Source organism: Mustela erminea, chromosome 13 (assembly GCF_009829155.1).
Source record: "Mustela erminea isolate mMusErm1 chromosome 13, mMusErm1.Pri, whole genome shotgun sequence".
Lineage (NCBI taxonomy): Eukaryota > Metazoa > Chordata > Mammalia > Carnivora > Mustelidae > Mustela > Mustela erminea.
In genome coordinates this window covers 92,213,730-92,351,934 of record NC_045626.1, presented here as the reverse complement: position 1 = coordinate 92,351,934, position 138,205 = coordinate 92,213,730, and the positions used below count along the sequence as shown (strand labels likewise).

Genomic DNA, 138,205 nt, shown 5'->3' with positions numbered 1-138,205 from the left:
TGAGGCCTCGGTGTCAGAATGCTCCCCAGAGGCTCTGACCTCTGGAAGACACCAGAAAGAACTGATGGACTCCGGGTGGTGCTATAGGATGATGGAATGTTCTGGAACTAGAAAGAGGACATGGTCACACAACATTAAGGACGTACTAGATCGGGGTGCCTGGGGGGCTCAGTCGGTTGAGGGCCCGACTCTTAGTTTTGGCTCCGGTCATGGTCTTAGGGTCGTGAGATGGAGCCCAGCTCAGCGGGCGGTCTGCTGGGGAGTTTCTCTTCCTCTGCTCCTTCCCCCACGTGGGCTCCCGTGGCCGCTCGCTCTAAAATAAATATTTTAGGGGCACCTGGGTGGCTCAGTGGGTTAAGTCTCTGCCTTTGTCTCAGGTCATGATCTCAGGGTCCTGGGCATGATCTCAGGGGCCTGTCTCTCTGCCTACTTCTTCTTCTTTTTTTTTTTTAAATATTTTATTTATTTATTTGACAGATCACAAGTAGGCAGAGAGGCAGGCAGAGAGAGAGGAAGAGAAGCAGGCCCCCTGCCGAGCAGAGAGCCCGATGTGGGACTCCATCCCAGGACCCTGGGATCATGACCTGAGCTGAAGGCAGAGGCTTAACCCACTGAGCCACCCAGGTGCCTGTCTCTGCCTACTTCTGATCTCTGTCAAATAAATAAAATTTTTAAGATAAATCTTTTTTAAAAGTGTGCTAAAGACCACTGAATTGCTTACTTTATTATTTAATTTTTTTAAAAAGAATGTATTTATTTGAGAGAGAGCAAGAGAACACAAGCAGGGCAGCAGCAGGCAGAGCCAGAGGGAGAAGCAGACTCCCTGCTGAGCTGGAACCCGACACGGGACTCAATCCCAGAACACTGAGATTATGACCTGAGCCGAAGGCAGATGCCCAACAAATTGAGCCACCGAGGCACCCCAAGAGCAAAGGGGCAAAATTGGAGGCCAAGCTGTCAGCTTTATGAATAGCGAGCCAAATAACCCCGTTAGGGTGGTGGCAGCTCAGGCTAGATCTGAGGCTGACCTGGACCTCCTGGCCATCCCTCCTGGATCCAGGCCGGGAGAGTCACCTGTGCCCTGCAGCTGCTGCAGGCGCTCCACCCCAGCGTGGGGACAGGGACAGCTGGGGCCCGGGTGTCCTGCCCAGCCCAGGGAGACAGGAGCTGGACTGGCAGGGGCTGAGCAGTGAGGGACCCACGGGAGCTCTCTAGCAGCAGAGAGGCTCCTGTTTAACTCAGGCACCAGTGTTCCCCAGAGAAAGGGGTGTTGAGAATTCATTTTCCACTCAGTGCTAAACAGAGATTTGCCATCAAGCTGTAGAAGATACTTGGAGGAACCTTAAATGAGTTTTAGGGAGTGAAGGAAGCGGGTCTGGAAGGGCTGCTTTGTAGGGTTCCGACTCAGCACACTGGGGGAAAGGCACAGGACAGGCCCTAAGAAGATCCCCTCAAAGATCTGTGTCTGCCAGGGTTTCCTGGGCAAGGAGGAACTTGTGGAGCCCAGGGGTTTTAGGGCAGTGGAAACACTGTTGTGCTAATCTGGTGGCATATGTCCAACCCCAGAATTTCCAGCACAAGCAGCTTCCCCTGTGGTTGTAACAATGTATCACCGTCAGCTGACCCTCCCTGGCAACCCCGCCCACACCGGTTAATAAGAGGACACAGGCGGGGGAAGCGGGGCTGCAGAAGAACTCTCTGTACTTGATGCACGATTTTTCTGGAAGCCTAAAGCTGCTCTAGAAAATAATAATTAGTTATTAATTAAAAAAATTCTACTTTGCAAAGGCAAGATTGGGACGGAGGGCAGGAAGCAGGTGCCCACGCAGGTGCTGTGGGGGCAGGGATGGCCGTCTGGGGCGTCCACAAACCACAAGCCCAATGGCGTGCACCGGGCGTCTGCTGCTGCTCTTACTGCTACCCATGAGCATGGCCTGGAAGTCCAAGAGCTTGTTCCTGTTCAATAAGGTCAGCGGACACCCCGTGGCACTGCGCCCGCGGACGTGGCCTCATGCGGGCTCTCTGGGAATCCGGGCTCCTTTCTTGCAGTGTCTGCCCCCACGAGCCTGGTCTGGGGGCTGGAAAGGAGGGTGCCTGGGAGCATATCCTCCTCCCCAGCCCTGGGGCCCCCAGGATGGCTGATTCTGGTGCCCAGGACCCCAACACCAAATCCAGGCCAGATGGCAGCACGGTGGGGGTGGGTTGGGGGCCGAGAAAGCGTCTCTGCTGGGAGGGATGTGGGCAACGTGAGAGTGCCTGCGCTGCCTCTTCACCCCCCTAGGGCACCAGTCCCTCCACGTCCACAGCACCCACTGCATGGCAGGCAGCCCGCGGGAGGCCGGGGCTTCGGGGCCCCACATGAGGCAGGGGAGCTTGAGGCAGGGGAGCTTGGGTCCTGGAGCCTGGCGCTGGGTCATGGCCCAGGAGCGACCTCAGTGCCCCAGGCCAGGAGTGAGCTTCCCCATCTGGCCGCTTCTCACCTGAAAAGCCACCTCGCTGGGCTCCAGGCCCTGGTCCCCAGGTGCCTTCCGAGCTTCCGTTTTATTAAGATCTTCAAAACCAAACCAAATAGAAGTTTGCAGTGTGTGAACGCCAGCGAGTGAGTCTCTAGTGTGGAGGCATCAGCCACCCTGTGCTCCGTTCCTCTGGCCCTGCTGGGGGGCGCCCCGCACTCCGCCGGCTCTGACTAGCCCTGGGTGGGGCTCTGCCCTGCCCCTCCCTCCCCGGGGGCGGGGGGCGCGGCTGGGGTCTCCCGGGAGACGGGGGTGGGGGGGGAATCTCACCCCCAACAGCCCCCGGCCTCGGGAAGGCAGGCGGGAGTCAGCGTGTTTCCTTTAGTTTGGAAAATATACCTATTTTTCATAAAAAGTTGCTCTTTATGTTAACACGGGACAGGGAGCCTATTTTTAAATAGGTTTCCGCATAAACATGTAAAACTTCTAAAGTCGTTAGCAAGAACCCACACTGACACCAGCTTTGAGCGCCTTAGTAAGTTTTTGAGTTTGCAGAGGAACTTTGAGACCTGAAGTTTGAAAACTTGGATCAAAGGCCTGGGGAGCAGGTGGCCTTCAGGGGGTGGATGGGACCCGGGCCACAGCTCCAGGCGGACTCTGTGACCCCCGAGGAGGCACCTGTGCCTGTGCCTCGGTTTACCCTGCTGTCCACGTGGCTCACGACAGGCACGGACGACGTCAGCTCCCTTCCTCTCCCTGTCCTCTGGCTCCCTCTCACCCCATCGGCCACCGAACCCGCCAGGTCGGGAATATTCCAGGAAACCTGAAGGGGCGCAGAAAGAAGGGGTGGGTGTTCGGAGACGGGGAAGCCCTGGCGGGCGGCCGCGAGACGGTGCCCGGCTTTGCAGAGGACGGGAGAAGCGTGCAACGACCACTCCGAGTGCCAGAGCCGCTGCTGCGTCCCCAACAGCCCGAACCCGCAGGCCTTCTGCGCCGCCAAGACCCTCTTCCTCCAGTGCGTGCCCTGGCGGAAGGTGCGAGCGGGCAGGGGGGCGGCGCGAGGGGCGGGGCGAGCAGGGCCGCGGGCGGCGGGGGAGGGGCCGGTGGGGAGCGCCGGCGCTCGGTGTCCCCGCAGCCCAACAGGGACCAGTGCTCTGACCACGCCGAGTGCCGCAGCAGCTGCTGCGTCACCAACAGCGCCAGCTCGCAGACGTTCTGCAGGCCCCGGGGCATCTTCCTGCAGTGCACGCCTTGGCGCAGGGTGAGGGGCGCGGCGGGGCGCGGCGGGGGGCGCGGCCGGGGGGGGGGGGCGCGGCGGGTGGCGGCGGGTGGCGCGGCGGGGCGCGCGGCGGGGGGCGCGGCGGGGGGCGGGGCGGGGGCGCGGCGGGTGGCGCGGCGGGTGGCGGGGCGGGGGCGCGGCGGGGGCGCGGCGGGGGCGCGGCGGGGGCCGGAGCCGAGCCCGCTCTGCGCCCGCAGCCCGACGGCGCCCGCTGCGGCCACCACCGGGAGTGCCGGAGCCAGTGCTGCATCGCGCTCAGCGAGGTCAGCTGTCCCCGCTGTGTCCGCCGGAGCGGCCTCCTGGCGCAGTGCCTGCCCTTGGTGAGCGCCCGGCCCCGGGAGGGGCTTCCCGCGGCGCCCGAGGTCGGCGGCCCGCGAGGGGGCCCGGGTCTCCACACCCGCGGGGCGCCCCCTTCCGGGAGGGGCTGACGCCGGCGGCCTCCGGGTCCGTTTTCCTTAACCGGAAAGGAAAGAGGCCCTGGGGGGACCGGGCCCCGCGGTCAGGGTCCCAGTGGGAAGCAGGTGCCGCGCGCCTGGTGAAGGGCCATTAGCTGCGGGGCTGCGGGGCTGCGCGGTGGGCCCCGAGCGGGGGCAGCATCAGGATTCACAGCCGTGGGACTGAGGAAGGGCGGCCGCGGGAGGAGGACAACGGCCCCGCGCTCTCCTTCCCTCCGCTCCTTTTGGACCCTTGGGAGAGCGGAACAGTAACCCTCAAGCCGCAAGGACAGGGGTCAGCCTCCTAGGGCACAAGACCTGCGCCCCTGCCCTGCAGACGGGTCGTGGGGCGGGCGCACATGGGACCTGGACAGACGGAGACCAGGGTGGGGGTGGCGGACAGAGTGGTGGGCGGGAGACGGAGATGGGGGGACGGATATGGGGACGGATATGGGGACGGAGGTGGGGAGTCAGAGACAGTGAAGGCCTGAGGGGTGGGTGCCGGAGACAAGGGAGCGGGAGCTCGGAGAAGGGTGGGGGCCACAGCAACTGGAGTCGGGCTGGGGGCTGCGGGAGCACACGGGGGTGCAGTGTTGTGTGGGTGTTCAGGCACCTGGCTTGAGGCTGGGATCGGTAACTTTTTTCTGATCGTAAAGGGGTCTCTGTCTCCGAGGTAAGGACCAAATTCTTGAACACATAACCCCATCTCGCCAGGTGCGGTGCCATCGGCTCCTCGAGGAGCCCCGGGCACAGCGGGTGCTCACGGAAACGTGTTCCCTGCTGGGCTCCCACGGCTGCCCTGGCCGCAGGCGAGCTGATGGCCGGGGGGCGGGGGCGGAGAGCTGTGAGGCACCTGTCTCCCCCGTGCATGTGGCACTTTCTCTCACTTGGTCCTTCAGTGACAGGGGAGCTTGGCTCTCGGGTCCACGCTGCTCTCTCCCGGCTGTGAGGACCTGCAGGCGGCAGACGCGGCTGTCCCTTCTCCCAGCGGGGAGCTCCTGAGGCTGACGGTGCGCGTGTCCGGGGACAAACTGCGGCTCCCAGAACCTTCCCACCAATAAACACCTGCTGACTCACCCGGCGTGTTTTGTCGCATCCATTTTTGTTTTCAGACAACAAAGGGAAAACCAATGTGGAGCCGTGGCGTAGTGGCACCCGTTGGGTCACGTACGAGGCTGCCTTCCGGAGGATGCGAGACTAGTCAGAGATCGAGTCTCACTGGGGAAGGGAAAGAGCCAGAGCTGGAGCCGCAGCGTTTACGACACGGGGCGGAGCCCCTCCCCATGCACAAACGCCTCTTGTCCTTGCAAGTAGAGACAGTCGGTCAGTCCGTCCAAACTGAAAAGGGGCCGCCAGGAGCAGCTGGGAGCTGAGGTCGCCCTGGAGGGGCTCCCACTTCCTTGGGTCACTCGTCCTTCCGTCCTTCCTGCTCTGGCCCCTGGTCGGGACAGGTGCCCTGGCTGATTAGAGCCTATCCGCCCAGTGGCCGCTCGCCGTTGCCAGGGCTCAGCACCGCAGCCGCCCGGATGACGATCTTCTGGGGTCTCCACCACCACACCTGCTGACACTAGGCTTCTTTTCTGGGCTTCATGAAAAATAATTTCCTCCTCCTGTCCGTCCTCCCTCGCTCTTCCTCTCCCTCCTCCTTATCTTGAGCTAAGATGATCCCCGCAGAGAAAGGAAAAGCCTTGCTTCTCTCCCAGTAAGAACAGCTCAGGTAAGCCACAAATCATAGTTAAAAAACAAAAAACAAAACAAACAAACAAAAAACGGAAGGAACAGATCTGAATGTAAAATATAAGATCTAAAGCATTTAGAAGAAAAATAGGGTAGAGTGTGTGGGTGGCACAGTCCGTTGAGTGTCTCTTAGTTTCTGCTCAGGTCATGATCTCGTGATTGTGCGAGGAGCCCCCAAGATTCCTGCTGCTTTGCACTCACTAGGGAATCTGCTAGAGATTCTCTCCCTCTGCCCCTCCTCTCTCTCTCTCTCAAACAAAAAAAATAAATCTTAAAAAAAAAAATAGGCTATTTTCTTGACTTTGGATTCAGCAGAGTTCTTTGATGTGGCCACATGTCCCTCATAAGAGAAAAAGTAGATAAACCACTAACATAAGAATTTCTGTTCTATCACAGGCACTTTTTAAAAAAAAAAAAAGATTTTATTTATTTATTTTTAAAATATTTTTCTAAAAGATTTTATTTATTTATTTATTTATCTGTTTGACAGAGACACAAGTAGGCAGAGAGGCAGGCAGAGAGAGGAGGAAGCAGGCTCCCCGCTGAGCAGAGAGCCTGACGCGGGGCTCGATCCCAGCACCCCGGGACCATGACCCGAGCTGAAGGCAGAGGCCTCAACCCACGGAGCCACCCAGGCGCCCCATAAAAAAATGTTTTATTTTTTAATTGTTATGTAATCTCTGCACCCAAGGTGGGGTTCGAACTCACAACCCCAAGGTCAAGCATCACATGCTCTACCCACCAAGCCAGCCAGGCACCCCTAGGGTTGACACTGTTAAGAGAATGAACACATCTAACAAAGAACTTGTATCCAGAATACATAAAAACTCTTGGAACTTAACAGTTACTAAACAACCCGGTCAGAAAGTAGACGAAAGTCTTGCACGCATAGTTCACCAACGAGACCAAGAGGTGGTAGAGAAGTGTGTGACGTGTTGGCTGTCACTCACCAGCTGTCAGAGCAGACGGTGGAATGCCTGGGACACTCCTGCCCCCACTGCTTATGCCAGATTCATGGGGACACCCACATCCGGGACCCAAGTCACTTTTCCACACCTGTATTTCTAGCAGCTAAACATAGTTCCTAAATCGTTTCACCCAAAGGACAAGTTCCCTTTTAGGATTTGGAAGAGATTTCTGTCTTTATTTTTATTTTTTTTAAATTAAAGGAAATACCATTTAAAAAAAAAAAAGATTTCATTTGAGAAAGCATGAGCAGAGAGGGGGGAAGCAGACTCCCCACTGAGCAGGGATCCCCACGTGGGGCTCAATCTCAGGACCCAGGATCATGACCTGAGCCAAAGGCAGACGCTTCACCGACTGAGTCACCCAGGTGCCCCAGGATTTCTGCTGCAGCTCAGAACGAGCCAGGAGCTTAGGACCAAGGGGAAGGCCTGGACCTGAAACAGGGGCCCTTAGGTAGAGCCCAGGCCTCTGAGCAGGCTTCTGGGGGAGCAGGTCTGCTGCCAACACCCCTGACCCTGGGGAACACAGGCAGGGTGGCCATGCAGCCATCTTGGCGCGGGTGCAGTTGGAGACCCACAGACCGTGGGCCTAGTGCGCGTGCACAGGGTGCCGCAGGCAGGGCCGGCCGGGACCTAGAGGGGCAGCCGGTGCTCAGAGACGCTTGGCGTCGACAGATCCAAGCCGCATGCGGCCCCTGAAGCTGGGGCTGGACAATCCGCACTGCTGGGCAGCGAGGTCCAGGGGGAGGGCCGGGCTCCTTTGCTGGAGAGGCCCGGGACCCCGGCGGCAGGCCGTCCACGGGGCTGGGGGTGTTCAATGTACCGCCTCAAGGACCCTCCCAGGCTGGGGGTCCTTCCACTCCGAGGCCGGTCAGATGCTCTGGGGCGGACCCGGAGATTCACCGGGCCACCAGGTGGGCTGGAGAGGGGCAGAGCGCGCAGTGCAGGCCGCGCAGGAGACAGCCTGGGCTCCCAGGACAGTGACAGGGTGAGTGCCAGGCCCGCGTGAGCCCCCCAGGTCAGGGGAGCCCGGGGTCTGGAACACAGGCTGACGGGCAAGGTCGGGACAAGGAGCAGACCCGTGTGCCCCCGTGTCTGCCCAAGTCCGAGCCCAAACCGCACAGATGCACGTGTGTCCCCTGAGGCCTGTGGGGTTTCGGGGCCGCGAATGCTCACAGATGGTCTGTGTCCTCCTGGCTTTCATGTTAATGATACACTGAGCAGGTATCTCCCACGAACAACGGTTTTGAGTTTATCATTCAATAACACACCCAGTCTCGTGCTGGATTCCTGTCCGGGTGTGGGGAGCAGGAAGGAGAAAGCTCAGATACCGCAGAGGGGTTTACTGGAATCAGAGCGCGACCTCCGCTAGCCGAGGTCTGACCTCCAGTGGCCAGAGTGAGATTTCGGTGACGTGGAGCTGGTGTCCTGCGGAAGCTGGTGTCCCGGGGAGGCTGGTGTCCCGGGGAGGCCGGTTGTCCTTCCCCGTGGGGTCTTTGCGGGGCTTTCTCCCCTGCCTGTGAGGGGCCCCACCAGCGGGGGAATCCGGGTCAGCAAGCTGTGGCCTTGCCCTCACCGACACGGTCGCACAGCTCTCCAGCTCGGGGCAGTCCTGGTCCCCGGAGTCGCCTTGTCCTATTCCTTCTTCCTATGTCTGCACTGATGAGCCCCCAGCGGGACCTGCAGCCGCTGAGCTGTGGAGCTCCTGGGGGCGGGGGGGGGGGGGACAGAGGAGAGGAAGCCGTCCTGCGCCGCGGGCTGCGTTCTCGTGGCAAAACAACAGCCTTTTCCTCGCAGCGAGGGGGTGCGTGCGGGATCCTGGCCCGGCAGCACACAGCCATCCGGCCCACGAATGCACACTGGGACCTAGGGCCCCGCACAAATTCAAGTTCTCAGAAGTGTCGGTCTGCCCTGCAGGTCTGCGTCACCCGGAGTCTTGACCACCAACAATCCTACTTTGTGTGCGGTTTCCTGTGAGGCACGTTCTCCGAACCGCACTTCCATGACAGCGCAGGGGACTAGGTCCCGGCTGTGATCAGCACGAGCACAGCACGACACCCTAACGTGCTACCATATCCGGTCGCTGAACGGGCCACAGGTCGGCCTCTTAAATGCCCCGTGGCTTCCTTGACGCCGTGTTTCCGAGGGAAGGTCATGGACAGGAGGCTCCGGGGGCCCTAGCCTGCACAGCACCATCGGGCCTGCCTTCCCCTGCCGTGACGCCAGCTTCCGGGCTCTCGTGATATTAGAGAAGGCGCGTGTTTGTTCCCCGGTCAGCGCCTGCAAGGTCTCCACCACCGGGGCTTCCCACTGTCTTTATGTGTCTAGTGCACGACTGACGTTTATGTGGTGAATTTCTGCAAGCCCAGTGTGACATAGTCTGGCTGTTTTAACAGTTCCTTCGTCCTCGCTGACCTCAAGAAATAGCATTTCCTTCTCATGTCACACATGTCATGTCACACCCAGCCCATGACATTGGGTCCTTTTTTCTGTTTGGATTCCAGTGGGTCAGCCTTGGCTCGGCACGTAGTACAGTTTCTGTGTGTGCGGAGGTGGCCGAGGTGACATGGAGGCCGTGTTCACGGGTCCTTCTCCTGCAGCACAGCTGGAGGGGTTCTGGTCCATTCCAGCGGCTTCTCCTTCGGAACGTGTTTCCCTTATGCCAAAGGAGGCTCTCTGTGGTACATCAGGGGACATCAGGGAACTGCACAAGTGAGGCGACCAGTGACCTCTTTCCTCCTGGAAGCGCCCATTGTCTAATTTCAGTTTCCCAAGGAATCACGACACGAGGGTGTGTGGCGTCTCCTTCACTTCCGGCCGGGCTGTCTGGGCTCCCAGAACCAGGACCTCCCCGAGATCATAGCTGCTCTAGGAGCGTTCCCTGAACCGGCCCGTCTTCCCGCAGCAGGTGTCAGTCTACAGTCAGAGGAAGAGCGTCCGTGTTGTTTTTGTCCAGTCTGTTGTTATTTCTGGTCATTTCTCCCAATGGCTTCGTGTTGAATTTCCATTGCCCTGTTTGCTTCTGTTGGAAATTCATTTCTGTTCTATGCCACGGCACTAGTTTTGTCCATTGTGGCCAACGATGACCAAGCCTCCGGGGCGTGTGTGTGAGATCGAGACTGCTTGGTCTTTCCATATTGAAAACTCCACGTGATTTGATGGGTTTGGAATTGGCTGCAATGGAACCTTCTACCGGTCCCACAAGGACCTGTAAGGGTCTCCTGCCTGTCAGAGAACCGGCTTCTGGCATAGGGCGTGAGGTGGGCATAAATGAGAGGACTCAGCCCGTTTGGGGGATGGACATCTGTCTAGAAAGTCCTGCCTATTAAGTTTCGATCAGAGGCTGTGATCGCCGCTCCTAGTACCATCGAGGGAGGATGTATCAGGAGCGAATCCCTTATTGCTGGGGTGGGAATCTGTGCTGGGAGACTGAAGGTCGACATGGGCCACCAAGGAGGACGTGTGTTACGTGCCAAGATCCCACGTGTGCTGTGTTCGCAGTATAAGGGCCTCTTGCTTTATCTTTCTGAGATTTTTTTCTCACTTGGGTTTATCGCACAGCTGCTGTAAGTTACAACAAGTAGAAGAATATCGAGATGTGATGAAGTGATAACGCCCCCTCCCCCCCCACCGACCGCTCCCACCGCTTTGGGGAAAAATAGCGTAATTGCGAGGCTTGTGTGTACGAGGTTGTCCCTGTGCAGCTCGGGTTTCTTTTTTGTTCACATGTGACCTTCCCTGAAGTCAACAAAACTGTAACCACTGCATCAACTTCACAGTGTGGCTAAGCCATGTCTCGAAAGAGGTTCTCGGTTCTCTGGCTTTAGCCACTACAAGTAGTGGCTTGGGGAGAGATTCCCCAAAATGGAATATGAGTTAAAGAATTTTTTTTTTCATTTTAATAGGATCTACTGTCCAGTTACTATGCAAAAGGCAGAAACAATGTTTGCTCCTAGTAGCAAATCTCTGAACATCTGTTCCCCCCCAGCCTCACTAGGACTGGATGTTAACTGTTCATTTAGTTTTTTCCATCGCGGTGTAAGTGCAGTCATCAACCTCCATCGCCTGTTTCCCTGCCCCCACCCCTTCCCCTGTGGTAGCATCAGTTACCGGTCACCGTCAGTGCTCCCTACAGTTCAGAGTCTGTCTCTTGTTTTGTCTCTTTTTTCTCTTTGCTCATAGGTCTTGTTTAGTAAATTCCACATACAAGTGAAATCATGTGGTGTTTGTGTTTCTCTGACTGACTGACGTCACCTGGCATAATGCCCTCTTCTGTCTCTGAGCGCAACTGGCAAGATTGTCTTCCTTTTTATGGCCAAGTAATATTCCGTCACCGTCCTCCATCTGTCAGCCGATGGACACCTGGGCTCTTTCCACGATCGGGCCACTGGACACTGCTGTTCTGAGCACAGGGCGCACGTGTCCCTGTGAATTAGTGGTTTTGTGTTTGTGGGGTAAACACCCGGGAGTGCGGTTGCTGGGTTGTGGGGGAGCTCCATTCCTAGCTGCTGGTCCTCCATGCTGTTGTCCCGACTGGCCGCACCAGTTTGCCTTCCCGCGCACAGTGCGTGAGATTCCCCGTTTGTCCACATCCTCACAACCTTCGCTGTTTCCTGACTCGTCGATTTGAGCCCTCCTGACCGGTGTGCGCTGGTATCTCGTGCTGGTTTCCACTGAACTTCCCGGATAATGAGTGATTTTGAGCATCTTTTCGTGCGTCCGCGGGCCGTCTGTAGGTTTTCTGTGGAGAGGTGTCTGTTCATGTCTTCTGCCCATTTTTAATAGGATTATTCCTCCTTTGGGGTGTTGAGTTTTATAAATTCTTCATCTGTTTTGATTAGTAGCTCTTGGGTTCATTGGATACATCGTGTGCAGATGGCCTTTCCCATTCTGTAGGTTGCCTTCTAGTTGTGTGTGTGTGTGTGTGTGTGTGTGTGTGTGTGTTTGGCTTTGATCACGTCTTTATTCAAAATTGGTATCCAAAATTATTTGACTTCTATGAGCAAACGTTCAGTTCTTAGCTGGCTTCTCTGCAGAGGGTTTCTCTTCTGCAGGCTTCTTGTCAGCGGCTGATTTCTTGGTAGCTACAGCCTTTCTCCCCACCACAGGCTTCTCGCCTGGAACCACCTTCTCATCTGGTTTGGCTTCTAAGGCTGCCGCCGCCTTGCCCGTCCGGAGTTTGTGATTCTCGGCCCAGCGTACGGTCCCCGCGCAGGGTTTAGCTTCAACCCGATCCTCTGGTTCTCCCCTGGGCTCTTCCTCAGGACCTGGCGAGGACTCTTCTGGCCTGGTGCTCGGAGGGCTCTTTGGATCTCTGGACTTTTCAAGATTCTGCTAAGGCCTGTATTAAGCATCTCATGCACGGGAAGGTTGTAGTGACTCTTGAGGGAGGCAGCCTTCCGCCAAGCGCCGTACAGACCGTCTAACCTGCGGAACGCGCTTTCGGTCCAAAGGCAGAAATGTCCCACGTGCCCACCGGGAGCAAGTTCCAGAATGTTCAGTTTGCTTACAGTGAGTAAAGTAATTCCAGGATGTTTCTGAAGACCTCGATGACCCCGCTGTCCTCACAGTAGATGATGCAGGTCCCCGGCGCGATACGACGGCGCTTTCTCATTTTGCCCTTGCCGGCTCTCACTCGCCGGGAGGCGTAGACCTTCTTGATTTCGTTCCAGGCTTTAAGCCTCCTTGGTCTTCTTGTAGCCTTCGACTTTATCTTCGGCCACCAAAGGAAGTTCAGGAACTTCCTCAATACGAAGACCTTTAGACATGACCGGCCCTGGTAAGGCTGAGGCAGCCAGGGCAGAGCAGATGGCATATCGCCTCTGTGTCGTGCGCACTCTGCGATGCCAACAGCGCCAGGTTTTGGTGGGTGCAAACATGCGGCCCCCACGACCCCTGTTTCCAAAAGCACCCTGGCCAGAACGGTGAGTCCCACCGCCTCGAACTCTGGGCATTCGGGCCAGAGCTCTGCCAGTGCCCCAAGACTCAGCACTGGCTCGAGGACCTGCTGACTCACTGGCAGCACAAGGCTGTCTGCTGTTTTTGTGCAAGCTGATGTGAACGGAGTTCACAATATCCGGTCGAATGGGAGCCTTGGACACAGCAGGCAGAGTAACACTTTTGCCAGATGATTCCCGCTTTTCGGGGCACACAGATATCAATGGGCGAGCTCATGCCATCGCGGGGAGAGGAGAGAGCTGCGCTCTGGTTTTGGTGATGATTTCTTTTCCTGTCTAGAAGCTTTTTATTTTCATGGAATCCCACTAGTTCATTTTTGGCTTTGTGCCCTCCCCTCAGGAGATATGCCTAGAAAGAAGTCGCTGCGGCCAGTAAGAGGAGGCGACTGCCTGTGTTCTCCCCCGGGGTTGTCACGGTTTCCTTCTCACATTTCGGTTTTTCATCGACCGTGAATTTAATTCTGTACGTGCTGGAAGGAGGTGGGTCCGTTTCATTCTTTTGCATGTGGCTGTCCAGGTCCCCCCGAACCATTTGTCGAGGAGACTTCTCCCAGTGGAGAGTCACCCCTGCCTCGTCGGGGATCGGCAGTAGAGCGGGGGCCCATCTCCGGGCTCTGTGCTCTGTGCCACCGGGCTCGGTGTTCCTGGGCCAGGACCATGCTGTCGTGATGGTGACAGCTTTGTAACCGAGCTTGAAGTCTGGAGTTCTGACGCCACCAGCTGTGTTGTTGTTGTTTTTTTTCCCCCCAAGATTGCTTTACCTATTCAAGGTCTTTTGTAGTTCCCTGCAAATACTAGGGTTGATGGTTCTGGCTCTGTGGGACACGCTGGTGTTTGGATAGGAATTGCAGGAGGGTGTAGACAGCCTTGGGTGGTACTTCAACCGTTCCTCATATTCCGGCTCAGGAGCACGGAGGTCTCTCTCCGTGACTGTGTGGCCTTCTTGCCTTTCGTCGGTGTTTTATGGTTTTCACGGTATGGGTCTTGCATCTGTTTGGGTTAACTTATTCTTGGATGTTTTATATAGATTTTTGTGTGATTGAAAGTGGTTGTTGTTGTTTTAAGATTTTTAAAATTTATTATTTGACAGACAGAGATCACAAGTAGGCAGAGAGGCAGGCAGAGAGAGAGGGGGGGGGCAGGCTCCCCGCTGAGCAGAGAGCCCGATGCGGGACTCGATCCCAGGACCCTGAGATCATGACCTGAGCCGAAGGCAGCGGCTTAACCCACTGAGCCACCCAGGCGCCCCAAGTGGTATTGTTTCTTAATTTCATTTTCTGCTCCTTCATTATTGGTCTGTAGGAAAGCAACAGGTTTCTCCATATTGATTTTGTATCCTGAAGCTTCTCTGAACTCCTGTGTCAGTTCTAGTCACATTTTAGTGGAGTCTAAGGTGTCCCCTTTCTGTCAAAGTCTGGACATAGCGTCTGTGATCAATGGTTAATGATCTAATCAGGGGTTGATGGTCTGCAAGCTCCTTGGGAGCCTCCCAGAGGTGAAGTGAACCTCCCAGAGGTGATGTGAACCGGCCACTGCTCTGAGGACAGGGAGAGACCAAGGTAAGGGACAGGCCACAGCACATCGGTGGGCGGCGGTTTGAGAAGCAGCGGAACTCCCGTCCATGGCGTGTCCTGGGCAGCAGCGAGAGGAGGAGAGCCCCCACCCGCCTGCCCCCTCTTAGAGGCTTGTACTGAGGTCGCACCTGGGCTCACTCACGAGACTGTCCAGACGGTCTCAACGCCACGTCACAGTCTCATGGCCACATCCTGGGAGCAGCCTCTGGGAGTGGGGACAGCAGGGGAAACCCACATTCCAAGGAGGGGCAGGGGTGTGGAGCCTCTGAGTCCAGGTCACGGCAAGTGGTGGTCACGGCCTCTTCCTGACCGTTCCCGGCACCCACCCCTCGTGCCGGCTCTTACTGCCTCCCGTGAACCTCCGTTCTGCCGTGTCCCGAGGGGTCAGGAAGGGGTCTCCCGAGCCCGGAGGTGGCCCTGTGGCAGCTGTCCCGCTGTGCTGGAGACAGAGGCCACAGCAACGACACAGGTGCAGACAAGACAAAGCCCAGAACAAGACAACCGTTCCCCAGATGAGCAGCAGCGTTCCCCACCAAGACGGCCATGATCCCAACCACTGATTCCTGAAGTCCCCGAGGCCGGGGTCGGACCGCTCAGGGCGCTCCCCGCGTCCACGTGAGACCCGAGAAACGTGACACAGCAGCAGGCGTGTCAGGGAAGAACATACCACGTTCTGCCTGGATCATGACACAGGTGCCTCCTTGCGAGGCGGCAGGTGTCCGAGGCCACCGTGGTCTGGGGGACAGGGGACAGCTGTTCTCAGTGAAGACACACGGGTGTTCAGTAGGACAGACTGTTGGGCCATCGCTCAAGGCTCACGGGGTGAGTCCAGTCAGGGCCGCGAGGTCTGCAAACCGATGGAGGGAACGGAGTCTGCAGCCAGACGACCGCGCCGTCACAGTCGAGCATGTCCACCCGGCCTTCAGGAGAGGGAGCTTGTCGGCTGCCGTTCCCACGGGGCCGGTTCTCTCCCGGGGCCCAGGGGAGCCCCAGGGCACAGCGGCCCAACCACCCAGCTGGGAGCCACAACCAAAGGTTTGTGCCCCAAAACCTGGATTCCCACGGGGGCCGCCCACTAAAGACCGGGGTGGTGAGACCAGTCCCCCTGCCAACCAGTGACTGTCCCTGCATGTGACAGGACGGCCGCAGTCCCCGTGGTGTCATCCCAGGTTGCTGGTATAACTGGGCTGGTTTTGTTCAGAGTGACCTTTCTGTTCCCAGCAGAGGGGTGACTGGGTGTGCAAATGCCCTTAGCCCAGAGTAAGCCTCATAAACCCTTCCGATTCTGGGCATAGCCACCAGGACTCTGATGGAGTTCCTTCTAGAACCTTCCAGTGAGCGATTTGAGGGGCTGCCTTTATGGCGTGTTTGGCAGAAAAACAATACCCATGGCCGGTGTTAGGGACAGGCTGTTGGTCATATCAGATGAGCAGGGAGCTGTCCTCACTGAATGCCTTCCCCTACCCCTGGGGGGCGAGACCCTCCATCGCCAGCCTGAGCGGCTAGAGGGCAGCTGCCCACATACCCAGCAGTAGGACTGGTTTCCTCGCCGGGCACGGGATGGGGCCCCCGTGGGAAGGTACGACCTCCGGGTGCCCGTGCTGTGACTGGACACCACGGGACCGGCAGAGGCTCAGGTGAGGCGGACAGACAGGAGGAGGAGCTCTCATGGGGAGGTCGTCCCCTCCTACGGGAATGACCCTCGAGACCCGAACTCTAGACAGAGTGTGGCCGCATCTTTAGGAATCTGACCGCGCTGTGCACACCAACCATGTGGGCCCGGGAGGCAGCCCCGTCCGGCGTGAGGGGGGACTGTGGTGGGAGATGCCGGGTCGGGACCCCCACCTGCTCCCTCTTTCCCCGGTGCGTGTTCCGTGCGGGTGTGGCGTGTTTCACGGGTCCGAGGGCCGCGGGACGGTGGGATCCCAGGGCAGAATGCGTAGTTTCCCGTCACCTGGGGCTGGGAAGTGACTCGTGTACCCCGACGGGACTCCCCAGTGCCATTTCCGGTCCCTCGCTCCTGTCCCGGGTGTGCTGGGGCTCGCTGTCCTCAGCAGCGGAGCACGGTGACCCTCGGTGGGAGTCAGGGTGTCGACTGTGTCCTGCAACTTCCACGGGTTACAGACCCGGCAGCCTCAAAGGGCGTCCCGTCTGGCTTACTGCCCTGGGCCCCACAGCTGAGCGTTCAGACGCATCCAAGCCCGGCCAGGACTGCGGTCACGCGGCCAAGGTGGCTGGACCTGCGCGTGAGGGGTCTGCGGCCTCGTGTCCACTGTGCCCGAGGGTTTTGCCGACGTCAACCTTTGTTCTTCTTCGAGCTCTTTGAGGCGCGAGTCACGTTGAGGACTTTCTTGTCTCGGGGGAGGCCGGCGTGACGACAGACTCCCTCCGAGAACGCCTGCTCCTTCCCGAAGACAGCACGGTGTTTGTGCTCCCGGCGCTCTCCTGGGCTTCACGTCCAGGTTCCTGGACGGCACGTGCGTTGCTTGGTGGCGCGTCCTTAAGCCTCCGCGGGTCAGTGATTTTCCCTTGTTTCCTGGTCAGGGATTTCCGGTTTCATGAGGTCTGGAGAGACGGTCGATGAGACTCCGTTCTTCGATGTGCTGAGACTGTCTCGCGGCCCGGCCCGGGATCCACCGCTGCCAACACCCTGCGGCCTTGGCACGAACGTGTGTCCTGCGGTCGGGGACACGCGACTCTGCGTGTCTGTACGTCCCTCTGCACTCACGTGTCGTCAAGGCCATGTGTCGGTGTTCTGTCTGTACGATGTGCGCAGAGGTTGGTGGCGCGTCACAGCCTCTCCTGTCCCCGTGTCACCCGGGCCGCTCGCTCTCCGTCCGCTGGTGGCGCTAGAAACTGGCACTTGGTGCTTCTGCGCCGGGGCCGCAGGGGACCCAAACCGTCCTGCTCTCCGGTTGGACTAGCTAATGCCCTCCTGGGTCTCTGCTTACAGACCGCACGTCTGTGCTTCCGACAGAGGACGGCCACGAGGACTTCTTGCTTCCTTTGCAGAGATGTCTGTCTGTCCCTCACGGCTGGCCTGCGCGTCTGTAGGGCTGAAGCGAGTCTTCCGTGGGCTGCGGGTGGTGGGTCTCGCACTTTCGTCCCCCATCGCCTCGGGTCTGGGGCTTGAGGCCGCTCACACAGAAGGCCCGAGCGCTCTGCCCGCGCCTGCTGCCGCCGTAACTGCCCCCCAAGGCCTCCACAGCCGCCGGCCGGGAAGTGCCAGACTCGGGGCAGACCTGCGCCTGCGCGGCCCCGCGGGCCTGGGCCGGCCGGCCGGTTCCCGCAAAAGCCCTCGCCGCGGGTGGCCGAGCCCCAGCGTGTCCCCACGGCCTCGTGCTGACCCCCTCCGCGCCACGAGTCATGAGGTCGGTCAGGACGCCGACGCGGTGAGTCCCTCGCCTGTGACCGGTTTCACTGCCGTCCCCCGCAGCCTCACGCTGACCTCAGAAGGACGGACTTACTGCCGTTGGGGACGCTTGCGTTTCCGACGAGTGTCCTTCTGCCATTTGCTCACAGTCACAGCCTCTCCTGGGCGGCGGCAGGTCCGGCTCAGGCCGATGGGCTCCGCCACCTGCTGCGGGTCCAGGATGCGCCATTGGAGCGACGCGGAGCCCTGGGCCGCGGGCCGCCCCCCCCCCGGCACTCTGTTCGGATTTTGTCGCTGCCTCTGACCTGCACGGCCTCTGCTGAGAAAATTGGTGGCCTCTGGGGCTTCCCCTGAGGGCAACTAGTTGACTTTCTCCTGCTTTTTCATTTTTAAAGATTTTTATTGACTCATTTGGGAGGGAGAGCAGGGAGGGAGGCGGCGGCGGCTCCGCTCCGCCCGGGAACCCCCTGCGGCGCCGCTCGGACGCGGGCACCACGACTGGGCCCCAGGCAGCCGCGTAGCCGAGTCAGCGGGCGCCCCTCCTGCTGCCCGCGCGAGTCCCCAAACCTCCCCGCCCGGCTTCTCCGGGTTCTCTGTGCAGCCTGATCCCGGATCTCGGTCTCCTGCTCCGGGTCAGGGACGTTTGGGGACCGTATTCCTGAAGAAACTGTCCCGCACGTGTTAACTCCTCTCCTGGATCCCTGCGGCGAGAATGTGGGTGGACGTGATGTGGTCCCCGATCTCGTCGGACCCACACTCCGCTCATGTCCTCGCGTGTCCCGGCCGCCCCGACCCTGTCGTCCGGATGGCGGGTTCGTGCTCCCGCGTCCCCTGACCCGCCGACGCCCTCCACACAGCCGCCGTGTTCTCCGAAGCTCTGTCCCGTTCATCCCTCGGAGCATGTCGCGTCTCCGTTTTTTTTTTTTTTTTTTCTAGATTTTATTTATTTATTTAACAGACAGAGATCACAAGTAGACAGAGACACAGGCAGAGAGGAGGCAGAGAGGAGAAAGCAGGCCCTCTGCCAAGCAGAGAGCCCGATGCGGGGCTCGATCCCAGGACCCTGAGATCATGACCTGAGCCGAAGGCAGAGGCTTTAACCCACTGAGCCACCCAGGGGTCCATGGGGCTCTTGCTTCTTTGGGGATGTGACCTTCTTGGGTCCCTGTTAAGGCTGCTGAGACCCTGTAAGCGAGCGTCAGGCTGACACTTCCAAGGGGCGTTACTGGCTCCGTCAAGTCCAGCTCAGGTCCGGGAAGAGGCTGGTCCCTTCCGAGTCCGGGCAGCCTCGGGATGGCGTCCGTGCGGCCCACTGTGTCCGTCAGCAGCAGAACGGATTCCCCGTGGACTTCTGCAGTTACGTGGCCGGGGAGAGCAGCTGAATGCTGGAGGCGTCGGCGGGGTCAGGAGACGGAAGTTTCCCCTCTGCCGACGAAGCGCCGTTCCCGAGCTGCCGGAGTCACAGGCAACGAGGAAGACGGGCTCACGTGGCGCGGAGCAGAGTCGTGACGTCCGTGCAGTCCAGGTGAGGCTCGGCGGCCGCTCCTGACCTCCGCTACGGTTCCCGGCCGCCATCGGGTCCTCCGCAGCGCGGGCGCACGCGGTCAGCGGCTCCCGTTCGCGGGGACGCGTCCCGCAGCCTGGGTCTGTCCGCCCCGGGGTCCCCGGGAGGAGGGAGCCCGTGCGAGGGCTTCGGGACGGCACTCCCCACCTGTCGACGAGAAAAGGAGGCAGATGACATGGACGGTTACGGTTCCTCACAAACGCCAGACCAGGAGCCCTAGAAAACCTCTGCCTTTTAACAGAAAAAGCGAATTTTAATCTAGCATGAGCTTACTTTTGATGTTCAAACTTGATTTTAAATTAATCTAAGCCAGGGGCGCCTGAGTGGCTCAGTGGGTTAAAGCCTCTGCCTTCAGCTCAGGTCATGATCTCGGGGTCCTGGGATCGAGCCCTGCATCGGGCTCTCTGCTTAGCGGGGAGCCTGCTTCCCCCTCTCTCTCTGTCTGCCTCTCCATCTGCTTGTGATCTCCGTCAAATAAATAATAAAATATTTAAAAAATTAATCTAAGCCACTTTGACCACACATTTTTACAGATTCTATCATCTTTGTTTTTCCCAGATTTTTTTAGTTTTTTTTTCTACTCATTTATTTGTCAGAGAAAGCACGAGACAGCCCAAGCAGGGGAGCGGCAGGCAGAGGGCGACGCAGGCTCGCTGCTGAGGGAGCCCGGTGCGGGGCTCGATCCCAGCACAAATCAGATTTTGTCCCAAGTTTTTCCTCTTAAAATCACCAGTGTCACATTAGGACAAATTTACCTTACTTTTCCTCAACACAAAAAATAGGTTTTCACCAAAAGCGCACCTCCTTCTCCTGCGCACGGAGACGCTTCCCGGAGTCTCGGCGGCTGAGACACTCAGCACACGAAGTAGCGTGTGGGGCCCCTCGGACCCACACGTCCCGGGGACACTCGGCGGCCCAGGGACCGCAAGGCCAGCGACGCCCGTCGGCACCGTGAGGACCGGCTTCCTGATCCCCACAGCCCCGTGTTTCTCCAGAGCACGGGCTTCCCCGAGGGGAGACACGGGTCACCACGCACCCCAACGTCGCTTTAGTTTCTCTGCCAGCAGCAGCCCACGGCAGGCGCCAGGCTGTGACCAAGGCCGAGTCATCTCACCTTAATCGGAGAGATCTGGGCGTTCCGCGCGGCCCCGGGCTCCCCCAGCTCTAGAAACGTCCCCGAGGCCCCGTGGTAGTTCCAGGCGCGGCTTCCAGGGGCTGACGCCCGTGCTCCAGGGGCCGGGGACCTCGCCCAGTGTCCACGGGCTGCCTCTTGCCGCAGGCCAGGGGAGGGGTGACGCCCGAGCACGGGAGGCAGGGAGAGAGAGGAGCCCGGGGGCACCGAGCTTCTGTCTACACCGCGTGCCCCGTTGGCAGGTTCGACCCCTGGGCGTGCCTGGCGAGGAGACCTGGCAGGAGGCTGGTTCGGTCCCGTCTTCGCCAGCCTCCCGAGCCCTCCGTCCCCTGCAGGAGGGACCGTCCCAGGGCACCGCGTTCTGGCTTCCTGGGGGCCCTGCTGCTCGAGGGGTGCTGTGGCCCCGGGAGCTGGGGTTGGGGGTTTGGGCTGGGGCCCAAGTTGTGTCCCTGCCCCGTCTTGCGACGGATTTCACTCCTCGCTTAGCATGGTGTCAGTTTCAGGTGACCGAAAAATCCAGGGAAATCATTTTTGAAAGTTCCTTACAAACATCTTGTTTCTACCTCTTCGGGGCACACATTCTCTGCACTCCCGGGACAGGGAACGCTCAGCGCTCACGAAGCCAGGCGCTCGGTCGCAGAAGAGCGTGAAGCAAACGCCGCCCCCGGCTCCCACGCGGGGACCAGCCCAGCGACAGCGCGCCCGTCCGGGCCGGAACCTGCAGCGCGTCCTCTTTAGGACGAACACACGGAGGACCAGATGGCGGCCGCCTCTGGAAGGACGGGGTGAGTCAGCCCCGAGACGCCCCGGTCGCTCAGCCCACGGAACCGGTTCTGCGGGATCTCCTCCTGCGGATCTGCGTCTGGAAAGTGACAGGAAAGGGACTCTTACTCCAGCGGACCCCAGGCCGACTGGGAAGGAGGCTCGCCCGGCTGCCTCCTGAGTCGGGTCACTTGAAAGTAACCAATACCCAGGGTGGCAGGTTTCCGGGGGCCCTGCCCCCCACAGGCACTGGTGTAGCTGAGCCTGGGATCATCCGGATGCCTCGGAGCCACGATGGCCCTTTCCGGCCCCAGCCTCTCTGGACCCCGGCCCATGTCGGGTCTCTGGCTAAACCAATCGGCAAGGCCCGTGCCGCCCCCCTCGGCAGCCTGGACAGCCCAGCCTGCGGAGTCCAGGCCAGTCCCCGCCAACGGTGCAGCCTGCATGGTGCAGGAAATGCCCGGAAAACCCTCCCGACACGGCAGCCTTAAGCGACGTCTGTCATTCCCCACGGGGACGGACAGCCTGAGGGGTCCCTCATTCCCCGGCCTCTCCAGCAGCCACGGTTCCCGGGGGTCTCTGCGGACGGTGGCCTCCAGGACCGTGTCCTCCAGCTCTACCTCCATGGGGAACACGGACGTTTGTGGGGTTCGGGCTGGAAATAGGCAGAGGCCTCGTGAGGCCAACAGCCGGCCCCCGTGACCAGGCTCCCAGTGTCGCAGGTCCCCAGCCACCCCGAGGGTCCAAGCAAGCGTCGGCCAACCCTGGGCAACTGGGACACACCTGCCGCAGAGGGAGGAGGCACGGCCCCCAGAGCTTTCCGAGGCGCGAGCTCTGAGCCGGGAAACGTCAGCCACCCTTTCAGGAGGCTGTTTGATGGGTCCTGGGCGCCACACTCATCAGACGTCCGGGTGTCCCTTCAGGAGGGGACCCCAGCGGCCAGACAGGCCCTTTCCTGCCCCGGCAGCCCAGGCTCCTCCCCTCGACCCTCAGAGGGAGACGTGCACCTGTCGGGGATAGAGCTTGGAGACGCAGACGTCTCGACCGCAGCCGCACGGACGCATGACTCAGCCTCTCCCCGCACGTGCCCCATTCCAGGGCAGGAGATGCTGGTAAAACCTGAGAAAAAATTCAACACCAATTCATGATAAAAACCCAGCAATCTGGGAAAAGGAGGAAACCCCGTCGACTTCATCAGGAGCAGCTGACCTTACACTGAAGGGTGAGAAACGCCACGTCTTCTCGCTCTGATCAGGAACCAGGCAAAGACGTGCCCTCTCGCCCCTGCTTTCCGGCATCGAAAGGAGAGACCACGGCGTTTCTGAAGAGGGAAAGTGGGCAGGGGCGATGACTGACTCCGAGGAGGGGCCCCCCAGCTGCTACAACGAGACCAGAAAATCCCAAACTGTCAGCGGGTCGCTTTGTGGAGGTCAGCGGGTTCTCCAGCGTGCGTGGCGAGCAGGGGCTCCGGGACGGCCAGCTCCGCTGTGAAGACCAAGAACGAGGCAAGGGGACTCGCCCTGCGACCCACCCAGCGTCCAGACCCGCCGGGGAGCGGCGGTTGGAGGCCGCGAGCTCCCGCCGCACGAACGGGTCCACGCGGTCCGCTGTCGCCCCCAGAGAGGTGACGGCAGAGCGAAGCCGGGCTCCCGCGTCGATGGCGCTGGGACAACAGGACGTCCACAGGCCAAAACCTAGACAGAGGCCTCACCCCGTTGACGAATTCGCTCTAACGGGGACACAGACCGACCGATACACCCAGCGCAGGCGTGTGCGTTAGTCTGCTCCGCAGATGCCGCGTCTCCACACGGTGGAGGTTTCCGACAACCCGGTGACACCAAGGCCTGTCGCTGTTCCCGTTCCGGTGATGCGCACGTCGTGCCACGTGTTTGCACGGTGGGTCTGTTGCCGTCTTCTGTGTCGCTCCGTACTCGCTGGGGCACCGGGACCCACGACGGCGAGCTCGGCCGGTCCAGGCTGCGGGTGTCGGGACGTCCTCCGGCGTCCCGTGTCCCCACCTCTCCTCAGGCCTCCCTCACCCCCGAGACAGAACGACACTGAAACCGGGCCTCTGGCATCACCCGACCCCGGCCTCTGACTCAAACACGAAAGGGTCCCACGCCTGTTGCCGGAAATCCAAAGCCCGAGATGGGGAAGGTCAGCGAGGAAGGCGCGTTGAAACGAGACAGGCGAGCAGAGCCGCGGTGAGCGCTCGGTGACACTCCGGAGGGATCCGAGAGCGGCTCCGGGGAGGACACGGGGACCCATGAAGCAGCCTCGCCCGCGTCGGAGACCGTAGGAGCCGCCTGCAGGGACCCGGACCAGCCCATACGTTCCCTTCAGCCAGAGCCTCCCCAGAGCAAGGCCCTGACTCTGCGGGACGCGTGAGGCTGCGGAAGGGGACGCTGGGGAGACGGGTCTGGGCCCGCAGGGGGGCTCGGGAGGGCAAGGGAAGGACACTGTCCCCGAGCTCCGAGGGCCAGGTAACGCCGCACATGCCGGAGACCCAGCTGGGCTGGCCGGGCTGGGCTCCGCGGACCCGCCGGCTTCCCGTGTGGACGCAGCAGCCCCGTTGGGAGAGGCCGTGGAGGGGAAGGCAGCGCCTGGCCTCAGAGGTCCCGGGGTCGGGCGACTCTCTCAGGGGCCAGGGCAGCTGCGGGTTCCCGGCTGCGGCTCTGGCTCTGGACCGTCCGAGAACCCTCGGGCCCTAGAGAACGACCCGTCTACCCTGCTGGGCTCCCGCGGCGGGACAGCGGAGCCCGGGTGACGGCACGGCTCCTTCCAGCCCGGCTGGCTGCGTATCTGACCCCCCGGACCTACTGCTCAGAAGCGAAGATTGCTCTCAAAATGCTGTTTCTCCCTGACAGGGGGCTGGTCCCAGAGCTCTGATGGGAAGGAGCGACGCGACCCGTCTCCGTGGCGCTGACACGTGCGGAGCGAGGAGTCTTCTAGCCTCTCGCGGCTTCTCTTCTAAGAAATCGTCCTGTGGGGCTGTAGCTGCAGAGATCGGTTCCTCTGAGGGACCCGGTGCGGGTCAGCAGGAAAGGATTCAGCCTCCCACACCCACCGGGACGTCCGTGATTCTCGGGGAGGGCTCAGGACATCACCGCGGGCAGAACTGGAGCACGTGGATTCCAAGCCTCCTGCGCACCGGGAGGCGGTGGAGACCCGTGCAGGGAGCCCCGCGGACCCGTGCAAGGAGCCCCGCGGACCCGTGCAGGGAGCCCCGCGGACCCGTGCAGGGAGCCCCGCGGACCCGTGCAGGGAGCCCCGCGGACCCGTGCAGGGAGCCCCCGCAGACCCGTGCAGGGAGCCCCGCGGACCCGTGCAGGGAGCCCCGCGGACCCGTGCAGGGAGCCCCCGCAGACCGCGCGGACGCAGTGAGAAACCCAGAAGGAGAGCCGGGGCCTGAGAGTGGGACCGGCTGGCTGCGTCCCAGGATCGCACTTAGGGGACAGGAGTCGCTCCCGTGGACGGGCAGGGCGTGAGGGGTCTGGAGACGGGACCCCGTCCCGGGGAAGGCGCCGAGAACACTCCTGAGTCTGCGACAAAGGACGCAAACCATCGCACAGACGCGGCGGCGGGTCTGGGAGGACGGACCCCAGCACGGAAGAAGGTCTGCGGTGAGTAAAAGGCCTTCGGACCGCCCCGCTGGCAGCAGAGAAATCCCGAGGGAAGGGGACGGTCTGTGGACGCGACGCACGTCACTCTTGCCTGAGTTGGAGGACCCGGCCCAGCCCCCAGCCTGCCACCAGCAACCCCCGGGGGCCAGCAGCCGTCGGCATCGGGGGAGACGGGTCACGGCTCAGTGAGAAGGTGGGAGACGGCTGGCGTTTCGTACAGGGTCTTTGTAAGTGCAGGTGTGGACCCTGTTTCCTGGACGCCCGCACGCGCGCCAGACAACGACAGCAGAAACGGATCTTTTCACTGGTCTCCGTCGGCGCGCGGCTGCGGGGTCTGTGCCGGCGCAGGGGCCTGGAGCCGGAGCCGCCCTCGCTCCGAGCTGCGCCCGCGGGAGCCACGACCAGGAGCGGAACAGCCGGTCCCTGAAGGGGGAGCGGGCGCCGGAACAGCAGGGACACCGGGACCAGACTCCGACAAACGGACTTGGACTCACAAACCCAGGGGCACAGCCCTTCGTGCATCGGGGGAGGGGCTAGATCCCACCCCCGCCCCCTTCCCCGTCCTCCCTGTCACCACCCCCAGCCCACTGAGCTTCTGGAAGGGCCGTTGGCTGTCCGTGCAGCCCCACAGAACGTGGTCAGGACGGTGCCGGCCGCCCCCGCAGCCTTTCTCCGTGAATGTGGAACCCAAATTGCACATTCAGACCCGATGCAATGAGGGTGTTTCCAGGGGAACAAATACTCCCTGGATTAGGGGTCTGTCCCCTCCCCCAACTCGTCCTCATCCCAAATTAACCGTGGGCCTCGGTCACTCGTCTGCTGCTGCTCCCAGCCCCGCTCTCTGGTACCCCGTGAGCTGCACAGGGCGTGGTAACGGACCGTTTAGGAAGAAATAAAGTGTAAAAGGAAGAAACCACAGAAACCCCGTGGCCATCAGACGGACGGACTAGAGGAAGAGCACATCTGGTCCTCTAGGAGCCGACACGGCGCGGCTCGAGTCCGTGGCCGCTTCAGCGTGGCCAGACCCTCCCAGCACGTGGAGAACATCCTTCTGCCTGACCAGCATCTGTCTGTCTGTCTGTCTGCCGCCCGGCCGCAGCCTGGACACCCAGAAGGCCCAGGGCTCACCAGGGCCCCGAGAAGCAGCTCCACGGACACCAGCAGGGGGCGCTCGAACAGCGGGCGCCGCCCTGTCCCCTGTCCTGGGGACAGACACCCTCGCGGGGCCTCGCAGAAGCCACCGACAGTCAGACGGTCCCCGCAGAGCCGCACCCCCACGCACAGTCGGACATTCCGCCTGATCCGCAGGCGACGGGACCTGCTGGAAGTGGGCCAGATCCCAGCGGACCCGGACCCCCCACTGGCCGCGGCCCTCCTGCCACCCGAGCCGTCCAGACCCGGACGTGGGCACAAAGGTTAACCACGGAACCCAGAGGGGCACCGCGGAAACCACTCAGCCCGGCAGAGCAACGGAGCCGCCGCCTTCCAGACTCCGGGACCTACACAGACCCCACCGAACCCTGCGCCGCGAACGCCGCTCTCTGTACAGAATGATCGAGCCCCACGTCGGGGCTTGGCGGGAAGCCTGCTTCTCTCCCTCTCCCCCTGCTTGTGTTCCCTCTTCCGCTGTGTCCCCGGCAAATAAATAAAATCTCTAAAAAAAAAGATCCCGCAAACAGACTCACCGCCGGTCCCCGCACAGGAAGAAAGCCCACGAGGCCCCCACAGGGACCCCCAGGCTCCATCTCCGGCCCAAGTCGGAGACCGTCACACGGGGTCAGGCAGGTTATATCAGTAAAAACCCTTTTGGAAAACAAAAATACTGCGCAACCCTGTGTTTTCAGGTACACGGTCCCAGGTAATGGCGACACACGTGTGTGATTTAGAAAACTAAGTAACTTAGAATTGATTAGTGATTAATTCTTAGTAACTTAGAAAATGAAAAACATTTAGTAACAACCGCGTCTGGGCTGTTTGGAGGCCAGGCTGGTCCGTAGACGAACAGGAGGTAACAGACGTGCCCACAGAGCTCACCTAGACTTACAGGAACCTAAACAGACGCTCCTGAAAGTCGAGCTGCTCTTCCTGGAGGCGGCACCATCGTGATACCCATCCAGCTCCGACCCTTGGCACGCGCCGGCCAGACGACCTGGCGGTTCCCTGCTCGCCCCACGGACGCAGACAGCAGCCACGACCGCATTCGCACAGGAAGGCAGAGGGGATCCGCTCACAGGGAACCACAGAGACTCCTTAGCGGCCCGGAGTGAGCGCACAACCTTCTAGCCCGGGACGTCCGGGCCCGGCACGGACACACGCAGCAGCATTCCGTACGCTGGCGACACCGTATCTCTGCCGACCACTTGGAGAACAGACTCACGACCACAGAGAGCTCCTGGTGTTCCTGCTGTTCCGGGGACGGACCCCGACCCACGTAACGGCCACGCACCGCACAGATGGTCACGTTTCGAGGCCTGACGTGCTCTTCTGAAGGCAGGGAACACCATCGGCCTCCAGGACCCCAGAGCGTGCACAGTGACCCCGACCACAGAGGAAGAATGTCGGAAACCCGGGGGACTGACGCGACACCGCACACACCCCACGCGGGATCCCAGGAACACTTGTCTGTGGGATGACGAGGAAGAGTGGGGACCCCACGAGGACGGAGCGTCAAGGTGCACTGCTGACCTGTTGGGAAAACGGCATCAGAACCTGCGGTCCGTGGGCACCGGTGACCGCGGGCTCCAAACTCGCACGAGAGCGTCCTCACTCACAGGGGTTTGCGACAGGGTCACCGGGGACTAAAAACACCGCGGGGCCCACGTTTCGCCTGAGTGGGCTTTGGACCGAGACGTTCCCGTGTCTGAGAACAGATCCCAGCTGCCCGGAAGGCTCGGCTGGGCGCTCTGAGGCCGGACAGACAGCGGGGCCACGGGCGGAAAATCAGCCCCGGATCGTGCACTCCAGGGCCCCGTCTGGAGCGAGCAGAGCAGACCCGACAGACGGAGGGGAACGACCTCCCCCCAGAAGTCCTCGTTGGGAAATGGCACGTGTCCGAGCAGGACACAGAGACGGGGGTCGGCCCTCTGCATCCGCCGGGGGAGTCCCCGCTGTGCCGAGAGTGGGGTGCAGGAAGTCGCCCGCAGGGGCCAGTCCACACTCGAGCATCTATCCAGGGACCACCTGCTGTGGTGCCGCCCATCGCTGGAGAAACGGGCCATGTAGGGGTGCATCAGGGACACCTCCCTGTGACCCCCCACCAGGACCAGAAAAGCCCCGGAATGGTGCTCTCGTCCACCTGGACCTGTGGGAGAAGACTGGCCTGAGCCACGAACGGGCACGCGGGATTCGGACCCGCACACACGCCGAGACAAGCAGGTACCGACCCCGTGCCTCTCCCCGAGCTTATCCGGCCAAGCTCAGTGCGGCTGTGGGCACAGGGCAGAGCCTGCGAGCAGCCTGGCTTCATCCCTGACCGCGCGGCGCCCTAGCATCTCGTCGTGGACAGCAGCTGCTGATTCCGCTAACGGACGCTCAGACCTTTCCACAGAAATGGGGAAATCATCACGTGTTACACCCCAGCTTGCCGTATTTAAACCACAGTCACCAATTACAACCCTCGTAATAGAGCCAGGGACTCGAAGTCCGACTTAAAAGAACAGGGACGGGGCACCTGGGTGGCTCAGTGGTTAAAGCCTCTGCCTTCGGCTCGGGTCATGACCTCAGGGTCCTGGGATCGAGCCCCGCATCGGGCTCTCTGCTTGGCGGGGAGCCTGTTTCCCCCACTTCTCTGCCTGCCTCTCTGCCTGTGATCTCTCTCTGTCAAATAAATAAAATCTTTAAAAAAAAAAAAAAAAAAGGACAGGGACGCCTTGTCAGATGGACACATGGAAAGGTAGCCCACAGCACCCATCTCCACCCTGTCGGGGTGCCTTGGGCTTCAGTCTCACGCCCCAGATTTCTACCCCAAGAACAAGGGATCCTGTGTTAATAAAGCCCCACAGACACACTGGAACCTACAACACAGGCCGTGCCTCAGAATTTAACACACGGGATTTCAGCCCTGATCTAGGTCCCCGGGGGGTGGTCAGTGTGACCATCTTTCTCTGAGCCGGACTTAAGACCTGCATCAAAAATGGGTCTGCAGGGGCGCCTGCGTCATTCAGGCAGTGAAGCGTCTGCCCAGGGTCCTGGATTCCAGCCCCGCATCGGGCTCCCTGCTCAACGGGGAACGCGCTTCTCCCCCTGCCTCTGCCTGCCACTTCCCTGTGTCCGCTCTCTCTCCCTCTGTCAAATAAACAAATAAAATCTTTAAAAAAAGTCCTGGGGAGCCTGGGTGGCTCAGTGGGTTAAGCCTCTGCCTTTGGGTCAGGTCATGGTCTCAGGACCCTGGGATCGAGCCCCACATCGGGCTCTCTGCTCAGCGGGGAGCCTGCTTCCCCCTCTCTCTGCCTACTTGTGATCTCTGTCAAATAAACAAATAAAATCTTTTTTTAAAAATCCCTATGAAAATACCAATAGTATTTTTCACAGAACTAGAACAAGTAATAAGCCTAAAACATGTGTGGAACCACGGAGACCCCCCCCAGAGCCAAAGCGACCCTGAGAAGGAGGAAAGAAGCTGGAGGCTTCGCTGTCTCAGATCTCAACACACACCACAAAGCTGTCGGGATCGTCGCAGCACGGGGCTGGCACGGAAACAGACCCGGACCAGCGGAGCAGGACAGACAACCCCAGAAAAGCACCCGTGCCCTTATGTCACTTTATCTACGACAGGGGAGGCAAGCATACGCAGTGGGGCGAAGGCAGTGTCTTCGATACCTGGTGCTGGGAGACGGGCACAGCCACGTGCGAAAGACTGAAAGTGCAACGCTGTCTCACGCCGCCCGCCGAAGTGGGTCTTCAGTCCACTGGAGTCCGAGTGTGAGCCCGACACCGCCCAGCTCTCAGAGAAAACACGGCAGCAATTCTTGGACACCCACCCCGGCACTATTTCTCAGAGACGGATCTTCAAACAAGGGAAACACGGAAAACTAAGCTCTCGGGACCGCACCAGGTAACAAGCTTCTGCCGAGGAAGGAAACCGTCGACAAAATGAAAGGACAACCTGTTTGCAAATGACAGAGCCAGTAGAGGGCCAGGATCCAAAATACATACGGAGCTTCTAAAACTCAACACCCCAAAACCAAGAAGTCCACTTTAAAAATGGGCAGACGCCAGGAACAGACCGTTCCCCAGAGAAGACGCCCAGACGGCCAGCAACACCGGAGAAGACGGTCAGCATCGCTCAGCATCAGGAAATGCACATCAGAACCGCAGTGGGGTCCCCGCGCACCCGCCAGAGCGGCCGGTATCAAAAAGACAAGAAACAACCAACGCTGGAGCGGATGTGGAGAGAGCGGAGCCTCGTGCGCTGTTGCTGGGGATGCAAACCGGGGCCGCCACCGTGGAGACACTGAAACGGCAAGGTCCTGAAATCTCGCAAACTAACTATGAAGTGCTCGATGGAAACTTCAGAAAACCCACTTCATAGCTCACACGCGGACCATCTCCGAGCCCGTTGCCATGTGGGCCGCTCGCAGGATCCCCGGAGACGTTCCAGCTGCAAACCGAGAAAACTCTCCAGCTGCCGCCGCCTGCCTTCCCTCCCCTGCAGACGCTCCGACCCCGACGGCTAGAAATCCTGCCCACGGCCGCCCTCAGAGCTCAGAAGCCGGTGTATTTGTTTGTGTCACTGTTTTTCTTTGTTTCCATAGAAATACCTCATATTTAACGCCTGGTCACGTGATGAACTGTGCTGCAAATTCCTCACAGATTTATGCTTGTCTAAAACGTACAAATGCTGGGGCGCCTGGGTGGCTCAGTGGGTTAAGCCGCTGCCTTCAGATCATGATCCTAGGGTCCTGGGATCGAGCCCCACATTGGGCTCCTTGCTCAGCAGGGACCCTGCTTCTCTCCCTGCCTGCCACTCTGCCTGCTTGTGTGTGCTCTCTCTCTCTGGCAAATAAATAAAATCTTAAAACAAAGTTTTTAAATGTACCAAAGCTGCCTGCCTTCGTCATTCTTTGTGTCTCAGTTTCATCGCTGGATCTCCGTGCACATGCCATAAAACTCGTTTTTTTCTCGTGTGAATCCTGTCAAGTTAACTTTTCAACCAGCCAGAAGAACCTGGAAAGACAGAGAAAACGTTTTCCTCCCCTGAACCCGTAGCCAAGGCTCCTAGGCGTCGCCCGACGAAGAGAACCCCCGCACGACCGCAGATCCCGCCGGCTGTGGCTCCGGGAGGAACACGCACGCAGTGTCGCTGAGGGCTCACATTTCATGGATGCCATCAACCCCCGAAAGCCCACCGTGACACCTGGACTCTAGACACACGCCCTGTCGGAGGTGCCCGGCTTCCCAGCCCGCACACACACAGCGCACAGCCTTTCAGCGGCTCCGGAGCACCTGGGACACCCAGGCCTGGAGAACGCGGGCCAGTCCCCAGCCGCACTGATCCCCCCGGGAAGCACGGAGCCCACTCACAGTGTCTCACTGAGACAACAGCTTTAAAGCAGTGACATTAGGGGCACAGCGTGGCTCAGTCAGGGAAGCATCTGCGGTTGCCTCAGGTCCTGATCCTGGGGTCCTGGGATCGAGCCCCACATTGGGCTCCCTGATCAGGGGGTAGTCTGCTTGTCCCCTCTCCCTCCGCCCCTGCCTCCACTCATGCTCTCTCTCACTCTCTCAAGTAAATTATTTAAGATTTTATTTATTTATTTGAGTCACAGAATGAGAGAGAGAGCGAGCATGTGAGTGAGGAGGGTCAGAGGGAGAAGCAGACTCCCCAGTGCAGACAAGGCTGGGGGACAGCAGATCGGACACACAGAGAGGCCACCTCGGTGGCTGGATGGGGTGGCCTAGAGCCACAGCGGCAGGTGGCCTGGGGACAAGCACAGTGACCGGGATGGGGCAGTATCGCCACATCGTGTGTTCTCAACAAGCCCCAAGCCGGGGCCAGCGGAATCCGGGCCCCTCCGTGAGGTTCCCACCCAGGGCGGGATCCGCACACGGATGCTCCCGGCCCCTCCCTCGGGGTCAGGGCTCTAAGTGTGCCTTGGTTTGCGTGGACCCTGCGGCTGGCCTGACACAGCGTTCCCTGTCACCGTGCAAGCCAGGCAGCCACCGCTGGGGCAGCTGAGGACCACGGATGGGGACCCCCCTTCTCACACTGTCTCGGGGTGCGCACCCCAAAGACCATCCTGGGCGAGGGTGGGCGGGGACGTTGGTGCGACCAGCATCCGATCGCCTAGACCCACGGCAGCAGGGCCGGGAGACAGGCACAGCGGACACGAGGCAGCAGACCCCGTCACGCGCAGGTCCAACCACCTTGGCCGGGTGACCGCAGTCCTGTCCGGGCTTGGATGCGTCTGAACGCTCAGCTGAGGGGCCCAGGGCAGTAAGCCAGATGGGACCCCCTTTGAGGCTGCCGGGTCTGTAACCCGTGGAAGTTGCAGGACACAGTCGACACCCTGACTCCCACCGAGGGTCACCGTGCTCCGCTGCTGAGGACAGCGAGCCCCAGCACACCCGGGACAGGAGCGAGGGACCGGAATTGGCACTGGGGAGTCCCGCCGGGGTACACGAGTCACTTCCCAGCCCCAGGTGACGGGAAACTACGCATTCTGCCCTGGGATCCCACCGTCCCGCGGCCCTCGGACCCGTGAAACACGCCACACCCGCACGGAACACGCACCGGGGAAAGAGGGAGCGGGTGGGGGTCCCGACCCGGCATCTCCCACCACAGTCCCCCCTCACGCCGGACGGGGCTGCCTCCCGGGCCCACATGGTTGGTGTGCACAGCGCGGTCAGATTCCTAAAGATGCGGCCACACTTCCGTCTAGAGTTCGGGTCTCGAGGGTCATTCCCGTAGGAGGGGACGACCTCCCCATGAGAGCTCCTCCTCCTGTCTGTCTGCCTGACCTGAGCCTCTGGCGGTCCCGTGGTGTCCAGTCACAGCACGGGCACCCGGAGGTCGTACCTTCCCACGGGGGCCCCATCCCGTGCCCGGCGAGGAAACCAGTCCTACTGCTGGGTATGTGGGCAGCTGCCCTCTAGCCGCTCAGGCTGGCGATGGAGGGTCTCGCCCCCCAGGGGTAGGGGAAGGCATTCAGTGAGGACAGCTCCCTGCTCATCTGATATGACCAACAGCCTGTCCCTAACACCGGCCATGGGTATTGTTTTTCTGCCAAACACGCCATAAAGGCAGCCCCTCAAATCGCTCACTGGAAGGTTCTAGAAGGAACTCCATCAGAGTCCTGGTGGCTATGCCCAGAATCGGAAGGGTTTATGAGGCTTACTCTGGGCTAAGGGCATTTGCACACCCAGTCACCCCTATGCTGGGAACAGAAAGGTCACTCTGAACAAAACCAGCCCAGTTATACCAGCAACCTGGGACGAGCACCACGGGGACTGCGGCCGTCCTGTCACATGCAGGGACAGTCACTGGTTGGCAGGGGGACTGGTCTCACCACCCCGGTCTTTAGTGGGTGGCCCCCGTGGGAATCCAGGTTTTGGGGCACAAACCTTTGGTTGTGGCTCCCAGCTGGGTGGTTGGGCCGCTGTGCCCTGGGGCTCCCCTGGGCCCCAGGAGAGAACCGGCCCCGTGGGAACGGCAGCCGACAAGGTCCCTCTCCTGAAGGCCGGGTGGACACACTCGGCTGTGACGGCGCGGTCGTCTGGCTGCGGACTCCGTTCCCTCCATCGGTTTGCAGACCTCACGGCCCTGACTGGACTCACCCCGTGAGCCTTGAGCGATGGCCCAACAGTCTGTCCTACTGAACACCCGTGTGTCTTCGTGGGAACAGCTGTCCCCTGTCCCCCAGACCACGGTGGCCTCGGACACCTGCCGCCTCGCAAGGAGGCACCTGTGTCATGATCCAGGCAGAACGTGGTGTGTTCGTCCCTGACACGCCTGCTGTGGGGTCACGTTTCTTGGGTCTCATGTGGACGCGGGGAGCGCCCTGAGCGGTCCGACCCCGGCCTCGGGGACTTCAGGAATCAGTGGCTGGGATCATGGCCGTCTTGGTGGGGAACGCTGCTGCTCATCTGGGGAACAATTGTTCTGGGCTTTGTCTTGTCTGCACCTGTGTCGTTGCTGTGGCCTCTGCCTCCAGCACAGCGGGACAGCTGCCACAGGGCCACCTCCGGGCTCGGGAGACCCCTTCCTGACCCCTCGGGACACGGCAGAACGGAGGTTCACGGGAGGCAGTAAGAGCCGGCACGAGGGGTGGGTGCCGGGAACGGTCAGGGAGAGGCCGTGACCACCACTTGCCGTGACCCGGACTCAGAGGCTCCACACCCCTGCCCCTCCTTGGAATGTGGGTTTCCCCTGCTGTCCCCACTCCCAGAGGCTGCTCCCAGGATGTGGCCATGAGACTGTGACGTGGCGTTGAGACCGTGTGGATGGTTTAGGTGACTGAGCCCAGGTGCGACCTCAGTACAAGCCTCTAAGAGGGGGCAGGCGGGTGGGGGGCTCTTCTCTCGCTGCTGCCCAGGACACGCCATGGACGGGAGTTCCGCTGCTTCTCAAACCGCCGCCCACCGATGTGCTGTGGCCTGTCCCTTACCTTGGTCTCTCCCTGTCCTCAGAGCAGTGGCCGGTTCACTTCACCTCTGGGAGGTTCACATCACCTCTGGGAGGTTCACGTCACATCTGGGAGGCTCCCAAGGAGCTTGCAGACCATCAACCCCTGATTAGATCATTAACCATCGATCACAGACGCTATGTCCAGACTTTGACAGAAAGGGGACACCTTAGACTCACCAAAAAGTGACTAGAACTGACACAGGAGTTCAGAGAAGCTTCAGGATACAAAATCAATATGGAGAAACCTGTTGCTTTCCTATAGACCAATAATGAAGGAGCAGAAAATAAATTAAGAAACAACACCATTTATAATCACACAAAAAACAACAAAACATCCAAGAGTAAGTTAAACCAAAGAGTTGAAAGACCTGTACTGTGAAAATCATAAAACACTGACGAAAGAAATTCAAGAGAACACAACCAAGTGGAAAGACCTTCCATGCTCTTGAGTTGGAAAAACAAATATGGCTCAAACGTCTCTAGTACCCAAGACTGTCTATACATTTAATGCAAACCCTATCAAAACACCAGCAACATTTTCCACAGAGCTAGAATGCGCAATCCTAATATTTGTATGGAGCCACAAAAGACCCTGAATAGGCAAAGGAATGTTGCAAAAGAAAACCAAATCTGGCAGCATCACAATTCCAGATGTCTAGCTCCATTACAAAGCTGTCATCATCAAGAGAGCATGGTCCTGGCACAACAACAGACACACAGATCCACGGAACAGAACAGAGAGCCCAGATACGGAGCCTCAGCTCTGTGGTCAACTAATCTCTGACAAAGCAGGAAAGAATGTCCAATGGAAAAGGGACCGTCTCTTCAATAAATGGTGCTGGGGAAATGGTGTTGGGACAGCCACGTGCAGAAGAATGAAACTGGACCATGTCCTTGCACCACACACAAGAATAGACTCAAGATGCATGAAAAGACCACAATGTGAGGCAGGAAGCCATCCAAATCCCAGAGGAGAACACAGGCAGTATTTTCTTTCACACTGGCTGCAGCAGCTTCTTTCTAGATAAGTCTCCCGAGGCCAGGGAAACAAAAGCAAAATGAACTACTGGGATTCCATGAAAATAAAAACTTCTCGACAGTAAAAGAAACAGTCAGCAAAGGTAAAAGGCAACCTGCGGAATGAGACACGGTATTTGCAAGTGACAGATCTGACAAAGGCTCAGTGTCTAAAACATATAAAGAGCTGACACACCCCAAAACAAATAATCTAGTATAAAAATGGGTGGAAGACATGAACAGACACTTTCGTAGAGAGGACATCCAGCTGGCCACGAGACTCACGAGAGGATCTCAACATTACTCACCATCAGGAAATACAAATCAGAGCCACAGTGAGATCCCACCGCACGCAGGTCCCACCGCACGCTGGTCAGCATGGCTACAACCAGCAACACAGGGAACAACGGACGCTGGCAAGACGTGGAGACAGGGGAGCCTCCTACACTGCTGGTGGGAATGCACACTGCTGCGGCCGCTCTGGAAACCAGCACAGAGGTTCCTCAGAAAGTTGAAAATAGAGCTGCCCTACAACCCGGCAACTGCACTGCTGGGTATTGACCCAAAGATACGAATCGGTAACTCGAAGGGACACACGCAGCCCTGCTACAGCCGCGTTATCGGCAGCAGCCAGGACAGGGACGCGGCCCGTGTGCCCGCAGACGGACGAGCGGACGGAGGCGCGGTGTGCACGAGCGACGGGACGTCGCCAGCCCCAGAGAGGAGGGTGTCTTGGCATCGGCAACCATGTGGATGGACCTAGAGGGTGTTGCGCGGAGCGAAGTCAGAGAAAGACGAACACCACAGGCCCTCCCGCGTCTGCGGAGCTGCAGGACAAACACGCGAAGGAAGAAGAGAGACAACCAAGAACCGACTCGGCCAGAGCGAAGGGGCGCTCAGCAGGGGTGGCGTGGGGAGGGAACCAGGGGATCAGGCGAGCACCTCCCCCCAGGAGCACGGGGCCGTGTGTGGAAGGGCTGAGTCCCAGCACTGCACGCCTGAAACGCACCATACTGCGGGGCGGCCACGCTGGAATCCGATCCTAAAAACATGGATCTGGCACAGGGTGGCAGCCACAAAAGCCAGAAGGGCACAGACCATGGTCGGAGCGTTCCCAGACCCGAAACCCCACAGGCCTCGGGGGGACACGCATGCGTCTGTGCGGGTTTGGGCTTGGACTTGGGCAGATGCGGAGGCACAGGGGTCTGCTCCTTGTCCTGACCTCGCCCGTCGGCCCCTGTTCCAGGCCCTGGGCTCCCCTGGACACCAGCTTCCCCAGACACCAGCTCCACGTCACCGAAATCTCACTCTGGCCACTGGAGGTCAGACCTCGGCTAGCGGAGGTCGCGCTCTGATTCCAGTAAACCCCTCTGCGGTATCTGAGCTTTCTCCTTCCTGCTCCCCACACCCGGACAGGAATCCAGCACGAGACTGGGTGTGTTATTGAATGATAAACTAAAAACCGTTGTTCGTGGGAGATACCTGCTCAGTGTATCATTAACATGAAAGCCAGGAGGACACAGACCATCTGTGAGCATTCGCGGCCCCGAAACCCCACAGGCCTCAGGGGGACACGCGGGCGTCTGTGTGGGTTTGGGCTCGGACTTGGGCAGAGGCAGGGGCACACGGGTCTGCTACCACCCCTGTTCCAGGCCCCGGGCTGCCCTGGCCCGTCTCCAGCCCCTCTGCCTTGTGTCCACCGTGGAGGGAGCCCAGCCCTGAAATTCCCCTGGAGGCGGCCCGGCCACGGGCCAGTCCGGCCCAGGTGCACTCACTGTGCGCAAGGCCCAGGCTTCGGCCGCAAACAAGGCTCCAGGGGCCTCTCCTGCCGCCCCGAGGTCGCCGCCGGAGTCCGTCCTCGCGAGGCCTCCAGACCCGTCCACTCTGCCTGCAGGGGGACACACGCGTTTGTGTGCGGGAACAGGCCGATGCCACCGACACCCCCAGGCCACTCCCGCGAGGCGGCCCCCCTCCCGCACCCCACCCGCACCCCACCCGCACCAGATCCTGGGCTCCAGGCCCCGGGCAGCCCCAGCTCGCCCAGGGAGCCCCGCGCCAGCCCGCCGAGGGCCTGGGAGCCCATGGGGATTCGGGGTCGCCGGGCTCACCCCAGCGGCCTCCGCGATAAAACGGGCACCCCCAGCCCTTGGTCGAGGGACAGCTCGCGCCGGCGCAGTCCGCGCGCCTGCAACCGGCTGCCTGCCCGGAGGGCTCCGGGGCGACCCGGCGTCCAGGCTCCCAGGTGTCGCTGCTGGGACACACCCCGCCGGCCGCCCCCCGACCCCCGCCCCCGCCCCGGGGACCAGGGCAGACCCCGCTCCTCCAGCCTTACCTCCGGGGACAAGCAGGCGCAGGACTGTCGCCCGGGGCCGGGAATCAGGCGGAGGATCAGGCGGAGGCCCGGACCCGCGGCCGCTCGCCTCCCCCAGCCCTGCGCGCTCGCCCTCTGCGGAGTCCCGGGCTCCCCGCACCTGCGCGGTCACGCGTGCGCGCTAGGCACGCGCCCACCTGTGCGGGGAAGCGGGCGTGGGTGGGCGCGTGGGCCTCGGCCGGTCCAGACGCAGCCGCAGCGCCTCCTCGGAGCTCCTTCCCCGCAGAAGGTTTCCGAGGCGACACGGAGTCCACTGTGATCCGCTGCCTGCTCAGCGGCCAGGGCTCGCTCGTCAGGGCTCCCCAGAGTGAACCCCGGGGCTGTCGAGGACTCAGGCCCCCACATTCGGGGGCAGCCTCTGGAAGCTGGGGCCGGGCAGTGCCTTCTCCCTCCGGATGCTGGCGGGCGCTGGGGTCTGGAATACCCGGGACTCTGGGAGGTCGGTGTGGGGTCCGCTGGGCCCTCAGACCCCGCTTTCCCGCCGCCCTCCCCCCTCAGGGCCTGGGCTGCCTGTGGATGCCCCCCCCATCTGTACTCGCCTCTTCCGGGCAGTTCTCTCGGGCCTGGGGCTCCCGCTCCCGCACAGGGGCACCCCCGGGGATGATGGCGTTCCTCCTGAAATTCCTTCAAATGTGGCCGTGTGCACTTGCTCGGGGGCAGCCGTCTCTGAGCTGGGGGCCTGATGGTTCTGGAGCTTCCCCGGCCGAGGGTCCCCTGCTCAAGGTCCCGGACTCTCCCTGCGCACTCCCTGTTGGGATTCCCACCTCCTGCCGGGCCTGGTGGGGCCCCAGGTCACCTGCCTCTGCAGGTCAGCTTCCTCCCCGTGGGGCTGTCTGGGGCGGGCCACACCCACCTACCCGGGGCCCAGGGAGGAGGGAGCCCCCCGCCCACAGTCTTTCTGAGGAGGAACCTTCACCTGCCCGGGGCATGCAGCATTCCCGCAGGGGGCCCCCGGGGCTGCCAGGCTTCCGTGCTCATTGCCCCCCACACCGGTGTGTGCCCTGACCTGGCAGGGCGATCCCAGTCCTGCTGCCTTGGGCAGGACAGACCTGATGTGCGGGTTAAGGTGGACGCTGAGTACTCCTGAAACGCCCTTCTGTTGCCCAGCCTTGTTGGCCAACCCTGCCCTACTACAGATCCTGGGCTCCTCTGACCTGCATCTGCCCTTGTGCAGTCCACACCCTGGGAGCCAGTCTCGGGCTGCAGGGGGCACTGTAGTCTGTGGAGACAGGGCCTTTCCTCAACCTCAGTCTCAGGCCTTAGGGACTCCCCCCAGCATGAGCACACCCAGAAGAGAACTTCAGAGCTCCCACAGGCGGATCCCCTCTGGATGGCAGAGTCTATTACCTTCTGGGCCCACGATCCCTACGACAGAGCCCAGGAGGCCCCCCAGAGTTGGCAAGAACCTGGGACAGTGGTCCCTTGTGTTAGCGATGCTGGCCCTGGTGCCCGGCCCTGTTCTCAGTCCCCACCACCCTCCCCAGCTGCAGGGACTCAGGGTGCTGACGAGAGAAGCGGCCCGTTCCATCAGCACGGACAGACAGACGAGCCTCGTCAGAGCGGTGAGGCCCCAGGTCCCAGGACGATGGCAGAACATGGCGATGGGGACTGTGAGGCACCAGACCCGGCCCATCCCCGTGCCTGGACCCCGGGGAGGAGGAGCTCAGCCCCCACACCCGGACGCCAAGGGGAGGTACTCGGTCCCTAGGCCTGGCAGTCCAGGGCCAAAGACGTGGTCCCCATGGCTGAACCCGGAGAAGGACAAATGCGTCCGCCACGCACAGAACTCAGAAGTGATGTGTCGTGCACACGTGAGGGTGGCTGTGTCAACGGAGACCACGTGAGCCGGTGCCACATGGACCGAGGCCACGTGCGTGGCCACCACATGGACCAACGCCACCCCCTGAGCTGGGGGTCCCATGACCCAAGGCCACACGGGCCAAGGCCACACATGTGGGTGACCCGTGTTGAGCATGCGGGTGAGGCTGTGTGAACGGAGGCCACGTGAGCAGGTGCACGTGGTCCGGTCTCTCTGGAGGGCCCTAACAGAGCAGTCACCAGGAACGCTGCATAGCAGGACGTGCCGGGGCCGCCCAGCCTCCATGGGGGCGCCCTAAACCCCTCCTCACGACCTGGGGCCTCTCCCCTTGGTGTGCAGATGCTGCCTTCCCGCGGTCCTGGCGGGTTGCCCCCACGCGCTCCCCCTTCTCAGAAAGACACCGGCTGACTGCGTTAGATCCACCGTGGCGACCTCAGTTTCCATCCGGCACTTCCGTGAAGACCCCACGTCTGCACGGAGCAGCTTCCGCGGTCCTGGGGGTGGGGCTTCAACGTGTGGGTTGAGCCACCGTCCGCCGCCGGCGGTTCTGGAAACCCCGGGACAGGCCTGAGGAGCCGCTGGACCCGGGCCCACAGGCAAGCAGAGGGGCCGCTCCCAGGGGAGCCCAGCGTGTGGTTCTCATCCGCCCCTTGAGGGCCAGCTCGAGGCCGCCTCCCCCGGCCCTGCCCCCCATGCTGACCTCTCCACCGGCCTGGCTGCTGTATTTGGTTACAGACTGAGCACCCCTCGGAGGAGGGGACCCGCCAGGATCCACGTCCCGGGAGGAGGTGGCGCTGGATGGGAAGTGAGTGTGAGTGTGAGCATGAGTGTGGGTGTGAGCGTGAGCGTGGGCGTGAGTGAGGGGCGTGCCAGGAGGACGGGGGGCCCCCCCGCGAGCAGGAGCCTCGGCCGTCAGCCTGAGGCAGGCGCTTGCGCTGACGAGGGGCTGAGAGCCCCTCTCGTGGTCACATGCTGAGTGTGGCTCTGCTCCACCGTGTCACTGAGGCCCCGGCTGATGGGGGGGGTCCCACGGGGACAGCACCACAGTTTCAACGGGGATGGGGGGGCGCTGCCCAAAGCCGGCCTTGGACGTGTCTGCTCGGAAGCGCCTTGGGTCGATGCCGTCCACATTTCTGTGTCTGGAACACATCCCACACCAGGCCTGCTGTCACGGGAGGCAGGGCCTCCCCTCCCCGCGGATGAGCAGTGTGCGCTGAGGCAACCCCAAGTGCCGGGGGCCCCCAGGACCCCAGCCATGCGGGGGGAAGCGAGCTGTCCTTTCCCTGGACTTTTTTCCTGCTAAACTGTACTATATTCTGTAGTCACAGCAAGCGATCGAATCACTGCGATACAGTAGAACGTAGCGTCCCTGAGCCACTTTGTGGGTGCGGCTTGCGGCATTAAATGACACACTGTGTGCGGCTGTCACTACCGTCCAAATGTTCTTCACTTCCCCAAACGGACGCCACGTCCCCATCAAGTTCTTCACAACACAGAGCGCTTCCTGGGCCCAGAGAGGCCAAGGGCCGTGGTCCCTAGCACGGGCCCCAGCCGGTGTCCGTCTCTGTCACACTGTGCCCTGTGACTGTCACGCTGCGGGAAGGGTAGAGCCACCGCCCGCTGCACACGACATTCCCATCAGAGGTCACAGCCGCACGTTCCTGTTCCTGTGCTAATCAGCTCCCGCTGAAGCCGAGTGGGTCCTGACCCTAAGGGGATTCTCCAGGATGTGAGGCCAAGAGGGAATGGACTGTCATCCGGGGGAAGGCGGGGGGCCCCCGTTGGGGAAGCTGTGCTGTGCAGGGAGCTGGCGCTTGGCGTGCCTTCCTGTCCGAGAGCGCGGGACGCACGGCAGGGGCCTGGCCGCCGGCAGGAACCTGGTCCCCGTGCTCCGTCCCCCCAGAATAAGCCCCTGAGAGACCAGCTGTTGACAGCCCCAGTTGGAACCGTCCGGACGCAGCCGTCCCTGCGCGCGGCCCCTCCCGGGGTGCCGTCAGCACAGGCAGCCCCGCGGACCACGGAGCTTTACGGCTCCGACCATGCCGTGGCGGAGGGAGGCGGGCGGGCTGCACACGATGTTGTCGCTGGGTACAACGAGCGTCCGCAGTCCGAGAGGGACGCAGCGCTCCAGCGAACCTCCTGCGGGATCCCCGCCGGGCCCTGGGGGACTCCTCCACGGGGGAGGGGGGCGGGGCAGCGAGGGAGCGCCCGGAGCCAGAGCCGGAGGGACGCTCGGTCGGGGACGGGCGGGGGGAGACGGAAACCCCAGAGACACGGAATGGCGTGGACCGCCCCGAGGGTCCGACCGACGGCAGGCCCGCCCGCGGGCGTCCCGGGTGCCGGCGGTGTCACACCTGCAGTGCTCTACAGCCCAGGCAGCGCCCCGCAGCGTGCCTCCTGAGTCCACGTGGTCGGATTTTCCGGAAACATCTAAATTGCCCGAATCATCGCTAGAGTGAGGGAGTGATGTGGCCACAAGGCTGACCGCCTGCGGAACCCCGAGCCCGTGGCCGGGCCTGCGCTCACCCTGTGCTCAGGCTTGCAGGCGTCCTGGGCCCCCGGCGGAGGGAGGGAGGCCACAGGGCCCCCCGTGAGGCTGGCGTCCCCGCGTGTGGAGGCCAGACTGGGGGAGGCCAGCCCAGAGGTGCTGCCTGCCAATTCTGCAGGCAAACACGGAAGATTAGCAGAGTCGGGCACGGGGTCAGTAGCCCCGTGTACGCGGGAGAACGGAGTCCCTGTTTCCCCCCGGGGTTCGCAGTCGTGGAGTGACCCTGTTTACCAGAAGCGGGCAAGTGCACAAGCACTAAAATCACTTCTCAATTAAGGGCATGTGAATCAAGGCGGTGACCGCGGTGGCCAAGTGCCCCCGAAGGTCACTGTGGCCGCAGCAGGTAATGACGCAAACATGTGGACGGAAGAATCCGCAGAGGGCCAGCCGGGACCTCGCCTTCCTGGGGAGTCTGCGCCACCAACGCGCCCACGGGGACAAAGGTGCACGACGGATACTGAAACGCCGCACACCCAACACCCGCGTCTGGTCTGACAGTTTCAAAGGAAGCGAAAATCATGGAAGACCTAGTACCTGGGTACCAGAGTCCCCACGCTGCGAGTGTCCGGAGCTGTGGGGCCCTGGGTGCACCCCAGCACGGGCGGCAGCGAGGGCAGGGTCACGGCCCACGGCCAGCCCCGTGGTCAGCCCTGTGGCGGCACAAGCGAGCACCGCAAGGGAGGGACAGGTGGACGGTGCAAACACGCCCCCCCCCGGGAAGTGAGGAAAAGCCCAGAAAACTGGTGGGACCGGGAAGGGGACGGCTGGGCAGCCCGATCTCGGGGCTCACTTCCTGGCCACAGGGCGAGCCCCGCGCCGCTCCCCCCGCAGTGCTCTCCTCCCGAGCCGGGCCGGCAGGGCAGCCGCCCTGAGGAACAGTCCCGGCCGCTGGCGGTTTGCTGGGTGCACGTCCCCACGGGCACTTAAATGCGCCCCAGCGGGGAAGCAACACGACGTATTGACCGGAGCCGGTTTCACCCTTGGCCACAAAGGGCCAGGAGGCCGTGGTCCCACGCCCTCCGGGGGTGCGGGCGGGGCCGTCCCTGATGCCCACGCTCGCCCCAGCTCCAGGCGCGCCAGGTCCATCGGCCCCGGCTGCTCCGGCCCACACGCAACCTCACCCCGAGCATGGAACACACGACCCAGGGCTCGAGAGGCTGCGAGCCCTCACGGGGAGCTCAGGGCTCTGCCCGACGACCGGAGAGGACGCCCACGTGAATGGACGCGTTGCCGGGCGGCTCCGGGAGAGCCGGTGCTGTAAAGGCCTCAGTTCTTCCCCAAGGTCAACCTAGGACTCTGCGGCTGAAGGTCACGGAGGAAGATTTACAAACACCCGATGAGCTAATCCTGAAGTTCCCGTGCAGAGGGCAGCGGGGCTCCCGGCGCGTCGGGGCTCGGGGCGGGCTCGCGGGGACCCCACCCTGCGTCCCCTCCACGGCCCCTCGTGCGGGGTCTTGCTGTTGGTTTACGACCCTGGTTCACCTGAGTTTCTCCCCTAGCGGCCTCCGAAGAGAGGACGGGGAATAAACGCACATCTGAAAACGGCTTTCCTTGACCACTGGGTGTTTTTCGTGTCACTTCCTTTAAATACCCCTCCCCCACTCGTGTTAGATCTTTTTTCCTGAAAATTCTGAGGCAGATGACGGGCGTCCTGGGAAGGCCCTCAATGTACTTTATTTTTCCTCAATTTCTCAACTCACTGTCCGTTTTGCCTTCTAGGAGATTTTACAAATTCTATGAATTCTTATCTTCTAACTCTTGCATGGAAAACTTTTATTTGACAACCATTTATTCCGATTTTACAGACACTTCCCAGGGAGTGATGAACCAGCGTGGGCCCTGGTGCCGCACTAGAGATCACAGGCCCTTATAGGCCACTCCCGGAGACTAGGACCTTTAGTGGGGAGTGTCCCAGAGGTGCTCCCGGGAGGACGGCCCACCAGAGCGCCCCTCGGGGGCCACAATTTCACTGTGGACTTTGCTCCCTCACGAGTCCTCCTCCCCAAGGACAGCATTGCATTAGGGAAAGTGACCTCTATTTTTTTTTTTTAAGGATTTTATTTATTTATTTGACAAAGAGAGATGACAAGTAAGCAGAGAGGCAGAGAGAGAGAGGAGGAAGCAGGCTCCCCACTGAGCAGAGAGCCCGATGCGGGACTCGATCCCAGGACCCTGAGATCATGACCTGAGCCGAAGGCAACGGCTTACCCCACTGAGCCACCCAGGCGCCCCAGAAAGTGACCTCTTGAAAACGACATCCCTCAGGGATGGGACAGCATCCCAGGGCAGACGCCAACACCCCCCTCTGTGGGTGACATCCCCGCAGGGGGCCTTGGCTGGGAACGGAGTGAGAACTATTTGCCGCTCCCCACACCCTGTGGTTCAACGCAGGCTGGGTGCTCCTGGGTGCTCTAGCTTTAGCCCAAGCATTTCATTCCTTTACATGATGCGCCTGGGCTCCCAGGTGGTTTCAGTCAAGGGAAGGGCCCAACCGGCATCCAGAGGCCCATGACACCTACGGGCAGGTCCCCAGAGCCCTGGGGGAGGGTGGGCCAGCCAGGCCTGCCCTGGCAGCTGGGTGGGGCTTAGTGTGGGCCGCTGGGCACAGTGGGCTCCCTGGGGGGCACCCCATCCCTCCACAGGGCTAGGGAGGCCTTCTTGGGCTCAGGGCAGCTCGGGGCCGGCTGCTCACCCAACACAGTGAATCCGTTCAGGTCCCCCGGCTCCGAAGCGCACACAGCGCGAGCATAACGAACGGCCCTTTGTCCTTCTCCTCCAGAGCACGGAGGTGGCCAGTTCTGTCCCTGTGCCCTCCCGCCTCGAGTCCCCGTGTCTCCAGAAAAGGCTCCCCCGGCTCTGTGTGAGGCCAGAGCCGCGGCGGGTGGTGGTGGGAAACCGGCCCTGCACGGATGTGAGCTTCCGTCCAGCACACAGAGAGGACAAGGCTCGGCAGCCCAACGGCAGCCCAAGGTAGGCGTGGCAGGCAAAGGGCGAGGGCATTCCGGCAGCGGGAACAGCCCTGGGGTGCCGGTCCAGGCAGAGCGGGAGGTCCGAAGACGAGCCCGTGAAGGTGCTCTGCGGGGGGGGGGGGGGTACCGACCACCCAGCTGCGGCCCGCGCCACGGCCGCCCTGCAGGGGGCGGAGAGCACCACCCACTGTCACGTCACACAGAACACCCGACCACCTTGTGATCCAAAATCAAGGCTGTATTTATCTTCATTGATTGACACGAGAACTCAGTGTTTAAAACCACCAGAGTCCACAGGGGACACACGGGTCGAAAATACAGAACAGAGCAGATGGCCGCAGGCGGTCCAACCAACGAGGCCCGAGAGCGCAGCGGACATGGGCGCCGATGCCAGGAACAGAGAGGGACAGGGACGTGGAGGGCGGGACGAGGGGACGTTCGGGTGGTTACGAAAGCAAAACCGAAACCAAAAGATCATGCCAAGGCCTCCACGGGTGGAGGGGCGCGCGGGGACATCTGCTGACGCCTGCGCACGGAGAGTGGACAGAAGCTACTACTCCTGTTTGCAGCGAACCTCCAGACTCTCCACTCCTAAAACTGCTACGGAGTCTGAGAACGCAACGGGCACGGGGGTGCACAGAGCTGTCCTTGCGGCCAGAGCCGCGGGTCCGAGGAGGGCGGGGCCCGGCTCCCCCGGGGCCGCGGGAAGGGACGCCCCCGGGCCGGCCGGCCTGCCCCACCTCGGAGCGCTTGCATAGTTGAAGATCTGCAGCAGTGTAGCTTCTGAGCGCGTCCAAAGGACAGCGAGCGGGCTTGTGGCCAGGTTACACAAAGAGCCAGAGAGATTTCTAGAAACTGCCTTTTATAAAGTCTACCTAGGTTAAGAATTTAATAACGTCATATATTTATATTAACAGACTATTTACATATTTCATTTGTTTTTTTTTTTAAAAACAAACCAAAAAAGAAATCTTCTTATGCTTCTGCATAAGGCAAAGAGTTTTGTACAGTATTATTATTATTTTAATATATATCTGTAACTTCGGTTCCAAGTACCAAGGGAGGGCCAGGCGGGCCCTGAGTGGGGGCCTCACAGTGCGCTGGACAAAATGACCGTTTTTTTTTTTTTCTCCATAAATAAGACAAAAGATCCTGGGGTTCTAGAGCGGGATCTGAGGCCTTTACATTGCAAATCTGAACTGAAGATAAAAAAGCAAAGTTTCTTTTTTGTTTCTTTTTAAATGTCTAAAGAGCACAAAATTGAAAAAAATACAAATCTATTAAAAACGCTTCTCACCTGTGGGAAAAGATGTACAAACTTGAATTCTCCTCCAGTAGCCTAATTCCAAGCTCGGAAAACAAAAGATCACCCCCAGCAAAGACTGTGCAGACTTCGGGTGTTAAGCAAGTGTCACCCCAGGGCTGACGGCGCTGTGCTTAGGTTCTAGAAACGTCCGCGTAGAAAAGTTTACAGCAGTGCATTTGTGGAAGGGTCTCTGTACACGGGCGCGGGGTCCCGCGGGGACTACCGTGCCTCCACCTCCTGGGGGTTGCGGGATGGGGAATAGTCACGCGCCTCGGGCCCGTGGCCCCCCAGCGGCGTAGTCCTGCTGCGCGGCGGCGGCCCGGGGGGCGTGGGGGGCCCGCCCGCAGCCACCAGCGGGGGCGGCGCGCCCAGGGCAGCGGCGGCGGCGGGCGGGGTCCGCGCCAAGAGCCCGTTGTGCAGCGCGGCGGCCGCGGGCCCGAGGCGCGGGTAGTGCAGGGAGCCCAGCGCGGGCAGGAGCGCGGCGCTGTCCAGGTGCGCGGCGGCGGGGGGCAGGTGCGCGGCGGCACCCAGGTGTGCGGCCCGGGCGCGCTCCAGCTCCTCGCGGCGCGCCTCCCGCAGGCGCTCTGGGCTGTAGTCGTGGGGCTCGCGGTCGCGGTAGGGGCGCTCGGGGGGCTCAAAGAGGGTGGCGGGGCCCGGGGCGGGGGCGGAGGCGGGCAGGGCGCGCCGGGGCAGCTCCAGGCCGCGGTAGGCGTCGCGCAGGGGGTCCCACGTGAAGCCCAGGCGCTCGCGGGCCACCGGGCTGGGCCCGAGCTGCAGGGGCGCAGGGGGCGCGCGTGGACGCTCGGGCGCGGGGTGCAGCCCGGCCCCTGGGGGCTCGGGAGCGTCACTGTCTTCCCTGCGCTCCTCCTTCACCTTGACATCGCCCTGGGGCCGCTCGGCGGGCGCCTCGGGCGGCTTCCCCGGCTCTCGGCCGAGGAGGCCTGCCAGGCGCAGGCTGTCGCCCAGGGCCGCCTTGCTGTAGGGAGACGGCGGGCGCGCAGCCAGCTTGGCGCCGTCCTCCTTGGCCGGAGAGCGGCTCTCCTTGACGCGGGGCTCGGCCTCCCGCTCGGCAGGGCCCCCCGGCCGGCCCGGTTCACTCTGGCCACGGAGCAGGAAGCTGCTGACTGGGGGGCCCAGAGGGGCTGCGGGCAAGGCCCGGCTCAGCATGCGCGTCTTCTCCAGGAGGTCCCTGGGAGTGACAAGACAGACACCTTCACTCAGCCCGGGGTCAAGAGGAGCTTCGTGTAACAGGGTGCTGCTACCAAGCGCCCCGTCTATGACCTCCAGATCCTTGGGGTGTTTGTGGGGGTCCCTTCAGCATCTTGTCGACACAGGCCCACGACACCCCGTGTCTTTCCTCCCCTTGATAAACGCGGAAACCAGCTTTGCAGCGGGACCCCAGAGCTCTCCCCAGACCCAAGCCACGAAGCCCCTGAGGCAGGACGGAGGCAAGTTCACGCTGGGGAAGCCCCACCACAGTGTGCCTCTGGGCCTTTTGCCCCGCGTCCGGCACAAGGAGAGGGCATGGCCCCCAGGGCCTTGGCTAGGGATCCCCAACAGGAGGAGGGGCGAGGCGGGGAGGCTCCGGCTCCTGTCCACCCCATCGGCCAGCCGCAATGGACCCACCTCAGGTTCCAGGCTCTGCTGCGGACTCTGCGACAGGACTCCCACCTGCTCTGCCAACCTGGTGCTGCTGCCCAGGGGTGGCCAGCCTCAGCCCCGTCCTCCCGGCCAGGGGACTCTCCCACAGGTACCCCTCCCAGAGCCAGACCCCACCGTGAAGATGCAGGCGGCTCCCTGCAGAGGCCCCGCTGGGGTCACCGAGCCCAGCTGACCTTTCCTGCGGCCACCTCCAGGGCAGGATCCGCCCTCTCCGTGGCCCCTCCCCCAATCCTGGGGTTCTCCACGGGGCCTTCTCTCTACTGGCCTTGCCCAGCCCCGAGTACGGCAAGGGGACCTCCACACAGAGCTGAGGCCGGTGCCACTCACCGCTCCTCCCTGCCCTTGTCCGGCTCTCGGTCGTGATTGGTCAGGGCTGAGACCCGATCAGGGTCCACAGGCTTAGGCCATGGGGGTGGTGTGGGAAAGGAGGGTGGCGCTCGGTGCAGTCGGTTCCAGGCCTCATGGGGGCTGGGCAGACCATGCAGTGCAGAGCTCTCCTTGGGGGCAAAGATGCCGCTGCCCTGAGCTAGAGAAGAGTGGAAATGTGAGGCCACGACAGCATCCCCACCCTGAGTGAGGGTGCCCCGGGGAACCGCAGGGCTGCTGGGGAGAAGCACACCATTCCTGCACCCAGGGAGGTAACAGAGGGTAACCGTCAGCCAAGGGTCAGGGTGCAGCCCAAACCCATAGCGGGAGCCCATGCGTGCGGCCGGGAGAGCAGAGAGCAAGCTTGGTGGTCACTCACTCAGTGTGTGGCTCCCCAGGCCTCCGAAGGCGCTGCTGCCCAGGCTCCCCAGGCCCCCGAAGGTCCCTGGCCTGCTGAAAGGGTCTGTGGGGACAACCAGGGTTCAGGGTTTTTCACAGCTCCCGCCAGGGCTCCCTCCTGACTTCACCCGAACACCAGACCCTCTCCTGTGACCCCAGAGGAAGGCAGGTGCCCCTACATAGTCTGAGGGCTGTTCTATTTCTCAGGGTCCCCTTCCTGCTCACCTGCGTCCTCCCCCCGTCAGACTTCAGAGGCCGGAGAGCGCACCTACCTGTCAGGTGACCGGTGGTCAGGAAGCTGCTGGGATGGGCGGAGGGTCCGAACGGGTTGGCAGTGGGATGGGCAGCACCTATGAGAGCAGGTTGACAGGAGCCTGGTAGACCTGGGGCCTCCTGTCTGTGGGCCATTCCTAGAGCGGGGACACCCCAGCTTCCTCAGGGGCCTGTCTACATCTCCCGCCGGAAGCTCACGAGGGGAGGCGGGAGGGATGAAGGCACCGGGGTCCCCAGAGAACAAGGTGTAGAGGCAGGCCTTGAGGCTGCGCCAGGGGCACTGGCCCCAGAACCTCCAGCTGGAAGCTAAGAGGTGGTCTTGGCGACGGAAGGGTTGCTGAAGAGAGCGCGTCCCCTCCTGCCGCGTCCCCCAGCCACAGCCCACAGGTGTCAGCACACAGTCCGGCCCTGGCTGGGCAGGAGCCTGGCCCGACGGCACCCCTAGGGCGGCCAAGTTGGGCCCCGGGCAGGGGCCGTGGGGTCGGGGTCCGGCCCGGTAGCCACACACGCCGGCCACTGTAGAGGGAGGATTCCTGGTGCAGACCGGTGACCGGCCGCGCTCATCTCGCCAGTGTCCCTGGCTTGGGGGACACCGCAGTGGAGAGCGTTCATCTCGCCATGTCCCCGGCTCGGGGGACACTGCAGCGGACAGTTTATGCTCGTACGGGCCTCCGCGGCCAGCCCCACCGCCGCTCCCACACGGTCTCCCGTCTCCGCGGGCTCCCCAGCACACAACCCGCTGCTCTCCCGAAGGACTCACAGGCCAAAGTCATCAAACGGAAACTTCGTTAGTAAGAACTAGCCTGGCCTGGCGCTAATGGAAACGTGTCCCCGCGAGTGCAGGGGGCCCACGCTGCTTTAAGAGCACACACAAGAGCGAGCCCGCAGCGAGGCTTCTGGCTGGAGGAATCAGGAAGGGCAGCGGCGCAGACGTGCGGAGAAACAGCCACGCCAGAGCAGGCCTGAGCCCTGCCGCGGGGCGAGATGCCCAGCAGGCAGGGCAGGCCACCTGCGTCCGTGTCCGCGGGGCCCGGTCCGGGTGGGCGGATGGCACCCTGATTCCGGGCTCCGCCCAGCAGAGGAAGCCACAGCTCCCTGGGCCCCACAGCAAGAACACGTCCTGCCGACTCCACGGACTGAAGCCAGATGGGGGGACCTCTGCGTTCTGAGGGACACCCCCATCCAGCTGAAGCCAGGGACTGGCCAAGTCACGCTGCTGGAGACCAGCCTGCGTGGTCTGGTCCACACACAGCACCCCAGCCCACTACCAGGGCCCACCCTTACTGGGTGCATGGCCTGGTCGACGGGGGCTGCAGGCGGAGGAGAGCGTGTGCACACGGAGGAGGGCGGTCAGGGAGGGCCGAGGTGAGCCCTGGTCCTGACAGCTGGGGAGGGAGGAGCGGGCCCCTCCAGGGATGGGGCGCTGCTCGCGCTGTGGCCCGGGCAGCTGGCCTCGGGAGCACCTGCGGGTGAGGCTGGGAACTCGGGGCTCAGGCTCTCAGCTTCCTTGCACAGCAGCGTCTCATGGACCTTACTCCCTTGCACAGACACCGGTTCGTGCGGGGTGCCTGCTTTCCTTCTGGGAGTCTGGTTTGGGTGTGTGCAGACAGAGGAGCCACGTGACCGCTCCCCGCTGGAACCCTGCGTGCCGGGTCTGCGAGTGTCCCAGCAGCACAGCACAGGGTGCGGGTTGTCTCGGTTCCTTGCCGAGGAAATGGGGTGCGTCCTGCACCTCCCCGGGCCAGCCCTCAGCCGTCCTGCGCCTGGCTTCCTGCTGATCTCCCGCCGCGAGACTTTCCCTTTCTCCCACTCTGCTATGTCCGTTCCCTGGGATGCATCTTGGCCCTGCAGGTAACCTATGCTGAGTCCTAGGAGGCTCCCCGTGATCCTGGAAACTGGCAGTGGTCCCAGAGCCCCAGCATGGCAAGATGGTGCCGGAAAGACGTGTGGATTCTTGGGGAGCTGCGCCAAAACCCTTCCCAGGAGTCCCGGGAGGGAGGCTAGAGTCGGGGAGGGGCAGGCCAGACCCGGGGAGGACTCCTGCCCTACCTTGGGTTGGGCGGGGAGACAGCAGAGGCGGGAGCTCCAGAGCGGAGTGGGGGCCCAGGGTGGGGGGTGTCACACGTGCTGGCACAGAGGTGGCGGGGGCTGGGACTGAGCCAGCAGCATCGTGGGAGAAACAAGCCTGCGGATGCGTCTGGAACTGTCCTGTCGGCGCCCCAGCCCAGGGAACAGGCAGGACCTCCCCCTTCCTTGTGCTCTGGGCACGGCGCCTTACCCGAGCCGGAGAAGAGGGGCCGGGCCAGGTCCTGCGGGTAGTGGAATCCGGTGAACACGCCTGGGGCTGGGGGTCTGCCGGACAAGTCCAGCTTGGCGCCCACCTCCAGCTTGTGGGGCTCCAGCTGCACCTGCTGAGAGGGACAGAGCACGTCCAGGGCCCGCCTGTCCTGCCCGCCACCGGCCGCCAGCGTGCCGTGTCCTTCCCGCTGGGGCGGAACCAGACCCTCGTCCCGACAGAGGAGAGCCACGTGCTGTCAGGACAACGTGTGACGCGTAGAGGGGGCGGCTCGTGCCTCCTGCGGCCCGAGAGCCGCACGTCTACACTAGAGCACCTCAGTGCAGACAGACACCACGCTTCCGTCGGTAAAAGTTTCCCTGTGCTACAATTTTGCAGAACGGGACTGAAAAAGCCGATTCAGGTACTGTTGTTTTGAATATGCTCCAACTTTCCGGTGACTGAATCTGGCCTCACTATTAGCATTTAAGTTTATTACATAAAACAAACATGCCTGTGGCTCCGCTGTGACGACCGTACGCGGCCAAGGGGGCGCAGACCCTCTGGGGGCCCTGTCCTTGCAGTGGGTGCTCCGGCCCACGTGGGGGCCGCCCCCGCGGCTTAGCCAAACATTCAAACATTTGCAGAGTGAAACACACGGTGTTTTGTCCTAGGACCCTGTGGACCTCTCATAGTACATGCTGGCGTGATGACTTCTGAAAGCCATGCACGGAGGTGCGTGTGACCCGAGATGACAACAGAGGGGTCAGGACCCTTTGGGGCTGGGGGTTAGGGGCTGAGGCCCAGGCTGCCCCCGTTCTGGTGTGGGTAAGGGCCTCTCCTGCCTCTGCCTGCCCTTCCCTGGCATCCCCAGCCCACAGCATGTCCCCAGAGTGCCTATGGCTGCCTCTTCCCCGTATTGTCTGGGTTATGGCCTGGGGGCCCACCTGGGCCACCTGCCCCTCCCAGACACACACCACAAGTGCTCTCTAAATGCCTGCAGGAAAGGTCATGCGGACACCTCAAATGATGTTGGTGGGACAAAATAGGGTCAGTTCCTCCCAAACCCCTGCCTGGGGGCCTCCTGGGCAACCCCCCACCCTCTGGACTCCTCCCCAGCCCTGTCCCCTGTGCCAACACAAGCAGTGCATGGGGACACCTGCCAGCCGGCAGGATGCGGGATGGGCTCACCTTGACCTTCTGCTGATGGTGGTAGATCTGCCAGGCGATCTGCACGTGCACCGCACACCACCTCCCAGGTTTCTGTGACAGGGCGGGCCACACACTCAGCCTCATGGGGGGGCCTCTTCCTGCTGCCTCCCCAGGTTCCTGCTGTCCTGGGCACCCCTGGGGCCATCTGTGAGGCCCTCGCCATCCTCCCCAGCCATGAGCCTCCCTCCCAAGGACACAGGCACACATGTGCGGGCGTGTGCCGCACACTCACCCTGACTGCAGTCCGGTAGGGGTCGGACACCTGTCAGTGATGGAGAGGGAAGGGTGAGGTCCCGGCTCTGCGAGTGGCCCTGCTGCGGCCACCACCCTCCACGAGGGGGACTGGGCCGGCTGGGTGACCCCAGGGAGGGGGGGGCAGGGAGGCCACCTACCCCAGGGGCTTTCTGGAGGAGGGCGTGAACAGCACTGGCCCGGCCCGTTACCTCGATTGGGTTTGAAGTCTGAAGGGAGAGAACAGGATATGACCGAGCTGCAGAGCCCGGGCCCAGGCGGAGGACCCCAGTGGGCCCTGCACCCTGCCACCCGCGGGGGCCTGGCTTCCCACACCCTCTGCCCAAGGACTTGGGCAACGGCGGGAAGGCGCTCTGGATGAGGACATGCCCGGGTCACGGGGCTGAGGCAGCCCCGCTCTGGGGAGGAGGAGAGGAAGAGGCCCGTTCCTCTCTGGGGCCTCCTGCGACGCGGATGCCCCCACACTGACCGCCCCACAAAGACCTCCCCTCTGCCCCTCTGCCCCCCATGCCCTGAGGAACAAGGACACGTGAAGCCTGACTACAGCTGCTCCCTGGTGTCCCCCCAACCCCGGCCACTGCCTAGGCTGGGGGTCCGGCGGAGGCCCCTCAGGGAGTGTGGGAGCCCCCAGCCCCCGCCGGCCGCGGGGCTGCACAGCCCCATCCCCCCGGGATGGCTGGCTCGCACCAACACCAGGATCACAACACACACCACTGCACAGCAAGGGCTCCCATGTGCCCTGAACCCCGTCCCACCCCAGGCGCAGCTGGTACCTTGGGCTGAAAAGCACCCTGCAGGGACCCAAAGGGGCCCGGGTGTGGGAGCAGAGTGGGCAGTCCGGGGACGGCGGATGAGAAGGGCGGGAAAAACTGCAAGAGAAAGACGGCGCGTTCCAGGCCGAGGCTGGGCGCAGGGCATCGGCTGTGGACGCTGGGCCTGGCCCTGCGCTACGCGGAAGGGAACCTGACAAGGCCTCTGGGCAGGTGCGGCCCCACCCTTTAACCGTGACCTCTAGCCCCCTGACCCCAGAGGGACACTCACGTTGGAATGTCGGAAGTAGGGGCTGTCCAGCTTGGGTGCGTACTTATCAAACTGGAAAAGAAAAAAGCGGAGAGTGAGGCCTCCCTGAGCCAACCCACACCCTCCACTGGGCCCAGCACCCGCACCCCTGCTGGGCCAGGCGGAGGCCCAGAAAGCTGCTTCCTGTGGCTGGTGGCCTGCAGCCAGCTGACCCCTGGGGTCCCTGAGGACACTGGCCCAATGCCCTGAACTGGCCCCTTGGGGCCCAGCTCACAGACTGGGTGGGTCCCCTCCCTGTTCTAATGGTCCCATGGCGGGCAGTGCAAAGGGGCCCGTCTGTGCCATCCAAGTGTCCTGGCTGATGCCTGGGAGGGAACGCTGCTGTCATCACGGGGGGCATGGAGCCCAGGGCCGGCGGTCAGGCGGTCACATGTACCCAGGCCCCCAGCAGCCTGGCCCTTTACAGAGCAAAACCCCTGCGACAGACTCCACCTCACACGGTAGCTGGCTCAAGAGATGGGGGCCCACCACCTAGGGCCCCTGGGAGGGAGTCCTGGCTTCCCGCCCCCCTCAGTCCTGTCTCAGTCTCCAGACCTGCTGTCCTGCTGCCGACCGAGATGCTGAAAATCCTGTGTGGCTAAGACTGGCCCCAAGGCCGTGTCACCCGTGAGCAGACGTGGGGTACCCGCCCAAGCCCAGGACAGAGAACCTCACGACGGGACCCACAGAAGGACCAGAAGGAGGGGCCAGACGGACAGAAAGGGCCGGCGTTGGCCGGCGTGCGTGCGGAGAGCGTCTGCGTGTGCCTGCTGTGTGCCCCACCCGCCCGCCCGCCCACATGGGGGGCCTACGCACCGGCGGGGGTGCGGCGGGTGGCAGGAGCGGCGTCGGGGGCAGCCCCGCGGGGAAGGGGGCAAATGTGTGTTGGTGCTGGTGTGTGTGCTGGTGTGTGTGTTGGTGCTGGTGGAACTCCGCCCGCAGCAGAGCCCCCGGGCCCAGGGGGGCGCCGGGCCGCTCAGCGCTCTGGACCAGAAAACGCGCGTTCAGCTCTTGCCTGAGCAGCTCGTGATCTACAAGAGAAAAAGAGAGAGAGACGGAGAGGCACGTCGGCCGTGGGCTCCGGGCGGGGCGAGGCGGATAGTCACCTGGCACTGGTTTCGGCAGGCCAAGCCGTGGTGGCCGCTCGCTAGGTGCGGGCCCCAGGGTGGAGGTAAGAGAGGAGCCTGTGACCAAGTACCAATCAGAATCCCCGAATGAGGCTGGCAATACATGATTGGCTGGCTGAATGAGATCAACAGGCTGGCATCTAAAGGCAAGAGAGAACACCGTGAGCCCCCGGTGCCCCCTGTCCCCCCAGCCCAGCGACCTGGTCCCATCCCAGGGCACAGGGCTGCCCGCACCTGCGCTGGGCTGCTCAGGATTTTACAAAGAACTTGGAGACAAGACCCCTGGGAGAATCTTCAATGACCCCACACTCGGCCTTGAAGGGGCACCTGCCAGAACCAAGCAGGGAGAAGCCAGGCTGCTGCCGTTCACCCGGAAAGCCCCTGCTCCAGGACTCAGCTGCGCACGCGCCCACAAAGGGTCTGGGGCCCTCGTCCCAGACACACTAGGGGTGAGAGGCTGCAAGGGTCACAGCAGGCCCTGGAAGCCTTTGTCGGCAGGGCAACGGAGATGCTCCAGGTCCCTCCCCTTGACGAGGCCTGGCAAGGACTCAGAAAGAGCATGGAACACGTCTGCGTTTCCGTGGGCACATACAGGGCACCCATGCGCCAGCACAGGTGCACAGGCCAGGCGGAGGCAGGGAGCCTCCTCTGTCCCTGGCAGTGGGACCTCCCGCCTGGGAAACGAAGCCCGCAGCGGTGGGGGGTGGGGGGTGGGGGGTGGGGGGTGGGGGCTGAGGCCGCGATGCCATCAGTCCCTGGGGTCTGGGACCAGGTGGGGGAGGCTTTGCCTCTGGTGCCCGCACCCCCTCCCCGGGTAGACCACATCCCTCCCACCTGCCCAGAGGGGAGGACCACAGAGTGGAGGGACAGTGACCCCAGCCCCAGCCAGTACCTACCGGCAGGGTGTCCTGGGAGGACCAGGCTGTTGGCCGGCAGCGCCGGGGGCGGGGGCAGTGTCGGGGGGGCAGCGAACATGGCCGCCGCGTGGTGCTGGTGCTGGGCCTGCGAGCGGAGCGCCAAGTGTGAGGTAGACAGGTGGGGGCCCGGCCCGAGAGGCGACAGGGACGCGTGCTTCGCGAGCCCGAGGCTGGCGCTGCTGCTGGCGCTGCTGCTCCTGCTGCGGGGAGCGGGGTTCAGCGCCCAGGGGCGGGGCGTCCGCGGGGCCCCGCCCCCGCCCGCCCCCGCGGCTCGCAGGCCCCGCCCCTCCCACCTGAGGCTGTGCAGGCCGTTGTGCGCGGCCTGGCCGTGGCCGGCGAAGGCGCCCAGGGGCAGAGGCACGTGCGTCGGGAGCGGGGCGCGGGGCTGCGGGGGCGCGGGCGGCGGCTGCGGGGTGAGGCGGGGCAGGGCGGGGGCTTCCTTCTTGACCGGCGGACTGGCCGGGGCGCCTGGCGCGGGGCCGGCGGAGGGCGCGGGGCTGCGCACGGTGGGCAGGAAGGGCGGCTCGGCGCTCAGCTCGCGGCTGCGCTCCAGGCCCGAGACTTTGGGCGGCGCCCCGGCCTTGGCCTCAGCCTCCTCGCCCAGCGTGGGGCCTGCGGAGAGAGGGCCGGAGTGAGCTGGGCCTGACTCAGGGACAGTAGCAGCGAGGTCGCGGCCACGACTGAGCCCCACCCCCCCCCCCCGCCCAGTCCACAGGGGCCAGGGCTGGGGTCCAGAGAGCCTGCGGCGACTCCACTTTCTGGGAGGGAGGCCAAGTGCAGCGGACTCCGCCCTAGCAGGGCAGCGGCTCCGAACCCGTGGCCTGCGTGGACAGGCCCTTCCAGACGCTGCATCCCGCCTTGGCCACACCTTCACCTGTCACCCTTGCCACTGAGCAACACGCGCACTAGTGGCCTGCTTTCTTTCTGAAGCCACACAGGTGACCCACGGCCTGAGCCGTCTTTGGGCCCATGCCCTGGGGGAGACTCTCCAGAGGACTGGCCTCCGCCGGAGGTGGTGGGAGGAAGCTGCTGCTCCCCCACCCCGCCAACATCCAAGTCGTCATTGGATCCCCCCCAACACCCACTGTCCAGGCAGCTCCAGCTGACACTGGTCCCCTTGGAGCTGTGTGCGCCCACTCCCTGACCTCCCACCGGCTTATCCCAAACCCTCCTGTCCATGCAGTGTCTAGGCAGCGGGCACATGTCCAGGCAGGAGGAAGCTTTGTCTGGAGTTTCCCAGGAGTGGGAATCCAGGTTCCTGACTGCGGTCACCCTGTTTGGGCTGCTGGCGGATTTCACTTCCTCCTGGGGCGCATGCGGGAACTTGCCATGCTGAGTGGAGCGTAAAGCCTGCAGCTGCATGGCTGTGGGACGGGGCTGGAGAGACCCAGGGGACGCCGCTGAACCTCTGGGATGTCTCCTCCCCTGGCAGAAACAGGTGGCGGCAGGAAATTGCTCCTTCTGCCTCCTCTAGGGGGACATTTCCCACTGTAGCCACCAGCCTGCATCTGTTTGCTCAGGGACGGAGCTAGGGAGAAGGCTGCCGCCCCACCATGAGAACGGGGACCGACGGGTCACAGCACCGTCTCTACCCACTTGCTCACAGCCGCCAAGGGGAGCCGGCCTGGCACTCCCACCTCCTTCCTGCCTCTCTTCCCTCTTTGTGCCGGCCCCTCTCGAAGGACGCACAGCCCCAAGGACAGAAAAAGGCAGGTGTGGGCTGCGCAGAGCTGGGTTCCACCAGGGCCCCAGCCTACCTGCGGCCTCTCCCCTCGCTGGGGAAGCAGGAGCACTACCAGGGATCACCCCTGCTGTGACCCTCCCTGGGCACTGCAGAGCCCTGACTGGTTTCCTGAGCTCTGCCTGCGCACGTGAGTGGACCGGGCAGTGGGCTGAACTGTGCCAAGAAGCCACGTCTGAACCGACAGTCCGTAATCCCGGATTGTCATTAGGTGACAATCCCTGTGAATGTCACCTAATTTGGAAAAAGGGTCTTTGCAGATGTCACCAAGCTAAGAATTTTGAGATGACACCAGTCTGAAACAGGGTGGGCCCTAAACCCAGTGATGGGCATCCTTCTAAGACAAAAGGCCAGGGGAGGTAGGAGGGACATGGCTCTGAGTCCAGGGACACTCAGGAGTGGAAAAGGAAGGAACCTCCCCAGGAGTGTTTGGAGTGTGGCCTTGCCAACACCTTCAGCTCAGACTTCTGTTCTCTGGACTGTTATGGGTAAGTGTCCGTCCATTTTTAGCTGCCCAGTTTGTGATTATTGGTTGAAAACACCCTAGTTCTGTGTTCCACTCTGGGTCAGTGCCGGCAGAGTGTGCCTCCCTCCCAGGACCGGTCTGGTCTCCCCTACCCTGATTCTGTCGGGCATGTGCATGCTTTGCTGAAATGCTTTAATCTGAGGATGAGGCTTCCCCACCAGAATCATGGGGAGACCATGCCCTATTCCCAAGCCACTGTGGTCCCCACGTTTCTGTGCTGCAAAGCCTGTTGCGTCCAGTCCCACCTGGACGGAGCTTTCCAAGCAAAAGGGCCCCTTCTCTGTGCTGGGTCCAGGGACCCTGGTAGGCAGGATGGATGCTGCTCTCTAGAATAGTGCTGGCTAAGAGAGCTTTCTGGCACTCTGTCCCTGTGCCACCCCACCCATGTGGGGGCTATTGGCCAGGGGGTAGGGCTGCTGTGCAGGCAACATTAGCCATGTACGTAGTGGTGGCCGTGGCAGCCAGCCTACACCGTGGGTGTAGCAGGTGCCAAACCACAAGCTGCCAGTTGTCCCCAGAGCACCTGACCCCATGAGCCTGGGGAGGGTCTGGGACCATGCCTTGCTTCCAGTCCCAGTGAAGGGGCAAGAACCCCACTTTGGGAACCACTGCTCCAGTGCTGACCTTGCTCCCTGACTTCTGCTTTCCTTGTAGCTTTTGATGGGGGGCTGAAAATCATAGCACATAACTCCTGCCTCAGGCTCTGCATCCAGAAACCGACCCATGATTGAGCCCAATCTGGAACCCATTCTCTTGCCCCAAAAGGCTTGCTGTCCCTTCTCACGATGGTTTCTGGAACGAGTCCTACCCTTTTCTGAAGACCAGGAGGTGAGGCCAAGGAACATGCTTACCTTTATCGGCTGCTGGGGCAAAAAGCTTCTCGGAGCCCACAGATGCCTGGAAGACAGAGAGGAAGGTCAGAGACCAGAGGGAGGAAGGGCCCAGGGCTGAACTTGGCTCTTACCCTGCCCCCCAGACATAGGTCTGGATGGGTTTTGTGCATGCCAGGGCTGCCCGGCCGGCAAATGTGTCCTCCTGTGCCTACAGCCGCCACACAGGTGGGCACACAGGTCCCTCAACCCACAACTGGAATCGAGGATGCTCAAGAGAGATGTGGCTATTCAGCGTGACCCTGCCAATGGGGGGCTGGGACTTGGGCACTCAGGGGCACCTCGGCAGGACCAGCCCCAGGAACCTAAGGACCCCACTGGGCCCGGTGCTGGAAGATGGAGCAGAGCCTGGGACCTAACAGGCGGTAGGACAGCACCCTCCAGTTTGGTCCAAATCACACGGCTGGGGGCCACGGCTAGGATAAGATGCAGCGTCCACAGCAGAGCGTTCTGCTCTAGGTGGTTCCTCATGGACCCTCCCCCTCACCAGCCTCTCTCCTGGGGAGACGCCCACATGCACACAAGATGGTGGGGTGTCAGGGTGAGGAAGTGGCCCCGCATGGAGGACCCCGCCACAGCTCATGGGAAGGAGCTCCCTGAAACTGCCCTGAGTAGAGTCTTTTTTGCTAGTTGATTTTTTCCCCAAGGTTTTAAGTAATCTCTACATCCAACGTGAGGCTCGAACTCACAACCCCAAATCAATAGTCCTACGCTCCACCAACCGAGTCAGCCAGGAGCCCCACTAGTTGACTTTTTAAAAAACAGCTTCCTGGGACGCCTGGGTGGCTCAGTCACTTAAGCTGCTGCCTTCAGCTCAGGTCATGATCCCAGGGTCCTGGGATCGAGTCCCACATCGGGCTCTTTGCTCAGTGGGGAGCCTGCTTCTCCCTCTGCCTCTGCCTGTCTATCTGCCTGCTTGTGCACATGCTCTCTCTCTCTCTCTGACAAATAAACAAAAAAACCCAGCTTCCCTGAGCTCGAACTCATATGCTGCACAATTCACCTGTCGAAGGTGTAAGATTCTGTGGTTTTAGGGTCTTTGCAGCTGTGAGCAACTGTCACCTTGGCCAGGCTTAGGACATTTTCATCACCCCAAAATGAAACCATGAGTTCTCCAGCCATCACGTCCCCTGGCCCTGGGACCACTGCCTCTCATGTGTGCAGAGGTCCTGCTGCTGGACTTCTTGGTGGAGAGAGTGGCCAGTGGCTGGCATGGGGCGGTGGGGCAGGAGGCGCGCAGCAAACAGCCCAAGGACTCAGCCACCACCAAAGCCAGACAGCAGTAGGCGCCGGCGAGGACACAGAGAAGCCAGGGCCCTCGAGCACCATTTGCTGCAAGGTAAGAGGTGCAGCCGCCGTGGGCAGGGGTCCCGGGGGTCCGCACAGGGCTCAGTGTGGAAATACGTGGAACAGCAATCCCACTCCTGGGCACATGCTCCCCCAGACTGGAAGCGGAGTCTGCAGCCCGTATCTGCCCCGCAGACCCAGCAGCGCTATTCCCAGCAGCCAGGAAGGGGGAGGGGCCTGTGTCCATTGGCAGAACAGAACGGTCCAGACGGACAATGCATGCTGCCCGGCCTCAGAGAGGAAAGAAATCCTGACTGCTGCTACCTGGAAAGACCTTGAGGACGCGGTGCGCAGCACGAGGCCAGAAGAAGGGCAGACACTGGGGGAATCCCACTTATTTGAGGAGACAGACTCAGATGGGGCACCGGGGCGGGGCGGGGGAGCTGGGTTCAGCAGGGACGGCGTCGCGTTTCCAGGGAAGAGTCCCGGAGGTGGCAGCCACACAGCAGAGCGGACGTGCTTAATGGCTCTTCATGTGCACGCAGAGACGGTCCAGATGCTGAGTTCTGTTATGTGGATCTTCCACAATAAATACCAAATCGAAAGAAAACACGAGGGAGCTTTCCAGGGCGATGAAAGCGTTCTCGGACCGTGAGGGCGGATGTAGTCCTACAGGTTGGTCACGGTGCCTCAGGCCGCACACTTGAAACATGAACGTCTCACTGACTGGGGCAGTTTCGGGGCAGGGGAGTCGGTTACAAGATGCGCTCCCCACCCAGGCGCAGACCCGGGCCGTGCGTGTCCCAGGCTGGACGCTGCTCATCGGTGGGGAAGTGAACGGCGTGCGGTGGGAGCCGGCGGCCAGGAGCAGGGGAAGCTGCTCCCTCTGTCGAGTCAGACCGACCCAGGATGTCAAAAATGGAGCCAGAGATGCAGGCCTGTTGCTGGGCTACTTCGCAGTCACACCGGAATGGGGTCAGTCCTTTCTACTCATGTCCCCAAAGCCGGGACCGGCAAGAAGAGGGAGGTAACGCAACCCCCAAACCACAGCCCCGTGCCCCAGGGCGCGGGCCGCAGAAGGGAGGCTGCTGACGCTGAGCGAGCGCAGAGCACTGGGGCAGGCAGGGGAAGGAGCCCTGACGCGTGAGCAAGACCACGGCGGGCCTGAGGCGCGGACGCTCCAGGCGGACCTGGAGCGTCGCTCCCGTGCCTGACGGAGCGTGGCCACGGGTGCATGGGGGGGCCCTCCCTGCCTGGCCTCCCAGACCGCGGAGGCTGTGTGTCACCTCCTCACTCGCTACCAGCTGGGTGGGACACCCTGCACTCCCACACAGGGGCGCCACGGCCGTGACTCTTCTCTCCCACGTTGGTTTCCTTGCCAGTTTGTTCTTCCTGATACATCCTACATGGTGAGTAGTGCTTGTCAGAGTCCCTGGATCCACCACCTCACGCCCGAGCTAGGGGTCTGCAGGGGCGGGGGCGGGTGGGCTATCAGCCCCGGAGGGGTAGAGGGCTCTGCAGCCCAGCCTCTGGTTCCAGACACAGCCAGGCCCCCTGTCTGTCTGCAAAGTGATAATGCCCTAGGACCAGGACGAGGACAGCTCGTGCCCGTCCGCTCTACAGCAGCACAGCCCTGAATCTGCCCGTAACGATGGCCACTGCACCCCCACGCCCGATGGCGCATGGGTCACCCCCCCAAGGGCCGTCGGGGACCCCAGTCCTTCCTGGATTGGACCCTCACCATGACCCCAGGACCACACAGCAGGGCCCCTGAAAGCTCTGTTGCGATCGTCATTACCTGGGCTCATTAACGTGCCCACAGATGAATTCCCCACGAAGCCCAGAGTCTTTCTTAAATCCAAATCAGAACAGGTCACCCCCCGACTCAAGCGCTCCAGCGTCTTCCCAGTGCCCCCAGCTGCAGTCTTTCCCCCCATCCTGCAAGGCTGCGGGAGGCCCACGTGGCTCCTGACCCTGACCCCTCCCCCACCCCCGTACCAGGGCCCTGGTGCCTGATCTGAAGGGCTCTTCTTGCTCAGCTGGATGCGCGTGGGTGCTGCCAAAGAGAGACGCTGTGTGCCCTGCAGCCTCCTCTAACAAGGCAGCCCCCTGAGGTCTTCATCATCGGATGCGCTGACAGGCCCTCTGCGCCACAGGGATGGCGCTAAACGCGCGAGCATCCTCGGGGGTCCCCAGCTCAGAGCCACTGCCAGAGGGCTCCTTATCTCTAGGCAGAGCAAACCATCCGAGCTCAAAACCCCAGCTGCCATCACCATCCAGGAGGGGTCTGGGCTGGTAAAGGGAAGCAGGTGGGGGGTGGTGTCCCCAAGCCCCAACCACGTTCGAGCCCCCTGTTCTGGCAGAGGCATTCCCATCTGAACAAGGTGGTATCAGAAAGGAACTCCGAGAAGCAGCACTGAGAAAATTCCTGTGTTCTGTCCAGCACAACTTCTCCTGGTCCCACCCTAGGGGATGGGGGGGGCAAGTTCACCTAAGGCCGGGCTGGTTTAGTTCAAAGCCAGGGCCTTGAATAGGGGCCAGGAGGTGGCGCCCCAGGCACTTGGAAATTCAAGGGGAACAGTGGAGGGGGTGGGGGGAAGTGTCTTCACCACTACCTCCCACCCTGGATGCCCCCCTGGCAAAGGCAGCAGGGAAGGCACTTTCCCAGGTCCATGCGGTCCCCTCCACCCCCGGTGCCACAGAGGGCCCAAGTTAAAGTTTGCTTGGGGAGGTTGAGGGATCTGAGTCCCTGCAGGGGTCCTGGGAAGGGGCCCAGCAGGTTCCTGGACCACAGTGAGCGGCCTGGACATCTGGCCAGGCGCAGCCATGCCCATCTGGTAAGGTTCCGAACAGACGGGGCAGGCACCCTCAGACTGCTTCAGGCGGCTGCGAGGCGGCGACCGCGTGCCAGCCCCTTTCCCAGGCCAAGCGAAGAGGCGCTCCTTCTGGAGGTCGCCCAGTACAGTCCCTCCGCTCCTTCTCTTCCAGGGGGAGGGTCCGGAGCTGGCCTGCTGACCAAGGCGGGTGGGCAGCCCCAGGGCAGTCACCAGACCTCTGCAAATAACTTCCCGAAGACCATCTACTGGGATGTGACCCAGGCAGCCACAGCGTCTCTAAACCTGGCACTGAGCCAGCGTGGGAACGGAAGAAAGGGGTCACTCCAGGCGAAAATACAGGTGGGAGGGGCCAGGGCTGCAGGTTCACGGTCTCGCTGGAGAGGGCACGCCCGGTAGGGAGTGTGTCACGACCGACCCTAACTCCCCTGGGGTGCACAATCCCGGCCGCCGGCGGGGGTCACGGCGCGCTTTGTCTTCGAGGACCCGACCCGCGGGGTAGCCTCCGCTCAGACACGCGGCACAGCCTCCGCCCGCCGCGCCCCGCCCCAGACAAAGAACTCCAACTCCGGGCAGGTGAGCGCGGAGGGCGCCGGGAACCGCGGTGGCCGAGCCCCCGCCGGGGCACAAACAAAAGCGCGCGTCCCCCACGACGCCCGGCCCCGCCTCTGCCGCGGGCCCCCCAGTGCCCCCCCCAAGGCCCGGGACCCTCCGCAGGGATGCACCCCCGCCCGCCGGCCGCCACGTGGGCCGCGCGGACGCAGCCGGAGACGCGGGGTCTCCGCGCGCCTGGCTCCCGGGAGAGACGGGGTGGGCAGAGCGCCGGGGGCCTCTCCTGAGCCCCGCTCCTCTGGAAGGGACGGTTGCTGTCTTGTCCCCGGCCCCCGAAGTCCCGAATCCCTCCCCGGAGCCGCCAGCGCGCACTCACCGCGCGGGCGCCCCGGGTCTGACGCGCTCTGCAGGCAACTGCCGCTCGTCCTCGGGCCGGGGCCGGGCGGCATGGACGCGGGCGGCGGAGCGCGGGCCCCCGCCACCTCCGGCCGTCGAGGTGGCCCTTCTCCCGGCGCGCCCTGCCTAGCCGGAGCCCGGGCCGGCGACGCGCATGCCGGGCGCACCGGCTTGGAGAGCTGTGGGCGGCTCTGGCGGTGCGCGGGGCCCCCGGCGCCGTCGGGCGCGGCGAGGGCCGGAGAGGGCGGCGGCGGCGGCGGGCGCACTGCTGGCGGGCGCGCAGGCGGCGGCGAGAGCGCGGGCGGGCGGGGCGGGGGCGGGGCGCGGGCAGGCCCGACTAATCCAGCCCCGAGGCGCGGATCTGCCCGCGCCGGGCCGCACGCCGGTCGGAGCCTGGACGTTCCCTGTCCGCCGCGAGGCCAGCGGCCGCAGCACCCGCGGTGCTGAGCGCTTTGTGGGCCCGAGCCCCTCCGATTCGCAACAAGCTACGCACGGCTCCCGAGTCCGGTTTACAGGGGGAAACTGAGCCACTGAGCGGCGAGGAAAGAGCGACAGCGCTCTACGTCCGTACGGTGGAAGCTCCGCCCTCCCGGGGCTCGGTTTCACCGTCTGCGAAACGGGAACGCACAGTGGGGAAGGGTCCCATCAGTCACTGGAAGCGAGATCGGCTACTGCCGGGCACGGGCCGCCCGAGCCTCCAGGCTGCTCCGCGGGAGGAAGCCCACTGCAGGTCCAGGAGAACCACCGCCGCTTGCGAACGCCCGCACGTGCGGACACTGAGCCAGGCACGGCGCTGGCCCCCGGGCGCAGCGGCAGCGGTGGGCCTCTCACATTCCAGAGCGTACACACAGGGGTCCCAGGACGCCAGCAGTACAGCTTCCCTTCATGAAACGAGCTGTGCGACAATCCACGCAGAACGCACGCTCGGGGGCACCAGGAGGTGAGCTCTGGTGGGGGCGTCCTTAGAAGCCCAGGTCAGAAGCTGCAAACACCTGCTCCAGGCTGTGAGAATCCGTGGCCGGGTCCACACTGGGGGAGCCTGCTGCGTAGCTATCCCAAGAGAGCCGAGCTGACCAGCCCCAGGATTCCCGTGCATGAATGGACACATTTGCAGAGGACACAGTAATCTCCAAGGGTCCGGAAGAAACGGCTAACAGTGCCACTCGCGGTGGGGGCCTTAAGTCCTTTTGTCCTGCTCGAATCATTTTTCAAATCTCCGTACTCCCTTCTCCTGGCAAATGAACACTGTTCCCCCAAGTTCTGCTGTCTCCTGCCACAGACAGCAGACACTAGCTGCTGTGGAACGCCACAGTATGTCCTATAACTGAAATCGTGGGGCCCTCACGCCTCCGTCCTTTGAGGACACCCCATCACCCCCACTGTTGATGAGAAAGCGGAAGCAGAGACAAGAAGTGACCCACCCGGGGCCATGCAGCTGCTCTGCGGCAGAGCTCGGATTTGAACCCCAGCCGTATGACTGGTTTCTATGGGCTCAGCCAGGACATGCTCTTCCTCAGGGAAGGCAGCAGAGGCCAGACCTCCTGGGGAAAATCAGGGGCTGGTGAGGAGTCTGCCTCACAGGCGAGTGTCTACGGGCCCCCTCACCCGCCACACCGCACCCCACAGGGTTATGAGCTCCCGAACACAGCCCTGGCTCCAAGGCCTCGGGCAGCAAAGGGGAAAGGGGTCCATGCAGTGGGGTGTCCCAACCTGGTTCTCTCTGTTCAGCAGCCAGAGCCCTGAACGATGTCATGCTCCAATCCCAGGAGTCTGTGAGTGGTCACCCTCCATGGCAGAGTGGAATTCAGGTTGCTAACCAGCTGAGCTGGAGATGGGCAGGTGACTGGGGGAGGGGGCAGTGTAATCCCAGGGTCGTTACCAGTGGAAGGAGATGGGAAGACGCCACCCTGCCGGCTCTGGACACGGAAAGGGCCAGGTGCTAGGAATGTGGGCGTCTTTGGGAGCTGGAAGCGGCAAGGAACCAATTCTCCCCTGGAGCCGGGGAGGGACAGCCTGGCCCCACCCTGACTCAGGGGAAACCCAGTGGAAACCAGGACTGTGAGATAACCAGTCTGTGTTGTCTGCGGCCTCCAGCTTCCTGGCAGTGGCCACAGCAGCCCCAAGAACACCCCAAGTCTGTATCCAGGGCTCCAACAAGGGGATGGAGTGCAGAACTTAGGGCCCGTGGGGCACAGCAGGCTGCTCTCAGCATGTCAACATACAAATGCCCATCAGCAGGCCTGGGTTGTGCTTATGGCCCTGTGGGAGCTGCTGACACGGGGAAACAGGTGAGACAAGTGCAAATGGGGTGGGGGGAACAGCAATGGGGACGGGCGTGGCGTCTGCTCCGAGCGGCAGCAGGGAAGCCCTTCCAACCCGGGGCCTCTAGGCAGGACCAAGGTGAGGGGAACTCTGGGGAAGAGCTTTTCCTGGACAGCTTACTGCCAGTGCAAAGGTCCTGAGGCAGGAGCAACCTGGCAGGGCCTCGAGGGAGCCTGGGTGTTTATGTTGAGCAAGAAGAAGTGGGTCCAGGTTTAGGCAGGAAAGAGAGAGACTCTTGAAGACCCTCTCTGTCTGACCCACCATAAGGCTGGGGTGGGGGGTGGGGAACAGTGGGCCTAGCTGGGAGCTGCTGGGACGAGCCAGGCAGCATGGTGGTGGGCGTGTCCTGCGGAGGAGATGGGGCTGTTCCAGTGGAGTGGCAGGGGGCAGTGGTGACAGGAGCCGGGAGCTCTGTAGAGGGAGGTTGGCCAGGGGCCTAGGTGGGGCCCTGCTCTCACTCTTGCCTGCCATGGGCTTGAGGCTGAGGCATAGAGGGGCCTGCAGGGAAGGAGCAGGGGGAGGGGACGCCCGTGGACACAGGGCCGGGTGGAGTCCCAGCTCTGTCCTTTCTCCATGACCCTGAGCAGGTCCCGCACTCTCGGGGGCAGATGTACGCCAGGACGGGCGCTCCTCACTAACCGAGCTCTGCACCCTTCGGGCCCCCCCAGGGGTGTGTTCTGCTGTGCCTCTTCAGAGGAGAGAGCCCGGCTGGTGGCTAGGCTGTACCCACTCTCCCCCAGCGGGCCGGAGACCCTACCCCTGGCACAGCCAGCGGGGGTGGGATGGCGTGCTTCTGCCGGGCCAGTCCAAGCGCGGGCAGCAGGCGCCTGGAGACCTGTCGTCCGGGGGGAGCGGCCCCAGCCCAGCCCCACTGCCCGTGTGGCCCGCCCACCGCAGCCCTAGACCCCAGGGGAAGCCTGTCTTTGTGTCAAACGTGGTTCTCAAGGCTGCCTGCAGGCGCTGTGTCCCCCTCCAGCTGGGGGAGCCCAGGGCACGGCTGTCTGTTTACAAAGGCCGGCAACTGTGACATGAAAGACGGACAAGGTGCAATTCTGGGGCCAAACAGGCAGTGGCCAGGGAGCAGAGGGGCTTCCCGGGGGGACACACACTCCACGTGGTAGCTCCGTGTGTCACCCCAGGAGCACCGGGGGAGGTGCCCCCCTACCCAGGCTGCCTCTCTGGGGTAAGTGGAGGCGGAGTCTGCAGATGAGGAAGGACCAGAACACCTCCTGAGACCAAGGACAGAGCCCTGTGGGGGGAAGGCAGTGTGGCCAGGGGTCTCCGCGGTCTCGGGGAGAGGAGAGGGCCAGGGTGTCGGGCCCGAGTGCCCTCTCGTCCCTCACTGCCCAGCCCGGGGCCGGCCCCGTTCTCCTGGCCTAGCCCGGAAGGTCCCCACGGGGGTGGACTGGCGGGCTCCGCTGAGGCCGGGGCGTGGGGGCAGGTCCCGGGAGCGTCCTTGCTAATCGGCACATGGTGCTGGGAGGAAAGCAAGCCAGAAAGACCCCCCAGGCCCATTCATGAGCTGACAGAGGGTGAAGTCAGACCCTTTCCCAACAGCCCACACGGCCTCCTTGCCGACTGGGAAATGCAGATTTAGGGCAAAGCAGGGTGAGGAGGGAGTACAGATGTGGCCCAAGAGTGGATTTCACAGAATCAAGAAAACCCTGCTGCGAGCCTGCAGGGGAGGGTCTGACGGCACCGGAGCAGCAGCGGCTCCAGGACACCGAGCTGAGCTGGAGGGCTCGGATGGCCGCTGGCCCCCGGGGAGGTGGCCCCTGGCTACCTGCAGTCCTCAGCGCCGTGGCCGTGGCCGCCATGGGGCTCAAGATGTCCAGGAGGTGGACACCAGCAGGTCGGGGCTGCGTGCCACACTGGGTGAGTGGTGGCCCCAGGAGATGTGCCCCCTGGAACCTCAGAATGTGACCATACTAGGATGAGGGTCTCCGCAGCGCTGACGAAGATAAGGACCTTGGGTTGCCTGGGTGGTGAGGATCTCGGGTCGCCTGGGTGGGTGACTCCTGATTTCTGGTCCCAGGGTCGTGAGCTCAAGCCCTGCACCCAGCTCTGTGCTGGGTGTGGAACCTGCCCGGGAGTCTCTCTCCCTGCCCTCTCTCGCCTCTTCTTCCTCTCTCAGGGATGTGTGTGCACACAGAGCAGATGTACCCGTAACAGCACTGTGGGGCGTGAACACACGTGTGTGGGGGCGGGACGGTGTGTGCCCCTAAGTGGGTGCTCTAATGGAGGGGGCAGGCAGGCCTGGCTCTTCAGCTCTCCCCCTCTAGGGGTGGGGTGGGACCGAGTGGGGCAGTCCCCCGGATCCTGCTGGGGGACCTCCAAGCGGCCAGCTGGGTGTGCAGGCACCGAGTTTTGGTGGAGAGGGGAGAGAGGCTTGGTACCTGGGGGGCAGGGTGGAGTGTCTCGACCCGCAAGGACCCCTGCCCCACCCACCCCGCTTGTCTCCAGGCTCTCCCCGCGTCTGCCGGCTTATGTGTGCTCAGCCGATGCCTGGCCCTGAATGACCCTGGGGTGCCCGCCTGCTCCCATCTGCCATGGGGGCCCCCATGCAAGGCCTGTGAGCTTAGCCGGGCAGGTGGGGCCTGAGGGGCTGTGACCCCCTCCAGGCACAGAGGGGAGCAGCCCACCAGAAAGGCAGCCTCTCTGTAAGCCCCCACCCCAGTCAGGCTTGGTACAACCTTCAGGGGGTAGGCATGGGGGCTTCCCCAAACCCCGACCCCCACGTCCTGATCAGCTTGTTCTAGAAGGGCCGTTGGCTGGGGGACAGGAGGGACAGGCAGCCCCGACACCTTCTCGGGTGTCACGGAGCTGGAAAGGGGCATGCAGGCCGAATGGCCCCAGCACCTCTGCTTTCTACTGAATACAGCAGCCCCTGCTTCCTGTCCCAGGGGAGCACCTCCATCTGCCCCGGCCAGCCACAGCTGGGGCTGTGTGTGCACCCACGGAGGCAAGGCCCCGGGAACACGCCCTCGAGTGTTGGGGGCCTGGCCTGGCTCAGTGGAGCCTGAGCGCCCTACAGCTGCGGGATCCCTGCACAGGGGAAACCCACGGTCCCCAGGCTCCGTCTCAGTCAGCCTCCGGTGAGGCAAGTGACGGTCACCTACAGCCCAGAGCACTCTGGCCTCCCTCCCCCCTCCCCTGACCTGCTTCTTCTGGGCCCCTGGTCCTGGAAAGCACTGTCCGCCGTGTGCCATGGCCTGAGACCCGGGCACTAGCCCTCCGCTACGGTGGGGGAATGGCGGTCCTCACGGCATCCAGTCCTAACCCTCAGAACCCGAGAATACGTCCGTCACCCAAGGGGCCCAGGGATTTACAGACATAGAGACGGAGCTCTCCAGGAGGCAGTGAGCCTGGAGGGCCCCGGTAGGCCCAATGTGACCACAGCAAGGCTGACACCTTGGTTTGGGCCCCGGGACACCTGTCTCAGACTCGAGACCTCCAGAACTATAAAACGCGAGCGTCTGGAGCCACAGCGGTGTTCAACCCATGCCCGCCCCTGCACCCGGGGCCGGCTGTACCCTCTCTGCGGGGCTGCCACAGCCTGGCCCTCCCTGGGGCCTCCAGTCCTGGGGGGCCTATCATGGGGGGCCTTGCTCAGAACAGGCCGCAGGACAGAGATCCCTCTGGAGGGTCATCTGGAGCCAGGTGAGCTGGTGGTCCTCGCTGGGACCACCGGCCACACCCAGTTCTTGTCTGGGCCCTCATCGTGCAAAAAGCCCGGGCCCTGCTTCGGAGAGACCCACGGGAAGGCGCACTCTGGGCTCAGCATCCCCAAAGGGCCGGGCTCAGACACTGCCCCCACACGCCCACAGGGCTCCCCCTGCGCCTGCTCTGTGCTTCTCTAAGGCACTCCCTGCACTGCTGGCCCCGCAGCACCTGACCTGCGGAGACAGGACGTCAGATGAGGGGACAGAAGCGCCTCCTGCAGACTTCAGGCAGGGGTTCCCAGGAGTGGGTTCCGCAGAGACCCGTGGGGAAGCCCACTGTGAGCAGGGAGCTGCACGGCCAGCAGGACTTCCTGCAGGGGTGGGGTGCGCGGCCGGAGGGGCAAGGCCCCAGCCCGCCAGGACACACACTGAGCGCTGCCCTGGCATCAGCCCTCCTTGACCCCGGAGGGGTCAAGCATGGTCCAGCAATGTAAGGGTTACTGGCCAGAGGGCCGGGAGTGTGGTCCACTGCGTCCCCTCCTCACAGGTCACAGGGATCTAGGAGGAGGACCTCACGAGCCTCATTTCAGAGAGAAAACAGAGGCGCAGGGAGGCCCTCAGCCAGGCACTGAGGGGCCTGGGCCAGACTGGGTTCAGTGCAGACACAGGGCACAGACCGGGCAAGGGCGGCCAAGGGGAGGGGCGGCTGCCACCCGCCTCATTTCAGGCGGCCCCCCACCTGCTTTCTAGGGGCTTACCCCAGGCCACAGGCACCCCTCGGGCCTGCAGTTAGCAGAGAGCAAAGTGAAGCCCAGAGGCTGTGGGCCGGCCGTGGGAGTGTGCTGGTGCCCCAGGGGATCGCGGCCCCTCCTGGCCGGCCGCAGCTCGGAGCTGGCAGAGGCCCTGACAGACGGGCTGGCCAGACAGACGTCCCTTGAGGGAGCGCTGCGGCCACGGGCAGCGAGGAGCACTAGCCAAGCGGCCACCTGGCCAGGCCACTGGGGCAGACGGCAGCCTGTGCAGGCCCAGGAGGCTGCCTAATGAGCCCCACACAATTTTTCACCCCATATTTTTCCAATAAAAAAGCAGTTAGACACCAACCGCAGCCTTGCGGAGGGGCCATCTGGCTGCCTGGCTCCCCAGCCTTCTGGCAGCACAGGCTGCCTTCCCCGCCAGCAGCCAGCGCCCCAAGCGTGGGGGGGAGGGTGGGTGCGGGCCTGGCTGGGGGGCCTGCGGAGCCTGGCGGGGCGCCCACGGGGCGGGGCCCGCTCTTTCATGAGGGACGCCGACAGAGAGCTCTTCCTATCTGCCTGTCGGAACCCGGCCCCAGTGGTCTACCCCCACTGCAGGGTAGACAGGCTCTGCTGGGCTCTGTGCTTCCGTGTCTTGGATGTGGACCGTCCCCAGCCTGACTGCACCTATAGCCAGGGGCAGAGCCCCAGGCCAGCAGGTGAGGGCGGATGGGCCGGCAGCGGCCTCTAGAAGGTGGCCAGTCCCGGAGGCACACACAGGTTGCAAGAGACGGAGCCTGGGTCTTCCCGCTGCCCCGTCCAGGAGGGGACGGCCTGCCTGCCACGGTCTCCCCAGCGCCCAGACCCGGGCCCTGAGCTGCCCAACCTGCACGGCCAGCCGCCTCCCCATGGGCCCCGAGCAGCCCCGCTGTCTCCAGCCCGCCACACAGCAAGCAAGGGGACAAGGGGAGCTCTACTCTGTGTAGCACACAAGTGCCCCAGGGCGGAGGGTCTGGGAGGCACAGCGCGGCCGGGCCCCAGGGGAAGGCACACTGTGGGGGGATGCCTCTTACTCGCGTTTCCCTCTTCTTACAGCTCTAAAATCAGGGCTTCTGCCATCCCGCAGATACTGTGGAGATGCGTGGCCTTCCTCGCCTGACCAGCTACTCCCGGAAGGGGCGGAAGACCTTGCTCGGCTGCGCCGCTGGGAGAGGCGGGGGGGGGGCTGCAGAGGGCAGAGGCTCCTGGGAGGGGTCCTGCCCTGTGGCAGGTCAGTTGGACTGGGGTGGGGGAGGACAGGGAGGGCGGCCGCTCTGGGTGGGCCGGTACCGCTCCTCTGAGCTGCACCTGTTTCCTGACGGGCTGGCAGGAAGTTACCCACCACCCTGCAACTCAGGCTGCCTGAAGGGAGGCAGACGGAACTCCAGTCTCTCTTGCGTCCGACCTCACACGGTGTATAGTGACCCCGTCCAGCCTGGAGGGACAGGGACCTCTTAAGAGAGCAGTTCCCCACTGCACTTGGAACCAACCTGAGCTTCCTGCTGTGATTTACATAATGTGGCCCCTCTGAACTCATGCTCTCTCCCTCTGCTCTGGCCCCCAGTGGACATTTTGCACCGACATTCTCCCTGGCTCACCATGCAGGGAATCAGTCATTCTGTATGATCAGTGGTGTGGAGAGGTGAGATGCAGATGAGGTGGCTGGTGCTACAGGTGCCTTCGTGGGCTAAGGAGGTGAGGAAGGAAGCCATATACCAAGGATGGCCAAGCAAAAAGATAGGAACCTGATGACCATGGACAGGCCATGCCAGCCTGGGGGACCCACACATGGGCTTCTCAGTGACAAATACAAACCCCTCTATTTAGCCAGTTCATTTCAGTTTCCACCACAGCAGCCAAATGCAGTTCTAACCAGCGTGGGGCCGTGTGGAGAGAGCGGGCATCTGTACCTTGGAAGCCAGGTCTGAGGGCTGGGAGTTGACTGCGCAGGCAGTATGGGTCTCTGCATGTGACGGGGACAGATTTGTAAGCAGACAAGCGGAGAGGTTGTGTGTGCCCAGATAAGAGGCACTGGGGGCGGGGGGAGGGCAAGGGGGGGCAGTCACAGCATCCAGAACAGCAGCCCAGGTAGCCACACAGAGCCTGGTGAGGCACCATGGCCCTGCCAGTGCTGACCAGGCACAACCGGTCCGTGGTGGTTGGCCAGTTACCCCTCAGGGAACCCTTGCTCCGGGCAGCCTCTCCGGGGCTCCTCCCCACATTCACACAGACTTTGGGGCTCAGCCCAAGCCCACCTGCCCAGCCCATGCTGCCCCACGGTCAATCGTGTGGGGTCTTAGCCTGGCCTCTGGCCTCCATCCCAAGTTGCCCAGGGACACACTCCAGTGTCTCAGAAGACCCAGGTACTCCTGGGAGAGGCAAACCTGGGTGACCAGGGAGGAGGCCTGTGCCCTCTGGAGCCCCAGAGCCAAGAGCTGTCCCATGCCGGGCTGGGCCACTGCATCACCTGTGCTGACCACTCACGGTGGCCACGGCCCAGCACACAGGTCTGTAGAAGGCTGACTCTGGCCACAGCCTTCCTTTCAGGACCCACAGCCATGAGCCTCAGCGGCAGCCTGGACAGGGGTCTGGGCCAAGTGGCTATGCGTGGCGCAACAGAGAAGTGAGCTCTAGCAGAGACCCCAGCCAGACCCTCCGGGCAGGGGGCTCTGGGACTCAGACTCTAGCCCTCCGGATTCTCCAGGGCAGGGCTTCTTCCCTCGGGGCGCACAGGGAATTGCCAGAAACACAAGAATCATGAGTCCCAGACTCCACACTGCACCCATCCAGAGTCAGCTCCTCCCGAGCACACCTGTCCCCCTTGTTCCTCTGCCAGGCTGGGCCAGGCTGGTCCCCAAGCGTTGCTTAGGACTGGCCTGTGGGCTCCCCGTTCAGGGTCAGTGCAGCGGAGGCCACGGCGACAGCCCCTGCTAGCCCTTGGTGGTGGCCTGCCACCTGGTCCAGGGCATTGATGGCTACGTCCAAAGTGACTGCTTGTTCCTGCGGCACAGTCTGAGCTGCGCCCTGGTGCCTGCCCTCTCTGCCCCTGGTCTCCGCGGCCCAGAGACCCCACTCTCGTAGCAGGGGCAGGCTCAGAGGTAGAGGGTGAAGCGGGCCAGGGCCAGGAGTGACCAAGAGGCCAGGCTGCACGGGGCCCCAGAGGCCCTTGGAGGGCTGGGGTCAATGCTCCTGGCCGAGAGGAGCGAGCTGTGGTTCTGGGCACGGTGCAACCTGGCGGCCGAGTCAGGACAGTGACGCCCGGAAGGAACCCACCTGGGGTGCAGCAGCTTGGTTTCTTTTGTGGAAGGCAGGCCAGGGGGCCTGGGCAGGGACAGCCAGCGGTCTCAGGGGCTCAGCAACCCCTCCCTCTGAACCCCCTTCCAGCACCTCTGGCTTCAGAGAGCCCGTCCCTCAAGGTGGTTTTAGAGAAAGGCGGGCTGGAGGCGAGGGGTCAGCTCTGCAGCTTCCTGAGGCCCCTCGGCTCACTCCTCAGAGAGCCTGGGGAGCAACCGCTCTGCAGAGGGGCTGCTGGGAGTGGGGGTGGGAGGGTGGCCGGCTGTTTCATCGCCCCGGACCCCAGACAGCGGTGCTCACTCCTAGCCGTCCGCCCTCCGGCCACCTTCCCCGAATGGTCCAGACCCCAGTAAGGACCCACGCAGGACTTCTGGGCTGGCTCGCCTTGCACGGCGGGTCTCAGGCCTCACCCATCCACACTGCCCCTCCCCCTGCCACGGATGAGCCCCCCGGCCCTTCCCGTGCTCCCTTCCGCCAGGCTCTGAGGTCGGTCACCCGGACCCCCCCCACCTGGCATCCTCCTGTCCTGCCAGGCAGTGTCCCAGCCCTTCCCACACTTGCTCACGTACGTCTGCCAAGGGTGGCCATCTGGCTGGCCAGGCCTCGGACAGCGCCAGCGCAGGCCGGGACAGGCCGGGACATAGTAGCTGGCCGCGCAGCAGGGTGCTGCACTGCACAGACCTCCCCACGGGACTTTGCTCCCCTTCACAAAACCGGCCTGGAAGCCAGTGCACGGCAGACCCCAGGGGTGAACACTCTGGCCCCCGGCCTGGACGCTGGTCCTCCTCGCCCAGTTGGTACCTGCCCTCGGTGCGGCCGTTGCCGGCAGCCTCATCAGCAGCTGCCACTCTTTGCAGCTGTGCCGTCCCAATGTTCTGGAGGACTGCAGGGGCCAGCTGTGCAGGCTCCTGACCCTCTCTATGCCTTGGGGTCCCAGTTCCCACTCCCCAGGGTCTCAGGACAGCAGAGAGTGAATGCCAGGGCAGAGTCCCGCCTCCAGGGCGCTCAGCACACAGCAGGGGCCCCACGGACAGAAGCCGCTGGGCTGAGGGCTTGGGGGCGGCCTCCTCCCTGCTCCCATGGGACACACAAGGGCCGGCAAAGGACCAGGACCAAGGCCCCCCCACCCCAGCAGGCCTGCGCTGTGGTTTTTCCTGAGCTAAACACTCCAAGTGCATAAATCCTGCGTTAATGGGAACTTCATTGTTCCTGAAAAGGAGGGTAATTAGGTGCTAAGGCGCCGCTGCTATTAGCGGAAATCTGTTTTCTTGTGATGTTTCCGGACCCCAGCCTGGAAGGTGGGGGGTGGCACTTACCCACAACATGCCCCCCCGCCCCGCCCACAGTGCCCCCCCACCCCCAGGTATCCCTGGCAGGGACAGGGCCGGGACATGTGAGGAGGCCACTTGTCCCGCACCCCTGTGGGTGGAGGTCTCGGGAGGAGGTATGGGGGGCTTACCTTGTCGTCCCCTTCACTCTCGCTGTCACACTGCGGGGGGAGAGAGACAGAGGAGAGTCAGCACCCTGTCGCAGGGCAGGGGTTGTGGGGGGAGCCTCGCGGGGTGATTGGGCCTTGGGGGGCCTGGAAGGGATCTGGAGGTCGGAGTGCCAGCAAGGCCCTCGGTGAAAGGCTCTGAGGGGTGGGCCAGGCAGAGGTGAGGAGCTTGTCCTCCAGGGTGGTGGGCACAGACGGGAACCGCGGGTGGGATCAAGGGTGCCTTCTGGGCAGGGCCACGGCAGCCCAGCCCCAGCAGCCCCGGCTCTACTGAAGGGGCAGAGGGGGGCTCGGATCCCTCAGACAGACAAGGGGGTCAGGCCAGGCCTGCGGCCACAGGCACCGCCCGCAGGGAGGGCTCCCGAAGGCACCCGTGCCTCCCGCGCCCCTGCGGCCTGGCTAGAAACCACTGGGCGTGTTAGCTCAGTTAATGAAAGAAAGGTCGGCGATCGTGCAAACAAATCTTTGTTTTCCATTTTCAGCAGGCAGAGCTTTAAAAAGAAAGACTGCTCTTCTAGAACCACAGCAATTTTCCCCCTAAAAGAACATAAAGAAAAATAATCCCGTCCTAGCAACCGCAATTACAGCACGTTGTGTCAGATGAATGCTACCGCTGAAAATACGCCTCCCAGGCCGCGCGGGAGGGTGACAGGTCCCCGTCAGCCGCGCGCCTTGCTGTCCTCCAGTCGCTGAGTGCAGGGAGGGGGTGCTCTGCCCTTGGCGCCCCAGGGTGAGGGCCGGGGTGCGCTCGATGGCAAAGTTCAGAGTAGTACAGATGGACCCCGTGCTTTACCAGCCACCCGCTGCAGCTGGGAGTGGCCCTGGGGGATGGGCACGCTGTGGGGGGGTCTTCTGAGGCTAACAGGCGTCCCACCCCCACAGCCCCCCTGCAGGGCCTGGACAGAGACCTGGTGGGGAGGGGTGTCCTCACACCCACGTCCCTGCCACGCGATGGCAAGAGGCCAGGCCAGTCCCTCAAGAGCAGGTCCGGGGAGCTGGGAGAGGGCAGGGTGGCTGAAATCCAGGAGGAGGCGTACGCCAGGGTGATGAGGGGAGCCTGTGAGACGGGATGGGAGAGGTGCGGGGCTGGACACACCAAAACACGGGCAGCACACGGTCCTGTCCTGCGGAGCTGGGACCCAACTCTGCCACGGGAGCCCTGGCGTGTGGGGGGCTGGGGTGGGTGCCAGGAGCCCCGCTCGCTGCAGCTGGCACAGAGCAGTCAAGCTGCGGGCGGAGTCGCCGGAGGCCCCCAGCCGGGCCTCTTCCTACGTGGTGAGCGGCCCAAGGCCTTGCGTCAGAAACCACAGTCCCATCAAACCGCCCGGAGGGTGGTGCCTTGTGTGCCAGGCAGGACCGGGCGCCCGGAACCCCCAGGCTGGCTGTTTCACACCTCTCCCCGCAGCTTTCCGTGTCACAGGGAGAGCTTAACGACCCGACGATCAAGGAGGGGTTAGGGTGCTTCCCAGCGAGCGCATGCGTGGGCCTGTCACGAACCAACAGCACCCCCTTGTCAGCCAGCACAGGCCACGTCATAAACAAGTTCCCGTCATTAAGTCGTACTGAATTAATGTTTAACTGCAATAGAGTCGGGACTGAATGAGGCAATTAATCAGGGCAAGGAGGGAAAAGGAGCCACATCTGTCTTACAGGAACTGCCTGAGAGAGGTGACCTTCACGGGATCCAGCAGGGCTGGGTGGTCCCGGGGCGGGGGGCAACCCTGGGGTGTTTGTGCGGGTCAAGCAGGGAGCCCACGGAGCAGAGGACAGACTCGAGGCCCCAAGTGCATGTGCTGGCTACGGTGGGGAGGCCAGAACGTGGGCAAAGGGGCAGACATCCTCCGGGTGCGTGCTGCCACCCACACCGGGCAGCCTCGGGCAGGCCCCTTGACCTCTTCATGCCTCCGTTTATGCTTCTGTAACACGGACAACAGCCCGGCACGGGCTGTCGTGCAGCTCCAATGAGTGAATACAGGCAAAGCTCTAGGACAGTGCTGGGTACGGACTCGGAAGGACTGTTAGCATGACGGTCACTTCTTCTCTGTCGCTGCTACCCACGTCACCCTCGTCACCACCGTCACCACGGTCGTCCTCGTCACCACCGTCACGGCCAGCGCCTTCATCATCGCCCTCACCACCGTCATCAACCATCAGCATGAGCGTCACCACCGTCCTCACCGCCGTCACCGGCACCACCGCCCTCCCCACCATCGCCGTCACGGTCGTCACCGCCGTCACCGGCACCATCTTCAGCATCACTGCCTCTGCCTCCGCCTCTTCCCTCGTATCACCTAACGGCTCCTGGAGGCATCCAAACCCCGCAGGGTCTAACACAGACGCCTCTCACTGACAGTGCCCTGCCCGGTCCAGGAGCACCTGCACCGGAGGTCTGGGGAATTCGGCCTCCATCCCCGGGCCTCTTCCAGAAACCCGGGCGGCCACTTGCTTGGGTGGGGGCTGCCTGTCACCCCCCGGGATTAGGAGACAAATCAACACGGTCACTGAGCTGCAACAGAAATGTACCTTTTTCTTCTCTCAGTGCGAACATTAATTACTGCTTCACAGTGGTACTTAGTGGAGGTTGCTGTCTCCCATCTCTCAAACAAAGGCATGCAAAATTCATGGGCAAGGAGACCTTGACTCTGAGCCCACTTCTCCCGTCAGATGCTCTAGCGTCTGAGCCTGGGCCTGGGCCAGAGGAGCCCCCGGGGAGTGGGGAGGAGAGAAGCAGGGAGCAGGGGCAGGGTCCGTCCTGCCCACGGCGGCCCCCTCAGGCCATGGAGACAGAGAGGGCCCGGAGGCTACCCTGGGTCCTACCGTAGAGAAAGATACTACGAGCCGCCCCAGCTCTGCTTCTGCCTCCCCCTAGCTTCCTACTCAGGTGACCCCACTCGATCCAGGGTCAGAGAGGGCTGAGGGTCAGCACATGGCCTGGTGCTCTGGACCCAGACCAGGTTCCCACTCCCGCTGCTGCGTGCAGTCTGGGATGTCTGCTGCGGAGGCCCTGCTCACAGAGCTGCCCGGGGACTGCGGAGGCCCTGCTCACAGAGCTGCCCGGGGACTGCGGAGGCCCTGCTCACACAGCTGCCCGGGGACTGCGGAGGACCTGACTCCTCGCCGGCTTGAAGCTCACTCTGGAAGAGCACTCCACCCACAAAGCCCTGAGCAGCTGCACACCAAATCAGCAGGGCCCCTGGTTAACGTGGGCTAGAAGGCCACGGAACATTCTAGGGAGCCCACCTGAGCACGGGGCAGAAAGGTCTGAGCTGCTGGACAGTCGGTGCTGAGGCCACACTCTGGGGTGTGTGCCCTGGGGACACCCGGGGAGTTTCAAGAGGCACAAACTTGACGTGGGCTGTTTTCGTGGGGCTGTCGTCATGGCTCACGCATGTGCGTGCAGGCCCAGCTGGCCCGTCACGGATGTGCATGTTCTGAGACATGTCAAGGTATACTCTGAGGCCCGGCTCACGGAAGCGCCTGGCGTCCTGCCCAATGCGTGCTCTGCCCCAGGGCATCCTGCCCAGTGTCCCAGTGTGTGCAGGGCACATGTGCACCCAGGTGACCTGACACAGGGTCACCTGTCCCTATGCATGTGGCCCAGCAGCACTGGGCTTCATGAACGCTCTACCCAGCGCTGCTGCCTCGGAAGAGCTTCGGGGAGGAGAGTGGCCGCCCTGCCTGCCCGCGTGGGCACCCGTCCCCCCCACAGAGAAGGGCCCAAGGTGCTCGCCTTCCATCGTGCTGTAAACGCTCCCCCGGGATATGCAACGCGTGCCCCGGTAAGCAATTCAGCTAAAAAAGGAGCCGCGAATAGACTCCAGGAAGCCCGGGGCCCAGAGCCGCCTCCCATCACCCACGGTCTGGAGTTGGGCTGAAAAGGCCATTTTTCACTCTTGTTGGTCAGAGAGCCCCACCCTCAGATGCTGGGCAGTGACGTGGGACCTCACAGGCAGGGGTGCCAGGGGTGGGGTGGGGGCTGTGGTCTGGTCTGTGGCTGGGGCGGCCATGAGGTCAGCTGGGTGCTTGTGTCTGAAGCACCGGGCCAGGCTGCAAGGATGGGGCGCCCCGCGCGGGGCAGCTGCTGGGCCCGCCAGTACTCACCTGGGCGTTCGCCGACTCCACGGACAAGAAGCGGGGGCCCAGCAGGTGAGGGATTTGCTGGCAGCAACGGGGAGAAGCTGGGGTGTGGTTGTGCCGGACAGCAGTCCTGACACCGTAGGGCAGGCTGGAGAGGGGAGCCCCACATCCCGCTGGCGGGAGGCCCGGCAGGCTGTGGGGTGTGGGGCTGGTGGCGCATTGGCTCCCTGGAGTCACTTCTATACCACTCAGGACCCAGCACCGACCCACCTGCTTACGGGTGGGGAAACAGAGGCAGAGTAGTTGGGAGCCGACCCAGGAGGGTGGGTGCATGGGGTCTGAAACCCAATCTCAGTCTGGCCCTTCTGATCAGGACCCCATGCCAGGGACTCCCTCAGGACAGCTGGGACAGGGCTGGGGCTCCAGGATCACCCTGCAAAGGGCCCTAGGCCACGCTGGCTCAGAAAGTCACAGTGAGCCTGATTAATTATGCACGATAGCTAGATGAGGACCCTGAAAATCCCACACTTGTTTACTCAGCTAATTCACTTTTTATGAGTGTTTAGGCTTTAAAGCAAAACAAAGCACTAATTACCCAATTAACGAGCAATTAAGTTACTGCAGCCCTAATAGCCCAAGTGCGCAAGGCCTCCACGGGCTGAGGGTGAGTGAGACCCACTGAGCGGAGAAGCGCGGCTGGAACCACGCAGGTGCACTTGGAGGAGGGAGGTGGCGTCCTCACCTCTCCCGGGTGGGGGCAGCAAGGACAGATAGGGCTGGTACCTGCCCGCCCCGGCGTGCGCCCCCCAGAGCAGCCCAGAGAAGCCGAATGACTCTCCCGCTCCGTCCCACGCCCCCTTGCGTTCCCCCCGCCTCAAGTGTCTGCATCTCGGGGTGGCCCCCAAGACCTGGGCAGTGGCGGGCCCTGGTTTAGAGCTCTGAGAGCCCTGAATGGGCCGCCTCACAGAGACAAGGATGGTCCAACAGCTGACCAGTGGGCTCTTTGGGCCCCGTGAAACAAGTGGGTTGGCGTCCCGCACTTGGGCGGAGGGTGGTCTCTGACGGAAGCGCATGGAGACACGGCGTGGGGTCTGGTGCTCCCGAGACGCCAAGTCTGCGCCGGGGCTGGAAACACAACAGCTTAGGAGCTGCCGATGGCATGAAGCTACGTCAGAGGGGAGAGTCCAGGGCTCAGAGTGCTGGGCAGGTCCGGTGACTGATCGGGCCGGGGAGGCCAGGAGGAAAGGAGCCATCCCTCTAACTCTCCAAATCTCAAGACGACTGGAATGGAATGCTGGTCCTTCCGCTTCTTAGCCCACGGGACCTGCCTTGCTGCCCCTGGACAGAACGCATGGACGGACGGACGGACGGACGGATGGATGACATAGCACGGTGCACACAGTACTCAGAGGGAGATGGCAGGGGACGAATGCATGGACTGACGGACGGACAGATGGATGAAAGACTTAGCACGGTGCACACGGTACCCAGACGGAGCTGGCAGGGAGTGAACACGTGGACGGTTGGAGGGACAACATGGATTCTGACCACTGAGGTCTGAACTATCCTCCTGCTCCCGCCGCGGGGTCTCCAGGGGGTGGTACTCCCGAGGGAGGTCTGGCTTTCACAGTGACGGCCATCCCACAGCACCACTGTGCAAAACACAAAATGGCTTTTCCTCTTCTCTGGCTGCAGTTACCAAGGATATCAAGGAGAACTGGGCACTGCTCTGTGGGTCCACCTGAGTTCGCCTACCAGGGAGGAGGAACTGGGGAGCACCATGCAACAGCAGGCATGGAGGACACGCCTGGACGGATGGACGCCTGGTGCCCTGGGTGCTGGCTGTGCTTAGACGCCCACGCCCACAGAGCCGGGGCAGCCCCTGCGCCCCTCTGATCCCCCCCGCAGCTCCCGGCCACACAGAAGGCGACCCCCTGCCTGCATGAAGCCCTCGCGTGCACACGCCTGCACATTCACACGGACACACGCTCGGACTCCCTCCCCCCACCGCACGGTCACGCTCCTGGGCCCGTCTGAGCGCCATCCCCCCAGGGGCACTCAGGGGCACCCCGGGCCCTAGCCTGATGGCCGCTCTGCGTTCTCCCCTCCGGCTCCCTCCGCTCTCTGCGCGTTTGCTGCGACGGGCACACGTTTACTCCTCCGTCCTGCTTCCCACCCGCCCTACCTTCCACGGCCCCCATGAGAGAGGACTTCGGGTTCTCTTCTACCCTGACTGCAGGGCCTGGAGTCACCCCTCACCTGCGGCAGGCAATCCGTAAGTACTCAGAGACCGCGGACGGCCACTCCGGGACACGCCTGAGCCAGGAGGCCCTGACAGCTTCTTTGGAGCCGGCCAGGCCCTACCCGAGCCTCAGGGGGACAGGTGGGGGCCCTCTGCTCCCGCCTCAGGGGCCTTACAGGGACGCGGTCCGTTCCTTCCTCCACGCCCAGGGACGGCGGGCTCCCTTCCTCTCATTAGCGGCCGCCCCACAGCCCTCGCTGGGCCGGAGTAATTAACGAGCCCGTGTCAGCGAATGAATCAAAGACGGCCGCAGCCCCGCCGCCGCCGCTGACCTTTCGCGGAGTCGACTGTATTAATATATTCTCCTGTTGTCAGACCCAAAGCGCTAACTGCCTTATGAATTATTTATGAACACAAAAAGTCTTAACCAGAACAGTGTTAACATTAATTCCTAACCTCCTGTGCCCCGCAGCCCTGCGTGTTCTGCATAATTGAATCCCGGCCGGTCGCCCGCCCCCGCACCCGGCCCACCGCCTGCCCTCCAGCTCTGGCTCCTGGCACGTGTGGCCACCGCCACGAGGGCTCCTTGTGGGCCTGTCCAGAGAGGCTGCATCTGGCCTCTGGGGCCAGGGCTATGACTGGGTCCCCTGGCGGGACGGGAGTCCTGGGCTTGGAACGTGGGGCCGTTCCCAGTGGCTGGGGCCTGGGCGCCGCGGAGCAACACAGGGTCCGGGTGAGAAGGCAGAGCCAGCTGGCACCTGGACTGGAGGCCTGCGTTCGGAACAGAGAAAGGCAGGCCGGGGGGCTGGCAGAGGTGGAAGGCCCCAGCGACCAGCGACCCCTATCCCCCAAACCCCCAATCCCCCCGCTAAAGGGACAGCAGGGTCTGCCCACACCTCAGGCCAGGCCAGGACGGAGGGCGCCAGCTGCCCCGCCGCCTTGGAGTCGTCCCCTGTGGTGGGGGCAGCACTGGGGGGAGCAGGGCTGCAGGCTGGCTCCCGTCCGGAGGCTCCAGGGGAGGAACCAGCAAGGCGAGGAGGCTATGGTGGCCGCCACAGCCCCTCCTGGGGTTCACACAGTGTGCGGGCCCAGCCAGGAGGACCCTGTGGGGCGATCATGCTGTCCGAGGCTTAGCTCACGCTGCCCCAGAGGTGCCCAAGCGATCCCAGGTGATGCTGCCGAGACACAGTTCCCTAGAGCTGAGTCCACAGGGGGTGAGACGGGACAAGACGACTGTCCCACAGCTGGCTCAGTGGTCTTCCCTGCAGAGCGGGCAAGGGGAGGGGCCCTGTGCCCAGGGAGAGGAGCGCGGGGCAGGGGGCACATCTGGGTGGCTTCTCCTAGCGGTTCCTGCAAAGTGACCAAGACGGACCCAAATCCGTGGCCCACCCCGTGCCTGCCCGGCTGGGGGCGTTCTCCTGCCAGCGGCTCGGGGCCGGCAGGGGGCTGCTGCCTGCCCTCAGCGGCACTGAGCTGAGCTCTGTCCCGTGCCTGTGGCCAGTTTGAAATAAAATAACGGGGGCATGGAGACTTTAAAGACGGGTGGACAATGCCACGGAGACGAGCTGGTTTGTCCCGCACCTAAGCTCTCCCGCCACTAAATGCAAGCCCTGCTGAGCGGGCTGAGAGGCAGCACAGGACACGGGGACACACCCGTGTGACCCCCACGGCATGGACAACTAGTCCAAGGCTCCAGGCTCCCAGCTGGAGGATGGTGCCCCGGCATGTCGCATGCCCCCCAGAACCCAGACCCCCTCTTGCTGACAGCGCCCTAAAACTCCCATCGAATGACCTGCCCAGAGAAGTGCCAACGGACGTGCCTCGACTGCTGGGATCAGCCTTACCTGAAGCCCGCCTCCCTTTTGGCCCTGGGAGCTGGCTGGGCCCCTCACCCTCCATGTGGCCCCTTCCTTCTTCCACTCAGTCCTGACCTCCAATCTGCCCTTGGCCGGATGTCCCCGGCTGGCTCCTGTCTGACCACGGGGCGCACTCGTGCCCAGCACTCCCCGTCCTGCCAGCCAGCACCTGGAAAGCAGCCGCCATGGGTTCTGTTTTCTCCCACTGCTGCCTGCTAGGGCAGGGACCCAGAGATTTGCTCTGCTCCCACCCACAGTGGAAGGGGCCCTCCTGGGGCCGGTGGTGCTGAGGCTGTCACAGTCATAGACCGAGGCTGTCACTGTCACAGACACGTGGCGCTCCACAGCGTGTGCACTCTGTGGGTGGGGGGTACAATGATGCGGGTGGTGCAGGAACAGCAAACACGGGGGATGGTCCTCCCCTCTCTCTGGGATCCAGCCATCTGGCGGAGAAAACCGAGGCCCCCAGCCCCACGGCAGCCTCACACTCCTCCTGTGCAACCGAGACCCTTGCCCGACCTAGCCCAGCTGTCCCTCTCCAAAGGGAGGATTGTGAATGGGGGAGGCAGGCAAGTGGCCTCTGGCTCCCCAGCCCTATCCCCAGCCCCCTATCTCGGGGGCCCGGGAGCTCCGCCTCTGCGGACAGCAGCAGGGTGTGGTCCCAGCCGTCCTGGGGATCAGATGCGGACCCTTCCCTGCCCGAGGTCCTGGGGCCCAGGGCGGGGAGGGGCCCGCGGCTGTCCTGGTCTGTGCTGGCCCGACCTGACTGGGACCTGTGGGGGCTGCCAGATGCCTGCCGCCCCAGCACACACATGGCACTGCCCCACGAGTGGGGGTGAGGTGGGGCCACCAGCGGGTGGGGCAACACAACAGGGCAAAGGGGTGGGCGTGGAAAGCTCTTCTGGCCAGCAGGGTGAGTCCCCAGCACCCTGGGAGGGGAGGTCAAGCAACCCTGCTGTGCCTGGTGCACAGCTGCCCTGGGCAGGCTGACCGCTACCCGGGACAGCGGAGCAAGGGGACAAGGACCAGGCCACCTGCAGAGAACAGCTGCAGAAAGACGGGGTTCAGAAATGTGCCCATGTGGCGGGTCCAACCTGCAGACACACACAGCTGCCCGCAGAGCCGCTGACACAGAATGTCTGCCAGAGAAGGGGCACCCCTGCCCTCCACAGCAGGGGGCCCTCCCCTCTCCCCTCCACACCAGCACCCTCCCCTCTACCCCTCTACACCAGACCCCTCCCCTCCACACCAGACCCCTCCCCTTCAACACCCCTCTACACCAGCAACCTCCTGGACACCAGCACCCCCTCTGCCTGGTGTATCTTTCTCCTCAGCACTTGCCACTGGCTAAAGCACTGGGCAGGTCAGGTCACCTGTTTATCTTTTCATCCTTTGTCCTGTCTTGCTCTATCTAGACACACACAGCAATCCACAGCCCTGCCCCGTTTCTGGAAGAACCTGCAACCCAGCTGCTGGGTGGGGGAGGGGCTGCAGCTTGGGGCCCTTGAGGTCACGCCCGCCCCCCCCCCCCCCCCCCCCGTGCCACATCTCCAGACTGAGCAACAAAGGGCCCACCCAGCTGGTCTGCTGGTCTGTCTGCACACCAGGGGCAGCTTCCCTGCGATCACACCCCTGGATGCATCCGAGGGCCAGGTTCACAGCTTTATGAGCCGGAGGAGGCAGTGCGGGCAGGCTGGAGCTGACACCCCCAGCCAAAGTGCTGGGGGACAGGGACACAGGGAAGGACTTGCATGTCCTACCAGCGGGACGGAGGTGGGCCATGGCTGCACCCCAGGGCCTTAGGAGGCGGTCTGAGTGAAGGGTGGGTGGGCAGGGGACCTTCTGACAACAAGCCAGGCTGGCCGGGGCTGCATCACAGGTCAGGACTCCATGCTCGGGACACACCCCGCAGTCCCCACAAGTTCCCGCCGTCCCCTGAGCGGCACATCCCTGTCCCCAGCAGCTGACTTCAGGACTGCCCCAGTACTCAGAGGTCATGAGGAGAATGCAGCTGCCGCACTAGGGAGAGGCTGACTGGGTTTTATTGCTTTTGTACAAATTACGGCCGCTCAGAAGTGGCCCAAAGAGCAGGGTAATGGATTCATAAACCTGCCTCGTAAAGACAGAGCCGGCTTTGGGGCCTGCCAGCCCCCAGTGTTGTTCAGAGGGGCGGCTGGGGACAGGGGGTGCTGGGCCACTACTGGAGAGCCAGTCTTGGGATGGCTAGGGGCGCCCCAGGCACCTCCCTGCCACCTCAAGGAGGACAGCTGGCCAGGGCTTCCCTGCACCCGCCCACCAACCCTCCTGCCACTAACGCCTTGGTGGGACCTGGGCCCACCCCCACTCATGCTGCACCCCCCAACTTCAGCCACAGAGGGCACGGCTCAAGGGACAAACCGACAAGTGGCCCGTACGCACCCATCCCACCAGAAGTGGGGGGTCCGGGGACCCAGGGTGGGAAAGCAGGTGCAGAGCCAGGAGCTAGGGTCCCTGGCGGGATCACGTGTGAATGGGTATTGAGCCCGCGTGGGGGGAGGGGGCCGCCTGCTGAGGAAAGGGGCCTTGGCCCGGCCACTGGCGTCCAGGTGGGTCTGACAACTACTCGGCCTAGGAGCCACACCACCAATGCTTTCTCCTGGCCCTTGCCCTGGGAACGCCGGTTACAGCCCCAGGGCTATGAGGAGGCCCAAGCAGCCCGTGGGGAACCACCCAGGGGAGCCTGCATCAGGTGAATGGAAGCTCGAACGCGGGCGTGGAGGAACCTTCCATAACCACAGTCCGGGCCGCGCCGGGGCCAGCCGGGGCCACGCTGCCGGCCACGGCAGCCTCCCTCCACAGCGCTGCGGCCCGCGCCAGCTGGGCTCCAGTGTGGGAGGACGGTGCTGGGGCTGCGGGTGCTAGGAAATTAGCTGTCTGTAGCCCAGCCGAAACCTGAAAATCAATTTCCAGAAATCTCTCAAACGCAATCAAGCCAACTGGCTAATTACACCCCGCGCGAGGGGTCCTGCCGTGGCAGGTATAGATGGGGTCTGCCTACCCCAGACCAGCTGGCGGGCCTCCTGTGCCCTTCTGTGCCTGGCTTACGGCCGGCTCTCCCACACTCACCCCTGTGGCCTTCCGGCTGCCCGGCCTGGGGAGAAGGCAGAGGCCTCTTCCTCCCCATCCAGCCCTGCTCTGCTGAGAACTCCACCTGCATCCGAAGGAGAGCCTCACCCGAATCCCAGCACCCTGCCCACGGCAGCTCCCTGCCTCTTGCTGCTCTTCCTATGGGCAGCTGGAGCGCTCCCCCCGCACAGCCTTTGCACTGGCTGCTCCCGGGGCCCCTCCCTCTGCCCCAGCACGTACACTCACACTTGTGTCCCCTGCAGCCTGGCCTTGCCCCTCCCTGCCGTCCTGGTCACCTCTGCACTCGCCGCATCCACCTAGGAACATTCTTACTGGCTTTATTCAGCATCTTCTCCGTGGCACGGTGAGGCCCGTGGGGCGGGGACACCGGCCACTCGGGTCAGCAAACACTTGTGGAAGGGAGGAGGGTGCCCGGGAGAGGTCTGGGAACCCATGATGGGCCCGGGAGCGGAGGGGACCTGCGGATGGGCCTGCCTGCTCCGGCTCTCAGCTCAGCCCCTTGGCCGGCACCTGCGGGGGGTTCTCTGAGGCCTGCACTTCAGTCCTCACCTAGAGGTGGGGGGGGTCACTGCCATGGTGATCACGTCCACATGGAGGGCATGAGACCTCCCGGGCTCATCACAGGTGGTGGCCGGTGGCATCACTGCCATTCTGCCTCCGCTCCTGTCTGCAGCCCCAGAGCCTCTGTGAGCACAGGCCGCTTCCAGAACACTCCGTGTGACGCACTCGGCCGGCCTCCCGGCCCCAGCCAGCATCCAGATCCTCATTTCCCTTTAATAAAAGAACTCCCAAGCCCTGCTTTGGAGGGAGATGGGTTGTCACGTCCCCAGTTCCCAACAGCTGAGCAGAGAAAATTACTTTCCAACTCATCTCGCGACACTAAGGAACATCTGATGTGTGCCGGGGAGGCCGCACCAAGCTTCCGGGACAAGCTGTCGAGGATGAGCAGTAATTGGGGATTTGCTGGGGATAAAGCTCACAGAATTAAAGCCCTTTAAGTACGGTCTATAAAGCAGGTCAGATGACAGCTGCCCTGGGTCACTAGTGCAGGGACGCGGTTGGGGACAGACAGGAGCCCTGCCGAGCCTGAGGTCCCACCTACAGACACCCACAAGCAAGGCACCGGGGCACAGGCGCACACCCACACGCGAAGCACGGCTCACTTCCAGGCACCCGCGCCATGACCGCCCCTTAAGCGCAGACACCCAGGGGCACGCACACACCCCTCCAGACGGACATGCCCATGGTCCAGAAAGAAACAGCACACTGGGACTTACAGGCGTGCACAGCCCCGCACAGCCACACGGAGACACAGGGGACATGGCACACACTCGCCTCTCACAGAGAGCCATCCGCGAGCTGTACACGGGTCAGGTGCTGGCAGAAGCCACACGCACCACCCAGTGAACATGCACGTACACGCACGCAGGCCTCGACCTCAGTGTGCACATTCGAGTATCTGGGGCGCCCATGGTGAAGCCTGGATTTAGAGGCAGGGTCATAGCCCCCCTCTGCCCAGTCAAGCTGGCCCAGCCCTCACGCCTCTGGTGGGCAGCGCCGGAAGCCACAGACAGCCCTGGGGGCCCAGTGCACACAGAGATCTGGGCACTGAGCTCACAGAACTTCCCAGGCCTGGGCCTGGCCACCCACCTGCCCCCACTCTCTCTGTTCCTACTGGCTGAGGGTCACAGGGGTTGGTTCCTCCTCCTCCAGTGCCAGAGGCACCTCTGCTTCTGGAATGGCCAGGCCAACCACCTGAACCTTGCAGCACCCGCCCACAAGCATATGCCAGGGACCAGCACAAACACCTGCTCAAGCCAGGACCTAATGTATACATCTACTCATGTCGGGGATCAGCAAACACCTGCTCATGCCGGGGATCAGCACACACCTGCTCATGCCGGGGATTAGCACACACCTGCTCATGCCAGGGATTAGCAAACACCTGCTCATGCCGGGGGTCAGCAAACACCTGCTCATGTCGGGGATCAGCACACACCTCATGCCGGGGATCAGAAAACACCTGCTCATGACGGGGATCAGCAAATACCTGCTTATGCCAGGGATCAGCACACACCTGCTCATGCCGGGGACCAGCACACTCTCCTGCTCGTGCCAGGGACCTAATGCACACGCCTGTTCATGCCGGGGACCGGAACACACACCTGCTCATGCTGGGGACCAGCACACACCTGCTCCTGCCGGCACCTGGCATGCACACGCAGGAACCACCATGGCCCAGCAGCAGGCTGGGTACGTCCCTGCCACCACCTGTCACTCCTGTGCAGTGGCCTTGGGGGGTTAAGTTGCAAGCAGCTGGCCCATTAATTACGGGTTTTTCTCCAGGAAACATTCCAAGGAGCTCTTGGGGGAGAAGACCATGAAGAACACATGCGATCTGGAAGCAGAAGGGCCGCGCAGGGGCTCTGGCAAGGAGGCTCGGGGCAGGGAGACCCCAGTTGCCCAGGGACTCTCACACACGGAAGGAGGCTCCAATCGGCGCATCCCTGGGCCTCGCCCGTCTGGGACCCTTAGGCTGGCACACACCCTTGACTGTCCCCTCACTCTCCCTGTCCCGACGTGCATCACACCAAGTGTTATCACCAGCCACTTCCCGCCCTAGCACTCTGCCCCCAGCTGGAGCCCAGCGCTGGCACCACTCCCAGCGAGAGTGCCACTCCAACGAGGAGCAGAGGATATGCTGAGACGACCCGGCCCGTGGGGGGAAGGGGCACTGCAGGCCGCCACCCATGGCTGTGGCCGGACCGAGGAGGGAAGGGCCCCCCCAGGGAGACACCGCTCTGGCATCAGGATGTGGCCACCACCCAGAAGCCTACAGCCCACCAGGTGCAACGCTGAAAACCCGGCACCTGACCCACCCAACCCTGAGGTCAGGGCGGCTAGGGGTCAGGGGAGGCCCAGGGGCGCAGGGTGTCCCGTCACACAGAAAGTCAGTGGGTTAATAACACACCCTATAAAAAGCTGATGTGATTTAGAGAAGCCGCCCAGCAGGCCTGGGACTCTGGGGCTCTCAGTAAATCAGGGGCTGGGGGCAGAGGCAGGAGGCGAGGATGAGGCGGGCAGAGCCCAGGCCCCACCCTCCAATGAGCCAAAAAAAGGCTGTAAATCTGCAAAAATGGCTTTTATGGGGCTCTGGGTTTTATGGCGCCATTAACGTCCCTCCTGATGCTTAAGGGGCAACGAAATGAAGTCACGAGGAAAGGGTAGGGGCTGCTGGAGTAGGGGTGGGGTGGGAAGAGGGGAGGGGCAGGAAGCAGGGGCAGGAGGCGGGAGGCAGGGCTAGGGAGGTAGCCCCCACAGAGCTGGCCTGGTCAGGCCCAGCAAGCCAGCACCTCCTGCCACAGGGCCCGGGAGCCTCACACCTGAGCCCAGGCCGAGCGCGGAGCATGGAGCGCGGCGTGGGAGGGGTCAAGTCCCTGGGGTGGGGGGGTGCTGCTCGGTGCCCGGGACCCTTCACTCCAAGGGCCTCCTGGCAGGACCCGGAGTAGAGCATCTCCCTACCCCTGGTCCTCAGGAAGTCAGACAACGAGGGCCGACTGTTCTCCCTCGGGGCGAGACCCTGAGCGATGCTCCCAGCTGGTCTCTGCCGGCCTCCGCCCCAGCTGGCCTCCACCCCAGCCCCGCTGCTGGGGCAGGGACCACACGCTGAAGACGGCTGGGGGCTCTGGCGGCAAGGGGCATGTGTGGGTCCAGCCCGCAGTGGAGGGGGCGGCAGACTTACCGAGTAGCCTCTGCCCGACACGGCCTGCGCGGAGCTCTGCGGGGGAAGGAAGCACAGTCAGGACGGTCACAGCCCCCCCGGGCGGCCCCTCCTCTGAGGACCACCCCCTTGGCCCAGGCCCCGGGCTGCTGCTGGGTCACCGGAGTGGGGGGCACGAGGCTGGGACCTGGGACAGAAGCCGCAAGGGAGGGTACAGCACAGCGGCCCAGAGTCTCAGCAGCCTCCCACCTGTGCCTGGGGACCCACGTTTGGAACCTCCCCCGAGAGACTCCGGAGACGTGGTCCAGCCCAGCAGAGCGAGCCCAACCAAGAGGAGGGCGAAGTGGCTATGTTGCCTCAGAGAGGGGCTCAGCCCCCAGGTCCATCTCGGCCCCTCGCGGAGCCAGGTCCCACCTTTCCACACATGGTTCCACCAGCCACGGGAACGCAGGGGAGGCGGGCCCACTCCTCTGTGCCCGGGTCGGGGGGGCGGGCTGCCCCCGACTACCCAGCAGCCTCCAGCCTCCCGGCCTCCCAGGGTTGTGGGGGTACAGGGGCGGAGGGCAGGCTTCTTGGAAGGGGAGCTGGGTGGGTAACCTGGGGGCCCTGGAAATAACATGGCAGGGCACACTGTGGCCACTGGAGGTCCCTTGAGGGAGCCCCAACAGCACTTGGTGGATCGCTCTCTGGTGCCAGGAGAAACAGGAGCTGGGCCCTGCGGGAGGCTGCGTGAGGAAGGGCATTCTGCTGTGGGGGCTGGGGGGGAACAGGAGGGGGCAGGTAGATGCGGGGCGCAGCGTAGGGTGAGTGACGAGCAGGTGCTCCGCGGGCCAGCGCAGACTCGTCCAGGGCCCGCGGACCAGGGTCTGGAGCCTGCTGGGGGGAACGGTGGTCTGGCTGCAGATTCCTCCAGGACGGTGGATGACCACGGGGTGTGTGTAGGGGAGGGTCCCCCACTGCTGCCTGGACTTCTCTGCTCTGTACACGGTACCCCATCCAGCCTCGGCTGGGGCTCTGGGACCCTTCCTTCCCCAGGCAGATGCTGGAAGGCCGGCTGGCGGGGCTGGGAAGCCCACTGCTAAGCCCTGCCGGCGGGGGCAGGGGGTGGGGGCAGGGGGGTGCTGTAACTGCTCTCCAAGTGTGCGCCCTCAGGGCTGTCCCTGATGTGCTCAGAATCTGTCTTCACGCGTCCCACCGGCAATTAGCGTCCGAAGTAGGGCAGCCCCACGGCCCCAGACAATTACCAGCCCATTTCCCCATCTCGTGGCAGCGAGCTCGGGCCAGGCAATTAGCCCTCCTCCGGGGCGGGGGGGGGGGGGGGGGGGCACCGACCGCGCCCCCAGGCCCCTATTGAGATGATAATGAGAGACGCTCCCTCCATTCAATCATCTAGAAACCCAGCCCCCAGCCTCCCTGCTTCTGCAGCAGGGGGTTAGGAAGACAAAAGCCTCTTGGGCCCCCCCAACACCCCGAGGCACTCCCTCCTGGGACCCCTCACCCCGGTCTCCATCTTAATCCCCCGCTGTGCCCACCTACCCCCTCCTCCAAGTGGCTGTGGCCAGGGAGAGCCAGGGGCCCTGGAGGGCACCCAACATGCCTACGGCGGGCCACGTCCAAAGTGCAATCCTCCCCGTGCTGTCCCAGTCAACGAGGCTGGGGGGGGGGGCTGCCCTCTGGGGCACGGTCTGTCCCCAGACCAGAACGCCCTTGCTCCCAGAGGCCTCAGCAGGCCCGCCCACCAGGCCAGAAGCACTGCCCACCGCTGTTCCCACCACGGCCCTGGCTCCTGCCCACTGCCCTACCAGCAGCACCCATGGGTGAGGGCAGGCTCCCTGCTGGACAGGGGCCTCCCCATGGGTCTTGCTGGGGCCTCTTCCGGGTTCCCCACTTAAACCCCTCCTAGTGCGGAAGTCCTGATTACCGAAAAATCATGTTTTAATGAAGGCAAAATGCTAATTGCAAAGGCAAAGCCCCCAGTGAGTCTCAGGTGCTAAGCGTGGGCCCGCGGTGTCTGCGGGGGCGGGGGGCCGGCCGCGGGCACCAGAGAGACGCAGGAGTGTTTGGCTGAGCAAAGCAGCTGGGGCACTCACGTCACTGAGCTGGTCCCGAGAACTGCTCGTCCGGGAGCTGGTGGCTTCGTGGAGGCTGTCGTCCCCACTGTGGCGGTCGCCCCCTCTGGACGCGGTGACCTTCATCTGGGGACAGGGAGAGGCAGGCTCAGCAAACACAGACCCAAGCCCTCTGCCTGTGGGGGGGCAGGGCGGGGGCCCGGCCAGGGTCAGGCTCCTCACCCCTGCCCTGCCCTGCCCTGCTCACCCACACTGAGCCCCAGGCCACGACCCAGAGAGAGGGCAGCGGGGGCAAGGCTCTGCGGAGCTGACCATTTACCACTCGGAGCAGAAACACCCAGAAGAGCAGACGACACACAATGACATAATGCCGCTGTGAGCTCTGCCCTGGTTTCCTGGAGCCGGAGCAGGTGGGCCGCCCCGCCCCATCTAACTGCACCAGGGAGCCGGACACCAGGCTTCCAGGACAGGCCGGTGGCCGCTCACCCACCCCTGCAGCACCCACACCACCATGGTCCCAGGTGTGCGCAGATAGGTGTGGACCGGCCACTTCCCACTGTGTGACCCCAGGCCACTGCTAGACCTCTCTGTGCCTTGGCTCTGCGTCTAGAAGCACGGCTGCAGCTCCGGTGTATGCCGGCCAGCGCCCCACCCCATCTCACGCAGCAGCCCGTAAGAGATCGGACACTTGTGCCCACTTTACAGGCGGCCAAACCAAGCCCAGAAAGTTAGGTGAAACCAAAATTCCTGCTTCTTTTTTCCTTTTCACTGGGACAGAACTGCAGTCACCACTCCCAACCACGTGGCCCAGGTGTCCTGGGCTCCCCCACTCTCTGTCCAGGGTTCCACCACCTCCCGACCGCCCAGCTTCCCAATTCCCACAGTTCCCACAGATCCCGCAGCTGTGTCCTCTCTGTCAGCGTGTGGGACACCTGCGGACCATCCACACCCCGTCTGTGTGCCTGGCCCCTTCCGTGGAGCAGACCCAAGTGGCCGCTGACCCCTCACCAGCGTGGGGACACCACGAGGGGTATAGGTGTCCTGCCCTCCTCTTTGTCCCCAAGCCTCCTAGCTCAGCGGGTGCAGGAGTGCGCAGAACGCACCCCATGACCAGGGTCAGTGAGGTCTGACTGGGTCCGGAGCCTCCAGCCAGTCCTCCACGTCCAGCCCTTTTGTCTCAAACACCCTCCAGCCTGGAGATCCTGACCGGGCCAAAGGTCAAGATGGGTCTGCAAGGCACAATGGCTATGATCTAGAACATTCCTGAGTCCTGGGAAACACCCTGGGGACCTGGGTCCCTGCTCCTGTGCATGTCACGGCAGGCTCAGCCAGAAGCCTCTCTCGAGGCAGCCCTCAGAGCCCCTGCTCCCCAGGGCCACCCCAGGTCCCAAGATGGGGGTACAGCCCCCAAAGCCATGGGCCCTGGGTTGTCGGCCAGCAGAGTATAAATGACAAGACGGAACCAGGGCCCACAATCCCCAGTCCAAGGTCCCGGGTGCTAGGGCTCCAGGAGAGCCCAGGTCTCCGCGCCACCCTCCTTCTCCAAGGCAGGCTAGGGGCAGGGTCCTGGCCCCACATCCAGGGCCTTGGGGACCCCTGCCTCCTGTGCTCCTTCCTACTTGGTTGGGCACTCCATGTACAGACCCTGACCAGTGCGGCCTCTCCTGACTCTCCAAGTCTCAGCTTCCTCACCTGTGAAATGGGATGCCACCAAGTCCCTCACACGTGACGGGATGCGCGCGTGGGCTGCAGTGTGCGTACGTGTGTGCGCGTGCATGCGTGCATATGTGCGTGCGACTGTGTGTGCACGCGCGTGTGCTGCAGCGGGTGCGTGTGCACGCACGTGGGTGCATGTGACGCAGTGGGTGCGTGCGTGTGGCGCTGTGTGTGTGCACGCATGTGTGTGCGGGTGTGCTGCAATGCGTGTGTGCATGCTTAGGTGTGCGTGTGACCCCGTGTGTGCACGTGTGTGTGTGTGTGATGTGGTTCTGTCTGCCTGAGCCCTGGGCCAGCCCCAAGAAGCCACCAGGTGTCACTGTTGTTACCTGCGGGCTCCCCCAGCTCCGGACCCCAAAACAACCCTTCCCCAAAGCGGAGAAAACTGGGGCATGGGGGACCTTCCTTGCTGCCTCGCTGGGGGAAGCCTAAGCAACCGAGAGCTACAGTCCGGTGCTTCTCAAAGCAGGGTCGCTGGGCCGGCTGCAGCAGCAGCACCCGGGGACTTGTTCAGGACACGAACCCCCAGGCTTGCTGAATTTGAAGCTCAAACCCTGTGTCAGCAGGCCCTCTGGGAGATTCTGCTGCAGCTCCGGTGGAGATTATGTCTGTGACCATTAGTCCTCACCCTCAAGAGCTCCACACGGTCACTGCTGGGGGACAGCAGCTCAGCCTGAGCCCAGGGCAGGGTCCCTGTCCCAGGAGAGAACAGCTAGACCCAGAGAAACCACAGGTCCAGGGAGGGACCAGTGCAGACTAGCGTGCACTGGGACGACTGCTGACTGCACAAGTTTACCCGGTAAGGGGAGAGGAGGCTGAGGACTACGCGACGACCTCCCACGGCTCTGGAAGGGGAGGGCGCCACGTGCCCCGGACGCACATAAGCAGCCCGTCTCCTCCCTGAGCTGGGCCCCAGGAAGGAAGCCTCAGACCGACCCCTCAGCAGTGCCCTGCAGGTGGGGCAGGCTGGGGTCTGTCACCCTTTCTCACGGGGCCAGTTTTGGCTCTGAAAGCCCCATTTCCCAGAAAGTCCTATAAAACTGAGTCCTGCATCTTGGGCACTACGCCAATCCCAGGCATAATGGGCTGGCTGGTCACCTACTTCTGTCCGCGGGCCACAACCCCAAACAGCTCAAGCTGGGGTTCGGCTGTCCAGTAGCCCCATCTGCTCCCCTAGCTGCTCAGAAATGTTGCTGGCCAGCTAAGCCAGGGGTGGGGTCAGAGACGGCACACCTCTGCTGCCAGCTGGAGCCCGAGAGATGAGACCAGAGTCGCTGGGGCTTTCAAGTCCATGTCCAGGGCCAGAGGGTGCCCTGATTGCCCTGGGAGGCGGGAGCCCCTGTGCCTGAGCCCACCACTGGGCCTCGTGGTCCGTCCACTCATCCATCTCCACCACGCACCCCCCTTCTCTCTGCCCTTCTACACACCCAACCACCTACCTGCCTCCTCACTCACCCAACCATCCCCCCCCCCACATGTCCATCCACCCACTCGTCCCCCTGTCCGTCCATCTACCCATCTACCCATCCACCTGCCCACCGGCCCACCCACCCAATGCTTACAGGGTGCCTACGAACTGGCTCTGTTCTGGGCAGCAAACACAACACACACACATTTCCATCCTCCTGAAGCCTACGAAGAAGAGACAGGCACGTGGTTGGCAGACAGCCACAAGTGCCAGGACAACAGCAGAGGGAAGAAGACAGGGCTGCCAGGGAAGGCTTCCGAGGAAAGGTGTGGAGGCGGGTCAGAAGGCCAACAGAAGAGTGGAGAATGGCCCCGCGGAGACAGATGCGGGAGTGGGAGCCCTCAAATGGAGCACGTATAGCTTCTGCGGTGTAAACACACCACAGCTGGGCTCGGCTGCCAACAGTCTGAACGCTGGCGTGTAAATTCTTGTCACAGTCGGCTCCTGCAAGGCGGCGTGCCACCAGAGCACACTCTCAGACTTGGGGCTGCGGGGGCGGGTGCCGGGACTTCACCTTCCGACTGAGAGATCCGGAGAAGTACGGCACTGCCTCCATCTGGCAGGGTCCGGTCCTGGCGCTCAGAAAGGTGGGGATAGAACAATTCCCTTAGACTAGGAGGATTGAGCACTGCCGTCAGACTGTGGGCTCTATGGGGTGAGGGACGCTACTCTCACTGGGGCCTACCAGGAGCACCCTGGGGCTCTGAGCTCTCTGGCAGGAACACCGAGGCCATGGCAACGCACCCATGAAGAACCCCTTCCCAAGACAGCCGTCCTTCCCTGAGCTCCTCACAGCAGGGCGCTCCAGCCCAGGCCACACTGCACATCCCAGAAGAAAGCATCTACCTCCCAGGCTGGCCGCCCAGCACACCAGCCCAGACGGGCAACGTGTGCTTCCACTTGGCAATCAGGCCACGGGGGTGGGAGGTGTTGGCGCTGAGGGGACTGGGTGGCCAGTCCGGAGGATGCTGCTAAGAAAGGGCCCAGGAGCTGTCCCGGGGCAGACAGGACGACCCATGCCCGGTATGCCCCTCACTCCCTGGGCGTCCGCGTCCCAGGCCAGGGCCGTCAACCTACAGCTCTGCCAGGAAGCCTGCTCGTGTACCTCCAGGCCTCGTGGTCCCCTACTACTTGCTCTTCCCATCAGCAACAGGTGCCCAGTTCCCTGGGGCTCAGTGGGGCCTCCTGACCCCGCAGAAACTGCACCCCATCCCAGGCGGCATGTGTGACGGCCGCCCTCCCCACGGCACGTAACCACAGAGAGTGTGACATATGATTGCTGGGTTCTGTTCCGTGCGTCTGCCCTCTAAGCCCTAGCGCCCGAACCCACGACTGGCAGAGGCCTGTGCTGTAGGTCCCGGTTCTACAGTGAACCTGGCAGAGGCTGCGGCAGGGAGCACCAGGGCTTCAGACAAGGCCACAGAGCAAGGGAGGGGGCCTTCACGCAGACAGTGCAAACCCCCTTGGGCAGGCAGGAGCCGGTGAGCACTGGAGTGTGGGACAAAGCCCCCCTGCCCCAACATACGAGGCTCTGCTGTGTGAGCTCAACACCCCTCCTAGAACGTGAGAAATGGGTACGGTTGAGCTTGGGTGTTCTCAGGCTGGTGTCCCCCGACTGATGGCAGGTCCGCCGGTGAAGCGGGGCGGTGCTGCTGAGACTCCCGGGCGCGCGCCCCAGTGCAACCAGCTGCAGGAGGAGCCTGGTGCTCCCACTCCCCTGGGCTGGCTGACACCTACTCGAGTTACAAGCTTGACCCCGCTTCTTCCAGATAATCCTTCCCAACCCTCTGTCCACTCCTACATCGACCAGGATCCCAGGGCCCCGCGTGTCCCTCTGAACGTGACATAGGATCACGTGTCGGTGTGTCTGTCTCCAGCATCATGTGAAAAGTCGGTCCCTGGCTGCGGTCTGGCGCCGTGAGGGGCTCAGGCAGCGCGAGCGTTCCGACAACCCAGCGCCCAGGCGCGGACCGCGGCCCTCCAAGGCCGGCCGTTCCTTCCACTGCGCCCTGCTCTTCAGGACGCTCGGACAGGTCGCTGGGCGAATGACGGCCGGGCGGATGACGGACAGATGCACGACGCACCGCAGCTGGTAGGGGATGCCATTGAGGCCACTACCCGAGCAGCTGCATGGCCAGCAGGCTCCAGGGGACACAAGCTGTGGGAGGTCCCGGTCTGTGCTTGGATGTGGCCCCCCTTGCTAGAGGAACAAGATGAGCCGCCTTGTCCGGCCCCCAGAACTCTATCGGAGTGGGCCGGTGCGGGGCCCTCTGGGCTCCATCCAGCCTCCGTCACCTGCTCGGGAGATGTCCCCATCTTTCTAGAAGCTAATGACCTGATTTAAGCCACCAAGAAGCCTCTTGTACAGCAGAAGTCTCCTGCTCGGCGGCTGCCCACACGGAGCGGCTGGCCTGTCTGTTGGCCGCCAGCACAAGTTCTTAAAAACATCCACCAGCTCACGCCCTGCACTGCTGACGACCCCCAGTGGCGCCTGTACAGCGCCCCCACCCTTGGGAAAGCCAGGCGCTTGCCCTCCCCCGGGAGTGCCAGGCGCTCGGCCGTTCCCCTGACTGGAGTGCCAAGCGCTCGTCCCTCACCGGAGTGCCAGGTTCTCGGCCACCACCCCCAGGAATGCCAGGCGCTTGCCCCCCCCACCAGAGTGCCAGGGGCCTGTCCACCGCCCCCGGAATGCCAGGTGCTCTGCCGCCCCTGCGCAAGCTGGGAGAGGCTCCCTGAGCCCTCATCTACGGGAGCTTCTCCCACTGTAGGCACGCCCGTGGGTACCTCGAAATCCCAACACCCGTTGCACACCTGTCTTCCCCACCGTTCTCTAAACTTCGTGAAGGCAGGGACTGTCTCTGTCCTGTACCCTGCTGCATCCCGGGCCCAGACGAGCAGTGACCCGAAGCTCACACTGGACGCTGAGTGCTTCCCTCCGGGGCCGGGCTGCGATGACCTGGCAGGTGGGGCCTAGGGGGCGGCGGGTGCCTGCCCCCCTACAGCCCATCTCTCCTCCACCCTTGCAACAGCGCCTGCACTGAAGCCCCCCCCCCCGACCCGCCATGCAGGGCGCGCCACTCGGTTCCTGTGAGCGCCGGGTCTGGGGTGGGGGCTCGGGGCTTGCAGCAGCCCTGCCCCGCACCTGAGACCCAGCCTGCTGCCGGGGAGGCCGCCCAGCAGGGGACGTGAGAGGGTCCGGCACGGAGGGTAGAGATGCCTGTGGTACGAGCGAGAGAACTAGGGCAGCCGCAAGGACGAACCCTGCACACGCAGGGCCTGGGCCTGCATGGGAGACACTGCGGACGCCCCACCTGACGGACAGCACGGACGGCAGCCCCCCCAGCGGCCTCCCCCAGCACCGGCCTCCGCCAGGCCCAGGGTCGTGCGGCCTGGCCGTGAGCGAACGCAGCTGCCCGCGGCGCGAGGTGCCTGGAGGAGCCGGACGCCGAGCCTCCAGGGTCGTCAGTCGGCCAGAAGGCAGACATGCCAGGTCAGGAGGGGGACTCAGGGCACCAAGAATCGGACTTTACTGAAGGCAGAGGGGGAGGATATGCTCAAATGGGCTCTGCAGAGGAACCTCGCCACCGCAGATGGCAGGGGACAGAGCCCGGGAGGCCAGCGGCTGCCACCACCACTGCCTGCCAGGGGAGCCTCAAGGACAAGGGCATAGGCCGCGGGAGCGGAGCTGTCTGGTGTGAGTGCAGGGCGACCTAGCTGCCACCTCCTCGTGGTCGGAAAACGTCCTGGGTGTGGCCAGCCCCTGGGGCCTGTGGCAGGAGGTCGGCCTTCTGGCAGGCACTGCGACACAGACCAAGGTGCTGGCAGGTGCAGACACAGCCACAGCCACATCGCAGAGCTCACTTCCTCCACAGGTAAGGGACCACCCAGGCGTCTGCTTCGTTTCAGTCTGTGGGCTCGGAGTGGATCTGCCCGGCAGCCTGCCCCCTCACACGGCGACGGCCCAGGCCTGTCCGGACACCTGCGGCGCGACCCTGGTCGCTGGGGACCTTTACTCTTCACCCATCCAGCCGCGGCTGTGTAGCTGGTGCCTTCAGAGAAACAACTCCTGGCCTTGGCCGTGTCTGCCAGGGTTTCCCGGTCCGTGAATGCGCACTCTTGTCGGCCTCATTCCTTCCTCTGGTCCATCATCTCCAGTTTCTGGCGGTGACCGGCCTCAGACCTGTGTCCTCCTCCAGCACGGACACTGGAGTGTGACTATGAGCGCAGACGATGAATTTTGATGGCCATTTCCTCAGAATTATTTTCTAACGAGATCTCACTCGGAGAGACATTTAGAAGGTGGAAGCCAAGGACCAGGCTCACATGGCGGCAAGGAGCAGGGAAAGGCGGCTGCCTGTCTCCGGCCCATCATCTGGGCAGAGGCCAGCTCTCCCGAGGCCGGGGGAGGCTCAGCGCACATGTCTTCTGGCCTGTTCGTGCTCAGTGCTGGGGCTGTGGCATCCGAGGGGAGCTTCGGGGCTGACCCGCTCAGCTCTGCGGGCTGGTGGAGATTCAAGCCACAGGCTGGCTGAGCGTGAGGTACGAGCCAGCCAGCAAGAGCCACGAGTGAGGAGAGACCAGTGGAGGCAGGTCACTGTGGCCCCTCCACACGCCACAGGCTAGCAGCCACGTCGTTACGGAGCCCATGAATGGGTGGGTCTGAGCGGAGAAGAGCGAGACACAGCACGTTCCTAAGACTTGCTCTGCGGAGAGGGGAAATGTCCCTGATAGCACTTTGAACGTGAGACGTTTGATACCAATTTTGTCTCCTGTTCTTGAATTTCAGCATGGCCACAAGTGTCCCCAGCTGTGTGTGGCTCTCACCATGACCCCCCGGCAGCACCACCGTTCAGCTGCATCTGCAGGCTCAGACAAGTGTTTGCACAGGGTCCCGCGGCCCCTCTGGGAGGCTGGTGGTCTCCCAACCCTGGCCCTGGGGTGGGGTTCCTGCCAAACCCCCCCAAGCAAAGCGGACAGTGGGACGTGGCCACCGCCTCCCTTAAAGCCCCCTGGTGTGGGCAGGCTGCATGGCCATATGGTCACTGCAGCCTCGGGCCAGGCCGGGAGGGCCAGGCAGCGGTGTCGCCCGGATGTACCTCAGCCTCTGTGACACGCTAAGCGTCTGTGAGAACAGAGTTCCAGGATGCCTCTTCCGTGCCAGGAGCAGCCCGTTCACGGAGGTGCTCGTAGTATCCTCGGTCAGCGAGTGAGGGGGCAGTCCAGGGGTTCCTCCTCCCTGGGCCCTCCACGTGAGAGGGCAGGACAGTCACCCCGGCAGTCATCCGAGCCCTGAGCCTGCTCGTGGAGCATCGCCGCTCGGCAGAGGCGCACACGCTCGGTCGTGTGCGTGGCGCGGACAAGCTCCTCCCAGGAACCCTGGACTGGCTGTGTCTGCAGAGCGCCGGGGGAGGCCCACCAGGTCTGTCCCCGTGTCTGGACCCCTGCCCTCCCGGGGCTACCCTACCTTCCTGGTAGGAAGTCTCCTTTCTCCCAGCGAACAACCACACCCACCAGCACTGTCCTTGCTCCTCACTGGCCTGGCAGGGGCCAGGCATGTTCTCCTCCTCAGGGCCCCATCGCAGATGGGGAGGTGGAGGCAGGGGGCTTACATGGGGCGGGCTGTAGGGCTCGGAGGGAGACCCCCACAGAGCACTGCACCCAGGCTCCTGTCTCCATTCAGGGAGTCGCCTAGAGCAACCCTGGGCCTCCCTCGGACCCACAGCGCCCCCATGGACTCAACCTACGCCCAACTTTCGGCCAAGCTTCCCCCAGTCTACCCCCCACAGGGCGGACCATCCCCCACACCTCTGGCCTTGGGGCCACGTGAGCTGCCAGGGCCCAAGCCTCTACCCCAGGCCACACAGGTCCCACACAGCCGTGTCCTTTAGCCAGTAAGGTGGTTGATGACATTGGAAGGAGCCACCATCATTTCAAAAATCTCCAAAAACACAGAAAAACCCGTATCACCAGATGCTCTCAGAAACCTCCAAGATCCGGCCGCACAAAACCCTCATCTCCTTGCGGCAGCAGGTGGCAGCAAGCCCCTCCCGTCCCCGCCCCCCCAGGACGTGGCACACCTGGTCTAGTCCCCCAACAGCAACTTTGGGTGTCTCCCCAAAGTGCCCTCCCCTTCAGGGTCCTGTCACTTTGAACCTAAGGGTAGCAGGAGCCCCAAGGGACCCCTCTGGGATCAGATGGTTCAGCAAGTAAGCAGGCAAGGAAGAGCGGGGGCCCAAGGGCACCGTGGGGCTCACTCACAGTGGAGCCGTTCCAGATCGGAGGGGTTGGGCCCAGCCCAGGGGACTCAGTCTCCCACCCTCCCGCAGACCAGCATTCTATTAGCTCTGCTTCCCCCACTTAGGCACTCACGTGCCAGGGCCACATTCCCAGAGCAGGAGGGCCTAGAAAGGCAGCAGCTGTGCCCGTTGGCACCCGCCTTGCCCACCCACGAGCCTGCACAGGACCCAGAAGACAGAGATCCCAACACTGCCCCCCTCAGGTCAACAGGAGGGAGGGGACGCTGGGAGTGTCAGGAATCCGGGACAATTCTGAGGCACCTTCTGCGACACCTAGAGAGACCCCTTCCTGAGCAGTGGCTCTGAGGGACAGGGCAGAGTTGTGGGGGCTTGCTGAGACGGTCTGCTGGGGGACTGTGGCAAGCACGGCCCCCCCGAACACACAGCACACAGCATGAGCCGTGCCAAGGCTGCGCACCCCTCCCTGGGCAGCCCCATCCCTAGGCTGCTCTCCTGCTGCTCAGTGGGAACGCAGCGATCAGGGGGCAGGTCCAGACGCGTAGAAAACCACTTGTCGGAATAAATCACTTCACGTATGACACACACTCACTGATGCGGTCATAAAAATAATGGCACGGCACTTTTTATTTTCTTTAATCAGAAAAATAAGCCCCGCGTTTCTGGGAGACCCTGGGTGAGGACCAGATGCCCGTAAGCCCTGCTTTGGGTGCTGGGCGGCCCCCACACCCAGCCAGTGGGGACCCCGGAGAGCCAGTGTCCTCATGAGCAAATGGGATGGAGGGGGTGTGCCTCCCAGCCTCCATAAACGGGATCAGCACTGGAGTGGCCGTCGCAGCTCAGAGAGACTAGGCACACAAAGAGTGTCCAGGAGCCTGGCCAGGGCAAACCCCAGGAGCTGCTGCTCCCTCCCCCAGAGACCCTCCTGCTCTGGAGGGTCAGAAGTGAACGCCTTGCCTCATGCCCAGAACTCCAGGAGCACCAGTGTGGGACTGCCCTGAGCCAGAGGTCTGGGGTGAGGAATGGGTGACCCCCGAGCTCAGGCGTGGGATGGGCGGAGGGCAGAGAAAGCCCTGTAGTGTGAGGTCCGTCCCGATGGGGAACGTCCTGGGGGGGCAACAGCCAGGAAGCTGCGTGGGCTGGGTGGGAGGCCAGGAGGAGGCATTCTGAGAACAGCCCCGACCCTCCTGGTCCAGAGCTAGGGAGACGGGAGACTCTGCCTCTGCTTCAGTGCCTAGCCACTGGGGTGGAGGCGGAGTTGGGGGAGTGAGGGGGCACCCTCCTGTCACCAGCAGCTCCTACGTGGCCACAGACAGCCCCGAGTGCCCCCCATGTCCCCTCCCTGCATTCACAGAACACTGGGGATGGACATGCATCGCTGCCCTTTGCCAGAGGGGAGGTGAGCGGGACCTGCAGCCTGGCTCCAGTGGGGCCCACATTCTGCCTAAGGGCACGGAATGCACGGTGGCCACATGGGTCAGGGCCCCAGGGCGCAAGGCCTGCAGCTGGCACACCCCCACAGCACGTACACACACACACCACATACATGCACGCACACACTCACACACACACACTTGTAGCCTATCACACAGGGCGGGGGGGAGGCGTGCACAGACTGACGTACAAGGACACACGGGCACTCATGAGGCACAGCGAGACACTGAGGAACCCCTCCGACAACCCCAAGCCCTTGGGGGCAGCCGTGTCCACTCTCCTAGGAGTGTGCGCGTCCCAAAGTAGCGGGCACGACGGGGGCAGGCATGGCAGGGAGGTGGGAAGATGCTGGGGGTCCTCTCTTCCTGGTGCAGGCGGGCCTCCACCTGGCAGCAGCCCTGCCGGGGGCTGCCTCTGCTGAGCCACAGTTTCCAGCCGCAAACAGCCCGGCCTGCCTGGAGAAGGCCTCTGGCCAGTGCGGCAGCACGTCCGCCCAGCACGGCCACACCCAGGCCTAGGAAATGGGCATCAATCAGGCTCCAGGACTCACAGACGGGGCCTGGCGGGCCACCGCAGGGGCGGAGGATCGAGTCCGTCGTGACCTCAGGGGCCTGCAGGGACGGCCCAGTGCCAGGAGTGAGAGCTGTGGCTGACGGGCCCGAACCAGGTCCAGCAGCGACCGCCGCGGCTGGCTCGGGGGCCCCAGGAGGGGCCGTCGGGGCGGGGCTGGCCGGCCCAGGAGTGAAGGGCGCTCAGGGATGGGGAGTAACGGCTGGGGTTTGCAGGGCTGGCTGGGGCCCAGAAGGGACTGCAAGGGCTGGCAGGGCTGCTCTGGGCCCAGGAGGGGCCGCTTTCGTCGGCAGGGCTGTTCTGGGCCCAGGAGTGGCCGCTTGGGCGGGTGAGGCTGTTCCGGGCCCATGAGTGGCCGCTTTTGTTGGCACGGCTGTCCAGGGCCCAGCAGTGAAGGTTTTGCGGGGCCAGGGTGCTCTGGGGCTTCAACTAATTGCTGGGGCTGACTCAGGCCCAGCAGGGACCCCTGGGGGCGGCTAGGTTGGCCTAGGAGGGACCTCCGGGGCTGGCAAGGGGCTAAGAGAGCCCGCCGGGGGCAGCAGCACTGGCCTGAGAGTGAGCTGGTGGGCCGGCGGCGTGGACGCAGCAGGAGGAGTGACTGTGGGGGCCGGCACCGCTGTCCTGAGGATGCCCTGCTGGGCTGGCCACGAAGACAGGGGGTCACCCACGACCGCACGGGCCAGCAGCGGTGCCAGAGGGCCAGGAGGGAGCGCAGGGGCCGGCAGAGGGGACATGGGGCCAGGAGGGAGCGCAGGGGCCGGCAGCGGTGCCACGGCGCCAGCAGGGAGCGCAGGGGCCGGCAGCGTTGCCACGGGGCCAGCAGGGAGCGCAGACGCCGGCAGCGGTGCCTAGGGCCTAGGAGCGCCCATCGTGGCCGGCCAGGCTGAGCCAGGAGTGACTGCTGGGGCCGGCAGTGCTGATCTGGGGCTGGAAGCAGCCGCTGGGGCCGGCAGGGCTGACCTGGGCCCAGAAGTGACCGCCGGGGCTGGCAGGGCTGTCTTGGGCCCAGAAGTGACCGCTGGGGCCAGCGGCGCTGACCCGGGAGTGGCCGCTGGGGCTGGCAGGGCTGCCCGGGGTCCGGGAGAGCCCGACGGGGCTGGCAGCGCTGACACGGGGCTGGGAGTGACCCCTGGGGCTGGCTGGGCTGGAGCTGTTGCTGGTGCTGGGCCGGGCCGTTCTGGTCCCAGTGGTTGGCTGGGAGCGGCCCCCCTTCTGGGGAGCACACCTGCATGGAAGAAAGAGCACGTGTCCACCTGGGCAGGTGTGCCTGCAGACCCCCCAACCAGCCCGGGCCCCTGAGACATGCTGCCCCCTCTCCAGCAGTCCCATCCCCAAGGGAGCTGAAAGTGGAGTGTGAAACACCAAGAAGAACCCCTCTCTGAGAAGAAGGCGCAAACCAGCGAGTCCCTGAGGAGGAAAGCAGTGTAGGGCTGAGCCGGCACCTGGGAGAGAGCCCCACGCTCTGGGAGAGTGTCCCCTGGTCCCAGTCTCCCCACCTGATCCCAGCTGGGCTCTGGTGACAGCAAGGATGCCCCCTCCCCTGCCACCCGCCACCAAGGACTCGGCTCCCGGCCGCTGTGGAGGGAGGCCCCTGGGGTGGGCTGCTCCCTGTACCGGGACCCCTGACCACCAGTCACATGACCCCCACCAAAAGATGTGCTGCATTCTACAGAAGGTTAGCAGATGGAAAACACCTGGTGCAGAGCCCGGCCCCCACGCGTTACAGACACCCTGGACACCCCGTGGTCGGCGGAGCCTGACAGACGCAACGGGGCAACGGGGCCGGCCTACCAGCAGTTGCACCCTCCTGCCCCAAGCACACACACCCCCACCCCCATCCTTGGGCTCCCAGCCTGGCCTCTCTGGCTGTGTCACCCACCGGGGGAAGGTCTTCTGTCTGCTCAGGATCTGGGCTCACGGCGAGCGGCTACCTCGGGCCCCAGTCCACATGGGCCGCGTACCCCATGCCCAACAACGAAGGAGCAGGTTGCCAGGCAGGCCCAGATGCCGACGGTGGTGTCCAGGTGTTGGTGTGGCCCCGAGGGCACCCAGGGGAGAGGGCACAGAAGCCCATGGTTCTAAGTGGGGCAGGGCCCAGCGCTCACCTGCTTGGTGGGCTGCAGTGGGACCTTCTTCTTCCCATGGTCACAGGCAGGCTCCAGGTCCTGCTCGGGGCTGCCAATCTCCAGGGGACGCCCATTCTCACTTGGTTCTGCAGACGGGCAGTTTTCGGACTCACGGGGCTTCTTGGCAAGGCGACGTTCCCATTTCTCCTTCCGCTCATGTGGCTTCAGGGCCATGTCCTTCTGTGAGGGAAGAAGGACAAAGGTGGTTAATTGGCAGTGACCTTGGTGACACCATGCAAGACTGTGCTGTGCTCCGAGGACGGGTCCCTAGGCATGTGACAGCGCCTACCTGAGGTGCTCACCCTGCCAGGGGGCTATCAGGACTGGGGGGCTCAGAGGATGATGTCGTAGAAACAAAGTTAGACCAGGGCTTATGCTTCCAAATGGCCCCCAATCTGTGGCCCCAAATGGAGCAGGTGCTGCACTGGCCCTCCTAGGGGTGCTGCTTGGGCTCCTGAGCTGATGGCTGCTGCCACAGCAGCTGACCACTGTCCCCGGGTCCAGAGTCCCCGGGGTCTACTGCCCAACTGCACGCAGCCGGGCATGCAGACACTGTGGAAGCCTGTGCTGGGGAACCAGTCCCTGACTCGGCCAGATACAGAGAGCTCAGGGACCCTGGAGCCCTGCCCTAGAACAGAGAGGGACACCCAGCGGGGATTTACGGAGCAGGGGCTACTGTGCCGATGGCAGTCGCAGCAGTGGGGTCCCCACCGCCCCGAGCGAAGAGCTGGTCCTGCCAGCGAGCCCGAGGCCCGGGAGAGCCTGCCTCCGCGGTGCTGAGCAGGCGCAGTGTCACCCACCAGCCTCACACCTGGGTTCATGGGGTCGATAAGAGCTGCCATCTCCACCTGGCTGCTGAGGAAGAGGCAAGAACTCACTGGAAGGGACCCAGAAGATTCTGAAAGCATCACCCGAGGCAGGGAGGAAGGAGGCATGAAGGTGATGCCCCCGGCTGACGTGCCTCCCATATCCCAGGTGATATCCTCACAGCCCCACAGGCAGTGCTTCCTGAGAACCTGCGGGGCGACTGTGGCAGCCTCTTCAAGGCTGGCCTCTGTGCTCAGGTGGGCATGTGGCCCCAGCCAGGCCTCAGGCCACCTGGGCGGGTGGCAGGGAGAACCAAAGCCCCAGTCTAGACGGGGACATGCTGCGCGTGGCAGGGGAGGTCCTCCCAACTTCGAGCCACACGCCGCCTCCTGGCTGGTGAGAGGGGCCCACAATCCCCAGAACTAGTGCGGGGAACCAGCCCAGCTGGCCGGACTAGAGCTGCCCTTCCACGCACGGCAGCCCCCGGGACTGTCCTGCTGTGTGTGACCCCACAGCCTGGGCTGGGAGCAAGCAGGCGCGGCTGCAGGCTGCCATGGGGGCAGAGGCAGCCGCGGACGCCACGCTCAGCGTGGGACGTTCCGCACTCCCAGGTTCTCCCGGGGGGCCCACAGCCCCAACCACACAGATGCAGGCCGGCCCCGTCAGAGCCCCTCCCCTCTGAGGGGACAGTAAGGAGGGATGGGGTTCATCCCCACGCGGTCCCATGGCTCACTGAGGAGCAGGGGGAAGGGAGCGGGGCTGGCCGTGGTGCCTGTCCTTGGGCACCCGCAAGGCTGGGAGCCCTCCTTAAGTCTGGTGACCAGCTTAGCCTGTGCCCAGGCTCTGCCCTAAGCTCCACAGGCTTGTGGCAGGGTAGCAAGTGGCTCCTAACTCCTTGGACCTGGGAGAGACCCTTCTCTGCGCCCGCCGTCTGGGACAGCAGACCCCAGGGACATCCACAGGCTGTGGCATTTCTGCAGCCTCTCCTGTAGTCCCAGTCAGACGCCTTCATGCCCACACTGAACTCCTCAGAGCCCCAGCTCGTCTCAGCCCAAAGGGGCCGCTCCCCAACCCTGATAATGGAACCCTGGCTCACTAGACCTCCTGGCTTCTGCCCTGCCTCTGGGCATCAGGTTGATTCCACACTCTGGGGTGCACCCCCACCCCCCGACATAAACTCAGCTGGACAGCAGGGCAGCCCCAGCTGAGACGCCGAACATCTCAGGGAGGACTCCTGGGCAAGGCTGGAACCTCCAGAGGAGGAGCAAGTGCAAATGCCCTGAGACGGGGAGTAGCTCCCGCCCCTCCCTCTCTTGCGCCGGCCTCCCGGGCTCCACTGGTCAGCACGTGACCACAGGCCTCCCCGGGGCAGAAAGACGAGACGAGGCAGTCCCTCCAGTGACGAGCAAGTCCCGAGGACCGCAGCTCACTCTGCCCACGCGGGCGCGCCACAGGACACACGGGGGCCCCGCCCCTCACACGGGCTCCCGGCTTTCAGGTTCCCTGCCCTGCCTATAGGGGAGGGCTGGCTGCTCACAGGCTGTTCCCTCCCATACAGGCCCCCACGGTCCGGAGCTCTCCGCCGGGAAGCTGCCACCCAACTGCAGGGCCCAGCCCAGCCCCCCCCAAGGCATACAGGGTCGCCGGGGCAGATGGTGGGCAGCAGTCTGCAGAGACGAACCAGAGCGACTCACTGTCAAAGGCAGGCCGGCCAGGGGTTTGCATAGACGGAGAAGCAGGACGCCCACACACAGAGAGTCTCCCTCCGAGGAAGCGACTGCCAAGCATGGAGCCTGGAGGCCCCACGACCCACTGTGGGTACAGCTCTTCTGGGGGCCAGACAAACCTGGTACCTGCTCCAGGGGCCAGGCAGGAGGCGCGCTCTCCACCCTGGGGGAGGGTCTGGCTTTTCCTTCTACTCAGGCCTCCAGGGGACAGACCAGGCCCCCCACCAGCCTCCCCCACCTCACAGATCACCTCTCAGACTTCCATGCTAACGTCCTCCAGAAACATGCTCATGGGGACCCAGAACATCGGACCCCGTGTCTGGGCCCCTGGGGGACACTGGCCCTGCCACGTGGGCGTGGTCACAAGGTGGGAGGCTGAGGTGCCCCGCCGTGCCCGGACACACACATGCGCACCCCCCAACTCCCGGCGTGCACCAACAGGATGGGCATCTCAGTGCTGCCGCCACACTGTATGGACTCCCAGGCCCCAGGCCACACACACCAAGCACCCTGCCAGGGCCACCTAGACCCACGTACTGCCACAGAAGGCCGCCTGTCCTCCCTCCCCAGATGCCCATGGCCCCTCCCTCCGCAACGAGCGAGCGTCCCGTGCTCCAGACTACACAACACAGGTCTCTGAGTCCCTGCGGAGTGAGCCCCACTCTCTCAGAGAGAGCCACTGTTCTGAGGCCTCCTGAGCAGGTAAAATCACAGAAATGGTTTCTAGCCTGGGGGACAGGCTCTGAAGGCCCACGTGTGAGCCCCGGAGCGAGAACAGGCCCGGCCGGTGCTGTATGTGATCAGAAGGGCCGGCAGATACCAACCAGGAACCGTGGGAACAGCCCTGCCCGCGGGACAACTGGCTGGGCCAGAGCGATCTTTCTAACGAGCACTTGTAATCATGACAAACAGAACAGAGGGGACAGACGGCAGGCCACACACGCCGCACAGCCAAGCCCGGTGAACCTCCCGTGGCAGACCAGGCCAGGCCAGGCACTGGGCTCCACAAGGGCCTCCCTCTAGGCCCTGCCGCAGCTCCTTTGCAGCTTCTGGAAGGGCCTCCGGGCGACCCAGGCCCCTTCTCCAGACACCTCCAATCACATCTTTCACCCAAAGTATGCATCCGTCAACCACGAATCATCCAATGCAGCACATTTTCTGTAAACCTGTTATATCTTTTTTTTTCTTTTTTTTTTAAACAAACAAAAACCCGAGACTGTTTGAACCCTTGAAATATCAGTGACTGGGCTGTCTCCTGCCCTGGACTCAGCCCAGTGGCATCCTGGCCCCAGGGCAAGAGCTCCAGCATCTGGAAGAGTGGGGGAGCTGGGAAGCCATTTGCCCACGGCCCAGCACAGCATGAGCCAGCAGGCAACAGGCCTGGGCCCTGTGGCATGGAGGGACAGCCACCCCATGGGCCCTCTCCTGGCTCAGGCCGGCAAAAGGCTTTGTGTACCGGGACCCAGAGGCAGCCGCCTCTGCCCAGCCACTGCCCTGAGAATGATGGGGGCTTCATGGAGCAGCCCCGAGACTGTGCACCCAAGGGGCTCTTGGTCACAGGATTCAATAGTTCCTGCCACAGGGGTATCGCCGGAACGTGGCCGGCTGGCCCTCTCCAGCACACCAGGGCTGGGGCTGGCCTTCACTTGTGATGCTGACCCCATGTGAGCCTAGGCCCGTTCTGGGGCTCAACCTAGCTCAGGCACACTCCGCCCCAGTTCCGCCCCCACTGAGCCAGCAGGGTGGGGCACTGGCCCCGAGTCCCAGGCACAGCTCTGCCTGGACCACAGGGCCTCTGGGTAGGCATGGTCTCCTCATCTGTAGACAGGGGCAGCGGCCGTGCCCAGACCGTGCTGGACACTCCGGGTGCAGCAGGGCTGCAAGAGCAGTGCCTGCCCCCAAGAGGCCAGGGCGGGACTTGGAGCAGACCCCCACGGAGCAGGGCAGTGGTGGGCTGGCGTCGGACTTGGGGGGGACGCTCGGCGGGCTGCTAGGGGATCCACGCTAGGAGCCTACAGAACTGGGGCGTGCCCACGAGGAAGCAGGCTCTGACAAGGCTGCAGCAACAGGCTGGGGTGAAGTACAGAACTGGCCCGTACCCCTGAACTGCCGTCCGCCCACATACTCATCTGTGAGCCCAGAGACCGGGCGGCAGATGTGCCCGGGAGCACCCCAGCACCCGCACACAGAGGGGCCCTAAAAACGGGGCATGGCCAAGTGCTGAGGCCCACAACCCTTGAGGCCGGAGGCAACAGTCCCACAGTGAAGCCTCCAACGGCCCCCGGAGCAGCCGGGCCCCTGGACCCTCCCCAGAACACAAGGGGGATCTGCCTGCTGTCATAAAATCAGTGATTACGTTTTCCTATAGCAATTTTATGGGGCTATTTTTAGCTCCCCTAAACGTCATTACTATGCAGTACCAAGACGCTCTCCAACCGCACTTCAGTAAGCCAACTGTGCGGAGACAGCAGGAGTTAGAACTGGCAGACCCGGGTTCTCTCACTGAGGTCTGAGGCTGCGAGGGCTGACGTGCACCGGCCTTTCCCGGCTCCCAGATCCTGTGGGCAAAGGCATGGCCGCACCCCTCCAGCCAGGTGGGTGCCCCCTCTGCTCCGGGGGCTGCAGAGCGGCCTCGCCCCCAGGGTCACACAGAACCCACCCTCACTGCCATGCTCCGGCACGCTCCTGGTGGCCCGGCCCACCTGACCTTCCCCCGGACCAGGCCACGGCCCCACTTTCCCACCCTGCTTGGCTGAGGCTGCCCGTCTCCCAGAACCTCTGGGACTTGGGGGTCCCCAGAAGACCTTGCGGGCTCACGGATCAGGCAACAGCCACTGCTCACCCGGCAGGCTGTCCTCCCCAACCCGGAAGACCTCCAGCGCACACCTGCCCCGGGCCCTCGGCATGGCTGCCCCCACCCTGCTATCTGTGCGGCTCACTCTCCTTCACCTGCAAGTTCTTAACGCAAACTTCACCCTCACACACGCCAAGTACAGGCCCAGCCCACACGCACCTACCTTCTGTGTAGTGACCTACCCCCTGCGGCCCCGGGGACAGAGATCACATATACAGGCATCTTCTTCCAGGTGGTCGAGGGGCCTCTCCCCAGGAGGGGTAACCCCCCCCGAGCTAGGAAGGAGGCAGCCCGGTGTGTCCACCACCCACCAGCAACCGGTACACCCCCCCAGCACCCCAGAGTCGACCGACTGTCCCTGTATGTTTGGGACTGAGAAGGCTTCCTGGATGTGGGAAAGGCACAGAGAAACAGGACATCCTGTGAACCGTAACGGCAGCACCGCCCTACCACAGACCATCTGCACCTGAGTCACAGAGAGCTGGAGGACAGGACGGACAGGACAGTGGGGTGGGGGAGCCAGGGTCCCTCCACCAGGCCGAACTGCCCAGCCCAGGGCCGCCATATCAAGGTGCGGCAAGGCCTGGGCCCCCCGACACCCGCAGCTAAGGAGGTTGGGAGTCGCGGACAGACAGCCAGCCAACCCGGACAGTGCCCGCAGGCAGCCCCCACCCAGCTGCCCCGGCCCGGCCATGACAACCACGTCCAGCCACCCCCTCCGGCTACCAGGCATCCTCCCTGACCTGTCCCCTCCTTAGCTCACACCCACACTGGATGGGTGCTGTTCCCCATCACCTGCCCACCCCCACAGCCCACCCGCTGTCCCTCCACGTAAGGCAGCCTGCTGGAGAGGGCCCTCAATCCCCAGGATGGTGACAGGGCCCCTGAGGGAAACACGGCCCTCAAGGACCAGCCCCCGAAGGGCTCACTGACACCCCAGCTGTTGCAGAACCCTCTGGAACCTGCCTTGCTCGTGCCCCTCGGTCCCTCTAGGTCAGTCTCTTTCCGGCTCAGAGGACTCCTCAGCACCCCTGCCCCGGGTGCCCACCCACCGTGCGCTCCACCGCACTGGAACGCTGGCCAAGCAGGAGGGCTGGAGGGCAGACGGTCAAAGGCCTGGGAGTGGGGAAGCCGGGCAGGGAGCAGCGCCACCACAGCCTCTGCCGCACCCAGCGCTCAGCACACTAGTGGGGACCCACCCCCCAAGCTCTGTGAAGACACTCACTCCTTCCCACGGCCATCCAGCCCCTGCCACGTGCGGAGGGGCTGCTGGGACAGAGGAGGCCCCCTGGAAATGGAAGAGACCCGCCCACCCTATGGCCTGGGACAAGCCAGACAAATGATGGCAACAGGTGCTCTGGACAAAAGCACGAAGGAGGATGAGGACGGTGGGCAGAGCTGGAGGTGAAGAGGCAGCGAGTGAGAAGCGGGCAGGCCCTGCTCGGGGGCCCCCCACCCAGGCCTGCACACCGCGGACACACCCTCCTCCCACGACCGTGCACGCACACCCCACTGCGACCCCACACTGTGACCCCGTGCTGACCGGCCAGGCTGCACTCTCATCCGCACTCAACTAGGACCCTCCTGCCCACGGCCACTGTCCTGGCAGTTGGGTGTGGAGGTCAGCCTCTGCCCAAGCCCCCTCCACCCCACCAAGCCCCTCCACGTGCGGACGGCACCATGTGACCACCCCTGACTGCCAGAGCTGGCCTCGGGCTCACCGCCCTGCGAGCCCCCCTCAGACTCTGCGACCTGCTCAGCTGCCGCTCAGCTGCACACTCAGAGAGGCTGCCCAGGGAGGTCAGAAGCCAGGGCCGCTGTTGCTGAAACATCCGGGCCTGTTTCGTCCTGGGGTGGGGGGCACAGAGCTCAGAGAAGAACACTGGAGAGGGGACGGGGACTGGGGGGGGGGCTGGCAGGACCATGTGGCAGGAACTTTCAGCTCATCACCCCCACTTCCCAGATGAGGAAATCGAGGCCCAGAGTGGGCGGAGGGCTAGCTGGGGCCACGCCGTGAGGAAGAGAAGGGACTTTAGGCCAGGTGTTAGGACTGGGCTCGCCCCCTTCCCGGTCCTCCTCAGCTGTCTGGGAGCAGGGGAGGCTCGGAGGAAGCATCCCAGACTCGCTCCTGGAAGACGGGACCAGCACAGCAGGTGCACAGGCCCCAAGACAGGAGTGCCCGGGGCCCCGGGTGAGGGGGTGGGCAGGCCAGGCCTCATGGAGAATGTGGGTTCATTCCATAGGCGACAGGCAGGGGCCCCGGCTTTACGCGGGAGACAGGTTTGCATGAGTTCCTGACAAATCCACTGTGGGCTCCTGGTACCGAGCGTGGGCCCGGCAGCACGCGGGACAGTGTGGGCTGAGGACCAGCCAGCGGCCTGCCAGCCTCTGAGGACCGGCACGTGGGGCTGGGGCGAGCGGTTAGGAGTTGGCCGCAACGGGTAAGCTCAGAGAGCTGACGGGGGTCATGGGCAATCCCGAAAGTCCCGTGGGGGCTCTAAGTCTGACTGGGCTGTGGCCTCCCGCTCATCCCTGGCAGAGGGGTACGCGTGGCGGCCCTCCAGCAGAGCCACTCACGTGCCCGGCGTGGACGGGGGCACGGCCCTCCTCACCTGCTGCTCACTCCCCGCTCTCAGCAGAGAACCCTCCCTTGGCTGGGCCCCAAAGGCGCCTGCAGTGGCCTCGGCGTGTACGTGGCTCCCGGCCTGCCACCTGTGGGGCGTCCAGGGAGAGGCGCCCACCCAAACAGCTGCTCCCAGGCGGAAGCAGAGCAGGAGGCACGCAGATGCCTCGCTAGGCAGAGCATGAGCTGGGCAGACAGGTGTGTGTGTGTGTGGTGGGGGGACATGGACGTGCTCCACCAGGCCAGCCTGGTCCCCCCGACCCCACCCGTGTGCACACACACTGACTGCCACTGGAGAGACAGGCAGGGGTGGTCTACATGCTGGGCTGGGTACCAGGTTCCGGAATCAGCTCTCCCCCACACGCAGCTTCAAACAGAAGCCTGGTACACACAGTCCTGGGGAGCTGAATAAGGCTGGTAACTCGTTGGCGAGTTTTCTTTCTTTAGCTCCTCGGGCAAATCAGGGCACCAGAACAGTCTCCACATGGAACTGGAACCAGACACTACATTTGTCCAAAGTCCCCAAAGCACTCAATTCCATGTGGGTTTCAGATTCTGGCTCCCAAAGGAGAAAGCGCCTCGGTGCCTTTGGGGCCCCAGCCTGGCCACCTCACCGACCCTCTCCAGGCATCCCAAGTGGATGTCCCGCCCAGCCCTGCCGGGCGCCTTGCTAGCACCTGCCAGGCCTATGCAGCCTCCTCCCGAGCCCCCAATTTCTTTGCAGGCACTCACTCACCGCTCTGGTTACCTATCTGCGTCCTGTCTGGAGCCGACCCAGTAGCTGGCAGAGTCTGGCACACAGTAGGTGCTCAATAAAGGCTCAGAGAATCAGGATGGGAAGAATGGATCCAAACACCCCCTGCTGGCCAGCGGTCCCCTCCAGAGGCCTACAGCCTGGCGTGGCCCGCAGCAACCACAGCCTGGGCCCCAGTGAACAAGACACAGTAAGACACCATCCGGACCAAGGGTCCAGGTGATGGGGGCTGCCGCGGGCTGAGTGAAGAAAGCCTCGGCTCGGGCTGATCTAACCCAGTGTTGGAGAGCTCTGACTGGGACATGGTCTGGCTGCCCAGACTTCCGGGAGGCCTCATGGAGGCTGCACTGAGGGGCTCTTGGCAGAGCGCATGGGTGGGTGACCAGAGCCTGGGTGGCGCGGCTGTGACCGGGCCGACCAACTCCTCTTCCACCCTCAGCGATTAGCAAACGCCTGGGGCCTCGGCCGCCTCTCCAGTTTCCCTAATGGGGCTGACCACGGCCCCCACCTCTGGAAGCAGAGCACGGGAACCACAGGGGTCAAGGCCAGGATGACCGTGGCTCCCAGCAGGCGCACTGCCAGGTCACTGTGCAGTTGCTGGCACTCAGGCTGCCCCAAGAACATGACCCAGCCAAGCCCACAGTGAGGTGATGTCCAGCCTCCAGGGTCCTTCCTCTGGACAGCAGCCACTGCCCACCCGAATAGAACACAGGGGGACACGGCCTAAGGCCTCACCACCTGCCAGCTCACAGGCAGTCCTGCTCGGCAGCAAGTGGCCCAGGCCGGCCTGCTCTAGGGTGGGGGGAAGGGGTGAGGGGCGCCCTGCTGATCCTGTTTCCAGCAAGCTGGGTCCCTGGATCCTTTACTCAGTACCTGCCCCCCACACACACACCCTGAGCTGACTCGGGTCTCTAACTGGCCACCAGCAAATGCGGATGGAACGCTGGGGCCGCACAGGTGGAGAGGAGCTGCTGATTCCTGAGCGGTTTGGACTGCTCCAGAACACAAGAGAAGATGCCGCAGACACAAGACAGTCTCAGGCCAACGTATGTAAGAACACGGTGCTAAAACCCAGCTACAAGCTCACGGCAGCCTGCCCCCGTTGCCTGGCATTCAGGGACAGCCTGACCTCACTGGCTCCAGAGAACAATGACAACCACCAAAGAGGGCGCGCCAGGCCCACTGCTCACTTCTGCTCTCGTCCAGACACTTCCCAGGCAAGAAACCGCGGCCACATGGAGGGTGGCACACAGCCGTGCTGAGTCGGGGGGAGCAGAGGCCCCCCGGAAAGGATGCCACGGGGGCGCCGAGAGGCCACAGGACAGGGAGGGAGATGAGCAGCGACGGCGCTCTGTTTGCAGCGGACCCCACCGCGGCCAACGGGGCACCTGAGACACTTCACTGGGCAGCCACCGAACGGACAAGGGAACCTGCTGGTGCCCAGGTAGGAGCGCGGCGGCAGCCAATCAGAAAACAGAGTGACCAAGGCATGTCAGACAACCGCGCAGCCCCTCCGCCTGGTGCCACAGCCGAGGACAGCTGCCTCTCCAGGTATCAAGTGAGCAGCACCGCACGGCAGATGCCCTGCCCCAGCCCCAGGTCTCGGAGCCGCTCCCTGGAAACAAGCATGCGTGCAAGGAGATGCTGGTGGGGAGACGTCCACGAGGGAACGACACCGCCTGAGTCCTCGTGGGAGGGACAAGGAACAGAGAATAAGCTGGAATGGGTCAGGGGTGGCCCAGACACAGGGCTGAAGGCTCCGTGCCAGGAAAGGGGGAGTTTACAACCAGACAGTTGAGTCACCTGACACTTGGGGAAAGGATCTTCCAGGCAGGGGACAGAGCAGTTAGCCAGGGCCAGAAGTGTGCCCCTGTGTATGTCTGAGGATTCTCTGGCAGGGGGGTAGTGGGGGGGGGGGTCTCGATGTGGCGGGAGCTACAGGACTGAGGGACTGTGGTGGGGCATGAAGGCGGCCACGGCAGAGACAGGCCCAAAGAGCTAAGGGGATGGTGGGGACAGGACGAGTCTTGTGAACTCCTGAGTGTTTGCTATCTGCTCTGGTGTGTGTGGGGACGACAGGGTGACTGTCCCGCAGCAGGCCCAGAACAATGCACAGAGAACATGAGGCCCTACGCTCAAGCTCCAGGAATGCGGTTTCACCGTGTGTGACCAAGGGGTCACATGGAGGCTGTCCTCTGCTCTGTCCAGGTCACAGAGCTGCTGCCCCAGATGGGGTCTGGAGCACAGACACACAGTTACATGTGTATGCCAGCAAGGACACAGCACACACACGTGAACCCACCTGCACACACACCTGCACCTGCGGTGGACCTGAGACTCTGGCTAGAAACTCCGAGCGGGGCAGGGGGACGGAGGGCTGTGGTCTGTCGCAGGGGTGCCCCCATGACCCCCGCTGCCCATGCTGGGTAAAGCCAACCCTCTGGTAGATGAGGCCCACGGCACCCACAGTGAGGTGCGGGCAGCCTGAATGGGCTCAGCAGAGTGCACGCGGGGAGACGCGGGGCCCCCACCTTTGCCACCATCAGTCCCATGCCATGCTCACAGATGCTGGGGCTCAGTGTGGGCAGGACAGAGAAACTGAGGCCCACAAGCTACAAATGCTGTGTATACAAGCCCCAGCCAGAGAGAAGCAGGGCAGTGGGCTGGGGTGACGGAGGCCAGGAAACAGGCCCTGCCCACTAGGCAGGGGCTTCAGACCCTCAGGTGTACCTAGGGCCAGGTAGGGACAACAAGCTGGCCAGGAGGCCCAGGGCTAACTCCACTGTGCTGTGCCATAGTGTGTGAGCCTCTACGCCACGGCTCCACCGCCCATGACAGGTGGGCAGTGATGGAGCAGCCTGTGCGTAGCCGCAGGCCCTGCAGACCATCCGCGATGCCAGCCAGGCTCAGAGGGGCAGCCCTTCCCCAGAGGTCAGGCAGCTGGCCCAGGGCCGCCCAGGAAAGGCCGTCCATTTAGACGCTAGGGAGACCTCTGGCCGCTCTACTCAAGCTCAGACATTTCCCGAAGATGCGACCCAAGTCTGGGTGAAGACTCACCAGATCCCTGTTGTCTGGCACCATGGTGGGCAGATTCCAGATGAGAACTTTGCCCCCACTTCAGTCTCCTTATCTACCAAGTGGGTGCTTGAGGACGGTGCCCTCAGCGGCTGTCAATGTCCCCACTGCTCCCACCACATGCCTTCTCACAGCAGACACCGACCCACACAACTGGAGAGCCCAGGCCAGGCTCCCACCCCACCCCCAGCTGTCTGCCCAGGCCAGGGAGCCCACATCCACACGGGCGGGGGAGGCTATGCAATGGCGTCGTGCTTACCAACCGGAACGCGGGGTCCCCCTTGGAGGGAGCAGCCCCTCCCCCATGGCAGCCCTCAGGAGGAACACGGGAGCAGACGAGTGCCGGCCTAGGCAGGCTCCAGGTTCGGTGCCCCACCTCCGTTCCATGACTGCAGGCAAAGTGCTCCTGCTCTCCGGGCCTCAGGATCCCCAAGTGGAGAGCAGGGGGCAGCCTGGAGGTGCTCTGGCCAGTGGGCGTGGTCGCTCCCAGCTGCCAGCTCCTCTCAGCACCAACCCTCCTCTGTCCCTCTCCTTGGAGGGCTGGGCCGGGCACACATGCAGCCCCCCAGATCAAGGCCCCCACAGGCGGGACCCATGGTGTAGGCTTCAGCACATGCACAGTAGGGCCACATCCTGGACCCCCACACTCCTGGCCCTTAGCAAGCAGACCTAGCATGATCGTGTGCCCCTTGCCCAGGGGGACACCGAACACCGGCTTCAGAACCACTACCACTGAGCCCTCTGCACAGGCCCGAGGGAGTTCTGCCCCCCTGCAGGGCCACCACCCATCAGAACGCAAAGAGCCTCCAGTGCCTGCCTTGAGACGACAGCCCCAGCCCCAGCGTCCTAAGCCCGGGGAGAACTGAGTCACTTCAGCAGAGATGCACAGGGTGCCCCCGACGTCACCCGAAGCTGGGCGCTGGGCAGGCAGGCCAAGAGCACGAGCCCACACGGCCATTCACCTGCTGATGTGGCCACAGGGAGGCCCGGCCTGGTGTCTCAAGCACAGCCGTGTGCAGCCGGTCGTGTCTGGCTTTAGTGTCCATTTTATGGATTATCCAAGTTAACACGTAGCGATCGGCATGAGAAACAGAATTAGACACGAAGTCACCGGTTACCCCAGCTAAAACTTGGGGTGTTTTCCTTTTTGTTTTTACTCCTGGTTACATGTCTCCTAGACCCATGTAGAGACATGGTGGGTAACCCTTTCTTTCTAGCAAAAAAAGGCGAGATATGCCAGTAGGGCTCGTGTGGTTCTACCCACAACATACTGTGAAAAGGCCAGAAGCTGGCCAGGGTAGTTCCCGCAGGCGGTCACGGCTGGAACTGAAAACCGTTTCGGACTATACGTGTTCACTGATGTTGATCTTCGAACCAGCTGAAGGTGTCTCGCTGCTCTGAGACAAATCAGCGAAGAACCACACAGATGCCAAACCAGAAGGGTGGTTTCCAGTGGGTACGTGCGGCACACGTGCTCGCAAGTAGGCAGCACACAGAGCGCGCGCCAAGGGGAAGCGCTGGTGCCCAGGCATGCGGACAGCCCTGATGGAAAAGCCAGGGGGCACAGAGTAGGTCTGCCTGCAAAGTGGATCTCCCGGGAGACTCAGGGGCTCGCACTGTGGCCTAACGGTTCCCTTTGCCATTAGGGAGGGTGGGTCGGGAGGACCTCAGTTCTGCCCTGGCCTGTCCCCCAAGGGCCTTCTCATCACCTCTGCAGGCAGAGATGTCACAGGAACCAGGACAGCAAGAAACATCCACCTGTCCCTAACATTCCTGGTCAGAGAGAAAGACAGCCCCTGTCCCCACCAAACCACAAGACCCCTGCCCGCTGCCACCTGCTCCCACCCTGTTGAACAGAATCAGAATGCTGACGGAGGACCAGGGCCGACGTGGGCAACCCCTGCCCAGCCCATAGCCTCCGCACGCCCTCAGCTCAGATGGCGAGCTCCCGCCGTCCAGCTCCACGCCCAGGCCGTGGACACACTGTGAGGCCGGCCAGACCGGAGCCCTCTCCTCAGCTGACACCACCATGTCACATGTGTGTGGCCCCAGCATTTCACACAAGTGGCCTGTGATCCTCTTAGACACCAGAGGTAAGGACTCCTCCTCTCTTCCCGGCAAACACAGGTGCGCGGGGAGGTGCTGGAAGGGTGGGGTCAGGGACCTGCCTGGGGCGTGGGGGGCGGGGGAGGTTGCATCCTCCGGATGAAGGAGAACTCTTGGACTCCCGCACTCAAACCTCCCGAGCAAGTCTACACCTGACATTTGGGTGTTTACGCCCCAGGGGGGACAGCGGTGCACATCCCTGTGCCACGCAGCCCTGGCAGAGCTCTGACACTGGGTGGGGGGCTTGATGTTCGTGGCACTGGGCCTCGGGGTCCCCATCTGTACCGTGCAGTTGGAGGACACGCAGACCCAGAATGTGCCTGGTCAGGTACACGTTCACGGTGTGCTGCCACTCGGTGTCCTGATGAACCACCAGAGCTCTGGGGAAACTGTTACGCTTCAGCAAGAAGTGAGCCCCAACGAGAGAACCAGACTGGAAGCGACCACTTGTGCAGAAGCCCCGTACTTTCCAAGGCAGGCGGGTCCTCCCTGGCCCAGCGGGGCAGGAAAAGGCACCCTGGTGCCGTGGCTGGGGAACTCGGAGCAGCCGGCAGACTCTGTCTACGGCGGGACCTGCAGAAGCCCCCGTGCCCACGGCTGCACGGAGGGTCCCCGATGCCGGAGGGGTGCGGTCAAGGCTGCCGCGGGCTCACTTCAGCGGGGGTGCAGACGCACTTCCGGCACAACCTTCCTCAACAGCCGTTCTCCCCCACAAACACGTATGGGGCGCGGGGACCGTCACAGAGCACACACTAGCAGGCGTGGTGCCTGCTCTCGTCCCGCTTACAAGTTCGGGTGGGGAGAGGGTCAAAGAAGAGTCACTCCCTAGATGGCTTCAGAGAGGAGTCACGGACAGGAAGGAAAGGGGAAGGTGGGCAGGTCACTGGGGAGGGCGTGAGCCGTGTCTGTACGGAGACTCGAGGGTCCAAACGACCTGGGACCAAAGGGCTCGAGGCAGCAGAACCTCGGGGGCGAACGTGCCTGCGTGGGAGGCCGACATGCAGGGCCCTGGAGACCACAGCAGGCCTGTCTCTTGCCCACCTGGCAGGGCAGCCTCGCACCTGGAAGGCGGCAGGAGGGACCAGTCCGCGAAGCCGCGGCGCTGAACTTGGCCATCCCTTCCCATTCAGAGCTGTGGCACGTGCCGCCCCGCCACAGTGTCTTCGCTGGGGACCCCTTGAGCCGGGAGCCATCCAGGGCCCCCCAGCTGCACACAGAGGACCGGGTGGGGCAGGGGGCTCTGTGGTTGACCTAAGTGCCCCACCTCCAGCATGATCCACCTGCTAGACAGAAAGCAGCGCACCTGTCCAGCGGCATGGCCCCGGCGGCCGGCCCTGATACCGGACAGACCTGGCCCACCTCGGGGGAGGGCGCACTGCAGGCACCTCTCCCCAAAGCGCCGCCTGCGACTGGGGATCCCAGGCCACTGGCTCCCGAGCCCCAGAGAAACGAAGGGGGGCTGGTAACGGGGCAGCCTCTGGGGAAGCCGGCGGCCCCTAGTAGGTGCCGCGAGGGGCCCGGGGCGCGTGCGGGGTGGGGGCTGGCCGGCCGGGCGCGGGCTGCGGGTGCGACTCCTCCGCAGCGCTAGGGCACCGCCCGGCCGCCCTGACAGTCAGCCCTCGCCCTTCGCAACTCACCTGGGCTCGCTCAAGGGCCGTGCGTGCTGAGCGAGTGCTGCCCGGACAGCTCCGCCGGACAAGCGTTTTTGGGTTTTGGGGTTTTTTTTTGTTTTTTGTTTTTTGCCGACCTACGGACCAGCGGGGGAGCGGCAGTCAGGGGAGGGTCTCAGAAAGCCCCGGCCTGCCTCCGTCCGAGCAGAAGCCGCGAGCAGGACAGCACCGCCGGACCCTCCACGTGCCCCTCCGCGACCGCCCCTCCGCGACCGCCCCTCCGCGACCGCCCCCGCCCTCTCCGGACCCCTCCGGACCCGCAGGCCGCCCCCCCGCGCGTCCCGAGCCCCGCCGGGCGGCATTCGGAGCAGGAAAACAGCCGAAGGACAGGCGCGCGGGCGACCGGCGGCGTCCGGCGGACAGGGCCACCGCGACCCTCTTCTCGCCGGCCGCTCCAGGCGCCCTCGCCGGCGCCCCCCCGCAGCCGGCCCGGCCCCCCAGCAGCGACCGGCGCCCGCGCGGGGCCCACGCGGCCCGGCAGCCCTACGGGGTGGGTGTGCCGCCGCCCCGGGCGCGCCCCGCCCGCCGCCCCACCTACCTCCAAGGCCTCGAGCGTGCTGAAGCTGGCGATGGCGAAGCCGTCGATGACCTCCTCCTCCTGCGAGCTGGACTCGCGGCGGCGGCGGCGCGGGGGGCGCACGGCGGCGGCGCGGGCCGGGGGCGCGCGGGGCAGGCCCGCGTTCTCCTTGCCAGGCCCGGGCTCGGTCTCGTCGCCCGACGACGCGCTCGGGTCGCGGGCGTCGCGGGCCGCCTCCCGGCGCCGGCCGCGGTCCCGCTGCGCGCGCGAGCGCCGGCTCTGGCGGACCTTGGCCTCCATGGTGCGCGGTGACCTTGCGGCCGCGCCGTCGGGCTCCCGCGCTGCCGCTGCCGCTGCCGCTGCGCTACGCGGCGCCGCCGGGCTCGGTGCGGGCCGCGCGGGCTCGGGCCCTGGGCGGCGGCGGGCGGCGGGCCGGGCCGGGCATGCCGCGCGGGGTCCCTCAGCCCCGGGCCCGGCGCGGCCTGGGAGCCCCGGCGCGGGCGGCCGCGCGCATCGGCGGGGCGGCCGGCGCTTAGCGGCCCCGGGCCGCGGCCCCGGGGGCGCGCCTCATGCGCGGCGGGCGGCGGCGGCGGCGGGCGGAGCGCGGGCGGGGCGGGTCCCGGGCTGCGGCGCCGCGGCTCGTGAGGCTGAGGCTCGGGCTGACGCGGACGCTGAGGCTGAGGCTGAGGCGGCGGCAGCGGCGCCCGGAGCGGATAACAACTGACGTACTTCCGCCCGGCAGCCAGCGCCAGAGGAAGTGGGCGCTCCAGCCGGGTCCGGCGCCGGCCCCGCCCAGGCCCCGCCCCGGCCGCACCCCGGCCCCGCCCCGGCCGGCCCCGCCCCGCCTCCGGCTGGGGAGACCCCGCCCCGGGCCCCGCCCCGCGCGCGCCGTCCTCCGCCGAGCTCCGCCCCGATTCCTGCAGGCTCCGCCCCCCAAGGAGGGACTGGAAGGCCGCGCCTCCCCCCCGCCCCCGCCCCCGGCTCTGCGGGCACCTGGGCGGGGCGCCCCCTCACGTGGGAGGCACCCTCCAGGGGTGTCTGCCCTTCTCCAACCTGGGCCTCACCACGGAAAAATGGTGGGGGACTGCTCCAGCCAAACCCGACACGTGGGCCGAGGGGCAAGCTCACCGTCCCGCCCGAGCTGGAGGCTGGGGTGGGGGTGGGCACTTACTGGGGGAGTTCTCCCAGGCGCCGCAAGTCCTGCTCACGTGGGATGTGTGCAGAAGGGGGACGGACTGCCCCTTGCCCCTTGCCGGAGAGGGAGCGAGTGAAGGCAAGTTTCCAGGCCTCCCACTACCCAAAACCAGCAGGGCACCCACTGTCTCCGTGTGGCCCCCTGCCCCTCTCAGGCAGGCGGTTGGCTGCAGGCTCTCACCTCGGGGAGCTCCCCGCTGCAGTTCCAGGCACAGCGCTCCCTCGTCCCTCTCCCAGATCAGGCTGCTCAGATTTTAGGGTAGGGCAGCCCTCCTGAGACCAGAGCTCCAGACCCCAGAATGCACCCTCACTGAGGCCCCAGGGCTGCCTGGTTCACATTGAGACAGCAGGTTCTGCTGTAGGGGTTACTCCCCACCAAGTGTTACTGGGGAGCAGGAACTGATGGGAAGGGGCGGCTGGAGAGTTGAAAGCTCGATATAAGGGTGAACTTCCTCTTTTGTCAACAGGGGACCGCCTGGGGAAAGGAGGAACACTCAGGTGGGGAGAAGCTGTTTTCTTCCCCCAACTCATACTTAGCAAGTGCACTAGGTCCAGGCACTGTTTGTGAGGCTGTAGTGAGGACACAGCCCTTTTGGAAGTGGGGGAGAATGTGACCGTGACCGTGGAGCCAGATAACATAGTATCTAATGATAACACGAAGCTAACGGAAGGGAGGGGTCCCAGAATGCCTCTGAGTGCAGATCTGAGCTGAGAGCTGCAGGATGAGAAGGAGCTGGTAGTGCACAGGACCGGGGAACCATGTTTCCCTGCAGAGAGCACAGCCCATGCAAAGGCACTGAGGCAGGGTAACATTTGCTGGACTATGTGGAAACTGAAGGGAACACAACAGATGAGCTCTGGAAGGTGCCCCCTTGCTCACTGAGGAAGTGCTGCCCGGGGCAATGCTGGGAGAATGGTCCACGGTACCCCCCATACAGGGACTTGGGCTTTCAGTTTGTATCACTCTGCCCCTTGGAGGGCCTAGGGCCCCAGTGTGGGGGGGGGGGCAGGGAGGCGGGTAGTCTGGGTGCCCGTTGCCAGGGCTGCCACTGATGATCATTGGAAAGGCAACTCGACAAGCTTTCAGACACAGGGTTGGGGCTCTCAGGCCCCAAAACTGTGAGCCTTCAGTCCATCCCGGCCCCATGAGGCCCTCTCTGTTCCGGCCCTCCCTAACCCTCTCCTAGCCTTCCCGGGGCGGGGCCAGGGTTCCCCTCCGCCTCTTCCCATTCCAGGTTTTGTTAGGAAAACTCTGACTCCGTCAGCATCATCCCTTTTGAGTTGTAAGAACCTCGTTAGGAAGACAGAAACGGATCCAGACTGGTCCCTCTGTATTCCCACTATCCTCATTCCCACCCGAGGACAGAAGGCCGGAAAATGGGGGCATTGGAGGGTGCCCCAGGATAATATTTCAAGATTTCACATGGGTACAGGCCCTTGGGTCCAAGGCCTGTTCTGAGGGCAACTTCCAGGCCCCATACCTGCTCTGTAGGGTGCAGAGACCCGCCTACACCCAGCCTGGGGCTTCCTATGGGCCCTTTCCTGTCGCCCCTCCCCCCACCTCCTAGAACAATGCGTGCTGGGCAGGGCTGTCACAGAGCCAGACTGTCCGTCCTCAGCTTCCTCCCACAAGATCAGGGCAATGGATCCCGCTTCTTTGCCTTGGGTTCCCTGCTCCAAAACAGGGCTGGAGGTGCTGCCTCTGCTCCCCGCAGTGGGTGGTCTGAAGATTCAGCGAGTTCCCCAGCTCTGAAACCGTCAGTCACGTGGGACTGGGAGTTTCCTCGGCGTGCATCTCTGGGCCTGCCCCGGAGTTTCCCACTCATCTGGGTCCTGAAAATTTGCATGTCCAGCGAAGGGGCTGCAGGTCTGGGGACTGCACTTTGGGGACCACGGTGTCCGGAACTACGACAGCACATGGCACACAGTAGGGCTTACAGATGCGTGCCCCCTCTGTAGCCACCCGTGTCCCTGAGCATGGGATCCCGCCCCTCCCCCGCGTGCCCCCCCCCCACTCAGGGCCTGCCTCTTGTGGACAGTGAAATCCTCCCTCTTCTTGTTGCCCTAGTTCTGGGCGCCTCACTAGCTCTCTCCCAGGCCCCTGGGGTTTGGTTCTGCGCCTGCGGCCAGCCCAGGTCTCTCCTGCCCCTTCATCCTGTCGCTGAGGACCCTCCTTCCCACCAGGTGGGACCATCAGGTACAATAAGGGCAGAGGGTCCCTGCCTTCAGACGGGAAGCCCACCGGAGAGAAAACCTCTCCACCCCCAGCCTGCCCTGGGCCCTCGCTGTGGCTGGAAGCCCAGCCCTCACCTGGTCGCCTTGCCCAGCACAGGGCCTTCCCCTGCTTGGCCGATAATTAGTCGCTTCCAGGATGGCCGGTCAGCCCCATCAATCTTCACCGCTCGGTTTTCCTTTAGAGAGTCACTGTTCTTCTCTAAGACTCTGAGCAAAGTTAATTGACGTGAAATTCTATTCAAAATTCAATTTGCTCTCACAGATCCAATTCAGGCCCTATAAATCAGCGGGGCCGGCTGCTCCTTTGGGGTTCAGACTTGCTTTTTGCTTGCGAAAGCCAGGAGAAGAGTGCCGGCCAGCAGGCCAGCCCCGGTGGCGCATCTAGGAGCCAGAGGCCAGCTCCTCCGTGCGCTGGGCCGTTCATCCCACCTCCTTCTGGTAAGAGCGCTTCAGGGTCCTCTGGATATTTAGACTACTTCCGTGGACACCCCCTACCCCCAGCCAAGGAATGGGCAGGGATGTCAGCTCCCGCTGGGCTAATGCTGCCTAAGCACAGTCCGCAGGACCTCCGTGACTTACAACGCCAACTTTGTTTTTCTGACTCCCAGGGCTGTAGGTTGACCTGAGGGGCTCTGCTCCAGACTGTGGGTCAGGTTCAGGTCTCTTTCTGGGACCCAGGTGGCAAGAGGTGAGCTCCCTGGGGTATTCTCCGTGCAAGACTCAGAGGGCCAAGCCGAACACACGGGCACACTCAAAGTCTGTGCTGTAAGCCTTTGCATCTTGTCTGTTTACAGGCAGCGCAAGGCAAGTCGGGTGGCCAAGACCATCGTAGGTAGGGTAGGAAGCTGATGCCTGCCCCTGGGGCGGGTTGGGGGGCTGGCCCTGCAGGCTCCCACAACAGGAGATGAATGTGGTTCTGGACGGAGAGGAAGTGGGCGTTTGGGGACTATATTCCTATTGGGCACAGCCTGTTCCTGGAATTACAATCTGTCTTCGGGACAGTGTCCACGACATTGATAGTTGGAGGGCTCCCATCCCAGATGTGCCCTTTCCCCTGGTTCCTGCTCCTTGGTTCCTGAGCCTGCACCTGCCCTGGGGGCTACCCACATCCTGCCCCCATCTGTCCACACCCTCCCTCTTCATCAGCCCCGGCTCTGATGTCACGTCTTTCCAGAGGCCGGTTGGTGGCCTCACCCTGAGAGGGTGCACGCCTGGGGGGCTGGTGCGTGCTCGGGCAGGCAGGGGCGGATGCGGGACCAGGGTTCTCCGGAGGGCCTGCAAGGCACCCGGGTCTGCCGCGGTTGCACACAGACTTAGGACGCATGGTCCCCCGGCCCCACGCCGGCGTGGGCGCCTCCAGGCTGCAGCTCAGGGGCTCCTGCCCGTCTCCTTCCAGCACTGGGTCCCGATGAAGCAGGATAGCTGTGCCGTGTGGGTGGAGGGGGCGAGAGGCCGGCTCAGGAGCCTGGGTTTGTCTCGACCGTGTCCGCAGCTGCCGCTCCGCTCCCCTAAGACGTGCCCACACCCAGAGAGCTGTCCCTACCGCCCGGTCCGTCTGTGGTGGAAGGCCGGCTCTGGGGCCCCAGCCCACAGATGGTGCCTCGCCACCCGAGGCCTCCCCACCGTGGCACCCTCTCCCACCATCCTGGTGCCCGCTCTGGTTCATGAGCACGTCCGCCCGCTCCAGAAGGGCGGCCTTGGGCCCAGCTCAGCGCTGGCACAGAGCAAGGGGATATGTAAGCAAGCTGTGGTTTGAGGGCTCCTCCCGGGAGGGCCATGGGCATCCCAGCCTCCTGGCTGTCCTGGGAGCAGGGGGGCGGCCTGTGAGAAGGCCCGATCTGCTGGGCGTTTTCACGGCAGGGAGGTCCCCAGGTGGGACCTGGTCTGAGCTGTGCTGACACCAGGGCAGGCCTCCAGGAGGGAGGAGAGGCCTCGGGACAAAGCGCCTGGACTCACAGGGCTCTTCTCCTTAAAGGTGCCAGAAATCCAAACCTGAGCCTGCTTACACCTCCCTGGAAATTCAGAGGTATATTGGGGCCTTGGGTAGGACTAGACTCGTGAGACTGGCTTCACCGGGGGAGGTGAGGGCAGCAGCAGTGGCCGCCGGGACGGTCAAGGGCAGCAGGAAGAACACGGTGAGAGCCTCCCAAGGGAGCTCAGCCTGGCTGCACTGAGATCTGGGACCTGTGGCCTGTAGGACCGGGAGAGAATAGGTGTGTGTGTTGTTTCAAGCTGCGTGGTCTGTGGCCACGAGAAGTAACCGCCGCGTCCATGCCCTACCCGGCACCCCGACCTGGGTCTGGTCTTGCCGTGCCGGGGTCTGTGGGAGGGTCGGAAGCAGCCGTGTGCCCATTCTGAGCCCAGACTCAAGAGATGCTGTGTGTCTCTGCCTGCTGTCCTGGGCCTCTGCCGTGGCCTCGAGGAGGTCTGGGGCCCTGCTGGTCCCAGACTCCCATGCCGTGGTTGCACGGCCCAGGCACACCCACCCCAGCGTGAGTCTGGCTGAGACGAACAGGCGACCTTCAGACATGCAAAGCATACGTACATTTTGTCCGAAGCTGCGAGGGTCCCAGCTGTGTGTTACTCAGCACTTTTGTGGACTAGCTCACAAGTGCAGGTGGGGTCATGGGTGACGCAGCGGGAGGGACCTCGCATCGCGGCTCTGAGGGGGCCTGGGTGCCTTCAGGCATGGACGGCGAGGAGCCTGCCCCAGAGGGACTGAAACCTTTCCGCTCTGCCGGGCCAGGCTGCAGGAACAAGGCGTTGGCGACTTTCAGAACATCCTGTGGTGTGCAGCAAGAGGGTGGTGATCTCCAGAGGCACAGACCGGCCCCCCAGGACCCGCGGTCGGCCAGTGGGGGCGAGTACTTCGCGAGTCTTTGCCCTCCAGGTCACCTACTCCTTGTATTTATCAGTTTCCGCAGCGTAGAAGGGTTTCGAGGCCACTGCTGAGGGGCTGTGGACATGAGGTCCGCGAGTGCGTCCGAGAAGGGGAACACGATGTGGACGGTAGCTGGAGGGGAGCGTGGGGCCAAGAGCAGTTTCCTGCAGAGGAAGCACGGTGTGGTAGTGTGCCAGCGATGCCCCTAACGGCTGTCCGTGGTTAGGAGCTTGTTGTTACCACATAGGGTCCCCAAGCAAACTCACCTAGTCTTCACGAAGCTCTTCACTGTGACCGGTTTGTAAGAGCCACTCCGAGCTGGCCCTGCAGGGAAACTTGCGTGTTACCCATGCAACAGTTGAGAAACAGAACACGGCGCACAGCGTCGGCCTTTGCTCTCCTTACCTGGTACCTCAGAGACACAACGTGGCTGCTACAGCTCCGGTCATCAGGGGTCACTATGAAGGCCCACGCGGAGAAGAACAGCAGACTGGATGCCAGTCCCGGGAGTGCTCATTGACCAGAAGAGAGTCTCACGGCCATTAATTGTTGTAAAGGTCTCTGGGAAAATGAAAATCTGGTGGTGGGGGGGGTATACTATGACGGCCTTAAACCAGATGGGATTCATCATAAGGCTGGGGGAAGAGGCCCCGTCTGCTGTGGTCAAGGGCTTTCTGCTGCGTATGGAACAGCATGCGGCTCTGTGGGCAGCAGAGGAGGGCATGTGTGGCTATTTGCTGGACAGTGAGCACTGTGTCCTCATGCTGACTTTGGTAGCGGGACCCTGATTTTCTCTGGGGTAACTCTGTCCCATACCCATTGGGCAAAATTAGGGAAGTATCGACTCCATCTCTGGCTCCGGGTGTAAGCACATCACCTAAGTTTTGCAGATGGAAAAATCCCATTTCCCTGTCCCCATTGATTGGTCCAGGGATGGGTAGTCATGCTTGGAAGGGAAGGTCACTTTTTCCCTCGGGTTTGGGGGCAGGCAGGTGTCGGGGCAGAGGGACTTCTGGCTGCCACCTCGCCATCAGAAGGGAGGGAGCACCTACTGCGGAATGGATCCCACGTGGAGGGCAGCTGAGCAAGGAGACAGAGGGAACTGTTTCCTGAAGACATATTTAACTTCTGGATCCCACTGTACCTGAAGCCAGAGCTTCCCATGGACTTTACAGACACATGATTCAATACATTCCCTTTTTGCTTAAGCCAGTTTGTGTTGCGTTTTCTGCCACAAGCTCATCTTCCTGAAAGAATGCTGTCCAAGATGACCCTACTATGGTGCACACCCCAGAGCCGGATGGGACCTGTGCATTGAGGCTTGGTACTCCTCCACAGGCTCCTGGCTGCCCTCAGTCAGGTATGATGCCACCAATCACCTGCTCAGGGCAGGCAGCCGCCCCCGGGGGTGCAGCCTGGCAGCCGTCAGGCACGTCCTGCGGCGTGTGGTGTACCAGGCTTTCTGAGCTTTCTGAGAGCGTACGCTTTCAAGAAGTTTATGGGAAACCCGCAGAGACACAGGACAGCATCTGTATTTGTCAGCTTCTTTCCCAGATGCCCAGCCTCCAGGTGGATGAAGGCAAAAGGAGGGCGTCCTGGGAGGGTGCGGGACGGGCACCTGCTGAAGGAGGCAGGCGCGAGCGCACCGCAGGGGCGGGACTTGGCGGCCACGTGCCGTTCCCACTTGGTCGCTGTTCCCGCTCCACTGCTCACTCACCACTGCCGTGATGGACCAGGGGACACTGTGGTGACCTGCTCTGGTCACCAGCCCCTCGGTACGGTTTATTTCTTGCCCACATGCTGGGAAGAGGGTGGGGCTCTTCTCCACGTCGTCACTTAGGGTTCCTGGCGCGTGGAGGGTCTCTTATCGCCCCCGCTGAGACGTAGAGCCCCAGAGGGGACACGTGGTAGAGTGGCGTTAGGGGCCCGCAGCTACGAGACCAGGCCTGGGAAGGGAGGGCACGCCAGTATTTGTCAGTGGCGGATATCTCCGCAGCAGTGTGTGGACATGACCTGACGCACACGGGCTTCCTGTCCTCGCGATGGGACTCTCCAGACCCCTGCACAGGAGTCCTGTTTGCCGGCCCCTCGGAAAACACGCAGGGCTGAGTCTCGGGTTAACTCAGGTTAGCGTTACCCCGAGCACCCACTCTGTGCTGAGCCCTCCACGGGAGACATCGGACACCATCCCTGTCTAAGCCCCAGAGTCTCTATTTCAGATTCCAGACCCAATCTGAGTTCGGCTGCTGTTCTCTTGTCTGGCCGGAGGAGGTGGCACGCCCGGTCGCTGGGACGCCTGCAGGCAGACAGGACCTCTCCTCTGCCGTGGTCCCCACCCTCCCTCGTCTCTGGCGGCCGCGTGCTCCACCCTCTGTCCCCTGCCTATCTGCACGGGCGTCTGCGGCGCGGGATGTCCCCGTCGGTCTGCTCAGGTTACCTTTAGTCCTTGCTCGAGGTACTTCCGGAGAGTTCCCCAAACAGTGACAGCCTGATCCGAGATGACCTGTAGAGATTCAGGCTGAAAACCGTCACTCCGAACAGGCTGGAGAGCCCGAGCGCTCGCGCTGCTGGACTCCTGCAGGGGCCCCCGGAGTGGGTGTATGTGGCGACCCTGGGCTGGCGGGACACTGTGCTGTGAGGACGGTCGAGCTGCCCCCGATACCAGGGCTTCCTTCTCCTCCTCACCCCGCTTGCCGTCTTCAGAACTCGCCTGGCACATCTTCCACTTATCACCAGCTCTGGGCCATCGAGCAGGGCCCTTCCCATGGTGAAGGACCCAAACTCAACCCACTCGGCTTCGGTAACAGGACAAGATGTCACCGGTGTAGCCTAGGACGGTGAACATAGCTTGACCCGGGGTTTCGAACGATGTCCCGCAGGACCCTGTCTCCCTCCGTCTGTTCTGCTGTCCGCTGTGTTGGCCTTGTTAAGTAGCGAGGCTTATACTTGCGGCGGCAACATGTCCCTTGACTGAATCTCCAGGACCTCACTGTCTCAGGGCAGTGACTCCAGCAAGACAGTCCCTCCAAAATCCCAGGGCTCACTGTCCCTGGACTTGCGTGGGCTGTTTGCCCACGTCTGATCAAGCACCGACCCAGGGGAGGATAACCATGACGGGAACAGTGAGCAGTTACTAGTGCTTGCCAGCTGCAAAGGCACTAGATTTCTACCTGGACATTTCACTAACGACTCAACAACATCAATTCTTTCTTATTTTTATTTTTCTTAGGATTTTATTTATTTATTTGGGAGAGAGCATGAGCAGCAGGAGGAGCAGAGGAAGAAGGAGAAGCAGACTCCCCACGGAGCAGGGAGCCCAACATGGGACTCAATCCCAGGACCCTGGGATCATGACCTGAGCTGAAGGCAGATGTTTCAGCGACCATGACCCAGGCATCCCCATCAATTCTTTTTTAAACCTCTTTTCATAAATGAGGACACTGAAGTACATGAAGTTGAGTAACTTGGCCAGTCACACAACTTTTATTCATGAACCAAACTTTGAACCTAGACATATGGCTCCTACATCACCACCGTCACCATCACTATCAACTCCGCAACCATTAACATCATCACCACAATCACCACCATCATCATCATCAACACCACCATCACCACCATCACCCTCGCCATCACCATCACCACCACCACCATCACCAGCATCACCAGCATCACCACCACCATGACCATCACCACCACCATCACCATCACTAACAGTGTGGTTTAGAGTGAGGGCTCCTAGCTACCACCCCCACCATCAGTACCACCATCACCATCACTAACAGTGTGGTTTAGAGTGAGAGCTCCTAGCTACCACCCCCACCATCACTACCACCAAGCCATCACTGCCATCATCTCCATCACCGCCATCACCGGCATCACCACCACCACCATCACCACCGCCGCTTCCATCACCACTGTCATCGCCATCACCACCAACATCATCACCATCACCACCATCATCACCATCCCGAGAGGGAAAGCAGAGTTAGAGGTGCGGAAGTGTGAGCGGGCAGGGAAGATTTCTCTGGCCACAGGGGTCTCCAGCGCAGGTGTCGGGCAAGAGTAATTACTGCATGAAGAGAGTCGGAGCAGCACGTTGGAAATATCAGAGCTGGGACAAGCCTTTGCTGCAGGATCAGTATGTTGGTTCCAGGCTCACCTTCCCTAGAGTACCACTTAGCGTGACGTGGAGGCGTGAGGGCAGTTGGGGGTAATTTGTTGAGCTTTCCTCCAGGAAGGCAGAATTAGATGTGGGGTAGCCCCACTCTGGATGCCCACACAGGTTTGGGAGTACTGAGCTGGGGAAGAGCTCCCAGCCAGGCTGACAGATGCCCAGTCTCCTGCCTGAGGCTTCTCGGCTGGTAGAAGGCAGCCCTGTGGGGTCAGGAGGAGGCACGGCATGTGTTCTGGGGCACACAGCAGCTGGCCCCGAGGCGGAGCACCAGGGACACGCACAGTGCTCCTTGGCTGGCTGAGCGCGCACACAGCGCCACGCCCCTGCCGCAGGGGGGCCGAAGGTTCAGACTTCTGCTAAAGAGGCCAGTGTTTTGCCTTCGGGGATCTCCTGTGTGTCCCGACACTTTTCCACAGCTGGAGAAAGGCTGATGTTACCAGGAAAGACTTCGGGGGTCCTGATGGTACAGAAATGGAGGACACTCAGCGTGGGGGCGTCTTGGGCACTCGTCGCCGTGGACATAGAGACCAAGGCCCCCGGGGGCTGACCTGTTTGAAGTCACACCAGGTAGGTTGGGTGGATCCAGAGACATTAGGAGCCAAAGGACGTAAGTTAGGACCCACAGCGAAAACCCCAAGCCAGTCCAGCATGAGTAAACACGGGACTGTGTGAGTTGGCGCAGCACATGGAGCTGCGGGGGGCTGACTTCAGTGTGCTTTAATCTAGAAGCCAACCCCGATCACCTTTCCTGATTGTTGGCCTGATTTCCTGGCCGGACCCAGGAGCATCACTGGTTTGACTAAGGTTATCTGCCAGTACCTGGACCAACCTGTCCAGATCATGGACCGGGGAGGAGGGGGTACTGGGGAATGACATACGCTGACTGGCCAGGCCTGGGTTTGGCCAAGGGGAGATTAGGGCCCCGAGACTGTGTTCATAGGGGAAGATGCTCATTAAAGCAGGCCGAGGTGCCATTAGCAAAAGAGCTGGGAGGCAGCAGACAGAGAGAGAGCTCCTGTATCCCCCCCAGAGAGGCTATGGTGGCCCCCACAAGTGCACGGGGTGGGGGGTAATGCTGTCTGCCCCTCCCAGCGGAGGCTCCTGGCCTCGAGCAGCTCCCTGCCGCTTGCACACTCTGGGTGCTGGGCCAGCAGCCTGGCCGGGGGTCCTGGGGGAGTGGGTGGTCAGCCTGCCAGGCAGCCCGTCTGTGCACCGAGCTTTTCCATGGCAACAGCTGGACCAGATGCCTGCTCATCTCAGCAGCCACTGGGGAGCCTCTGCAGGATGGTGAGGCCACACCCCGCGTCCTGAAGAGGATGGGCACGGGGTGGGGGACATCCGGAAGGGACTCCAGGGAGCGGCAGGCAGGGCCGGGCCAGGGCTTGGGTTCCCCAGGCTGAGAGGTGTGGTGGCTCAGAGCAGTTTTGAGGTCAGACCTGACGTTTTCTGGTTGAATGACCTCAAACGCTAGTAGTCTAGGTTTTAGTTTCCTCACCAGCAGGACCCAAATAATCGTGCACATGTCCTACGGCTGGGGACAGTCACGGGTTAGTGACATGGAATCCAGGGGACCTCCTGCACGGGGCACCTGGGGGCGGGGGGAGGAGAAAGCGCCAGGGGATGTCCGTGGGGCAGAGGGACGACTGAGGTCAGATATTCCAGGCACCCCAGGAATCTCCCCAACCTCACGGCCATGCAGGCCGCTCATTCACGGTGTCTGCTCCGGGCTGGGTGCTGTCCTCCATGCTGGGACGCAGAGAGACTGCACAGGGACCGTGCCCAGGGGGGAGTCTGGGGGCAGCTGGTGTTGGTGGTTCTGTGAGAGGCAGCCAACTGTGACGTTGAGGGAGCCCAGTGCACACAGGACCGCTGCTTCTGACCCCAGGCCAGTCTGGGGTCCTTGAGACCCCCACCGACATCTGACCCCCCACGGCCCCTGAACTGCCTGAGAGCTGTTGTGCTCACTGCCAGGGTTTACTGCAGGGAAGGGAAACAGGTTAACATCAGCCAGGGGAAGAGCACGGGGCAGGAGCAGGGGATCCCCAAACGCGTGTCTCTGGGATGGTTCCCGTGGGGCCATGGACAGAGCGGGCTCCCCAGCTCTGACGTGTGACAGCACGCATTGGCCCTGCCAACCAGGGGCCCCCAGCCTGGTGCCCAGTCTTTATGGGGCCGTGGGGGCTGCTGGTGTCCAGCTCCTCCCAGGGTGGATGCCGTGTGGCCAGAAGCCCCAGCGTGACCTGTACACGGATCCGAATGGCCGGGTTCGGGCAGCCAGCACTCCTGCGGGACAGGGCGCTCTGGGCCTGTGTCCCTCCCAGGAGCCAGCAGAGGCCAGGCTCAGCTTGGGAGCGGACCCTCCACCACACCCTCCGCAATGCCGGCCTGCTTTCCCAGGCGCCTCTGTTGGTCTGAGCGGGGAGCAAACAGGGGGTCACTGCGGCCGTGGCCAGCACCATTATCTGCCCCAGCAGCATCCTTCCACGGGGCAGAGACCAGCGCCTCTAACCGCTGGCAGTGGCCACTGGGTCCCGCCGCCATGCCTCAGGCCTGGGTGGGGACTGCGGACACACGTGGTGACCCCGTGGTGTGGACCGTCCTAATGCCCAAGGGCTGGGCTGCATGTGCGCTCATTCCAGGCTCGGCCCGAGCTCCTGCTTTTGTGTGCGGTGCTCAGGCTCGCTCCTTCTCCCGCCCGGCTCGGGCGCCCGCTGTGTGCCCGTGTTCTGGGCCCTGGGCTGCAGCGGCACACAGCTGGCCTGCTCTGCGTCCTGTCAGGTGCCAGGGAGAGAAACAGGGGCTCCTGCAACAGGTGAGGGCATGAGCTGCAGGAAAGGTCAGCTCACAGCGGAGCTGGGACATCTCGTCCCACCTTCTCTGCCCTGGGACAGGCCATTACACCAGCTCCCAGGGGCTCCGGCCTTAGAACTGGGACTGCATCATGCCGCAGGCTTTCCCAGGCCACCCGCGTGCCGACGGCGGGTCTGCGGCTGCTCAGCCTCCCATACACAAAGGCAGGAGGCCCGCGGGGAAGGGTGCAAGCTCGGCGGGGCGGGGGATGGGGGTGTTGGCGTGGGGTTGGATGGGCCCTTCTCATCCTCCCCAGATCCGATACACGCCCTCGGAGACCCTGTCCTTGACCTGCGGTCAGCACTCACCTGCAGGTGAGGCCCGAGGGTGCCCCTGTAGGGAGGGACAAGGGACAGAGGAACACAGGAGGGCCTTGAGGGTGTCCTACTGGCCTCAGCAACCAGGAAAGAGTGGTCTTGTCTTGAGTGAGGGGTGCGGGGGTTGGGGAGGCTGGTTTGGGGTACTGTGTTTGTTTCCTGGGGCCACAGTGACAAAGCACCACACCCCCAAGGCGAGGCGGCTTCAACAACAGAAGCTCATTCCCTCTCCACGGGGCGGGGTGGGGGGGTGGGGCACAGTCTGAGATCAAGGTGTCTGCAGCGCCTGGCTCCCACTGGGTCCGGGGGAAGGTCCTTCAGGCCTGGTGCCGTTTCTGGTCCCCAGCACTACCCAGTCCCCAGCCCCTCCACCTCCCTGGGGCACAGGAGGCCAGGGGTGGACTTTGCTCAGGAGGAAGAAGGTAACACCAGGTGGTCACAAGAGTCACAAGAGCACAGCAGGGGGGCGGGGGTGGATGAACAGCTGGGAGTGCTCAGTCTCCCTCCTGCCCTAGAGGCTGGGCATCACCGAGCAGGCTGTCCCTGCGGAAGACCACCTGGGGCACAGCCCGAGTCAGCGCTCACTCATTCATCCGCTCAGCCCCAGGTGGGACGGAGGGTGCGCTGGGGGTCAGGCCCTGTCCGGGGCTCTGGCAGCAGCAGAGACCAAGGTGCCAAGAGCCCTCCCCACTTGGGGCTTTCCTGGGGGCACCTCTGGGACAGGAAGTGGCCCTGACACGTGTCTCCAAGAACGTCCACCAGACACACGGAGGGAGACAGAGTCCCCTGGGAAGACCTCAAAACCCCAGGGACGCTGGAGCCTCTGGGGGTGACACAGTGGGGTCCAGGCGGGGCTGGGGAGCATGCCTAGGCCTGGGCACCCTGGCGTCTGGGAGCAAGAGAGGAAGGCGTCGCTGAGAGTGGACAGGAGGCAGGGGTCCCCAGCCCCTGCCAGGGGAGCAGCGAGGTGCCGTCTGCCCAGGGAGTGAGGGGGACAGGCCCGGGGGAGACAGGCCTGCGGGGGGGGGGGGTGTGCAGCCAGATGAGAGCTCAGCGGCCCTTCTGCCGCAGACTTTAAACATCCATTCAGAGTTCAGTGAGTGGGGGTAGGGAGAGATAGTTCCATTTCCTTCAACATTTCAGGTCTTCCCCAACATGTTTATTTTTTGTTTTTATTTTATTTAAAAGATTTATTTATTTATCTGAGAGAGAGAGCACGAACAGGGGAAGCAGCAGAGGGAGGGGTGGAGCAGGAGCCCGATGCGGGCCTCGATCCCAGGACCCCGAGACCATGGTCCGAGCTGAAGGCAGAGGCTGCACCGACTGAGCCCCGCGGGTGCCGCCCCCCAACATTTCTTACTCAAAACTTTCAAACACACAGAGAAGTTGCGGGACCGTCCGGTCCGGGGCAGACCTGCATCCCCTCTGCCCAGGACTGGGCCGGCGCTTCCCACCCACCTCCCCGTCTCTCTGGGCAGCTGCGGCAGGCACCCGAAACCAGTCTCCATGCCCCAGGGGCTGAAGACTCCGGGAGCCTGTCCTCCCTGTTCTGGGGCCGGAAGTCGGAGATGAGGAGCTGCAGGCCATGGCTGCCTCTGGTGGCCCCTGGTGTCCTCGGGCCGTGGACATGGCCCATGTCTGCCTGGCCAGCCCGTGCCGTCCCCTCTGTGTGTCTCCTATAAGGACACCTGTCCCTGGATTTGGGGCCCACCCTGATCTAGGGTCACGACAGAATGACGTCACAAAGGCTCTTTTTCCGGATGAGGTCCATGTCCCTGATGGACGCCTCTTTTGGGGACTTCTCCTCCCTGATTTCTTCCCATCCCAACTGCTCCCCTCAGACCGGGGGATGCAGCCTGGTTCCCAGCTCCTCGGAACAGACCCGGCCCTGCGTGCCCTGAGGCAGGATGGGCGCGCCTCGGGCCCCCGGGGGTCCACGC

General features: G+C 63.2%; 2 protein-coding genes and 1 pseudogene across 13 annotated transcripts; 1 reads left to right on the top strand and 2 right to left on the bottom strand.

Annotated features, from left to right (window-relative positions):
- Positions 1-1,650: 1,650 nt before the first annotated feature.
- On the top strand, positions 1,651-5,248 carry LRCOL1 (leucine rich colipase like 1). Of its 5 annotated transcripts, none has more exons than XR_004278133.1 (5): positions 1,651-1,968; positions 3,362-3,487; positions 3,633-3,714; positions 3,930-4,461; positions 5,066-5,248. XR_004278133.1 is itself a non-coding variant. In XM_032310888.1 (5 exons), exons 1-5 carry the CDS (start codon positions 1,882-1,884, stop codon positions 5,066-5,068), a joined length of 465 nt encoding a protein of 154 aa, XP_032166779.1. In that variant the 5' UTR covers positions 1,654-1,881; the 3' UTR covers positions 5,069-5,248. The 5 variants fall into 5 exon arrangements, 4 of the variants coding, with proteins under 4 accessions (XP_032166777.1, XP_032166778.1, XP_032166779.1 ...); XM_032310888.1 differs by having other exon boundaries at positions 1,654-1,968; positions 3,589-3,714; positions 3,930-4,052; XM_032310886.1 differs by having other exon boundaries at positions 3,930-5,248.
- A 6,407-nt stretch (positions 5,249-11,655) lies between these two features.
- Positions 11,656-13,059, bottom strand: LOC116572125 (annotated as a pseudogene).
- A 32,988-nt stretch (positions 13,060-46,047) lies between these two features.
- Positions 46,048-122,995, bottom strand: FBRSL1 (fibrosin like 1). 8 transcript variants are annotated; one of them, XR_004278334.1, is made up of 21 exons: positions 122,633-122,994; positions 106,458-106,658; positions 92,932-93,036; positions 90,863-90,898; positions 75,784-75,813; positions 59,169-59,214; positions 56,344-56,662; positions 56,030-56,250; positions 55,205-55,273; positions 54,823-55,037; positions 53,989-54,039; positions 53,721-53,816; positions 53,088-53,156; positions 52,928-52,957; positions 52,675-52,746; positions 51,487-51,619; positions 49,208-49,345; positions 48,916-48,999; positions 48,498-48,696; positions 46,500-47,697; positions 46,048-46,401 (listed from the first exon to the last, which is right to left on the bottom strand). XR_004278334.1 is itself a non-coding variant. In XM_032311538.1 (20 exons), exons 1-20 carry the CDS (start codon positions 122,909-122,911, stop codon positions 46,728-46,730), a joined length of 3,360 nt encoding a protein of 1,119 aa, XP_032167429.1. In that variant the 5' UTR covers positions 122,912-122,995; the 3' UTR covers positions 46,048-46,727. The 8 variants fall into 8 exon arrangements, 7 of the variants coding, with proteins under 7 accessions (XP_032167429.1, XP_032167427.1, XP_032167428.1 ...); XM_032311538.1 differs by having other exon boundaries at positions 46,048-47,697; positions 51,487-51,616; positions 122,633-122,995; XM_032311536.1 differs by having other exon boundaries at positions 46,048-47,697.
- Positions 122,996-138,205: the final 15,210 nt, after the last annotated feature.

Coding starts and splice junctions, on each gene's coding strand:
- LRCOL1 (XM_032310886.1), top strand. CDS start 1,882: ATGGCGTGCACCGGGCGTCTGCTGCTGCTCTTACTGCTACCCATGAGC. Junction 1,969..3,361: donor GCTTGTTCCTGTTCAATAAG/GTCAGCGGACAC, acceptor CCGGCTTTGCAG/AGGACGGGAGAAGCGTGCAA. Junction 3,488..3,632: donor AGTGCGTGCCCTGGCGGAAG/GTGCGAGCGGGC, acceptor GTGCCGCAGCAG/CTGCTGCGTCACCAACAGCG.
- FBRSL1 (XM_032311536.1), bottom strand. CDS start 122,911: ATGGAGGCCAAGGTCCGCCAGAGCCGGCGCTCGCGCGCGCAGCGGGAC. Junction 51,620..52,674: donor ACCATCAGCAGAAGGTCAAG/GTGAGCCCATCC, acceptor TGTCCCTCTCAG/CAGGTGCAGCTGGAGCCCCA. Junction 47,698..48,497: donor GACAAGGGCAGGGAGGAGCG/GTGAGTGGCACC, acceptor TGTCACTCCCAG/GGACCTCCTGGAGAAGACGC.